The following is a 138508-nucleotide window of genomic DNA, read 5'->3' as shown; positions in this document are numbered from 1 at the left end:
GCAGTGCTGCTCTCCCATGCTTAGGAAAACCCTTTTCAGCCCTGCACAACTCTGTTTAGACACTGCCACCCTCTACATCATCACCCTCACTCGACTTTCACCCCAAGATGCTTTCACAAGGGAATGGGAGGAAATATGAGCACCCAGAGAAATCTAGGCACCAATTCACCCCCCCTCCCGGCTCTTTTGCACCTCCTTGTCCACCTTATGTTATAGTTACTGGGGCTAACATCTATCTCTTCCGTTCAGTTCTGAAGTCTTTCCTTTGCCATATCACACTCTTTTTTTCCTCTGTGTCTCTGGCTCTGTCTTTCTGATCATGGTCTTTCTATGTAGCCCTGGCTCTATGAAACTTGCTACGTAAACCAGGTTGGTCTTGAGCTCACAAAGATCTGCGTGCCTCTTTCTCCTGAGTGCTGGCGTTACCAACATCTGCCCCCACATCTGGCACTGGTGAAGGTCAGATGAGGGAGTCTGTTTAATGCAGCCACAGTTAATACACTTCCGTTTCCAAGTCTAGCAAATGGGCATATCTGTTCTGCTTAACAGTTAGTTGTGCTATCATAGAAGACAATCAATATTAAAAGATTTGTGGGTGGGTATGTACATGTATGTGTGTGAATGTATGTGTGTGGGGGATAGGTATGTGCATAACAGAGGTCAACCTTGAGTTTTGTTCCTCATACACTGTTCACCTTGTTTTATAAGGCAGGGTCTCTCACATGCCTGGAACTAGCCAAGTAGCATTACAGCATACACTACCAAGTTCAGCTTTCTCTTCTCTTCTCTTCTCTTCTCTTCTCTTCTCTTCTCTTCTCTTCTCTTCTCTTCTCTTGTCTCTCTTCTCCTCCCCCTCCCTTGGTTCTGTGGATCAAATTCAAGTCCCCATTCTCGTCCAGCAAGCACTTTACAAACCAAATTTTATCACTAGTTCTGAAAGTTCATTTTTTAACTACTGCATATTTTGTCTGAGTCTATTTGGACTTTTATTTTAGAAATAATATTTCTCTGCGTAATTTATAAACAAAAATTTTACTATGGAATTTTTACCATTTTTAAGAACTTTATACATGAATACAACATATTTCAATCGTATCCATCCCCTGCTCCTCCCAGATCTACACCCTACCTCCTTCTAATTTCATGTATCCGTTTTTTATACTCCACTGATTCTAATTTGTGCTACCCATATGCTCAAGAGTGTGGTACCATTCACTGGAGCAGAGACCACCTACCAGAAGCCACAGTACTAAACAAAACTGATTGTCCCTCCCTCAGAAGCCATTGTCAATGGCTCATCAGCTAGGGGTGGAAGCTCATAGCTCCTCCCCCCGTGTTGGAAGGTTGACTGGCTTGAGCTTGTACAAGTCTTCTGCATGCAACCAGAGCTGCTGTGACATGCCCACAAGCACATGTGTGCACATATGATATCTCACGAGCGCATGTGTGCACCTGTGACATTTCCACGAGCACATGTGTGCTCCTGTGACATGCCCATGAGCACATGTGTGCACCTGTGACATGCCCATGAGCACATGTGTGCATCTGTGATATCTCACAAGCACACGTGTGCACCTGTGACATCTCATGAGCACGTGTGTGCACCTGTGATATGCCCACGAGCACGTGTGTGCAACTGTGACATGTCCACAAGCACATGTGTGCTTCTGTGACATGCCCATGAGCACGTGTGTGCACCTGTGACATGCCCCTGAGCACGTGAGTGTACCTGTGACATCTCATGAGCACATGTGTGCACCTGTGATATGCCTACGAGTACGTGTGTGCACCTGTGACATGTCCACGAGCACATGTGTGCTCCTGTGACATGCCCATGAGCACGTGTGTGCACCTGTGACATCTCATGAGCATGCGTATGCAGTTGTCCTGTTGTGCACAGAAGACCTGTTTCACACTGGTCCTCTCTGACCTCTGGCTCTCTACTCCCTCTTTGGTGATGTTCCCTGAGCCTCGGGTTGAAGAAATGGGACACAGATGTCCCATTGAAGCTGAGCATCCTCAGACACTTGTCCTCTGTACTTGGTCCACCTGTGTGTGTCTGCCTTAACCTTTGTCCACGACACAAGGAAGATTCTTTGATGAGATCTAAGAGAAGCACTGAGAGATAAAGTCAGAGGGCAGTTTGACACTATTATAAACAGAAATGTGTTTGGTGTTTTAGAGGCTGGTGAGTCCAAAATGAAGGCTGGGAAGACTTAGTGTCTGGTGAGGGCTCTGCTTCAGGTGGTGTGTGTTGCTGCATTCCCACACACCAGGACAGACAGGCTCTGTCATACCTCTGTGACAATTAGCTTTATTCATGAGAGTAAAACCAGCCTGAACTTCATCCCTAGTCCTGAAACTTCATCCCTAGCCATCTCTCAGAGGCTTCCACATCTTGTTATTATTGAATTATAAATTAGAGTTTGGCATACAAGTTGAGGGAGGAGACATAACCATACCATAGCACATTCTATGGCAAATAATTTGACAATGTTTACCAAGAGCCTTAAATTGTTTCTTTTTATTTCTAATTATTCCACCCATTATTCTAAAGAAAAATCATAGACATGAGGTATGTTACACAACAATGTGGAGCTGGAGAGATGGTTCAGCAGTGAAGAGAAATTCCTCTTCAACCAGAAGATTTGGTTCCCAGAAGCCATGTTGAGTTTCTGATAATTGTCTGCAATGCCAGCTCCAAGGGATCCTCTGGCACACACACACGCATGACTTATGCTCACACAGACACACACCCAGAATATACTCACACAGACACACACATGGCATAAACTTACACACATACACACATGACATATCCTCACAGACTCACACACACACACATGACTTATGCTCACACACACACAGCATATACTCACACAGACACACACATGATACATATACACATGGCATAAACTTACATACATACACACATGAGATATACTCACACACACACATGCACATGGCATATGTTCACACACACAGCATAAACTCACACAGACACACAGACAAACCATATACTCACACACACATACACAGACATACACTAATAATAATAAAAATATTTAGAGAATGAGAATTGAGAATTTGCTACTCCCTTCCTTCACTCTGCATCCCCTCTATCTTAGACAAAGTTGTTCTTTTGGAAGACTTCTCTTTGCCCGTGGGTTTGGCAAGCTTAAGAGCCTTCTAGGTCATTGTCAAATGTCAAGGTTAGCAAGCTTCTCTAAGATAGTTCGAGTACTAAAGGTTTTCACCCTGGAAGAAGTACTTTAATGAAGAAAAAGAAAATCAACTGTCTATTACTTGTCAAAATTCTCCTTCTATGGGGGCCAGAGAGGAGGCTCAGGGGTTAAGAGCACGCGTTGCTCTTACAGAGGACTAGTGTGGTCCAGGCACCCACGTGGTGGTTCACAGCTATCAGTAACTCCAGTTGCAGGGCATCTGATGCCCTCCGATGACTTTCAGCATCAGGCAGGCACATGGTACTGATATACACACTGACAAACACACGCATAAAATAAAGTAAATAAATTTTACAACAATATTTGCTCTACAAAGACTTGATTTGAATGTGTTTTGCCTTGAATGTAAAATTCAAAATGTTTGCCTTCATTCTCAAATACTTTGTATACATTTGGAAGTGATGGGTAAGATTGGTTTTATTTTATTTTTATTTTTTAGACAGGGTCTTTTTGTGTAGCCCAGGCTGGTTTTGATCTTGGTATCCTCCTGCCTCAGCCTCTCAAGTGCTAGGGTTACATCACGTACCACCTAACCGAACTTTTCACATGCTGTTGAAGCTATCTCTTATGGTGTCTGCAACTCTCAATCCCTTTCTAATAATGCCTATAATATTAAACTTCATAGAGAAAATCTTTGTGGCGGGGAAAAAAAAAACTTGAATCTCTCCTCAACCTAAATCTTCCTACTACACCACTTAAAATGGAGAACTGCTTTTCTGACCATGAATCTTTGAGAAGTTCATGCTATGACTGCACTTGTTGAATTAGTTCTGCTAGGGACAATGGTCTTGTACCCTGTAAAGATTTGTCACTTGTATTGGTTTGATAAAATGCTGAGTGGCCAATAGCCAGGTGGGAAGGTATGGGGTGGGGTGACCAGAATAAGAGAATTCTGGGAAGGGAAAGGGCTCATCTGCAGTTGCCACCCAGATGCAGAGGAAGCAAGATGAAAATACCTCACTGATAAAAGGTACCAAGCCACGTGGTTTACACAGACAAGAATTGTGGGTTAATTTAAAATGTAAGAGTTACTTAATAAGAAGCCTAAGCTATTGGCCAAGCAGTATTGTAATTGATATAGTGACTGTGTTATTATTTGGGTCTGGGCTGCCGGGAAATAAATAGTTTTTGCTTACAGAGTTCTCTTGCATCAGTCTAGCCAACTGTCATATCAAGTGCCTTCAGTGAGCTTCAGGATAAGGGCCGCGAGGGACACCATCTAATATGCCAACAGGAAGTGCCAACCAGCTCTTATTCTGCTGTGCACATCTCTGAGGCTGAAGCACGCCGTAGTTTTCATGCACAGGGAACAGCAGCAGCCAGCTCCCAGGCTCCCAGGCAGCAGGGCTGATTCACTGTTTTTTCTGCTGTCCTGCACTAAAACTTAGGAGCAAAACTAAGGGTGATATTCAGAGACTGTGTATTTTCACTCCTGTGGAGAATTTAGGATTTACTTGCTGCTTCCAAGGATGAGGAGAATGTGCTCCTTGGCCTCTGTATACCAGCAGCTAGTAAATGCATGTATGTATAAATGTTTGGTAAGCCAAGGACACAATAATATAAGTGACTTACTGAAAAATCATTTCCAGGCTGGGGGTGTAAGTCAATTTGGAGAGTTCTTAGCTAGCAGGCACAGGCTCTGGGTTTAATCTTTAATCCCCGGTACTACATATAACCAGGCATGGTGACACACTTCTGTAATCCTAGCACTTGAGCGTTGTATATACATGTGTACATGATGAGATATTATAGAGGAACGCTGAGTATAGAAAACCCCAGAAGGCAGGAAGATGAGAAGTTAAGGCTTAGTTACATGGTGAACTAGGCTATTCTCTCTCTCTCTCTCTCTCTCTCTCTCTCTCTCTCTCTCTCTCTCTCTCGTGTGTGTCCCTGAAATGTAACTGGGATATACGAGCCAAACAATCCTTTTCTTCTTCAAATTGTTTTTGATTATAGTCATTATCACAGCAATAGAAAGCCATCTAGGACAAACTGCTAACTCATGAACTGGTACAAACTTTACTGAACCCCTGCCTCATTTTGTTATAGTTGGGATATAGCTGGGAAGTTTGTCACCAAGTTATACTTCTGAAGATGACTTTTTCCTTATGGTTGTTACAAGGCATCATTCAATTCAAAAGAGTTATCGAATAAAAGCGCTGCTCCCTTTTTCAATAACAAAATTTTAATACATTGTTTTGCAAAAACAAAGAAAATGATACAAGACAAATAGCTTCAAACGTATCTTTTCCAAGGACCTCAAATCTGAATGCAGTAGAACTTTCATTCAGATTTATGATCCCACTAGATTTCCAGTCTCTGGAAAGTTAACCAGCTTCTCTGCAATTTTTTTTCACTGTGAAAGTGGAGAGAATACTACCCCAGCTCCCCTAGGGTGCTGTGTGATTTAACTGGTCAATGATCATAAAGCCTGGCCTAAGTGCTAAGTGTTGCCCCTAGTACACAGTGTATATCTCCCCATAATTATCTGCTCTATGGCCTATGCTTGTGGGGAGTATTTACAAAAGGCTAAAGCTGATGAGGAAAATAAAGGGAAGAGACATGGAAGTTAATTTAGGACAGAGGAAAGAGAAATTTAGGATTTGGCACATTTTATTGTTTTTTGTTATATAAGCTATGTACGTCTTGAAATTGTGGATCATTGAGCTAGACTACATAAATCATCTACACACTGTATGCAAGCTGAAAAACTACAGATGTGACTCAGTAGTTAAGATAGCTTACTTGTTCTGACAGAGGACCCGCGTTCAGAATACACATGACAGCTCACGACTCTCTGCAACCCTGGTTCCAAGGGATGGAACACCCTCTCATGGCTTCCATGGACTTCTGCACACACACAAACTCAGACAGGCACATACATACACATAAGAAATGTCTTTTAAAAAAAACCCTCAGTTTACAGCACTTGGAAGGCAGAGGCAAGCAGATCTCTGTGAGTTCTAAGCCAGCCAGGGCTACACAGCAGGAGCTTGTACCCAAATTCAATGAACTAACTGATTAGTTAGCTAATTAAAATATTGAAAACTCAGCTAGGCCTGGAGTTATAGCTCAGTGCTATAGCCTTTGCCTAACTACACAAGAGTCTGGGTTGAACCCCAGCACAGCAGTGTGGTTAATAAATAAGGAAGCGGTTCATTTATACTCCTGCTCCTTCCCGCACTGCCACTCTGCCCAAGCGGCCTGTTCACACTTGGTTTTTCTGACACATCCTAAGAATTCCTGCGTCGCATTCTCTTTCATAGCTACATCTGTGATTCTGAAGATTCTGGCAGTCTTGCCCAGAGGCTAATCCAACAATTCTTAAACAGCAATGAGTTTCCCAGCTAGGCGAAAAGCTAAGGTGGAATAATGGAACTAGGGAGATTTCTTTTTCAAAAGGTATCCATCTTGGGGTGGGGGGCTAGAAAATGGTTAAGAGCGCTGGCTGCTCTTTTAGAAGATCTGGATCAGTTCCCAGCATCCACATAGTGGCTCGTGACAGTCTATAATTCTAGCTCCAGGGGATCCAATGCCCTCTTCTGGCCTCTGCATCCATCAGACACCAGACGTGCATGTAGCGAACAAGCATGCCTACAGACAAAACACTCAAATGCATGGCATAAATTAGTTTAAATAAGCGGGGCGGTGGTGGCGCACGCCTTTAATCCCAGCACTTGGGAGGCAGAGGCAGGCGGATCTCTGTGAGTTCGAGACCAGCCTGGTCTACAAGAGCTAGTTCCAGGACAGGCTCCAAAACCATAGAGAAACCCTGTCTCGAAAAACCAAAAAAAAAAAAAAAAAAAAAAAAAAAAAAAAAATTAGTTTAAATATATATCCACTTTTGCTGGACATGTGATGCCCACTTTGAATCCCAGAACTCCAGGAGGCAAAGACAGGCAGAGCTCTGTGAGTTCCAGGCCAAAGGGCCTACATGTTAAGTTCTGGGCCAGTCAGGACCACATAGTAAGACTCTGTCTCAAAAAGAAATCCTAAATTTTTCATTTTGAAAGTGAAGAGCACATTATATTTATTTGTATAATACTTTGCAAGCATGCTGAGATAATGCAATAAAAAACACTGTGGCTCTTAATACTTCCTCTTAAATCAGTTCTTCCTATGTCAACCCTTGGTTTTGCTTTGTATTGATCTTAGAGCATACCCCTTTTCCTATGCACATATGTGTTTTCCAGAGGCCCCAAAAGGTTAGCATCTGCTACAGATCATTATATACTAACACTTTGGGCTAATGGGCGAGGACTAAATCAGTAAGCATACTATCGTCTTCTGAGCTCTACAGCCATGGCAAACCACTTAACATCTACCACATCTGGTTTTTTCTTTCAAAATGAGTAATAATTGTTGAATTAGGGAATCTATAAAGTATATCTATATTAGGAGCCTTCCATTAAAAATGAGAAAGAAACATAAACTATTATAAAGACGTAGTTCTTGGATTACATCTGAGATTATAGACTGGGGGATTTAAGTCAGACTAAGAATATATTAAAGCACTTTGGTAAACAGGAGAACATTTTGAACAGTTTTCAGTGAAGAACCTTACATGGCTTACAAACACATATAGTTCTTCCAAAGGCCTACTGCTGTAAGCGGCAAAAAGAAAAGAAAGAAAAAGAAAAAAGAAAAAGAAAAGAAAAAAATCTTTCAAGAAGTTTTATAGTTCTAAAACCCTTAGCTGTAATTCTACAGACTCGCCAACCATGATAGCAACTTCCCAGAATCCTGCTATTCTACAAGTCGCTCAAGGAATACAGAAGCCGAAGCACAGATACCATCTGCTGTGCAAGAAGAACACCTTCAAGCTGTTAAACGAGTGGCTAGAGGTCTGTTCTAAAGTTAACAAGAATGCTGCTCGCATGGGGATCATCCCTTGCTATTAACTGTGGCAAATGAGTCATTTAAAGACATCAAAATTGAACAGAACTGTCTATCAGTCATCTGCAAGAAGAGCTTGTTAGCTTCGCAATAGAAAATGCTTTTGCTGGTTTCTCTACTGCAGAGGCTTTTACAAGGTTTTTCTGGGAGTAGATTTCAGATGGCTTTTACATTTTTTAAGCCTCTATTTTCCTGTTTCTGTTCTGTAGAGGTTTAGACGTTCTAAGCTGGAGTAGTTTAACAGTGTTTGTGATCTGGTCATGAAGATGCTCCCTTACTACAAACATCCCCCTGGCATAGCACTATCCACCAGCTGCCTAGCTCAAGTTTTAACAAATTCCAATAGGACCCTTTGGTCTAAGGCTTTCTTTTTTGAGGTTTCAGTTATTCTCCACCAACCACCATGCAAAAAAAAGAAAAAAGAAGAAAAAAAAAAACAACAACATTCAAGGGACATTTCCAGAAATAAACAGTCCATAGATTTGAAATTGCTAAGCAATTTTAGTAACATGAAATCTTGCACTGTCCAGTTCCCTCCTGCCCAGGAAATAAATAATCTCTCTGTTCAGAATATCCATCAGGTATACAGCACCTTCCCCACAGTTACTTAGTAACCATCTGAGTTACCAGGTCACCTGTGATGGCAACATTGCTTGTATTCAAGAATCCCTTACATAGTCCCTAGAGCTGTGTGGTAAATGCCTGGGTCATTCACCTCACTTCATCTCATTCTGTAGAGAGTGTTTCATCCCATCTCACAGTGAAGAGAAAGGCAGGATACAGTAAACCACTTAGACAGAGAGTGATCACACACAGCTCTTTACCATAGTGTGTGTGTATTACTCTATTTTATATTTCCCATGGAAGGTGATGCAATTGTATTTATATTCAAAAACAAATGCTAAATTCTCTAGTTTTCTTCCTTTCCCTCTCTCCCCTTTCAAAACAGGATCTGTCTATACAGCCCTGGCTTTCCTGGAACTCAACCTGTAGACCAGGCTGGCCTCAAGTTCACAGAGATTCGCCTGCTTCTGCCTCCTGAGTGCTGGGACTAAAGTCGTACGCCATCACCGCCCGGCTAACTTTCTTCTTCTAAGTGCTAAATTCTACCTGGAGAATTTGATTTTTTTCCCTTGTTTTTGTTTTTCTTTCTTCCTTTTTTATGAGTGAGGAAATTTATTAACCCAGCATGCTTTGTTCTAATGCTTTTGTTGGCAGCTGCCATCCATCTGGTGATCTTATCCAGATCTCTCTGCCCCTGAGGTGTTAGCTTGCAGCCCCCATCTTGGTCCTTTTTCACCCTCTCCAGGACTCGCAAGACCCAGCGGTCCCCATCTTGGAGCTTCTGCTGCAGTGACTAGATTGACACTATTTTTCTGCCATCCTCTGTCAGTCCTGGTCATGGAGTCAAGGCTGGCACCATGGCAAAGGTTCAGGTGCCATGTTGTGGAAGCAGGGGAATTTGATTTTTAAAAAGGTATGAATCAAGCAGAAGATGACAGTATTTGAAAATGATGAAATACTACCCCCAAAGAAGTCAAATTGGTACAGACTTAATTTTTTTCTTTTTTTCCTACCACTGGCAATTTAACCCTTACAAGCTTGCTTTTCATTAGGAAAGCCAACTGGTACTTCCTGAAAAGGAATCGGTTACACGAAGAAAGATTCTTGTGGATAATCTCACACTTGACCCATATTACTACTATGGGGCCATCATTAGGAAGTTGCATTTTTATCCATCAAGGTTTGCTGGAAACATCCAAAATATCAAAATGCAAAAAAAAAAAAATCTAAAAGTCCAACAAAAGACATGTTTAAACAAGTTATGATGATAAACAAATTAAATACTTTACAGCTGCTAAAAATTACACATGCAGCATATTTAAAAGATGAGTCACAATGTGTATGCTATTGTATTGAGTTAAAAGGTGAGCTGTGAGCCAGGCATGGTGGCACACCCTGCAATCACAGCCCTTGAGAGCTGGGGCAAGAGGATTGAAAGTCCCAGCACAAGAAACTTTGTCTCAAAACAAAAAGAAGTGAGAAAGAAAGAAAAGAGAAAGGCAGGATATAGAATCACATGCGTGAGCACTGTAGCTTTGACAGGAATCAGGGAGAAAAGTTGATTTCTTCCAAAACCGGTCCAAAGAAAATATGCCAGAATAACATCGCTGACTTCTTGTTTGAGAAGACTGTGGGCAGGGTTTTGGGGTTCCTTCCACCCAACCCCGCTCCTTAATAAATTTTAGCATTGTTTTCTTTTCTCTTTTCCTTCTTTGCACGAGAGTCATCTATGTGATCTTTGTCCTTCAGAGGGAATGGGATTGAACCTTGTGCACACCAGGCAGTAGGTCGCTGACTCAGCAACATCCCCAGTAACTAATCCTTGCCTGCTGGCTTTTTTTTTTAATTATTTATTTTTATTTCATGTGCATTGGGATTTTGCCTGCATATATGTCTGTGTGAGGGGGTCAGACTTGGAGTTACAGGCAGTCGTGAGCTGCCATGTGGGCACCTGGGTCCTCTGGAAGAGCAATCAGTGCTCTCAGCCTCTGAGCCATCTCTCCAGCCCCTGTTGCTGACTTTGTTACTGAGAACCTCCCTCCAGTGCCTTAGCATCCCCTAGCCTGTTTTATTTTGAGACACTCACATGGCAGCTCACAACTGTCTGTAATTCCAGTTCCAGGGAATGGCAAAATACCAATACACATAAAAATAAATAGATAAATATTCAATAAATAAATAAATAATTTTTTGAATCTGAAAAAAAAGATGGTCAGACAGATCCATAAACTTACAACTATAGAACCTTTGGAACGTCTTTACTGCTCCAACAGGAAGTGAACCAAAGTCCTGTCAACTGCAGACCTCATCTGCCCTCCATTTCCTTTCTATTCATTCCTTGGTTGCTTGAAGACATCTTGTACAGCCTGAGAGTGAATCAAACACAGAAGACAGTAGTATGTAACCATGGGAGGTTCTCCTGACATCACATGAACTCTAGCCAGCTTCTCTTGAATAATGTCCCTGCCCTTTAGGTTATAGGAGCCCATAAATCAGCAGCAGAGCTCTGCCTGGTGCATAGGTTATTGATTTTCTATTATAATGAAGGCAGGCTGTGTAGTCCCCTAGCTGGAAAACAGCAGCAAGGTGTGAGCTCCCAGAAAGATGCCCAAGCTAGAAACGTGACTCTTACTTATCAAATATATAAATTGGTTCTCGAAATGTGGCTTCAGTGGCCATTAAAGTCTGTGATTAATTCAGCCATAACTGAATGCCTGCTCTGTAACTGTGCTAAGTGCTGATTGCAGCGAGACCAGGACAGCTCAGCAATGAGAAATGAATGTGGTCCTTAAGTGTATCAGTCTCTCCAACGGCCGTATCTAACTGTGTTTGAAATGTTTGTAACAGAACATCTTAAGACTATTAGGATAACAAAGCTTAGCGTCCTAACTTCCCTCCTGAATGATAGAGGCGCAAATGACATTCTCGGACTGTGGTTATAAAAACGGAAGGCAAGGACTGTGGCCGTTACTCAGCTGTGGCCTCATCTACGCAAAGCCCTGGGTTCACTCCTCCGCACCTCAGAAGCCAAGGATGGTGGAGCACAGCTGTAATCCCAGCGCTCGGGAGGTAAGAGCAGGAAGATCAGGAGTTCAAGTTTATCCTGGGTAATATAGAAAGTCCAAGGCTAGCACAAAATACGAGAGACCATGGACAAAGAGGAGAGAGAGAGAGAGAGAAAGAGAGAGAGAGAGAGAGAGAGAGAGAGAGAGAGAGAGAGAGAGAGAGGAAAACACAAAGTGAACACATGAGAAATACTTCTCATTGCTGACTAAGTGCTGGCTGCTTTTATGCCAACTTGACAGAAACCATAGTCATCTGAGAGGAGGGAACCTCAGCTGAGAAAATGTCTCCATAAGGTCCAACTGTTGAGTATTTTCTTAGTGATTGATTGATGTGGGAGGTCCCAATCCATTGTGGGCAGTACCACTCCTGGACTGGTGGTCCTGGGTTCTATAAGAAAGCAGGCTGAGTAAGCCATGGAGAACAAGCCAGGAAGCAGCTCCCTTCCATGACCTCTGCATCAGCTCCTGCCTCCAGGTTCCTGTCCTGTTGACTTCCTGTTCCGACTTCCTTCGACGATGGACTATGATGTGGATCCCAACTAGCTTTTGGCATGGGATTTCATCAGAACAATGGTAACCCTGACTAGGATAGGCTGGATAGAAACAAGGAAGAAGAAAAACTAGAAGCAAACTGCACAGCTTTGTTAAAGCAAAAAAATGAAGGGAGTGGCAGGGCTTGTAAATCTTTTCAACCGTCAGTAACAGGATTGTGCTACTGTCCTGGGATAGACAGGTGTCCATGGGGCACACGTACATAGCCAGCCATTCATTTAACAGTGTTAGCCCAGTTAATAAGGTCACCAGTGCTCACTAATGGTCATTTCTTCCTTGCAGGCACTCACGACCATGGCTGAACATTAAGGTCTCCAAGTATGGAGGTCTGGTAAGACGGAGTCGTTTATAAAAGGTTATGAATTGAATTAAAATTCCAACTCATCACAGAGCTGGGAGGCAATACTCTTCTTTAGCTACAAATGCCTCCACACCATAGGATTCTCATATAGATGCTCAGACTAGAATTTGGTTAGAAGTCATCAAAATATGCAGGTCGTGCCTGCTTCTCTCATTAAAAGCACAGCAAGGAATAAAAATCATGAGATGCTGTCCTGGGGAAAGCAAGGGCTTAAAAGTGCACAGGGCAGTCGAGTTCAGAATCTTTTAATGGCTCTGGAAGGAGGGAGAGTCAACAAAAATCCATATAAGGGTTCCATTCAAAACATCTCTGATTTACCAGTTTTGTAAATATGAGCCTCCTGCCAGTTAGAGTGGGACCTCCAAGTCTGTGCTGCTTGGGGATCTTACATGCCCCCCCAAACCCGGGAATCTAGTCCCCCCTGCTGCTGCCTGTGGCACTTCTGAAGTCACCAGCCAGTTCCACAGGATCTGTGTACAAGTTTCAGCAGGCTTTGAGAACTGAAAAATAAAAGAATCAAAGGGTTATTGGCGTTTTTATGGCTGATAACTAATTTTAAGTACATTTGACACACGGAGATATTATGGTTTAAACATAAAATGTCAAACCCTGTCTCGAAAAATCAAAAAAAAAAAAACCAAAAATCCATAAAATGTCGCCCGCAGTCTCCCACTGGGATCTGAGGAGGTTCTGGAAATTTGAGGAGGTAGGACTGGGCTGGGTCCTTGCAGGCATTTTATCCCTGTCCTCTGCCTCTCCGCTTCTGTCCGTAATGAGGTAAAGAACCCACCCCCACTCTCATTCTCACAGGGTTCTGCCCAGCACATAGTACTGAAAAGCCATAGCTGAGCTCTCTGAAACTCTCAGTTGACATAGATGCTTCTTCCCTCAAGTTCTTTCTGTCGTGTATCTGATTACAGCAAGAAAGGTGACTAAGACAGAAGGTTGTTCAGAAACCATCGGTTGCATTTTCAGTGATTAACATGTAGACGTGTTAGTTGTGTATACGCTAATAGTACAGATAGTTTAATCTCTGTCCTTTTCTTTCTCTCCAGGTAGGTGTATTTACTTCTCATTCATGAAAATCCCAGGAAAACAATTCTCACAAAACAACTCTCTGCTTTATTCACTGAAAGCTAATGAGGTACCAAACATCTTGGTTGCCTAGTAACAACTTCTTAATAATCACTTTATTCAAATAACCATTGGAGAGAGGAGACACAACTTAGAGGGAGGGCCCTAGCATGAGTGAGGGCTTGGGTTCAGCACCCCCCCCCAAAAAAAAAGAAACCTTAAACAAAAATAAAAGTAAATACCAAGTAGTTTTAACACAACCTTTCTGGGACAGGGTAGCCTGGCAGTGGCATTCAATTCACAGCCTCGCTCTGCAGCCCCGTGTGTGCATTTCCCCTCAACTACCATTGTTGACACAGCCACAAAGACTGAAGCAAGCAAGACATGCAAAATGTAAGCAGGCTCTAAGGTTAAAGAGCTAGGGAAAGCAAAATAAAGGGCATATTTTATCATAAAATGACATGTGACATTTCAGGTACTTCAGAATTAAAATTATTGGCTTGTGTATGTAAAAAGTGTATTTGCACCATATTAGGCAAGACAACTGTCAAACTGGAACATTTTAAATAATGCAAAAATGTATTTGTTCTGAGTGTTAAAATACTGCAAAGTGGAGGGAATAAACATGAAGCCCAGCTCTGTCTATTTCATAATAATAAAAAGTATGAAATTTGCCTTCTGTTGGCCACCGTCATGCCCAGCAGAACTTGGAGTGATTCTGTGACTAGTTGCTGCACAGCGGGAGTCTCCAAGCCTGTTAGACACCTAATTCCTGTGCTCTGCAATAGATCTCACTGCTGCACCCAGCAGCACTTAGGGTCATTCCTAGGTCATGGTGGCTAAAGATGGCTGTCAATTCACTATTGGCCTGGGCTTCAAGTCTCCTTTCTCTGTGTCATCGTGATGATTTCTAGTGATGATTCAGGAAATTAACCACTCCATCCATGTGCATCTTTAGGGGTCGGCCCTACCGCTCATACGTGGCTGCATTAAAAGCTCAATGTGCGATAGCTGAAAACCCGTTGCCCCTTAAAAGCTAAGAACTGGAACAAAGACTCTTTTATCTGAATAAATATTTATGGTTCTATGCTGCCTTCTGTGTTTTTAAAAGCAAGATTTAAAAAAGCAGGTTGAAACTAGCCGACCCTGCCTTTTCGTGGTACAATGATAATTGCTATGTGATCAAAAATACGTGCTGAAAAGGAGTAATTACAGCAGAAGATGTCATCGCCCGCGTGGCCACCTGGGGCTTTTATTGTAATGAACCGCTTTTTGGGTCCCCATGTCTGCTGAACTCTGTGTTTGCCACAGTTCTCTGAAGCTGAAAAGAACAAGGGTTAACTGTAACTGTGTGTGTGTGTGTCTGTGTGGGTGTGCATGGGTGTGTGCATGTGTGTGTGTGTGTGCGTGCATGCGTGCGTGTGTGTGTGTGCATGTGTGTGTGTGTGTTATTGCCAATGTGGTGGCTTGAGTACATCTAGTAGGACTGTCACTCTATCTGACTACTCTGATCAAGACATGGACTTAGTACAGATGGAATTGATAGCATGAATTAGAAGCTCCGTAAACCCCTGCATCTTCTTCCCGGATGAGTTTCAGGTTCCTTCCATATCCCCCCCTTTAAAAAAATAGAGAGAGAGAGAGAGAGAGAGAGAGAGAGAGAGAGAGAGAGAGAGACAGGGTCTCTCTATGTAGCCCTAACTGTCCTGGAACTCACAGAGATCCACTTGCCTCTACCTCTCTACGGCTGAGGTTAAAAATGTGCGCCACCCTGCCTGGCTCCTTCCGTATGGCTATGTGCATTAGATGGGAAAATAACAGTAACAGGGTAGGTTTCTCAAACTGCTCCCTTTTAAGTCGAGTTATACTTTGATATGCAAATAATACGTGGTCATTTTTATGTTTTCCTTCATTAAGAACTGGGACGTACAGCCGGTGGTGGTGGTGTGTGCCTTTAATCTCAGCACTTAGAAGCAGAGGCAGGTGGATCTCTGTGAGTTCAAAGCCAGCCTGGTCTACAAACTGAGTTCCAGGGCTGCCAGGGTTACATAGAGAAGCCCTGTCTTGAAGAACAAAAGCAAAAACAACAAAAAAGTACTGTGACATACAAAGCAAGCATCAAACAAAAGGAGGTGAGCTTCTTGTCTCCTTCCCAGAGAGTTTGGGGGTTTTCATTTGTTTGTTTCTGAAACAGGGTTTCTTTGTGTAGCCCTGGCTTCCTAGAACTCACCTTGTAGACCAGGCTGGCCTTGAACTCAGAGATCTGCCTGCCTCTGCCTCCCCAGTGCTGAGTTTAAAGGTGAGTACGACCGTCGCCCAGGCCTCAGAGAGTCTTTTAAAGGACTCACTATACTTTCCCCTGGAACTAGTGAGCAAAGCTCAGGAGCTGAAAGCTGGGCATAGGTTCCAGGCGTGGGCAGATGGGCCAAGGCACAACAATAGCCAGTCGTTGATGGAAATTTAAAGCTGGCAGCAAGAGGAAGTCTGTAGCCTGGATCCTGTGAGAGAATGGTGGTGTGGTACCTGGCACCCTGGCATGTGTTGATAAACAAAATAGTAACACATTCTGCTTGAGGGAAAGAAAAAGCCCAGTGGCACCACATCAATGCTCAATGTTGTTACATTAAACTGTCTGCTACTTGAGTTCATTTTCTTATTCTACTTTATGACTCACTAATAAATAAATAAACAAACAAACAACAGCTAGTGTCTTAAAACATATCCCTAATCCTCATTCCTCTAAAAATGGCCGGGGGGAAGGGAAAGGCTCAGATTTCTCAACATCTAAAAATAAACTTTTCAAATAGATGATGGATCCTAACATCTCATTTTCTGATATGACAAACTTGAAGACAAGGTCAAATTTATTGGACTATTGATCGAGGAGAAATCCTCATTTAAAACAGTTTTTCCAGAACCAGGCATGGTTGTAAGTGGAAGTTTCTGTCCCATCTGCCAGTTCCCAAATAACTGACACAGAGGCCTAATGTTAATTATAAATGCTCAGCTGATAGCTCAGGCTTATGACTAACTAGCTCTTACAACTTAAATTGACCCATTTTCTGCATCTGACTAGCCACTCCTCTGACTCCTCTACTCTTCTTCCTCCCAGCATTCTTATCCTGGCTGTCCCACCTACACTTCCTGCCTGGCCACTGGCCAATCAGCTTTTTACTAAGCCAATCCAAGTGATGATTCTTCACAGTGTGCAAAAAGATTGTTCCACAGCACTTGGTGGTACACACCTGTAATCCCCAACCCTTACAAGGCTGGAACAAGAAGATCTCAAAACCAGCCTGGGATACACTGTGAGACCATATCAAAAAAAAAAAAAAAGCTGAGTCTCACAGCCCAGGATTGTTATTCCTGCTGCCCAGGAGACTTAGAATAGATGATAACACATTCAAAGCCAGCTTGGGAAACTTAGTGAAAGTCTATCCAAAACCATTTTTAAAAACTTAGAAGAGACTTGACTTTAAAACCCAGTGATAGAATACCTGCCTATCGTGTGTGAGTCCCTAGATTGGATCTTCAGTACTATCAGGAAGAGAAAAGAGCTACCAGGTGGTTCTAGTCCAGGCTTCTTTTGTCTTTCAACTAAAAAATGGTTGCGTGTATCTCATAAGGTAAGGTAGTCTGAGAGTTAGATCGATACGCTATAAATTAAAGTAAAAGAAAACATCAGGTCACTGTCCTAACATAACAGATTTATTATTAAAGTAGGTAACACCATAGCAATTCAGTACATTAGTTTTTATAAAGTAAAAGTCATGAGAGATCAATGGTAATGTTGCCTTGCTGTTGTTCTTAATGGTTCATTTATAATAGCTACTTATCTCCTGTTATTTCAGCTTGCTTTAATAATGTCAGGCCAAGAAAAAAGATAATAACCATTATGGGAATATGCATTTAATTCAAGTCTCTCTAGCTATTCTTTAATCTGATTCATGTATTTGTGGAGTGGGCAGAAATAACTGAAAATGTGTTGTATTCTCAGGTACGTAAAGCCCTCACTAGATTCAGAGTTCAAACATCTTGGGGTTCTCTGACTATGCTTTCCTGGGTATACTCTTAGATAAGAAAATGTTTTTGCTACCACATGTTTTGCTGCCATACCTACCATGGCCCACTGGCTCAGACCTACCTGCTGCTGTCAACATCAAGGATAACAGCTAAATCCTGAATGGACCATTTAGACTCATTGTGTTTCTAAGAAAGAGCTATCTGGGCAAATAAAGGGCATGTTTTTCCCCCAGAGGTGGAGCTTAACCCGCACTTCATGCAAGGATTATCTTGCAGCTTTTGAGTAGATGTTCCCTTGACCTCTGTGGGTGATGGTGAATGAATGTGACTGCATCTCAACAAGGCTCAGTGGAAAGGGTCCTTACCAACACCCAGAGACTGTCGTCTCAGGAGTAGGGGTAAAATAAATGCTAAAATGAAGAAGAGACTCTCAAGCCAGAGGAGCAAGCCTCCCTGCTACCACCGCTGCTGTGAAATACTAACTGGAAGGAATATGAATGAGTTCTTTGGGCAACACAGGGTGGTCCCACCGCTAGTCGCTCCTGTGGAGAGCTTTGTGAAGCCTCTGCCAGAAACATAAGCAGTGCGGCTGATGGTTGCTGCTTCTCCACACTTCTGGGTGGTACTGTTGATTCTGTACACACGATTGCAATCTAAGTGCATAAAACAAAGCATCAGGTCACTGTCCTGACACCATAGATTTATTATTAAGGAGTTATTAAAATAATCACTCTCCCAAAAGACTAAGGACTGGCTCCGTTAAGCACTGGCAGGAAGGTGGAGTCATTGCAACACTCTGACAGGGAGGATGGGTGTAAAAATCAGTGTGATTGACTTGGACACTGTTTAGCATCATCTATGAAAGTGTGCTACGCTTACCCTATGCCACAGCAATTTCACACTTAGTAAAAGATCCAGAGACAAGGGTATAGAATCTGAAATGGGGTAGCAGCAAGAATGGTCATAAAATATTTACTTAAGTGGCTCAGTGGTTATGAGGGTACACTGCTCTTGTAAAGGACCCAACTTCAGTTCCTAGCACCCATGCCAGGCAACTGACAACAGCCTATAACTCTAACTGCAGAGGGATTCAATGCCTCTGGACTCTCTGGGCACCTACGCTGACATGCATGTAACACAAACAAGTTATAAATAAAAAATAAAATCTCTTTAGAAACTGATTTACTTAAAAGCTAAAAGTGTAGCTCGGCAACAAGCAGTTGTTTGACATGGGCAAGGCCCTGAGTTTATTCTCCATAACCACAGAACAAGAAAGAGGAGGAAGAAGACAGGGAGGAAAAGAGGGACTGAAAATTGAAACACCTTAAGAGCCATCACAGTAAACAGGTAACTTGTATGTAATTTATTTCTACAATGAACTATTACATGGTATTCTTTTTTAAAGACCAATTATTGCTAGCTATAAATACTAATGGATTCTAGAGATATTAAGAGACATATAATACTGAGCTTGGAATGTAGCTCCATTGATAATGTGCTTGCCTACTATATAAAAAGTACTGGGTTTAATACTCAGAACAACATGACCCAGCGTGGTGGTGCATGCCTGTATCATCTGTGCCCAGGAGATAGAGGATCAAAAATTAAGGACATCCTTGGCTACATAGCAAGTTTTCGGCTAGCCCAGGACCCATGCGATTGTCTTAAAGAGAGAGAACATATAATACTTAGTACACAATTTGGTTTGTATGTAACACAAAAACAGGAATACTAATCCAATGGTAAAAGTAGTTAGGGATAGTATTAAATAAACAAGGACATAACCAAGCTTTTGGGGTGCTGAGAAAGTTATGTTTTCTAAGGGCATTCTAGTCAGGCATAGTGTGCACACCTTTAATTTTAACACCCAGGTGGCAGAGGCAGGTGGATATCTGTGAGTCTAAAGCCAGCCTGGCTACACAGAGAGTTTCAGGGCAGCCAGCTGTATGTAACATGAGGTCCTGCTCTTGGGGTTTCTGTCCTGCCCAGTTCCCCACAGCCAGCAAGCCCCAAAGAAAATCACACTGAGATCTCCATAAATTATAAAACTGATTGGCCCATTAGCTCAGGCTTCTTGTTAACTCTTGTAGCTTATATTAACCCATTGTTCTTATCTACGTCAGCCACATGGCTCAGTACCTTTCTCAGCCATGGTCTGGGCAGGACTGGGAGGAATGGACTTCCTCCTTCCCAGCATTCTCCTGTTCTCATTGCCCCACCTCTACTTCCTGTCTGGTTGACCCACCTATACTTCCTGCCTGGCAAATCAGCATTTATTTAAAACATGACTGACAGAATACAGATAATTCTCCCACACCAACCAGCCATGAGAGATCTAGACTCAAAAAGGAAGTAAAAAAGAAAGGAAGGGAGGGAGTGAGGGAGGGAAGGAGGGAAGGACGGAGAGAAGAAAGAAAGAAAGAAAGAAAGAAAGAAAGAAAGAAAGAAAGAAAGAAAGAAAGAAAGGAGGAAGGAAGAAAGGAAAAGAAGAACATTCTAGTGCAATCTTTGTTACTGATCTGCTACGCGAAATACATTTTAGTTGTTTCTATTGAATAAAACTGTAGAAAATTACTTGGCTTGGAATGGGCTCCACGACCCACTAGCTTCACCAGGCTCTAAAGAGACAATGTCCCGCTGCTGGCCAGTTGTGGAGCCAGAAGTAAAAACCTAGAACATTTGGTTCCTGGGCTCTGTTTCTAGTTCAAGGGGGATGTAAATAAGTACTAAATAAATAAATTAGTGGCAAACTCGTTGTTTGGCACAAGGTATGCAACATGCTTTCCACCAGTTGAATTGCTCCAGACCATGGCACCTACTGAGTTTCTACTTCTAAAAGGGTTAAGAAAACAAACCAGAAATTTGTGAAGCACCCTGAGTTATTTAAATAGTCCTGTAAGAATAATCTGATAAACCTAAGGTCTTTAATGCTAGCCATTTCCCATATATATATATGTATGTATGTATGTATGTATGTATGTATATGTATATATATATATATATATATATATATATATATATATATATATATATGAATGTACCCCCCATATTAAGGAGCTTGGCTCAAAGCCAAGTTATGTTTTCTCTTCAAGCATTCCCTGCTTAAGGCATTCCCAGCACCACTTAGCTGATCAAGTAAAGAGCTCGGAGGATTCTGTTGAGATGTTTTAGGATTCAATCTAGATTACAAAACCCTTTCGTTCCTCTGGAAATGTAATCCCTTTGTGAGGAAGATGCTTGTTAAAGTACGCGCGCGCGCGCGCACACACACTCCAGATCTTAAATCCTATGGAACACCGTGCGTGGACTAAAGAGCTCCCAACACTGCTTTCACAGCATAAGCACCTGTGCCATAGTCCAGCCCTCTAAATATGAGACATTAAGAAAATACAAAATCCACGTCCCCAAGTCTCTTTTGCTACGTTTTGTAGCTTCCCAGATGACCTTTTGAACCCCTGTCCCTGGGAAGGCGCAAACACCGACTTCTCTCTGACCTCTACCCCCTGTCAAAACAGAAAGGAGCCTCGTATCAGTTATTTACCCTTTTTGATTGACTGATGGGTTACACTTTAGTTTCAATAAGCTTTAGTCTCTATGTTAATTCAAGTGACATTCGCATTTTAAGCCCTTTATCCCTTGTTACATAATACAAAAATAAATAAAACGATTGATTCTCCTTAGAGAATTTATACTTTAAGTTACCTAATTCTGAACTTTAATTTTAGTAAACAATGAGAAAGTATTTCAGAAACACAGAGAAAAACCGCAGCCTTGGGAGGGAAGGGTGTCACGAACCACATCGGAATGCTATGGAAAGAACCCAAAGTCTTCTTATACTGCCAAGTACTCACCGTGTGACAGGGTAGCGGTAGAGGGAAACTGAGGTGGGTTAACGTGATTGTACCCTGTGCTGGTCAGTTTATCAAGAACAGTCATCCAGAGCTACACAGTGTAACCCTGTCTGCAAAAAATAAATAGATAAATAATAAATAAATAAAAGTCTCCATGGACTGGAGTGATGGCTCATCAATTAAGAGAGCTTAATGTTCTTGCAGAGAATCCAAGTTTGGTTTCCAGCACCCGGATGGCAGTTCACAGCTACCCGCAACTACAATTCCAGGGGGTCTGGCCTCCTAGGGCCCCTGCACACAAGCTCATGGTACAAAAAACTCAAAATAGATAGATAGATAGATAGATAGATAGATAGATAGATAGATAGATAGATGAATGAATGAACAAACCAAAACCATAACATAAATTAGATAACTAAAAAATAAATATATTTAAAACAAAAGTAAGACTCACCAAGTGGTGGTGGCACACGCCTTCAATCCTAGTACTCAGGAGGCAGAGGCAGACAAATCTCTGTGAGTTCGAGGCCAGCCTGGAATACAGAGCGAGTTCCAGGACAGTCTCCAAAGCTCCAGAGAGAAACCCTGCCTCAAAAAACAAAAACAAAAACAAAAAAATCCAACAATGAGAAAAGGAACGCGCTGAAGGAGAGCAGAGCAGGGACTCGGTCACCTGAGAGTCACAGAAGGTTTTACAGAGAACCTGTAAGTTCAGCCTGAAGGCGTCTGACGGTCTAAAAGGCCAAGAGTGGAACAAGATGGATTTCCCAACTTTTGTCCAAAGATGGGAAGCAACCAGAGGAAAATAGCAATCTCTTACTGTTTAGCACACAACAAGCTCATCTCCTATAGCCACGAACCAAAAAGGTGATGGTGGCAGCTGGGGCCTTCCTTTTATCTTCAGTCACACAGAGGGCCCAGGAGGTGACAAGCCTTGTCAGGACGGCCTTGATAACTTACAGGGGAGAACAGGTGCATTTTCATGAAAGAACCCAAACCCGGTCAACACTTAGCAGAAAGCTACTTTTGCATCAGGATACGCCCATGGAACATGACTTTTTATCCAGATCTTTAAAAATTATACTTTGGTTTTGCTTTCTCTTTAGTTGATGGAATTCCAGCCAATGTTGTCAAATTTAGGATAACAAAAGTTTAGCACCAAGTAGCATTCTTGCTTCAAAATGGTCCCCAATACAGTGAGATGAGTGGGAGGTCCTCGTTGCTTTAGTAGTTAGCAGCATTGTTTCTGGAAGGCAATGTCCCCATCTGGTTCTCCCCTAAGTCTAACACAGCCAGGGACACTGCCCTGAACTGCCTTTTACTGACTTTGTGCGATTTCTCAGCCCAACTCTCTCTCAATGGGTGCAGAATACCCTCAGCTTTCATGGTGCCTGAATCAGATGGGAACTGGGGAGCTGGCATCCTCTATAAATAACTTGGGCGTGGTGATTAAGGAACTTGGCTCTCATGATGTTATCTCTGCCTCATCTAGAAAAATCTGTTTTTAAAAAATTCTGAAATAGGTTGGTGAATCTCTGAATCCAAGGCCAGCCTAGTCTACAGAGACAGTTCCTGGATGGCCAGGGCTACACAGAGAAACCCCGTCTGGAGGAGAGGGGGAAAATGTCTGAACTAGAGCTAGAAGATGGCTTAGTGGGTTCAGAGTCCCAGCAACACATAAAAGCCAGATGTGGCAACGCATCCCTGCAGGCAGGTAGGAAAAGACAGGGCTTCCGGAGCTCCCTGATCATCTGGTCCAGCCAAAAGTATGAGCTCCAGGCTCAGTAAGAGACCCCACCTCAGAAAACAGGGTGGAGAGCATTAGAGCAAGAAGACCGAAATCCACCTCTGACCTCCACACACACATGCACAGGTGTGTGCACACATCGTACACCACACATACACATGCACAGAAGTAAATTTTGAAACTCTGAAATGGAAGAAACAAAGTAAGTTTCTTGTAAACTAGGAGAAAATGTCTGGCCAAAACCTGGTTATTCATATCTGCTTTTTCTTAATAACTTTTACTTATTACATACAACCTTTAATATGTATTTTATATATTTTACATACAATATATATAAAACCTTTAAATTTAGTTACTATTATAATTGCTATGCTAACTGTAGTAATTAGTAATGTTATTATATCCAGCATGCAATTAATCTTTAAAGCATTTATTTGTGTGTGTGTGAGAGCGTGCGTGTGTACATGTTTGTGTGTAAGTGTGCATCTGTGCATGGTACAGGTGAGGAGGTTAGAGGGCAACTTCTGATGTAGTGCCCAGCATTTTGTTTTGAAGCAGGACCTCTTCGGTCATTTGTCACTGTACGGTACACTCCAAGCCAGTCTGCCCAAAGCTTCTGGAATATTCGCTTGTCTCTGCCTTCTATCTTACCCTACAAGTATTGGGGTTACAGGCCTGTACCAGCATATCTGACTTCTACACAGGTATCTAGACTTAGGTCATGGGGCTGCACAGGGGAGTCATGTGTTCAGCCTTGATTCATTTTCAATTGTTGTTGTACTACAAGTTTAAAGGTATATTTGAGATATGAGTAAATATTTTTATTACATTCTTGCTACTAGCATGTTCTTAGCCTCGATGGCTTCACTTTTAAAGATAGCTTTAGCAGCTGGGCTGGGGTGCAGATAGCGAAGTGCACAGAGTTTGCGCTCTGGATTCCGTAGGTGAGTTACTTAGCATCCTGGACCACTCCTTCTTCTTATCTGCAAAATCAAGACAACAGAAATAGCTTCTTCTTGGGGCTATGTAAGGATTATATGAGTTTGTACTTGTCACAGGGCTTGGCTCAGAACAATTCTAACTCAAAATTTCAGGAAATTGAAAAACCACATAAATTGGATAGGACAACTTAAATATTAACAAAAATAGTCATTTTATAATTTAAGAATCTGAGAGGCAGAGCAAAAGCTCAGTGAAAGGGCACACATGTGGGGCGCTGGGTACAATTCCCATCTCTTATCCCTAAGTTTATATTGTTTTGTTTTGTTTTTCGAGACAGGGTTTCTCTGTGTAGTTTTAGTGCCTGTCCTGGAACTAGCTCTTGTGGGCCAGACTGGCCTCAAACTCACAGAGATCCACGTGCCTCTGCCTCTCGAGTGCTGGGATTAAAGGCGTGCATCACTACCACCCAGCTTCTCTAAGTTTATACTGTGAGAAAAGGAAAACAGGTTTGTATGCATAAGTACCTTTGTAAGTAGAAGTGAAATCTTGATCTCACAGAAGTTAAGTGTGGAACTGTTGGTCACACTCCTTTAATCCCAGCACTCAGGAGGCAGAGGCACGGGGATCTCTGTGAGTTCAAGGCCAACCTAGTATACAGAGCTAGTTCCAGGACAGGCTCCAAAGTTAAAAGAAAAGAAAAGAAGGAAGGAAGGGAGGTAAGGAGGAAGGGAGGGAGGGAGGGAAAGGAGCAATAATATTCTGATATTCTTCGATAAAGAAATAAATTCTGGGATTCTACGGTACAGCTGCCTATACAATTAATGATAATGCCTTATATATTTCATACTAGGAATTTGAAAATACAACAGAGATGGTAAATGTTTGAGGTGTTGGGCTTGCTGATTACCCTAAATTGATGACTATAATGCATACTTGAATCACATTATACCCAAGACTTTTTATTTTGGCAGGTTGGGGCAGGGGTGTCGAGACAGGGTCTCTCTGTAGCTTTGGAGCCTGTTCTGAAACTTACTGTGTATGTAGACCAAGCTGGCCTCGAACTCACAGAGATCCACCTGCCTCTGCCTTCTGAGTGTTGCGTCACTCAGCAATTTACTTATTTTTATTGTTTTGTCTGCATGTGTGCCTGTGTGAGGGTGTAGGAACTCCTGGAACTAGGGTTACAGACAGACCATGTGGGTACTGGGAACTGAACCAGGGTCCTCTGGAAGAGCAGCCAATGCTCTTGACTGCTGAGTCATCTCTCCAGCCCCATAACCCAGAGTTCTTTTGACTACAAAGAACTCCAAGTCACCAGAAGTTAAGAGCTGTGCCCTCAAGAAGCTTGAGATACAAGTCAAGACTAGCATTATGGGATAGCCTAGTTCACATCCGAGTTAGGTGTTTACACACACACACACACACACACACACACACACACATATTCACAGGAGGGGTTTAGCAAAAACAAGTAGAACTGGAAACTTTCTAGGAAAAAAACGAGTAAAACTTGAGGGAAATTTCTATGGTGGAGTCTGATTCCACTGTGGAAGTAGGAGCCCAAGGCTGCTTTTCAGCATCTCTTGAGTTTAGGAGCTGACGTCATAGCTCAGTCAGAAGAGCATTCCCTAAGCATACAGGGAGCCCTCGGAGATGGGGTATGGTGGTGCACTGTGGAGGTGGAGGATGGAGGATCAGAAATTCAAGATGAGCTCCAGTCCAGCCTGACATACTGGAGACTATTGGGGGGTGGAGGAACCTAATGTTTGTAACTTTTTACCCATCACCCCTCATCCCTGTCCTTACTAAACTAGAAGCTCATTCTCAAGTTTCTTGAGGTGAGGGTGGAGCTGAGAGACAAGCTGCCCCTTCTTCAAGTCTTAAAAAGATGGACTGATGAAGGTAGCTAGCTCTCTAGGCCTTGGGCCTGGGTTTCTCCTGAGGACCAGAACTGCTAGGTCCTTTTTCCTCCTGTGTCTTGGTTCTGAACTCCTCAGATCCCACAGAAGCCAAGAAAGAGTCACCCTCAGCAGCATCTGGAACCAGGGCTGTCCTGGCGAGAAAAGAACACAGCGGCTTTCTTCTTCCTTGAGACAGACTTGGGGACTTTTGTAGCCACAGGAGGTGTGTTCCCAACTCCCTTTCCACTGACTCCCAAGTGAGCCAACAAAGGCATGGACCGAGGGCACAATGCTCTCCTCTCAGCGAACGAGACAGATTTCGGAGGCTAGTGAGGAAAGCAGCAGCTCTCAGGACCTGTACCCTCAGCACCGCCAAGCCCCAGTCCGCGGTCACCCAGCTGGGAAGCCGGCACAGACTGACACAGCTGTCCCTGAAGGAGAGACCCCATTTGCAAAATGCAAAGTCCCCTTTCAAACTTGACCAAAGCTATTCTGTGAGATCGCGGGAGGGGGCTCTAAACCGTTCTCCTTGTGGTGAGCGATGATTCTTCCTTTACCAAGATGCAAGCCATAGTTTGTAAAAGGTCCAACACAGCTAAAAAATATCCCAGTTTGAAAAGAAAAATGTTCACCTTTGCAGTTGCAAACTTTTTCCCTAAGCCATTAACCACGCACTCCTAAAGTGAAAGCCCACGACCCGATTCCCACAGATTAGCTTTGTGGTTGAATCTTTTTGCAGGATGTTTTTAATCGGAATAAATCAAAATCTTGGGGGGAAAAATGGAGTTAAGCGTTTGAGATGTGCCTGGAAACGTTGAAAAAGAAACATTGAACTTTTTATGTATTTCCAATAAACTCTAAACACAGTTTCTGAAGGGAATAACGATATAATTAGAGCTTGGGGGTTGTCACCTACTTCCACTCCCCAGACCCCGCCCCCCAAAGCAAAGCAGTTAAGGGCTAGCCCCCACACAACCGGAGCTGCCTGGCTGATACTTGGTTTTCAGCCCTGCGATCCAAAGCCAGCTGTACTTGGTGACGATATTAAAAACAGAGCACTGACTCTCGGAGGGCTCCAGTTCAACTCTTCAGACGTTGACAGCCCGCGTTGCCTTAGCTGGCAACAGGTTCTGCCGAGATTAGTGGACCCCATGGGGATAAGAAGGTGGAAGTGCTCTTCCGCGAACCTGTGTGTTACTGTTTCAGGTCTGGAGTTTGGGCATCTTAAGAACATGAGTGTGTCATGGATAAATTAAGAAATGCGGGTCAGAACAAGTCAGGAGGCAAACCCAACAAGAAAAAAACAACAACAAAAACAAAAAAACAAAACAAGAAAGGATTCAAGGCTCCTGGAATGTTACTTACATTTTGAAGCTCCTTAGATTGTGAAGTCCTCATCAATTTAATGGAGACCAATTTAGGTGGAGAAAACTATTTCACTTATTTCCTCAAGTCTGGGTTTTAAAAGCAAATTGTGTGTGTTCATGCTCTTTCTGTGTATTTTAAGACTATATGCCTTTAAGAGGAAGAGGCCAACACTGTACTGCTTAAACAAGAAAACAAAAACATTTCATTTAAGGTTGTTTCAAAGACTTGGTAGTTCCAGAGTAAACAATAACTAGAATGAGAGAAAGCACACAGGGTAAAGAATGTAGAAAAAAGAGCAAAATTAGAATTTTAGAACTTAAAAGTGGGTTGGACTTAGGTTCTAAGATACCCTAGTTCTTATTTGAGAATTAGGTGCCGATCACTGGCTCTCCTTCAAATCAATTGTCACTGGGTTCTTTTTCTGATTCTCCGAAGGAGTGTTTAGCTAGATGGGCCTCGCTCAATTCTGGTCATGAAGGCACAAGGGATTTTAAGGCAGCGCTTCTGTGAGGCGTCAAGCAGGCTTCCGATCTAGGAGAGTTCCAGGGTTAGCCATAGCTCCTCTGGCAAGGACAAGCTAAGTTGTGTTCTCGAATGCTTTGAACGCATCTGAGCTCCCCCAGGAATGAGAGGCATTTTGCAGTCCCATCCAGTACAGAGAAAGGTACTGCCCATTCACTGGCTTCAAATTTTTACAACAGAAAGGTCACCTGTCTCTCAAAGTGGTAAATTAGACTCCAACACCTAGAGTTCCTTCTTCAAGAAAGATTATTCCTAAGGAAGAAACCCAAACAGCGGTGGCCATTTTTCACAGGCATGCTCAGCCATCAAGAAAGCTTAATAAACCCCTATTTAGTATGCATTTATGCAGTGATTACATGAACTTTGACCTCTGAAGAGCTGTAGCAATTAGGTTCAGTGTCCGGGCTCTTCTACACACCAGTCCCCACAGGCTTCCTTCCTTCTGCGGTTTATGCTCTAGGAGGGTGTAAATCATTAAAGCTCACTTTCCAGCCCCAGATTCTCTTCCACAAAAGTCAGATTTGCCCTCCACTCCTGTCTGAACAGCAATCTCAAATACTGGGGTTCTGACTGCCTGTGTTCCCCAAAGAAATGCATTTCAATCCAGTCTTGTCCCACACGTTCGCAAAGATGAGTGTTAATGACCCAACGAGTTTCATGCATTTCATTTCTTAGTTCACGGCATCTGAAATAAGTCAGAACTCTTCTGTCAGAATAACTTAGCATTTTAAAAAAGTATTCAGTGTCAATTATTTTAACTGAAACCTGAGTGGGTTGACAGAAAAACTAGAGGAGGGGCGGTGGGAGGGCAGCTAGAAGCACCTCTCCTTCCCCCCCCCACACACCAAAAAAGAACTAAAAGGGAAGAGGAAAGTGTTTTAAGTTTCTAGTAAACATTGTTTAGCAAAAGAATAATAGGAAGGTTGCCCCTTTCCCAAGGAGGGATGGAACTGTAATTGTTGCCTTTAGCTGAGAGCTCAGATAAACTGCTGGGACTCATTCTAAAGTGACCCCCTCGCTGCATTCATCTCTTCTTGAACTTTCGGTGAACCTGAGATTAAACAGGGGTGAGCAGCTAAGCAGTTTGTTGTTAGCAGCCTTTTCAACAACCCTTTCAGACTGAGTAAATATTGATCGGTTTGAATCTGATTGCCCCAGAGGAAAACACCGCTGCATCTGAATAGCCTCCAAAAGTAAACTCTCAAAGGTGAAGCCAAAGCAGATTTCACAGTCACAGAGACCTAACTCAGGGTAGTTTGAGGACACCCCGGTTTAGCCAATACTTTGGATGAAGGTAGAGGAATTGAGAGGAGGGGGGAAACATTTAAAAACAAATTTTGTCTTGCAATTACCCGGGATCCCTGATTAAGACCTTTGTTTCATTTTTAAACGTATAAAAGAAAAATGTTACTTTCTGTTGTCCATTTTTTTAAGACTGTTTCCGTTACAATTGCTGTGATTTTTCAAGGCATTAGCTGTGCCCCTCAGAGACCAGAACAGGAAAAAGTAAAAAAATAAAGAGAGAGAGAGAGACCTTGAAATAGAATGTGTTAAGCGCCTTTGATTTAATCGATTGGGACAGCTAAAAAGATACAAATGTTTTCCTTGTTGAAAGGTATATTAATGTGTCCTAAATGCATTGCTTGTTAGCTGATTTATTCTACAACCTAGGAAAGGCTAGGGATGTTTAGCCATAATTTATCCTTCTCTTCCCTCTCAGCTACATTAAAACAAGCACCTTCAAGATAGGAATCTCTAGGGTTCCAGCAGGTCGGACCCTGCTTTCAGATATTGAAATCGGGACCGTGGTATGCAAATGACACTTTAACACATGAAAGTATTTGAAAACCAGCCATCTGTTTTGCTTTGTGGCCTTACACTAATAAACAAAAGATACAGTATAGCCAGGCGGGAAATGAAAGAAAAGGGTGGTGTCTTTGAAGTGCTCTCCGTCCACTTGAATCCTTTCAGGCAACCTCAGAACCCAGCAGCTGAAGGAGCCCTTGATATGCAGGCAACAACTGCTCCCACAAAGTCCACCCCACTTAACAGGAGCATGCAGGAAATCTCACAAGTGTTCTAGAAGGCCTGCAAATTCCAAAGTTGTGTAAGGTTTTCTCCCAGCCCATCTTTTTAAAACACCCTCTGAAAAGGAAGGAAGCCATAGGTCTGCATTTGTGATGCTGTAGATTTTCTGCTCTGCTCTAATGGCCCAAAGTCTTCAAATATGTGTGGAAACTGAGGATGGGGACGTTGTCTCATTGGTCCAACACTGCCTAGAATGAACAAGGCTCCAAGTTTCATCCCTAGCACCACCAGGAAAAGTTTAAAATTGTTGCTTAAACCCTGAAATACACTAAAAAACAAACAAAAGAAAATTGGCAAGAGGTCTAGAAGAGCCATATGGACCACCATCTTTTGTTGACTCCCTCTGAGATCCGAAACAACTTGAATATACAAAGACCATGAGTTGGTTTCCATGAGCTCACTAGGAAGAGTCTGAGTCTAGAGTCTAAACTTTTTCCCAACTTGTGTGGCACGGAATTAGAAATGCACACCCTTTACAGCCACGGTGGCGAGGGCGTGAAAGCTGAGTCTGAAGGGATAAGATTGTGCAAAGCAGAAACGCGAGGGAGTCGGGGAAAGGAGGGGTGTTGATAGAAGGAATCGGGGAAGGGAGGCAAGGCTCTATTGAAAACAGATCGTCCTCCACTTAAAAGACAGAATATATTGACACTCTGCCTGGCGATCCAAAAAAGAAGAGGGGATCCTTACCACAGCTTCCTACTGAAGCTGACTAAATGGGAATCTCTGCTCTCGGTTCCCTAAGGCTGGCTGAAGAGAGCGCTCAGCTTTGGAAGGGGTTCTGTTTATATATGTGTCAGCATTCAGTTGGAGGTGAAAAGGTTAGCACTTGACCCAGGAAGTAGCCATGTTTGTTTCAAAAATAGATCTCCTTCACAAATTTCTTCACTAGTTTTTTTTTTCCATTTTGAACGTTGATTATAATAAAGAGGCTGTTGCTATGGTAGAAGATCGGTGCATTAACTAGACATTAGTTGGGTGAAAATATGCTTCTAGGGAAGCCACATGACAATGGAAGTCTCGCTTCTTTGAGAATAAACACCACCCTTCTGTCCTTCCCCATATGTCCTTCCCCTTACTTTGTAGTAAACCATGAACTGTAGCCTGGCCAAATACACAGATGCTTAAGCATACCCGAAACTTGAATATTTTTATTACAGACATCTTAAGACCCGTAAACTCTGCTCTGGATCGCATCTCTCCAGGATCTCAGAGCTGTTCATGATTGTACAGGAAATGGGGACTATCATAGGCTCACAAAAGGTAACTGATAGAACTCAGTGTGGTACTTCAGGGACATCAAAACATTGTGCGACATGCAGAAGACTATTCACGAATCACACAAAATATACATTCATTGTACCGTCCATCGCGGTAGCAGTCAGCTGAAATCACACTGGACCCAGCCAAGATAACTGTGGCAAGAAATGGGGACTGAAAGAATGGCTTTAGGTTACAAATAACCCAGCACACTTTTTAAATGGAGGGTGGCCAGAGAAGCAAGAAGAAATCAGTAGTTTGAGAAGATTGGCACAGCAAAGGTTCTGAACTTTGGGCTTCTCGGACCTTCTTGACTCTGAAAGAACAAATTGAGGCTACCTTCTGAGGCATCTGGTTCTGTTTGAATGAGAGAGGCTTTTTTTTTCCTTTTTCCATCCACAATCACACATAAACTACCAGTTTTGAGAGTTTGCCTACCCTGTTTGATATAGTGACGTACATGTTTCTAGAAAATCTGTATAAAGATAAATCTCTCAAGAGAAAACATTTAGAACTAGCAAACTCACACACAATGAGTTAAGAAGGGGCGAATTAATTGTGTAAACACACTCAGTGCATCTCTTCTCTGCCTCCCCTACTTAACAGAGGAGAGCAACCTACAGATATAAGGTGAGATGACTGCCTCCTGCAAACGTCTGCTGACAAAAGGAACTGTCCACCAAAGGACATCTGAAAGGAACGACAGGTTGTGTAAAAAATCTCACAGCAGTGAGGAAGGAATGTTGGGGCCCACCGGAAACCGATGTGGGCGCCCGATGTGAATTAAGAAGTTAACCAAGTCTCCAGAATTATCTGAAACTACATTATCTTGGCCAGAAACTCCCTGGATAGGACCAGAAAGGAAGAGAGAGACTGTAAAGAAAGTAAGATAAGCTAAGAATGTGCTTTGGGTAAGAAATCCCAGCCCAGAGAGAAGCCTGGATTGCGGAGGTGGGCAGAAGTGGCCTCAATGGGAGGTAGTCAGGGTGTCTGAGGTAGATGATGCCGGAGAAGGGACGCAGGGTGAGGAGCTGGATTTTTCAGAAGATTCTTCAGCTTTCTCGTCGCTGCCAGGAGGAGTAGCCGGAGAGATGGGCAGGAGCCCCTCCTTCTCACGCTTCTTCTGCTTCATGCGGCGATTCTGGAACCAGATCTTCACCTGGGTCTCATTGAGCTGTAGGGATGCGGCTATCTCCACCCTGCGCGCTCGGGTCAGGTACTTGTTAAAGTGGAACTCCTTCTCCAGCTCCGTGAGCTGCTTGGTGGTGAAGTTGGTGCGCACTGCATTGGGTTGACCCACATAGCCATACTCTCCAACTTTCCCTAGGGAAACAGAGAAAGAGAAGAAAAGGTAAAAATTCTTAAGCCCTTGTCCGATTGCCCCATGGGGCAGTATTCGGTTAATTGCTCAGCACAAACCCGGGTGGGAAGTGCCAGTGTCAATGATGTCTATGTAAAGTGTTAACCTGATGCCAACCATTAGCGTGGTCAGGCTCGTGATTAATGGAACCTGTAGATATGAACAGAACTCCTCCACCACCGACACCTCCCATCCCAACCAACACACATACACATTTCCTATCTCTAGACCACTTAAACCTCAGCCCCCCCACCCCCCCGCAAAGCCAGGCCCAGAAACTCCTTTGCCCCAACACACCTGAGCACCCTATACCACACACTACAACTCCAGCCAACATTAGGCAGAGAAGCAAGAACCCAGCTTTTAAAAACATTAAGTTTCCTAGGAAACTAAGCGCCGCTGGCCCTTTTCAAAAGCAAGCATTTGTTCGCTAGTTAGTCGGCAGAACTCACCTGTTTTGGGAGGGTTCCTTTTAACTTTCATCCAGTCAAAGGTCTGCGCTGGAGAAGGCGTCTCTGAAGCAGGGGAGCGACAGGCTTCTTGGTGGCTGGCGTGGAGAGGGGATAAGGAGTTATTATACGAGGCCAGGGCCAAGTTCTGGTGCTCTTGTCCATAAGAGTGGTGAATGTATTGAGGCGAGCCCACCGTGCCCCCAGCATAACCCTGGTGGTGGTGGTGATGCTGGACCATGGGAGATGAGAGATTTCCAGAGTAAACAGCGGGAGCGCACGGGGGGTACCCACCACTTACGTCTGCTTCCTGATTTAATCCATAGGGGCCATAAGGCGCACTGAAGTTCTGCGCGCCATAGCTTGGACCACAACTCGAGTGGGAGTAGGAAACCCCCAGGCTCCCAGAAGTCTGGTAAGTAGCCGGCTGGGGGTGGTGATGGTGGTGGTGGTGGTGGGGCGAGCTGATCTGCACCCCCCTGCCCACTAGGAAGCGGTCGTCGCCGCCGCAGCTGTTGGCACTGACCGCGCAGGATTGGAAAGTTGTAATCCCATGGTCAGAGGGGTAGGTTCGCGCAGAGCAGGTCCCGGAGTCGCCACTGCCAAGGATGGGGTATTCCAGGAAGGAGCTCATTCTTGCATTGTCCATCTGTCACTGAGTGACTGGGTCCTGCGAAGCCCTGGGTGACCGTGCCAACTTTCTCACTTCCTCCATGGGACCAGAGAAGAAAAATGATATGAATGTACAGTGCGCAAGAGGCGGGGCGGGAAGGCGGAGGGCTCAAGGGGAAGGACACGTGACTTTGTCAGCCAATGACTGAGCTGCCTGCGAAAGTTTACCGGCTGCGGCGGTGATGGATCACCGTTTCAGTGGCATTTAAATCCCCGGCGCTCCTCAGTCTAGGTGACGCGCGGTCGCCCCCCCAGGCAGCCCGGGCCGCGGCGGTCGCTGCGGCCGCTGCCAGAGCTGACTTGGAGCACGGGGGCCAAAGGGAGTAGAGATTGCCTTCTGCGCGTACCCGACTCTGCTCGCCTCCGCCTCCAGGATGTGGAGGATGGGAGGCGACCGTCCACGGCCCTCTCCCCACCCAGCCCAGAAAGCTGAACTGGCAAGAGGTGAGAGGGGATGAGGCCTCCCGGCTCTCTTGAGGCGGGCATCGGTAAACAAGAGCTCTCTGCATGGTCGCAAGGACCCTGGCAGAGCCGGGAGCAAGCGGGGTGGGAAGGGTAGGAATCCAGCAGACGTCAGGGCAGTCAGCTCGGTACGGCCGCCACCACCCAGCCCCAGCAGAGACTTGAGCCCGGAACCGTGGCGCCTAGAGCAAGGCTGCGTCACTGGCTCGCCAGCCACGGAATGTAGGGGGACGTGTGCAGAGGATTGTCTGGGAGGAACCAGGGTGGGCGTGCAGGGGACTAGAGAAAGAAAAGAAACTACTGTCCTCATCCTGAGGGTCTCAGAGCCCTCTTCCTTGACTCCGAAGGGCCAATAGCGTGGCAACGGGAAGGGGGCGCCGGGGGGGGGGGCGGGGGGGGAGCCGGGTGCCTGCTCTCTTCTCTGCCCTCCCACTTCCCTCGATCTCTTCTCCTTTCCCCTCCCCAGTCAGCTTAGCTCCTGGTAACCCGCAGAATTCGGAGCAACACTGCTGCTGGAGTTTGAGGGTAGAAGGCAAAGGAAAGAGATGACGCTAGCAGACATGGCCGGCACGAGGGCCTAGCCTGAGTTGCAGGCCATCTGTCCGCTCTTAGAGACCCAGGAGCTTGCGCGCTCCAGCGTAGGCCTCAGAGGACTGGATCCAGCTCCCACAAAGTCTGCTGACCTCCCCTGACACATTTCTCTCTTTCAGGAGGGGCATGTTAGGAGTGGGAGTGGTCTTCCCACTGCCTCCCATTGCGTTGCTGAAGGGGGGGTGATGGTGAGGACTGGCAGGTGGGAGGGGCAGTGGACAGATGGCTGAGTGGATGGGACACTTTCCAACGGACTGTGTAGTTGCTTGTGTGAACCTTCAGGTCACTCCCGGGAGAGGCACGTGCAGATGCGAGCATCTTCCCTGGACAGGGGTCCTGTTTTCCATCAACCTCATTCTACAGTGATGCTGATGGTGTCCGTAATTGCTGTTTACTATTAGGTTTAATGTCTGCCCTGGGCTTGGGGTAGAGGAAAGGCCAAACAGAGACAGAGGTGAGAATGGACACATCCTTAAGTGGGAGGAAGTCGGTGGTCACCTAAGAAGTCTTGCGCACAATTCTGCATGGATTTTATTCTGACCATGCTTCTAGCCTTGCATCAGACATGAAATTAACAGTGCAATTTATCTGTGAGTTTGTGGGTTCCCTTCTCTAAATTAAAAGAAAGTTTTGCGCAGAGGGGGCACTTTTCAAATGTGAGGTCACACTTCAGATTTCTGTGCTTTGTTCTTCACCCATAGAAGTTGCCTTCCCCACCCACCCCCAAACTTGGCCATCCTCAGGGAAACCTTAGTAGAACTTTGTCCTCGGTTTCCCTCAGTAGCAACCAAACTATTTGGGGAGTGGTATTTCTCCGTGACCTTTGACTCACCCCAAAGCATGGTTAAGGGGGAGCAGAGACTGAAAAGTTTCCCCTGACCTTAGCTTCAGCTCCTGAGGAATCAAACCAGAGGAAAGCAAGGCAGACCTCCCGGAGGAGGTTCTCTTGGGAGGGCAGTCCTCAAGCTGTGAGGAAAGAAGGGACTCCAGTGGGTCAGGAACAGGAAGTGAGAGGCTCAGCGCTCTGAGTGCCTATGAGCTGCTCTCCCAGCAGAAGGCCGACCATTCCTTCTCCCCCACCCCTCGCCTTGTTCCTAGCCGACTGTGGGCCTCCTCGCTCTGGTTTTGCATTAATCTTCTGGCTCCCGGAGGCTGGCCTCAAAGCTGCCCCAGGCCTCCGCTGGCCTCCTTGTGTTAGTTCTCGATCCCTGCAACTCTCTCCCTTCCCCTCGGTTCTCCTGGGCAACCTAGGTAGAGTATTTTCCTCGAGATCACAAACCCGCGCTGGAACCCGGCCCACAGACACCGGGGCTTCCACAGACCTTGCCCTTTTAACAGCGGGCTCGGCCTCTGGCAGCTGCGGGGCCCATCTTTCCCAAGGAGGCTCTCCAAGACAACTTCCCCCAGCCTGGATTGGGTAGGCTTCTGCAGCCCGAATTCTTTCCCAGCCCCCACCCAGGAGGATTCGGAAAGGCCACAGAGCAGGGTAAGAGACCTTTGGTCTTTTGAGCAAGGAAGCCAGCGACCCACGCAGGAATCGAGCTAAAGTCTCTTTAAATAGCCCCTAGGAGAGTGGGTGAAAGGCGAGCTTGGGCTATGAGAGAAATAATCCTCTGCAAGCCGCTTGCTTGGCTCCAAGTCCCTCTTTCAGGACTCTTCCACTGGAAAGAGAATGAGCAAGGAGGAGACAGACCTAGGCCCGGAGCTGTTCTTGGCATCCGTGGCTCAGCCAAGCTGTTGTTTTAAAAGAGCAATAAAAATGAATTATGACTGAACGCCTTCTAACTTAATGCTTTCGGACGGGGATCCCCGGCAAATACGTAAGAGGATTTTTATTTGTGCATGTGTTCCTGCAATTGATCTCTTTGATGACATTCTCATTCATAGAAAGCGTTTGATTTATGAGCTTAGGACGAATCTCATCCAGGAGCTGCACAGCCCTGCCACAGCCGGACGCCCTGCTCTACTCTGTGGAGCCTGGGGCTTGAACCTTCACAGTTCCCACACACCAAGACGGCTGAGGAACTGGGGGAGTAGAGGGTGGAGAGAAGGGTAGGCAGCGAACCCCCCAAGAATGATGGAGGCTTCATTGTAACTCCCAAGCCTTTGCAGTTAAGAGCTGGGTTCTTAAACATCAATCAGCTTGCCCCACGCACATGTTGCTGCAGTTTCTCACGGTAAGTCATCAGAACAGAGCCCAGAAAAGAAAAAATAATTAAAAGTGTGGGCAGACAAAATAAGAGGGGGAAAAACAGAACACCCCAATAACACACCCTAGATCACATTTTATTGATATTTCATTTAAAGTGCTCCTTCTCTGTCTAAGAAACTGGATTAATTAATATTCTAAGGTGCAGAAACTCTCTGTTTTAAAATATCAATTTGCTAACTTGACTTCAAACTTTTAATGATTTATTATTAGCAAAGTTAGCAGATCTAAGAATTAAATATCGGTGTGTGTGTGTGTGTTGTGGGGGCAAGAATCCTGGGATGACTGGAAAGAACCCTGCTGGCATTCATTTTCCAGCTAGTAACCACTGTTTTGTCTTATTTTTTTTCCTCTATCTTTTAGGTCTGTTTTGCCTGAACCCATCAACAACTGGGAGATTAATCAACCACGCTGAAAGTGGGGAGAGGAGAGGGAGGAGTTGGAATGTAGATGTTTGAAACAAATGTGGATAAATAAATGAATTTTTGATAACTTGGTTATTGACCTAGAGCCTGGTAGCTTGTTCAAGGAACTCCTCTTTACTCATCCTAGATCTGGGGGTTTCTGGAGGCACTTTCTTTCTCTACTTTCAAAAGCTTGGGCTGGGACCAACTCAGGCAGCCCAGTCCTGTTTCTATTACTAATTTCTCTGTGGCTTGAGTCTCAACACTGAAAACCAAATCCACTCCCTTGGGGGGGGGGCAAAAAAAAAAAAAAACACTTGCCAGAAGCCCTGGCCACTTTCTGGATTTCTTCTTTGTTGCTGTCTATTGCAGACTTTGAACATGCCACTGTAATAAAAAAATATATTAAAATTGAAAAAGGTAAACTGACCAGACTTTTATTCACTATATTAGACTAAAAGAAGCAAAATGGAATCAGTATAAGCCTAGAGGGGAAGAAAAAATAAGAAAGCTACTTATAGCAAAGGAGAATTTATTCTACCAAAAATACGCATGACAATGCATCCGAATGTGATACAAAAATAAAAAGAAAGTGACAAGACAATTTATGGTCACTTTCTTGCAGGCCTCATTGTTTTGTTCTCAGGAAAATCACATAGAAGCTTGTTGGGTTCGGTGTAAAAGAACTAAAACTCCAACATAATTTGTAAGAGATGGCTTTAAAACTGAGTCAGGGGAGAACATTAAACAGAAAATCCTCAACATTTAAGAAAGTAGTGGGTGGGGAGATCAAGAAGAAAATAGAACAAAAATAAACTCCCGGAATAAAAGAAGGCAAAACCACCTGCTCAAAGGGGTTTTGTGTTAGGACGCTTTGTTTTGCTTTAATGTTCTTAGTAATTCAGATGCTGTAGGTCGATTGTGGTGAGTGTGTCTGTAAAAAAGTCAAAGCTGTCAGCTGAAATATCTACGGGACTGTCCAGGGAGCCTGGCAAGCTGGGCGACAGTGCATCTGAAAGCTGCAGGCAGGAATCTGTAGAGAAAACGTTAAAGTCCTGCAAAGAGGGGACCTCGAGGGCCTCGGGACTGTCATTGTTCAGGCCAGCTCCACAGTTCTGGCCCATTGTTGACAAGCAGTTAGGAACAGTGGGTGACTGGTGCTGAAAATGTTTCAAATTTTTCTCATTGCTGGTTAAAGGCGAAACTGGGAAAGTTTGGGAGTCGCCATTGTGTCCATTGGGAGCCTGCTGTTGAGAGAGCGCGTTTTGCTGAAAAGTGTAACCTTCCCTCTCCAGAAGGGCCCCGGAGACGCTCAAGGCTTGTTCAAAGAGTGACTTCTCTTCCTCGTCCTCCTCCACTTTCTCTGAGTCCTCCAGGCTTTTAAATTTCCCTTCGCTGTTTTGGTTCTCCTTGCACTGAGTCTGCCTCTTGTGCTTCATCCTCCGGTTCTGAAACCACACTTTCACTTGTCTCTCAGTCAAATCCAGCAGCGCTGCGATTTCCACCCTCCGGGGTCTGCAAAGGTACTTGTTGAAATGAAATTCCTTTTCCAGCTCCAAAAGCTGAGTGTTGGTGTACGCAGTTCTCAGGCGCCTGGATCCCCCGCCGCTGCCATCAGCAGCGATTTCCAGGGATTCTGCGGAAAAAGAAACCAACAAGAGACACGCGTACAGTTGAAGGTGGAGGGGTCTGAGCAGGGTTATTTCACTGGAGAATAAATACAGCAAGAAAGAGCAACTGCAACAAGATGGCCGCCCCTGGATAGGCTGCAGCTATTGTGCGCCTTTCCTGGGAGCCCAGCCCGGAGAAGCCCAATCTCCTCCACCTCCAGCAAATCCTGACTGTGGCTCCCCCCAACCTCTTCATCCGGGAGCAAACTTTATATTAGCTACAACACAATTTATAATTAATGCATCAGCTGCTTAGCTGAGCAAGAGCGGTCTATCACTCTTCATTACTGTCAAAAAGCCAAACTCTAGGACAACTAGACAAGAGGAGGTCAGTTCCAACTCAAATAAATCATCCTACATTACACAAGTTAGAGAAAGTCCCCCCTCCTCAAAATATATATGTCTTATCTTGGAGCTCAGAATCTATTTTCTTCTCCATCAAAACCAATCCTGAGCCCACAGGGGCAGGGTATCCGCCACCAGGCACCTCTCTCTCTCCCTCTTCCCTAGAAGCCCATGGTCCCCTCCCCCATAACCGCTCTCAGGGAAGCCCGCTGGGGGACGAGGGTCCCCGGGACGTTGGGCCAACTCTCGGGACTGACCTTTGTGGCCGAGGCAGGCAGGGCCCGTGGAGGCGGCAGTGGCGGGAGGCAGCGCGGTTTTCTTGGCCGCCTTCTTCTCCTTCATCCAGGGGTACTCTGGCGGCTGCAGGGCGCCGGCGGGCACCGGACTGCCGCGACTGCCCGCGGGGCTCGATTTGGGGCGGCCGCCAGCGCCGTGGCGAGGGTGACTGCCCGGGTTCAGGCTGGGAATGGTCTGCTCAAAAGGAGGAGGAATCAGTGTCGAGTGTGAAAGCGTCGAGGTCTTGATTGATGAACTTTGAAATGTATCAGCGACAGGGGGAAAAGATGTCAGGCACTCAGCGAGCGACGGCTGGCTATTGATAAAACCAATCTCTCGCTCAAATTCGTAATTCATGGCCTTCTCCTTGGAGCCCCCTCGGAGAAAAAGTTCCCTCTTTTGGAGGGGCTTTGGGGGGGCAAGGCCCAAGAAAAAGGCGAGCGCAGACGAAAAAAAAAATCTATCATAGAAGATCGCTGCTGGGGTGTTTTTTTTCTAATTCACTGATTACAGCCGTATGGGGACCGCGCTACTATTAAACTATTGAATTCATGGAGACAAGGTTGAAATTGGACCGAATTGGCTGTCACATGATTGCTTCTGCCCAATGACAATTTGGGCTTTAATCAAAAGAAGCCACTGTCTGTTTGATTGATCCAAAAAAGTCAGAAAGGAACGCCTCATTGGGGGCCATCGAGGCTTTATTTACACTTTTTTCAGGGCAAAAATACATATATGTGGGTGTGGATGGGAATGCCCCGGAGTGCGTGGGGGCGAGAGTTCCCGTTCGCCTCCTGATCTGCAAGATCTAGTGTGCTCCCTGGAGTGTGTGTGAGTGTGTGCGTGTGAGCCCTGCTGCTGGGCCCGCCAGCGGCTGCCCTCTGCCTCCCCCGCACACTCCGTGCATTGTTTGGGACTGTCGGGAAGACGCCTCGCACCTCACAAATCATTTAAGCACCTCAGCCTGACGCCTGCAGTCATTAACAAAGTAATCCATTAATCTTCAAAGTTTTGACACCCGAGGGCCTTGCATCCCAGCCACATAAGTTCTGCTAAGGCAAAATAGCAGAGGGAGAGAGAGAGAGAGAGAGAGAGAGAGAGAGAGAGAGAGAGAGAGAGGAAGAAGGAGGAGGAGGAGGAGAGAGTAGATGAGAAGATATTGGGGGTTCCCCTTTTCTTTTTCTCCTCCTCTACTTTCCCTAAAATCAGTTCCTGGATTTCAGAACCGATTCATATATCCATTCTCATATTCTCTCTCTCTCTCTCTCTCTCTCTCTCTCTCTCTCTCTCTCTCCTGTCTTTTTCTCTCCCTCTTTTTTCCCTCCTTCTCCTATCCTTTCCTTTCCACTTTTTCCTCTCTCCTTCGCCCATTCCACTCTACCCTGCCTGCCTCTCCACCCTCGCAGCCCTTGCCTCCTCTCAATGTCCAGTCTGGGATATGCGCCCCCGGCCCATTGTTAGCAGGCTTTTCCACGGCAGCTTTGCATCTGGCTCCTGCGGGCAGCGGAAAAAGAGAGGCGGCTCTCGAAGCTTGCCGATCTTCCTACGCCATCAACTTCTCAGGAGTGGCTGGAGAAAGATATATGCATGTGCCAAGAGAGACAGCAGCCCCAGGTCCTTGTATCCAAATCCCCGTAGCCTGGGCGGCGGCCAGCCAAAGAAATGCCGCCCCGAGCAGGCTCGTGCGGCTCCTGGCACTCTGGGTTTCATACCCTTAGGGCTCGGGCGCGGTGAGTATTTCGGATTTCCAGGAAGACTGCTGGAACTTATCAGCAGGGAGGGCGAGGACTCTTGTTCCTCGCTCCCTTTTCCCTCTTACTCTTCTTCGAATACTTGTCGCTCTGGTTGGGGACTGGTTGGTTCAGAAGCAGCGAGCATTTCTTGGCAGCCTGAATTGCCTCCCACACCTTCCTGCTCTTGGACACCAGGGAGATTTGCACCCTGGTCCTCTTGTGGGAAACAGCACTGCGGAGGAGAGGGCGACTCAAGGAGGAGTTACATCGCTTCAACTTCTCCTTCATTCTCTTTCCTCCAGTTCTGAGACAGGACTTCAGACTAAGTGCTGGACAGTGCTGAGGATTCAAAAGATAACACCTTTAGGAACCAAACAAGAACTTAAAAGAAAAAAAATCACCAAAACTAGGAGAGAGAGAGAGAGAGAGAGAGAGAGAGAGAGAGAGAGAGAGAGAGAGAGAGAGAGAGAGAGCTGATGAAGGTATCTTCTCTCCCACAAACCCTAAGGATGGCGAGGCGATTCGGTTTTTTTTTTTTCCTTCTTTTTTTCTTCCTTTGAAATGGACCAAGTGATCAGAGTGCCCCAGGCCGGCAGGCATCAGTGGCAGGAAAATAAATCATTCTGATGGCCAAGGAGAGAGAGGTTGGTGGGGGAGAAAATTCTATGCAGAAAATGAGAAAGGCCGACCAAGGAACAAGGGCAGAACTCCATTTCTGAGGCCAGCATCCAAAGGGTTTGGGTTGGAAATGAGCTATAAAACTCCAACCTTGACCAACTCAGAGCATTGCCTTGCAGATAGAGATGCTAGTTTGGAAAATGTAAGGTTTTGCAGTTTTCTTGCTTTTATTCCAAACAAAGGTCTGAAGGAAGTCTGGGTGCGATCAATCTTGCTCACCCAAAGCCTTGACAGCTTCTGGCCCTTAAGAACACATTTCAGCTTCAAGCTTTTTCCAAGCTCAAATGTGGCCGAGCAAAGAGGAGAGCAGGAAACGCAAGTAAACAAGGAGATTTTGTCTTTTTAAAGATTGGTTTGGGGTAGGAGAGAGGATTCTAAGCTGCTTTGCAGATTGGGGGGTGGTGGCTTTGGACATTTGCTTTTACCAGAAAGTGTGGAGGGACAGGGAAGGAAAGTTAGATAGCCTCACTGCCCATACCATTGGGCTTTGTCAGGCTGCGTGGGTGAGAGCATTTTGCTTCTCTCAGTTGCTAATTCAAAAGCCATCTGGAAGAACACCCTTTTCAGAGACAGTCCAATGTTCAGATCTTCCCCCAATCCATTACTTTAACTCTGGAGATATTTTAATAAAGATTTCTTTTTAATATCCAGGAAGCTGAGGGCTAGATGCATTTTTTCTTTGAAAGCCAAAATGAATGCCTTGGCTGGAAAGATATGGGAAACAGCATTAGAATTTCCTTGTACAATCTCTACTCTGAGGAGTGAAGGAAGACCCCAAACCATTCTTGCCTTAAAGGGAAGATTTTAGGAGTTGGGTTCAAGTGCTGACATCTCAAAGATTTTCAGGTGGAGACCCCACATGCGCCTCTTTCCCTTGATGCTGGCCCTTATTTTCCCAGGTAATTTTCTGCATGTTTCTGAACGGTTTACATAAAAAGACTACTGGATCTGCCCGGCATCAACAGCCAAAAAGCCCTCACCAAGACTGGTTTTCCAGCCTCTGCATTTCAGATGTCTGCACGTTATTTTGGTAATGAGGTTGGGGTGAGGGGACCAAGTCCACTTCCCAACAGGCCAAAATCTTTGAAAAGAAAACGTGAATCAGGAGGGGAGGATGGATGTGGGAGAAGCTCCTGCGGAGGCGTCAGACTCGCAGCTTTCTGTAGCAGCCAGGTTTTGTATCCTCCGAGATTTTTCTTTTTCCTAAAACGTGAAAAGAGTCCCTAGAAGCTGCTCTCTGAGGCTCCGCAGAAATGACTCCAGCGTGTCTTCCAAGGATTTTCTTGGGGTGCTGGGGTAGTGGGTGGGTAGAGGCCATGATATTAGATATTTGAGGTTGCAAACAAAATGGCGACATTTCCCACTTCTGCCTCTGAAAGATACAATCCAAGGAGGATGGGGGCTCAGATCCTCCCAATTCTCAGGCGCAGGCCTTTCACCTCCAGTTTTGATAATGGGATGCAGCTCTGAGGCTTGCGTTTTCTGAATTTGGTTCTTGAACTGCTAATTCTTTACCTTGAAGATGGAAATATTTTCCTTTTCCTGTGTCTGCCTTTGACTCTGCCGGCCAGTCAGCCTGCATCCTATCTTAAATCCAAACGTGGAAATGTAATATTAGGCTTGTGTAGTAGCAAATGAAAGAAGCACTTGTACAATTGCATTTTTATTAGAAAGATACCAATCTCCTTTCTCTCTCCTCCTCCCCCTGGGGCCATAAAAAGAGAGGAAATAAATCCACAGAATGGCAAAGGCTGAATTCCGGGAGGAAGTTGATGCTGAGATTCACGGAAGGGATTCCTTCCAGCCCAAGGAAGGCCTAGAGACTCTCTGGAGCTCAGTTCTTTTGCTGGAGACCCGAGAGAGCACCGGTCTCTTTGGAGCTGAATTTAGGAGAGAATTTTTTTTCTCTCTCTCTCTTCCTTCTCCGGGAGAGATAATGAACCACAAAGCATCCTCGATGGAGACCTGGAATGCGATCGCTTATGGGAAGAGCTCAAGACCTGTGTGGTTCCCAAGGATGAGGCTTTGGCGGCTGGGCTTTCCGGTGCGGGGGGTGGATAAGAGCTCCGGGTTCTTGGGGCGCGTCGCCCCGCACCTGTGCGCCCCCCGCCGCGCCTCCGGCCGGCTTCCTTTGTTTCTTCCACGCCGCCCGGCACCGCACTTCGCAGTCAGGCGCCCTTCGCCTGCTTGGGCGGCAGCTGGGAACCAGGCAACCCAGCGGACCCGGAGCACTGCATTTCCCGAGCTGAGGCAGCCTCCAGAAACCGCGGCCTCTTTCTCCGGAACTCGCCGAGCTTCCAGGCGACACACTCCGGGCCAGGCCGCACGCTGGAGTCGCGGTGCTGCTGCAGCCGCTGTACTCTGCCTGTATTCGACACCGAGCCCCGTCTTCAGCCAAAGAACCCCCTTTGACACGGATCTTAATCAGAATAAAAACTTTATTTTTTATTTTTGTTTTGTTTCTCAGAATGTGAGCAGCAAGGAATGTAAAACTCTCAAAACAAATTAGCATTTTTAGCGTTCAGTTCTGCCGGATGTCTCAAACCTAAACCACTGTTTTCAAACGCTGGGTCTTCTCTGTTCTTATTGCATCGCTACGGTTTTTATAAAGGAATTTTATTTCCCTTTCAAATAAATTTTATATGTATGCCAATACACCATTGAACAAAAGGCTCAAGAAACCTTCTGAACAATCAGGGTACAGAATTTCTTTAATATAAATACGAACGGATGGGGATAAATAATATTTAAAACTTAGACTATTCAATGCTTGCAAAAAATATAAATAAATCTGACTGTTCACAAGCATACACACACGGAAAGACGTACACTTAGTCATCTTTGCACAGGGAGTCCCTGTTTCAAAGCGCCTTTGATTTCTTTTTCTCGCTCATTACAAGAAGTGCAATTTTAAAAACTAAAACTTAAAAAAAAAATAAACGTAATTGCTTCCTCTCCGGAGCCATAACGTACAAACAAATTCACATTGAAAACTCAACTAGCAAGTTTGTTCATATACCCTGTTTCTTATCAAAGAGTAGAGAAGGTTAGGGGTGTAGAGCCAGAGCCGGGGCTGGGCGGTGGGGGTTGTAAATGTCACTACTGATACAGCCTTTCCAGCAACCAAGATTGCTACGTCACATAAACCATAAAAACGCATTACCAAAGGAAAAAAATGAGGGAGGGGTGCAGAGAAGAAAAGGGAGAGGGAGGCAGAACATACAACAAAACAAAATTTTAAAAAGGAAAAAGAACCAAAGAAGCTGTGGAGGGCAACTCTCCTGGCCCATCATCACAGGTGGGTGAGTTTGGGCGCTTCCTGAATTCTTCCCTGAGAAGGATGGTGGGCAGTAAGGTCCGTATAGGTGGGGTGCGGCTCCCCAGGCCCCGGCCCATGGTGGTGACCGCTGCCCAGCGGCCCAGTGCCCCCATAGTCCATGGCAGCCGAGGTGGTGTGGGGGAGGTGGGTTAGGCCAAAGAGTGCTGGCCCGGAGTTGCTCATGGGCTCCACATAGCTGCCCCCCACGAAGACGGGGCTTCCCTGTAAGTGTGGGGTCCCATAGCTGCCGTTACCCTGCAGGCTGTGAGCATGCGGGTCATAGTCAGGGGTGGCCCCTGCGCCTGACCCCGCCGCTGCGTAGCGCTTCTGTGGGGGAGGAGGGGGAGCGCAGTTGGGCAAGGGAGCGGGGTAGGAGGCAGGAGGCAACCCATAGGCGCCTTGGGGGGGCTTGGAGAAGGGAGGGGGTGACTGGGGCTCATAAGGGGCACTGTTGACCAGCGAATGCATAGAGTTCAGATAACCTCCTGCACCGGGAGGCACCGGACTGCGACTTGGGGACTGGCCCCCAGACGAGGTCAGCATGCCTTTGCCCTTCTGGTCCTTCTTGTACTTCATTCGGCGGTTCTGGAACCAGATCTTGATCTGGCGCTCTGTGAGGTTCAGCAGGTTGGCCATTTCCACTCGGCGCGGCCGGCAAAGGTAGCGGTTGAAGTGGAACTCCTTCTCCAGCTCAACCAGCTGCGCGCTCGTGTACGCCGTGCGCGCGCGCTTGGACGAAGCTTGCCCAGGCGGGCTCTTGTCACCAGCGCAGCTCTCCCCTGCGGCGACACAGAAAGGAAGAGTGGTGTCAGGGGCTGCTGGCAACCCCGCCCAGCTCCCCAGCCCTAGCCTAGCCCCTCCTTCCTTCACCCCACTAAAGCCCCGGTCCTCCACCAAAGAGAAGCAGGACCCTTGGTGTGCAGAAACAGCCCAGTTAGCCTGCCCTTCCTTCCGCTAAGGAGTCTAGGGAGCCAGCGAATCCTGGGCTTCAAGGGGAGGACAGAGCGGCAGAGCTTCCTGCTTGCCTTTCTGGCCTTCACTTCCTCTCTAATAACATTTTACTTGTTTGGCTGATTTACTGGCCTATCCGACTGTAAGCTTCCTGTGGGCAGGTGTCACTATCTTCGTTCCTTCAGTCGCTGAAAGAAGAGAGACCTAGTGTATGCATGAAGGCCTTTCATCCTCCCTGAGTGACTGAGTGATCAGCCATTAGCTTCAACTAAGCAGTTTCAGAATCTACCATCCCTAAGGTCAAACTGGAAGGCCTTCTCTGACCCAAGGAGAGCAGAGCTCACAGATGCTCTCTAGTCCTGGGAGAGAGGTCCTTGAGGAGTATTGGTTATTAGGGCTCTCGATGTCATGAAGCAGGCTGCTCAATTTGGCCCTTGGTGCCTCCTGTCTTCCTTGACTCCCCAAATACCTGCTCTGGATGTTCCAGACACCCAGGCTCAGGAGAGAGCAATGGAAACTGGAGAGGGAGGGGCCAAGGTAACCAAAGGACCAGGAAGCCCTGGGCCTTGAGGCTGAGGCTCCTCTATAGGAGTCCAGTTCCCATAGCCTCATGTGGTTCCCATTAGGAAGATAAGCTGAATCCCCTCCCCCAGGAGATGCCCGGCTGCCTCCTTCATTGTACTGAGACTGAGCAAGGCCTGCCCAGAGCTAAGGCAGCCACTCCATCTGCTGCAGCAAACACTGGCTTTGATTATAGACAAAGCATTGATTCTGACTTGGGTGATGATTAGGCCTGCTTTTATTCTGCCACATCTCTGTATGGGAGGATGCCACTGTTTGCTTAGAAAAGAGGAGCTTTTGCCTAGAGAGACAGAGGCCCTCCGGATGGTTCTCCCTAGAGGTCTCAAGTCCCAGCAGTGGAACAAGGAGAGATTCCAACTTCGCCAGGCTCACACTGCCCTAAAGAAGTCCAGATGGACTTCGGTTAGGTTAGGTTTATGTCTGGGGGATCCTTGCCACAGAAACCTTATCAGCCCCCTAAGTAGCAAAGATTCTGGAAACACTTTTCTCCTTGCGTGTGTGTGTGGGGGGGGGGCAGAGTGCGGGAGTACATTTCCACGGCTACTAGACTGTGCTGGTAATGGCTGGAGGTGGCTTAAGGCTCAGTGCTTGGCCACAGGCCCCACCTCCAGAAGGCACCCATTTACCTGAACTGGAGCCGCTGGTTTTCTGCTTAGTGTTCTGTCTCGACTCCTTCATCCAGGGAAAGATTTGTTTGCCCACTGTGGGAGAGTTGAGCAGGGGGCTCTTGGCTGTGCTGGTGGGGGTAGGGTTGCTGTTGGCACTTTGAGGGGGGGATACAGAAGAGGGAGGCGGGGGAGCTGCAGGAGTGGGGGCAGGGGGCTGTGGTGGCGGCTGGGGAGGCTGTGGGGCTGGGGGTGCTGCCTGGGGAGGAGGTGGAGGCAAAGGCGGATCACCCAAACCTGGGGGCTGGCTAGGAGGGCCACTCAAGGTGCGCAGACACGCTTCACTCAGCTCGTGAGCTTTGGGGTGACCTCCAGCACTGGCGGGGGACTGGAGGGAGCAGGCGGGTCGGTGGTACTCAACGCCATCGGTGCCCAAAGCCGCAGGCTGCGCGTATGGCTGCTGACTGGCATTGTAAGCGAACCCATTGGCTGCTTGGTAGGGGTAGCCACCGTAGATCGCCGAGCTGTCGTAGAAGGTCGCTTTTTGCATCGCGATGTTTCACGATCGTGAGCGCACACTCTGACAGGGGCTTGACACCCGTAAGGGAGCACATTGGCACGCCCCCGCGGTCACGTGACACTCCGCCGCCAATGGCCGCCCCACGCAGACCTGAAGGGGGGGGGGGAGAAGTGCAGCGCGGTGAGGGTTCCGCGCAAATCCATCTTACTCTCAATAGCTAAGTGACATGAAAGCCATAAAAGAAAAAGTGGTCAGCAATATTTAGCAGCACGACGTGGCCCCGGGCGCAGGGAGCCGCGCTATAAAAAGCTGCTGGAATTTACTGGCAGCTACAAATATTTGCTTAACTTGGGTCTGGAGTTGGGGGATTTTCCTCGGAGAGAGGAGCAGAACCAGTAAGGGCTGGAAGCTGGGTCTCTGGAGTCGAAGTCCAAAATGAGGAAGGCTTTTGAGGCTAGGTTGGGGTCTTTCTTTTCCAGAAGAAACCGTGGCGTCCCTTTGTAGAGGCTGAGGCTCTCTCGAGACTTTGGGGGAACTCTCAAGAGGGCAAGGGGTCGCCATTACCCCACTTTAGGATTTATATTAGTCCCCAAACCCTAACAGAGGCAGACTTTCTTCCTAGCCAGCCTTTTCCTGGAGCTCTCAAAGGAGGTTTGCACACATACACACACACACACACACACACACCACACACACACAGAGAGAGAGAGAGAGAGAGAGAGAGAGAGAGAGAGAGAGAGAGAGAGAGAGAGAGAGAGAGAGAGGCAGAGGCTCTATCAGACCATGATGAACTTCAGAAGCTGAGCCTATCGGGTAGTTAACTTGATCTAGTTCGGTGAAGAAGACCAACCTCCTCCAAATGAACCCTATGAGGTCAAGAAGTGGGTCGGTGAGAGAAAAAACTTTAGGTAGAACCTCTCTCTCTCTCTCTCTCTCTCTCTCTCTCTCTCTCTCTCTCTCTCTCTCTCTCCTCGGAGGGGTGCTGGGAATGACAAACACCACTACCCCACCCATAAGTCACAAACTCGACTCAAACCCTGTAACTGTCCATACCCTCTCTCCTGCCCTGTTTTTCAGGCTCTTTGAAGCAAGTCACCCCAGACTCTGTTTCGAAGTTACAGGAGGTTCCCAGACTCTCCTGCCTTGGACTTTCTGAGGTGCTGTTATTCTGGGCAACTATCAAATTCTACCTGTTAAAACATGATGGATTAGAGGGAAAAAACAACCCACCAGGAACCTGAAAAACCAGCGTTCATCTCCATGACCACGGCTTGAACTCTCCTTCCAACTTACCGATAATAGGTTCTGTCTTAGAAACTGCTATGCAATTTGATGTATGGGGGTCATTTGGCTCCGGAGGAGGCATGGAAGCATAAACCATAAACTCCTGCCAGACTTCCCTGATCTTTGTATACTGTTGTTGATCATATTTGTTATTTGGTTTATTTTCCTCCTCCAGAAATATTAAGTAAAGAGAAACCTAAAAAGCAACTAAAAAAATCTCATTTAGGAAGTGGTTTGTTAGAAGTGAAATCTGCATTCTCTTGGTTTTCAACTTTTGCAGGGTAAACTTCTATTTCTCAGCAAGTAAAGTTCCCTGTGAGTCTTACATGTGCACACACTCATACAAACACACACACACACACTCACACTCACTCAGAATGCTAGTCCCTCTGACCAGTAAGAAAATTACCAGCAAATCCACACAGATAATGGTTTACATTTCAAACCCCTACTGTGACTATTCGATCCCAGAGTTATTTAACTTTTCTAGAAATAGCAGATATTAACCAGAAAAATAATATAGCAAGTATCCACCAATGGGTGGTTATAATCTTGTTTTTAATAATAAACTCCCTTAGGTTTCATCATTAAACCAACAATCTGATCAACATCTGGAAAACAGGCACAATTAATTTTCCAGAACCTCAATAAAGAATCACAGCAGCACTTATCCAGAGTTATTGTGCGTGGCCATGAACCCTGGAGTATTGTTTCCCTTTTGGAAATGTCTAGGAAGCTACAGATAACACTATGGAAAGTAAATAAAGGGCAAAATAAAATTTAAAAGTAAATTACAATTTAATGTCTACTTTGCTCGTTCTTACACTGAAAACAGTTCCTATTATATTTGGCAGTGTTAATGCCTGTCATTACAAATTTTTGAGATACCAAGCTTGATTAAGGTAAAACGTCAGGTTAAGAAAATTACTCTAGACATTTGAACAGCAAGATATTAGATGAAACAAAATTGATTTTGAACGTGCAGTATTTCTAGTGACTTTCTAAGCCATTAGCACAGGCTATACCAGCCTGCTGCTTGCTTTAGCCTCTTCATCAGGCTGTACATTGCCTTCTAAAATAACAACAACAAGAAGAATCTTTAAAATCAAAGAGCATAAGGCAGCGTCCACAAACTTAAAATATGAATTCAACTTAGAGATTCCATTGTTTGAGGTCCACAATCACCTTAGAGCCCACACAACCCGCCCCCTCCAGCCCCCAAAGTTTTCAACCTAGTAAAGAAGTTGGAGGTTTGCCAGCCAGGAAACTTTGCTTTGTCCCCCCCAAGCAAGGGCTGAGGGTGGAGGGAGATTCCTCCACAAGGATCTGGTCCCGGACAATAACCTCCAGGTGCAAGAGCTGAAGCGAGTTGAGGAGGCTGAACTGAGTACAGGAAGCAAACCCGTTGTCTCCACACAAGGTATGCCCAAATTCCACCTCTTCCAGACTCCGCTCCCTCTCCTTCCCTTAGCTGCCCTCACTCGAGTTCGAAAGGGGCCGTCGAGATAGAAGCTAGTGTTCCAGTCCACTCCTCCCACTCTCACCAACCCAGAAAAGTTGGGTCTGGGCTAGGAAAGAGGGGAGAGTGGGGGCGGGGATGGGAGCGCGGCCTGAACTGAAGTGTGAGGGTATCAGTCACTGCCGGCGAGGAAGCTCCGGCTTGTGAACTCTTCTTGAACCGAGATTTAAGTCTGCAGCCATAAATCACCGAGACGTACACTCCACCATTCAGCGCTGAGAGAGGCCGGCGGTGGCCCCGCTTACCTTAACTTCTGACGGCCGCCGCGGGCTCGGGCTTGGGCTACGGCCCCGGGTCCCCTCGGCGCGGGATGGCCAACGACCCTCAGCATCCGCCGAGCCGGCGGGCGGGCGGGCTGGCGGGAGACCCCCGAGGCCGGGGCTCCGCGGAGAGCGGGGCGACTTGCTGCTTGGGCGGCTGGCCCCAGGCGGACTGGGGCTACTGGACCCCCTCCCCTCCCCTCCCCCACGCCCGCCCCCGCCCTGCCCGCGGCCGCGGCCCCAGATAAGCGCTGGCGCGGCCGGGCTCCGCGGGGCTAGTGGCACCGACTTGGGTATGTTTCTTATGAATACTGCGCCGAGCAGGGGTCGGTTGGGGGGTGCGGTAAGGGGTGCCGGGGCGGGCGGGAGGGGAGAGCCGAGCGGCTAGGGAAGCGCCGGCGTGGGGGATGGGGCTAAGGCGAGGGGAGGAACAGGAGCAGAGCGAGCTCGGCGGCAGCGGGAGGAGGGCGGCCTCCCCCACCCCACGCCCTCCCTCTCCTTCCTAGGCGTCACTAAAGTCCAGGAAAATTATGCTAATGAGGACAAACGGCTCTCACAAAGGGGCTCTCGTGCGGGGCTCTATTTCTTAAGAATCTGTCTGAGAAACCACGCAATTCCCTGCCCTGGACATTTTTATTGGGGGTGGGGGAGAAAGAGAAATGAGTTGCCCTTACTTTGGGTAGTTTACTTCACCTGCCTCTCCCAATATAGACACCCCAAAGCCAGTCCCTGTGGTGCAGGGATAGGTCCTATTTCCAGACACATCCTCAAATGCAACTCAACTGCCTTCGGTTATATTTCTAGGCCATAAGGAGGGAAGTGTCCTGGGGAGATAGACAACTGTCCCCACAGCGAAAGGAACCTCTCTGGGCTCAGGCATACACAAAGATACCTAGAAACTTGAGTCTCCACCTCTTGCGTGCCCATTTCATTGTACTGCACGCAAGGAGGTCGCCTACAAAGAAGACAGATAAGGCTCCGACACCAACACAAATGGACACCCATGATATTTCACCCCCTCATTAGCTGAGTGGCCTTCCTTTTGCCGGCTAGAGCAAAGGCCTGCTGAATTTCTTTGGTTATATGCCAAAATCTTAAAGAGGATGGGATCATTCCCAGTACCTTCCTCAGCTTCCCAGCTTCAGAAGAAAACTCCCCTAGGTTAGGAGTATGGGAAAAGAGAGAGGAGAGAGGAGAGAGAGGAGAGGAGAGAGAGGAGAGAGGAGAGAGGAGAGAGGAGAGAGGAGAGAGGGGAGAGAGAGAGAGAGAGAGAGAGAGAGAGAGAGAGCGCTTTCATGCAATTCGGAGGCGTCAACAAGGGTCCTTTCTCAAAGGAAGGTGTTAAAAATATAAGTAGTATGTTTAAATTGTCAGGGAGCCAAAGTGTCACCTTAGAGCAAAAACAAAGCCAGGGGAAAGGGGAGAAATCAAAAAGCACTCCGGGCCAGGGTGGCCTCATGCATACCAATGGTTTTTGTCATTTATGGCTGGGTAAGATTTATGACTCGGCTCCCCAAAGCTGTAAACAGAGCACAAAACAGCAAACACTTGGTCCTTATGGCATATTGCAGCGGCGCAACTTGAAAGGGAAGAGCCGGGACGTGTAGGAGGTGAGACCCGGCCGCAAAAATCCGCTCCGCGGCATTTTCTCTTCAAACCCTCAGGGTCGGATGTGGCATTTGAAGAAAGAAGGCGTGGGTCAATAATCAACCCGCACTTTCTCCTCCAAATTGCTGACGCTACTCTCACCGCCTTCTCAGCTAAGCCAGCTGCAGGGAAGGCCGTGAGAACCAGACCTGGGAGTGGACCGTCTAGTCCAAAGGGGCTGAGAGCTTTGGAGCAAGGGGCTGGGCCGTCTGCAACGCGGTACCTTTGCGGCTCAACCAGACCAAGTCCAGTCACCCAAGCGCTGGGACCAGGCCTGACTTGAGGAATTGCAGGAACCACGGGAGAGCTTGGGTGAGAGCTCAACTCAAACCAGGGCCTCTACTGACCCGCGACTAGGTGGCTTCTGGGCGGTGGGCCCCAGCGGGCAAAATAGATCTCTGATTTCAAGACTCGGGTCTGTATCCCGGCCTTATGCCTCACATCTGAAATCCAAAAGACTGGTTTTTGGAACAAGCTTAGGCGAGATGATTAAAATTAATTATTTATAATAGCAGGGTTTTGTTGGTTTGTTATTGTCTTGCGATTGAAAATACGCTATTGGATTTTCACCTCTTGAAATTGCTCACTGCCACGGGTAAGCTTTCTAGGCAAATCCCACCGTTTACCCGGCTTCTCCAAACCCGCCAAGTTTTTCTTTGCGTGGCACCTCTGAGCTTCCCTAAATCCCATGGTTTCCAGAGGTACTAGAAGAAAGCATTTTCTCAGGCACAGAGTGTTTGGAGCAATGAAGGTGCCTGGTGGGACCTTTCTGCCATTCAAACGGGTGTCCTACCCATCTCTGAAAGGTCTCACCACTCCAAGACTATCTGTGCAAGCCAGGGAGGTAGGTGAGGAGTAACTTTTGGCAAGAAGCCTTAAAATCCAAGAATGGGGAGGGAAGCTATTGAGGAAATGCCCTGGCCGGTGAGGTTGAGGCTGGTGCTTGGAGTGCCTAGGGGGACCAGTCTTTTTAATAGCTAATCGTTTGGCCATAACAGTGGCTTTAGCTCTTTCCTGGGAGGGAAACACTGCCGTGTCCTATGAAAGCAGTTATTGGCTTCTCACTGTGCATGCTTTTATATGGAACCAGTTTAGAGAGCTTGTTGTTAGATATTTATTCTGCTTGTCGGCACTGAAGCCACAATAAAAAGACGTCTCTAACAAACCTATACTCCATTTCTCCTTCTTTCTAGTCAAACTATATTATTTATGAGTCTTTAACTGGGTCAAAAATGCACCAGAACTGGGTCATAAATCATATGAAATGCTGACAAGTAATTGAACAGCAATTAAAGCTAACATTTTATTTCCAAGGGGTGTTTTAGAGCACTTGAAATGGCCTCAGTTAAGGACTGTTACCACCGAGGTCGACATGGGGAAGGCAGAATCGGCTCTTTCTGGGAAAGTAAATCTCACTCAAGTAGAGGAAGCCTGATTTGTTTTTGTTTTGTAAATAAGGAAATATGGCCTTTTGTTTTATTAAAGAGAGCAAATTTGATTCCAACTCCTCACCAGGCACCCCTTTCTCTGCTCCAAGGAGCAAAGTAAAGCACAGTTTCTTCCACCTTTCCAAAGACTTCCTTCCACTCTTCCCAGGAGCAGAAGGTCCCCAAAGCCCAATTAGCCCTGGCCTGGACAGTGCTTTGGAAGCAGGCAGTCTAACTCATCTGCCTCCAGGCTGGCAACAGCTTCCTTTCAGGGAATATAAAGCCAGAGAAATACCTGTCTCTGCTTGCTGAGGATGATAGCTACAAAATTCCCTCTGATCTTGGGCACACAGGCCAGTTCTTTAACTCAGGCTGTCTTGGGGGTATACAGCAAACACCCAAACCAAAAAATGCTGATGGACGTACAAACTGAGCCCCAATCCCCTTCTGAAAAGAAAATCAACCTCCAGGCGACTGGCAGGCTCACCAGCACACCAAGCTTCCCCGAGGTCTGAGCTGCCTTTCTCCATCCGTCCCAGGCAGATATTGCTCTGGGAACAATGGCAGGCCCTCCAGGTTGAACTCATTGGGTCCGGCAAGGGGAACTCTGCCCCTGCAACCCAACACTGGACAAAGTGCCTGGAAGCATCATCAATAAAATGGCAGTGCATCTGCACATCGTCCTCATTGATTTTCCTCTCCCATCTGCTCAGGCTGCCCAGGTCAGCCCTAACCCTCCATCCTGCTCAGTAAACACTGGCCAAATGGAGAGAGGCTCCCCTTCTCAGCTGCTGGCCCCCACTCTTTTCATGAGGGCTGGCCATTCTAGCCTCTTGCCGGCCACCTCTGCCTGACCACAGCTTCCAGCTACCTCAGACAACGCAAGCCTTCCTCTGCCTGGGGCTTAGCTCCTGGGACTTCACCCCAGGTTGCAGTGGGACAAAGCAACCCGAATACTAGAGAGTGCTTGTCCATCTAGTAGCCCCCAAATACCCTTTATGCCTCACAATATTTTCTAGGGAATTAACCTCAGAGTCTGAGGCGCTACTGGGAATCTTTCAGTTGCTTTCGGTTCTAAAACAGAAACAAAGGAAGACAGAGGCTGAGGGTCCTGTCCATGATCCAGTGTCTCCTCGCCTGACCTTTGTCTCTCCTAGCCATAACTCACTCTAGATATGAACAATCAGAGGAAATACCTTAAAATAAATTCCATCCTCCTGGTATGGCCTGGAGTCCCATCGGCTAGCTTGCCCAGAACTGCTCCATGAGAACTGAAAACTGCAAGCCGCTGGAAGAGCGCCTGCTCCGGAGAAGGGAAAGGAGAAGGAGAAGGAGAAGGAGAAGGAGGAGGTGGGTGCGTGGGGGTGGGGGGGAAGCTCTCGCTCTAAAGAGAATCTAGAAAACGTAATCACAGACGAAGCCTGCCTGGGTCTCCGCTCCAAACGCCACAGTAATGTGCACTGTTATGTGCTCACGTGGCTACACGTCAACTTAAATCCTTTTATTTGGAATAGGGAGTCACTGAAGGAACCAGATTTCCAAACAGAACTTTTCGATTTGGAGGAGGAAAAGTAGGGGATCTTGTCCAGGGTAGGAGGGTCGGAGTTCTGTCTTAGCAGCAGGACCATGAGGGGGTACCCCACACACATACATACCACACAAAGGAACTTATCTGCACTTCCATTTCTTTACACACGCTCCAAACATAAGGAAACAGCAATGCTCTCTGTTTTCTTAGTGTCCACTTAACTTTTCCTATGGCCTCTCTTCTACAGACAAATTGAATTTAGCCATGCCTAACCCTACCCCCTCCAGGCTTTTCTGACCCACAGACCTGGATATCAAAAGGCAAGAGCCAAGCCCAGAAATGACTGGCTAGTCGGTGGATCAGTCAGCAGATTTCCTCATGGCATGCAATTGTATGGAGTTTGCTAACACCCACGCCACACACCACAGCCACTGGAGAAACCAATAGGCCTATAATTACCTGACAAAATGTTAATGTCTCTTCTCCAAGTCCAGTGGTTTTGTTCAGTGGCAACCTACTAGGAAAGCCATGCTCCACTATAAAGTTGTGGCTCAAGAATTTGCTAAATCTGGAGAGACCTAATGCCCTAGCCAAACCCATACTTATGCATTTCCTCGGTGCATAGCTGAGTGATACATGAAATTATATGCATTTAAAGATGAAAAATGTAAGAGGAAATGATCTAATTGCCTCTGAAATAGGGGGAAGCATTGAACTCCACTGGAGTCTCCTGTGCTAACCTACAAGACAACCTGAGACCCTCCCTGTAGACTGTTCGGCATACTCTAGCCCTAAGACAACTCTACAGCTAACAGTTAAAACTGAACTGAACCAGTTCTGCTCAGTAGAACCTGGCTAAAGCAAACAAACTGTCCTCCCAATCTCCACCCCTACTCTTGCCTTCTGTTTGGTGACATCACCCACACATTTCAACCTTTTCACAGACTGTCTAAACATCCCTAGTCTTGATTTCTGAACCTTGAGTGTCTTTTATTCCTGGAGGGTTACTCTTCAGCTGGCCCCAAGTGTGGGGACTTACTTGTAGAAACTACAGGAGACTGTGTATGGGTTTCCCCATCTTTTCTCACCAGAAGGGACCCAAAGGGAGTCTGTTGAGAACATAAGTCAAGAGACTTTCTCATGAATGATGGGGGTGTTCAAATCATGACCTTGGAAGTGAGTGCTAGCCTAAGCTGGTGGCAACACACTTCTGGGGTTCTAGCTGGAAGACTTCCATAGAAACCATCCTAGCCATGGCTGACTCAGGTGCTGGAAAGCAAGAATCCAAACCTGTCTAGCCCAGGTTTGAGAGATAAAGAACAGACCAAATGCTGGCTTCCATAATATATTCTTCTGTCTTTAAAGGAGTCAATCCACTCATCTTTGTGTTGTCTGCCCCACGTGACACATGACACCCATTCCCCAGTGCCAGTCATTCACATTGAGCTTTCCAGATACCACAGAGAGACCTAGAAATGTGGCCCAACAACTCCCTTCCCTAGGTTTCTGCAAAGATAAGAAGGGTCCTTCTGAACCCTCTCAACAGTTCCAAGCAAACTGAAACTCTTGAGGCCATAAGTCAATAGTAGCAGTCCCTGGAGCTGCTTCAGAGAAATGCCTTAGCTTCAGTGAAGCCCATTGGCATCCCAATCCCCTTCTGGAGCCTCCATGCCACTAACATATCCATTAATGCGCCAACTGCTGCTTAACAATTAACATTAAGAACTGATGTGGGTGATTTGGACATCTGAGGCAGTCAAAAGAAATTTAACTTTTGAGAAGTAAGGGTAAAGTTAGGCTGGGCAACCCCCACAGGCACCCAACAGCTGAGTTTCCCTTCAGCACCCTGGTTTCTACTTTCCTGAAGCAAAATTGGCTGGAGAGGGTGGTCACCAGACCCTTTCCCCTCATTCTGGCCAGGGCTGAGAACCCAAGCTATGAGCCAGGCCGCCAGAGCCAAACTGGGGGAAAGTTGGCTCGGGAGGAGCAGGTGACCAAGCATACAGACTATTAGTCAATATTTGTCAGGCTGTTGGCAGATTAGATATATCTGTTCTCAAACACAGCAATCTGATTTCTCTATCAAAACTATACTTAAATGATAAATCTTTATTTACCATGAGATATTTCCTGTGGTTACAACCGCAGTACAAATGTGCTTCAGCTCTCGAGACACAGTGAATGTGTATATCATCTTATACTCCTGCAGCTCTCAAGGTCGACAGTTTCTTTGTTACTTGCAGATATGTAAATCATGTATACACACTGAGTTGTAAATGCCTAAAATGTTCCTTCTATGCTTGATAGAAACAGACACGCACAGCTGAGACAGTAACTCCATTACCAGGACTGTTTATTTCCTATCTGATAAAAACAGTGGTATCCCAAACCGCATCCCAGCCATAAAGCACAATTAAATAGCATATTGGAATTAACTGACAACCTGATATCTGTCTGGGGAGGAAATTTTAGGAAAGATTTGGACCTAGAAAACTGACACAAAATTTGAAAAGTTTGGCTATTTTTTTAAAAGAAGTAATCCCTGGGTTGGAGGTACCTCATAGGTCAGTGGTAGAGTGCTCACCTACTATGTGCAGAGGCCCTGGGTTCCAATCCCAGCACCAGGGGAAAAAAGTTTAACCCCTGAAAGAACAAAGCAAACTCATCCTTTCGCACTAAACTTCTGAAAACTATTCCAGCAATCCCTCCCCCAAACAGGACCACAGGACCATAATTTATAGCTCCTTTACAAGGTAATAAACCACAGTAATTACCTCCCTGCATCTCAAACTAAAAGAACAAATTAAGCCAGAGCTTGAAAAGAATTTTAAGGAGTTTTTCCCTTGCTCCAAATAGAAAAAGAAAACATTCAGAGCTAGAAGATCTGGGCTTTTCCTATAGAAAGCACTGTGGGTCTGCTCTAAGGAAAGACTGGAGGAGACTGCCTGAGCAGGGCCTGCACTCTGGAAAAACTGCCACCGCAAGAAGTTTCTGATCAGACAGAACGCAGGTGGCAGAGACAAGTTTTCTCAACTCAGAGCTGGAACTGGCTGGCAATTTCAGGACACACAGCTTCCCAGTCCAGTCTCCCCAGCCACAGAGCACACTGCAGTCACCTTGCTGCCCTGGCTCCTGCCTGCTTCTGGTTTGCAGCAGGGTGTCTGTTTGGGGCTTGTGGAGAGTTACAAACACACCCCTCTGGCTCTCCCTACCTCTTCTTTTGCTTCTACACCCTCTGCCCCTGCCTACTACAGGATTCGGAGCCTGCTCTTTGTCTGCCTCATGCCCACATGGTCATGCCGCAGCCCAGCTCTAAAGTCTATCAAAGTTAAATATTGACCAAAACCTCTTTCAGCCAGCTCTAGTTGCCAGGAGTGGGGGAGGTACACTTCTCCCTGCCTCCTGGTGCAAAGTCCCAAGCCTGAGAAAGAGTTTGGTGCAACACTTACCTCCAAAGGTGTTTAAATCTGAACCCGGAATGCTCTTCGATTCCAGGTGCTCAGGGATTCGCTTTTTCCAGTGTCCAGGCACTCTGCAGGCAAATAAACAGCAGAGGGTGAATGGTGGCTGTGAAGGAAGGGAATGAAGACTGGAGTTAGAAATGTGTCCTCTGTGGGCGCCAGGGTGGCCCCAGGGTGACGCGGACACGGAATTGTCGCCAGGGCACTGGTCCATGAGACACACTCATAGCTCGAAATATTCCAGTCTACAAATGGCCCGAAGATGGTGATTTATTTTTGTAAAACAAATACATACTCCATCTCTGCACCCACAATCTCCTTTTCCTTTTGTATAGCTTGGGGGGGGTGGAGAATGAGTTGCGGGGGAATAAGATGGCTTTGCTGGTGATGCGGGATCCGCTGGCAGAGCTCCGCTTGTACCCCAACTTAGGGAATGTGAAGGCAAGCTTTATTTTCTTTTGCAAACAATGGGAAGCCTTGTCTGGAAGCATTCGATCACAGGCTCTGCTGAAACCTCACTAATAGCGTTCATTTCTGTTGGCGGGAAATCAGAGCCCTGCTCAGTTCACAGATCAGGGGCAGTCTTGGGAGGTTTTGTCTTCTGGTTCACTGAAGGACTGGGCAAGCTATTTCTTGGTCCTGGTGGGCTAAAGCAGTGCCCAGTCCCTAAGAATGGACCAACTCCTGCTGCTAGAAACCAAGTAAGACCAAAGTGCTGGACAATAAATACCAGCCCTACCGGTGCAAGCCTCCCGCTCCCCCCAGCCCCCACCGACTCTACTGCAGCCTCATGCCTCCCTGTTTTAGCACTCCCTTGCTTGCTAACTAGAAAATGGCCAAATGATGGTTTTTGAGGGGTCAGGAAAGTGCAGAGAATGACCCCAGCTTATAAGTCCTCTGTGGGTCTGTGCAGCATTTTTGCTTCTACGGTCCTGACCCTAACCAAATCAGTACCCACCTGCCAGCCTGCTCCAAACCAGCCCTGTGTAGGTCTGCCCTACACCTATGCAATCCAGCTGATAGCCAGGAAAGAAGTACCAAGGAGCTGGGGAATTGCCTGACTCTTGGCTCAGGAGCCTCCTAGAATGCTGAGGCTTGGCAGCAAACTGGCAGCTGCCTTCTGCCACAAATGCACCCACAGCCTTTACCCTCCATAAGGATGCTCAGGACCAGAATCCACTCGTGACCCTTTTGTTTTGTGCAAGCTCTCGTTCTGTGTCTTTAAGGAGAGATACCCCTAGCCTTGGAACTCCTGATGTGATCCTGAGCGGGATGGGGGCCTAGGGCATGTACTTTGCCTCTCAACCTCATCCCAGAAAGATCTGCTGTGCCCCAGCCCTCCTCCACCACCACTACCACACACAAGGTTTGGGAGTATTGTAATTATTATGGCTATTATTGTTGTTGCTATCTCTTTATCCTTAAATCTAATATTCATGGTTCCTGTTCCCCATAAATCCTTCAGACTAATGAGTCACTGAGAGACACTGTTCAGGTCTCTCGCTCTGCAATGGCTGCAGCCGTTGTGGCCTCTCCTGGTTTTTTTGGTGTCTACTTGCTCCCTCGCTTGCCTAGCGCCAGTGATTTATGAACGCCGGGAAAAACTGAACAAAGCCGCGTGCTCCTCCTGTGGTATCTCTGCAGCCTTCCCCAGTGTGAATCAGAACATTACCAACTGTCTGCACTTCTGTCCCACTTAGTCAGCAACCAGGATATGACTACGAGGAGAGGAAGGAAGGAAGGAAGGAAGGAAGGAAGGAAGGAAGGAAGGAAGGAAGGAAGGAAGGAAGGAAGGAAGAAACTCACATTTCCCTGGATACAGAGCCTCCCTGGACTCGCAGCAATCTTACAAGAAAGCCGTGGACCTGGTAAGCGCCGGACAGCTCCGTTTTCCACACCAAAAGGCTCTGCCTTCCTGGTGGAGTTAAATTAAGCCTTTGGAGATAGGTCTGAAGGTGTGTGTGTTTAAAAATCAAAGAGGAAGATGAAGTCTCACTACTGAGAGATGCATTCCTAGTGAGGCCCTGATGACTCAGATCCATTCCTGACGATCTGCGTTAATTATTTAATGAGTCACGTGACCACAAAGATCACAATTTCAATATCTCCTACTCTAACAGGCGCTACACCTTTATCAGTGGCAAGCAAGGTTCATACTTGGCTTTTTTTGTTCCCCAGGTTTCCAAAACACAACCATTCTTGTCCTAAAAGGGAATGCCATGGACACGCCTGGTTGAGCACTGCAGAATTAATCATTCTGGGGCCACCATCCCTGTAGGCACCCTCACCTGAGCACAGTGGCCAGTGCACCTGCTTGAATGGCAAGGATAAGTTACATCATCTCCCAGGGCAGCTTTAAAAACACATCCATTCTTCTTCCAGACTACACACACACCTGCGACCCCACACATCTGCACAGGCCTAGATACCCATCTCCAGTCCTCTGTTCCTCTTTTCCCTGCAGCAGAAAGATGTCGATGCACTTCTGCCCATCCTGAGTGATGCCAAAGGTTCTGCAACCCACATTCTCATTAGCATAAGGAACTTGAAGAGAGGCATCCAACTGCCTCAGTTTCCTCTTCTGTACACTGAGACAACTGAACTAAAATATCCCCCAGTTCTCTTTCGTCTTGAACACTTAACATCTTCAGGTTAGAAATGAGGACATCTGAGTTCTAAAGCAGCAGTTACAGATTAGAAGGTTTCACGATGCCTCCCTGGTATTATCCTATTTCTTCTCCTCTTCCCTGTACACCATCCTTTTTGTTTCCTTTTGTTTTTTCAAGACAGGGTTTCTCTGTGTAGCCCTGGTTATCCTAGCATTTGCTCTATAGACCAGGCTGACCTCAAACTCAGAGATCCATCTGCCTCTGCCTCCCAAGTGCTGGGATTAAAGGTGTGTGCCACCACCACCACCAGGCACATACCATCTTCTTTTAAGTACAAAGAATTCTCCCCCCTTGATGCAGTATATAAGAAAGGGATGCCAAGAACAGCAGTTGGAAAAGGTTAGGACTGAGTTTTTCCTAGTAGGACTACACCTGTTGATGCAGACAGCAAGGGAATCATGGCGAAGGCCTATTGCTTGTACAGAATCCACTCGTGGGGACGGGAAGCCCGAGGTCCTCATTTACTACATTTATTCTTTGGAGTGTCTCTCCTTCCACTCTAAAGAGTTGCTGATCTGTTTCTGTGTTGGAACTGCTAGAGGGAAGGCAGCAGGGGACAGTGGCACAGTTTGAGAGCTTAGGGGAATAGTGGTGTCCAGGAGACATGGGGAGAAGGGGAAGAAGTAGAGGGACTAGGGCACTCTGGGATTGCTGATATAAAGACAGAGACAGTGTGAGTGAGCCCACCCCATATATCTGGGTAATCTTCCCATGAGCTCCATCCTGGGTATTAAGTACCCCACTATGCCTGTCACAGATGAATTCCTGCTGTAATAAAACACCGGGTATATCGTAGATTTCAGCGAAACGAGCACAGAAAGCCTGCAAGCTGCCATTTTTCTTCAAGGGGGAGAGTGTTAAGTACTTAATTCAAACTGTGACCATTAAAGTGTCTCCTACCCGATTTAGGTTGATTTCAGATGTTGACAAAACTTTTCTCTCCAGAGGCATGCACAGCTTGGCTCTGTGACTAAAGGGGATGATTGTGGATGGAAGGAAAAGAGGGGAAAAGTGGGAGGGGGAGCATGGGCAAGGGTCGTTTTGGTAAGAGAACTACAGAGTTTACACAAAATACTGTCTTTAAAGGTCAAGGGTTTGAAGGACTAGTAGGTTTGCTTGAAAAAAAAAACAATTAATGAGATAGAAAATCTGTCCTCTCAGTGAACTCTCATGTCTGCCCTAACAAAGGGCAGACAATGGACGATTTCAGAGTGCACAGTGAGATTTTCTAAGCTGTTCTAGCGAGCTCCCCTAAAAGCTGCCTGGATCACAAATAGAACACCCACCATGAAGAAATGGCATAATCATTCATAGCCTTTTCAATAACTTTGGTTTTGCAAAACACCAATATCTTAATCATCAATGCAAACATGACATCTTATGCCAAAACAGCATTAAAAAAGGATCTTGTCTCTCGTTCCCTTTTCTGAATGGACAAATGAAAGGCATCCCCTTCACCTACCCACCAATAGCTCCAGAATGAAGCCAGTTTGTGTCTCACATCCTTCCTTCCCCACTGAGGAGAAATACAAGAATTTACCGTAAGTGATGAAAATCTGCCATTTGAGATTTTGCGGCTTGACATTCAGTTTCCACTAAGAGCCTAAGTGTGTGTGTGTGTGTGTGTGTGTGTAAATACATATGCATTCAAGCAAGATGCTGCCTCTTTGCTTGAGAAAGCATTATTTGCAAGAGGACCCCTCTTTCCTCCAAAGACATTTCCCAGAGAATGCCTTTCAGAATTGCTGTTGAATTACAAAGAAGTATTTATTGTATGAGGTGATTAATGATTCCTGGGGAAATTGCTATTTTCAGTGTGATTTAATTTTGCTTTACAAGTGTGTGTAGTAGTGGAGTTAATAAGTTGTAGCTGTTGCTACACTGTCTCCATAAATGCTCAGTGCCTGTTCACACCTTATAAAATGCACTTTATGCCAGGTTCTTCCTGACTTGGGAAGCCATGTGTATACTCCTTTCCCCATGAATTCTCTTGATCTCTCAGAGACTAGAGCCCATGACTTCTTTCTAAAAGCTAGCTTACCTACAGGCAGAGAACAGATTCCCCCACCCCCGCCCCTGGGCTTACTTGTACTCAGTGCAGCAAGGGTGGCTGAGCTTGTCCCACTAATGGAAATGGTTTTAAATCCCCTCTGATATTACAGAAGTAGGTGAACATCCCTTCCCTCCTGTACATTTATTACAAACCCCAAAACTGCTCTGCTTCAAGGCCAGGTGGCAGTTCTAATATTATGTGCAGTGTGTGTGTGTGTGTGTGTGTGTGTGTGTGTGTGATGTCTTGAGTATCAAATTTCAACCAATGAACAAGTACTAGGGTTACAGAGATAGAGAGAGGAGTTTTCATTTTTTTTTTTTTTTCACCATTTAGGTCTAGATCTCTGGATGTGCACAGAAAACCCCTCCCCCAGCACTGAGGAAAGTGACCCTAATCAGAGTTTGGCTTTCTTCCAACAGTGAACTCTTTCAACTCTCCTTTGCTTAGGGTGTATTTTGGGGTGTCATTATACTTCTTACTCCCTCAGAGGATACTTTGGAGAGTGTGGTGGGGAAAGTTCACTTGACTCTAAAAGCTCTTCTTAAAGAAGCAAACAAAAATTCCCAAGCTGTGTTCAGCGAGAAGACTGTCAGACCAGCCAAAAATCCAAAAAGCAATCTCAACCCTTTGCACAAACTATTTTTTATCTCCAGGGAAACAGGCAGATTAAGTGTGAAGGTGCAAGGAACGCCAAGGGGCCGCCTCTTTCCAAGTGTGCTCAGAGTTCATCCTGGAGAACAGCTGCAGAAACTCCTGGGCCTCTGCTCCGCAGGGTTTCACCTTTCATTGCAGGGACGGACATGTTTCGATGCCTTACAGAGACTTGAAGCCTGAAAGCCTGGCCAAGTTTGGAAAGAAGAGGAGCCCTCTCAGGACTCAAGAGCCTTCTGCTTTTTGGAACATTTCCATAGTGGGTCAAGCTTGACAAGAATTCAGATCAAGTTGAACACACACACATACGCGCACACACACACAAATTCTAGAGCACTTAGAATGTGACCCCAGCTCACACTGTCTACAAGGCTTCTGCCCACAGGTCAAATATCTCCACCAAGAGGAGTTGGTTTCTTTGTAATTTTGTTTTTATGAAAAGCTTGGAATACATACAAATCTGCCTCTTACGTTTTCAATGTTTTTTTAAAATGTTTATTCTTAGCACATTCCTTTTGACACAGCCATCACTTTGTACAGTTGCAAGTGGATCTAACTGCATTTCCCTCTCCCCCAAGATTGTGCCCAAGAATAAGACAACAACATCTCTATAACAGTATCTTAAATAAATGCAAGGAGAGGAAACTACATGCCACACCTACCATCAAGGTCTACACATTTTGAGAATTAAATAATCTGGTGAGGTCCACAATGTCTACTAAGTAAAGCTCATGTGAGCTGCCTGAATGTAGAAGATGAAGGTCAGGGAGCTGGGACAGCCTCTTCTGCTTGTAACAAAGATACAAGTACATATCCCCAGTCAGCATGCGCTGTCCAGCTGACTCAAGGGTCTTCAATGACAAGTCGACGACCCTTAGGTATCCAAGCCTGGAAAGGCTGTCCTCCAGGTCAGCAGGTTATCCACTATGCAGTGTCCAGGGCAGATGTCCTCTTGGGGATCGCACGGACACTTACCAGGGATACTGTCTTCTTTTTGGTTATGGTTTCCAGCAAGTTGAATTTTGTTTTGGTGTCTGATATGATTTCCTTGGGGAGGAGTGGATGAGGATAGGAGCAAGAAAGGAGAAGGGCAGGTAAGTGACAGAAACTGACTCGGTCCCCAGATGGTTATATGGAGGAGGGAATGGGTGTGGAGGCACTGGGGAGAGGGTGGGGATGGGGGTGGGGGCTGTGAGTTTGTGCTTTCCCAGGCGGGCCGGCAGGGGCCGAGGTAGGGTTGGAAGATCGCATCTTGGTGTTGGGAAGTTTGTGGTCTTTCTTCCACTTCATTCTCCGGTTTTGAAACCAGATCTTGACCTGGCGCTCAGACAAGCAGAGCGTGTGGGCGATCTCGATGCGGCGCCGCCGGGTCAGGTAGCGGTTAAAGTGGAATTCTTTCTCCAGCTCCAAGACCTGCTGCCTGGTGTAGGCGGTTCGAGAGCGCTTGGGCTCGCCTCCGTTATAACTGGGGTTGACTGAACGCCAGGACCCCGAAGGAGAAGGCCAAGGAGGAGGGAGTGAAAGAGAAGGAGAGGAGGAGAGAGGAGATAGGGTGGGGAAGAGCAATTGGACATCATCATTATATAATAACCTGACACCAAGTTCACGCAAGATACATAAAACGGGAAAGAAAATGTTTCACAGGCTATTGACAACGGGAAACACCCGAGAGCCATAAAGAATGGTGCTGGGCATTGGGGCTGAAGAAAAGCTTCAAAGACACATGGCCCGGAGCCTCTGCCAGGGCAATTAAATTTATGGGGGCTATAATTACTGCCCTAACAGTTTGGCGTCTCGTAAATCTTGGGATAAAGGGACCCTGGGTACAAAAGGGTTCTCACGTTGGGACCAGGCTTTGGGCAGCGCTTAGACACCCACAGCCAAAGCGCGGGCCAGATGGGGGTTTCCCCTCCCGCGCCCTGCCCCGCGTCCCCTCGCCCCGCTGCCCTCCCAGCGGCGCCACGTACCGGCGCTCACGTGGATCTTCTTCATCCAGGGGTACACCACCGGCTCCTTGCCCTTCGGGCCCGCCGGCCCCTGGTCCGCCAGCAGCAGCGGGCACGCGGGGGCGCTGCCCCCCGTCGCGACAGCCGGGGTGGCGGGGCCTGGAGCGCAGTGCCGAGGGGGCGCAGGGGGCTGCGGGGCCGGGCTGGGGTGCGCGCCAGGGACCGGGGACTGCTCGGGTCGCGCAGGGCTGGTGCCGCGGCAGGCGTAGGGGCAGGCGGCGGCGGGCGCGGGGTACAGGCCCCCGGGGTAGCTGGACTCGCGCGCCCGTGGCGCGTAGTAGGCGGGGGGCTGGCGGGCAGCGCGTAGGTTCGGGGCCGGCAGGTGCGGGGTGGTCTGCGGCCGCGGGAAGCCGGGACCCCCGCCCGCGCCGCCGTCCCCTCCGCCCGGGCCGCCGTGCGGTGCGAACTCCTCGAAGGGAGGGAACTTGGGCTCGATGTAGTTGGAGTTTATCAAAAACGAGCTCATGGTCATTAATTTGTGAAGTGCAAAAATACTAATTTTTCTCGCGGTGTCGTTTTTCTGCGCTCGCTGAGGCCCCTCCCCCTCTCGCCGCGCTTCCCAGGCCCCCCCATCCCATCCCCGGCGCCCGCCCCTCCCCCCGCTGTCAAACGCCTGCCCTTCCCCCTCCCGGCGTCGCCGCCGAAGTTCGCGCCGCTCCTCCCCCGCCCCGCGCGCGCGCTCCCCGCAGCCCTGCGCGCCCCGCCCCGCGCCCCACGTGCCGCGACCCGGCCAATGGACGATCGGCGCGCGCGGACCCGGATCAGGAAACACGCGGGGGCGTGATGGATGCGGCTCTCCACCCGGGCGGGAGGAGTGAGCTGGGGCTTGGGTGCCTCTGCCCCCTAACTTGGATTCGGGCTGAGAAGTCGGGGCCTGTTAGGCTGTGGGTCCTGTCGAGCCCTCTTTCTGCCCACGTCTGTCTGGGGCAGACAGAGGCCTCGGGGCAGCTGGTTTCCACCCGTCCACCCAGGCCTCGGGTGATCCTCCGAGGGTTCGAGGCCCTCCAGGAGAGGAAAGGACACTGGGACCAAGAGGCAGACCTTGACTTTTTATCCTAGCCCTGAAATAAAACGGAGGAGGCCTACAGACCCATTTTTCTCGTCCGTGTTTTGTTTTTGTTTTTTACCCGCACCCTGCACCTCCACCCGGCTGTCGGGGGAGTTCCTTGCGAAGCCGGCCTGGAGCCGCACAGAAAGGGTGGGTGGAATGGGCCGCTAAACAATACACTAAAGGATGTACAGAGAGGGCAGCCCAGTAAAACCGCAGGGTACTTAATTTTTTCTTTCTTTCTTTCTTTTCCAGAGGCAGAATTCTTACAGCATTTTTCGTTTCCGAACTGGAACCTTCCTATATATGGAAGCGCTGACAAGCTAGCTTAACAGGTCTCCTTTACGGCTGTGGTGAGGCCTCCCTGGAGTGGGGATGGAGAGGCGACGCCTGCACACGACCCGGCTTTCGAATCCAGTAACTTCGCATTACAGAACAAACCCCAAACAGAAACAAGCTTGACATAGAATAAAACCCTTGGCGGGTCTGATTGTCAACTACTCTTTTCTAACTTTTTTTTTCCTCTCTCCTCTTTTTGGGTGTTGTTTCCTCAGGCTGTATCTGGGGCTAGGGTTATATTTACAGGACAGCCTGTAATTTCTGAATTGCTGAAAATTAGCATATTAACGATATCAGTAGCTCCGGAAAGGAGAGAGGGGGGACTGTGGTCTGCCATTTGGTAATTGAAATTTGATGGGTAAACTAATTATGCCATTATTGACAAATAAATTACTTATTAATTCCACCTAATGTTGATCTTTGAAGTAAATACTGATGCTTCATTTGTACTGCGTTTGTCCTCCTCCCTCTCTTCTGAATAGCAGACACGCCTAGATCCCCTTTGCAAGATAGTAAAACACTGCAAACTAGCCTGCACCGGTCAAAAAATAGCTCTCACGCTGGCATACAAAGCAGAGATATTTGAGTCGGTGTACCTAGTTGATTTTTCAGACAGCAATATAAACCAACAACCTTCTCACAACTGAGTCTCGGAGACAAGGAAAGTTATAACCTAAGCCTGGAGACACTTCAAAAAGAACGTCAGTTCTATCTTCAATTCTATCGGTTACTCATTTGGGCTACTAAATGTTGGGATATATTCATTTGATGGATAGTCGTTTAATACTTAGTCATATAAAGACTATTATAGGAGACTAATCTTTAATTTAGGAAAAGAGGTTGAAAAAAAGATCATGTTAGCTTCAGACTGGAATCGTCCTGAAGGGACACAGAGAGGTTTCTCCACACTGGGTGCGTGTGCCCACAGAGAGCTGTCCACTGCCTTGTGACACCCTGAATTTTTTTAAATGAAATCTGAGCCACAGACAGAAATCAGCACTGATTATGATCTTTAGATATCCTCTATAGACTGGAGTGAGGAAATCTAGCCCTCTCTAGCAAGAAAATATATACATAAATTATATGTATATATATCAACATAAGTAATACACATATATACTGTAGATACAAATATATATGTATTGCACATCCGGCTATGTTTCAAGTTGGGGGAAAAGCATGATAAGGAAATCTCACCGGTTCCTGGTGTCACCAGTCTTGAGCACAGGAGTCCTAACCATGCCTGTTTAATATTATTTACAGGCATTGAGACACAGAATTCATGTTGTTTAGCCTCAGAATGGTCTACAGAGTCTCTCCTTTTAAGTATTGAGGAGACACTGGCACTGTTTTGTATATGATTAAGCTGGATGAGTTAGCGATGCCTGTTTCCGGAGGTTCTATGACTTGAGGAAGATGGGGCTTGCACAGAATCCCTCAAGGCCTGTAACTTGTCTCTCTGCTTCTATCATAAACACACACGGAGCCAGGACCACCAAGTGTTATCTCACACACCGACATTTTGACATTTTACTGCAAGATTTATGGCTGTAATAAACAGTTTCAGTGCCTTTCCTGAACCTTCCACAGCCTCCCTTGGCAAGCAAGCCATAGCATAATCCCATTGAATCGAATAATCTTTTGAAAAACGTTAAAACTAAAAAAAAAAAAAAAAAAAAAAAGCACCTCTTGCCTTTACATAATGTCCGAGACACCAAAGGAGAGCTAGGAAGAAACTAACTCAATTAGAAAAACAAACCCAGGTTTACCAGCATCATCTTGCCAGGGGTAAAGATGGGATGCCCTGGAATGGAGCAGAGAGGGGCATGTTAATCTTCGCACACCAACTGGCTCTAGTCCCAACCGGGGTTGAAGCGCTATCTTTTCCTTGGGAAACTGGTAAGCACATTTGTTCATTTCCATGTGCAGAGATAACATATATTCCCCCCAAAGCTTTCTTAAAATCCCATTAAGTGAAATAACTTTTCATCATGCCCTTGAGAAGGAGAGGCGACTGGAGTCTGAGGGAAAGGGGACTAGGAGGAAGCAGGGTGTGCAGCTTGGTTTGAATCTGATTTGAATCATTTTGAATATATTTGGAACAGCCTTCCCACTTGAATGCAACCCCGTCCGAAGTTTCAAAGTGACCGAACAGTGACACCGTGTGCATTTTGTTTCTTATTAATCTTACACATTGACAGTCTTTGTTAAGTCACAGGCTCGCCCTCACCAGCAGACATTTTCATATTTGTTAGACGCGCTGACCTGAAGTTCACCTCAGCCTTGGACTTTGCGCTTCTAAAAGGTCTATACAGTGTCTTTTAGAGAGTCGGGTGCTTTGCCCAGGTCAGTCCTTCCCAGGAAAAACCAAGGGGAAAAGCCAAAGGAAATGTAAGCATTATGGGATGTATTGACTGTATTTGTCCTTTGTTCTTTAGAGTGAGGGCCTCTGGGCTGTCCTCTATCTCATGCACTTCTCTGGAGCAAATAGGGGGAATGGCAGGATTTTAAACGCCTGGTAGTGGCATTTAGGGGTTCCTCCCACCTACACTAGGCATTTGGTTATAGAGGAACAACATTTGACTGGCTATTTTTACCAATTAATTTCTTTAGTGTGTAATTTCCTGGTGATGGTTTAAAATAAAAATACAGTCCAGATATAAGGACTGATATTCATTTTAGGATGATTACCCAGGATTATTTATCCAGGATGGTATTCAAAACAAAACAAAACCCTAATGATCAAGCATTCTCAAACCAGTGGCTTCCACAGGTCCATTCTGTCACTAGACAGCTAAAGGCTGTGTTTTTGAGTATTGATGCTAAAACGTTTCCTAGGTATGTCACATGGCTTTAACCAAACACACAATGAAAAGATTCCTTGGAAGAGACCTCATTTCTGGGTGAGGGGGGAGACTGGGTTCTATTCTTTTCATTCCAAGCGACCAGATGTGAAGAGCTTACCGCCATGACAGCAGTGACTTTCCATTTCATCTGGCAAACCCCATTTGGCTCCAAGCTCCTGACCCGAGTAAAAGCTTTACACATTGCACAGTAGAGGCACTCGGGTTCCTTGCTTCCATGAAGACAACATTTGGGAAATATTTACGTTATCATTGAATATACACCTGGCACCATTAAATCTAGCCTGAATGTGAAGGGATTGTCTCAAACATACCTGCAAGGGTGACATTCTGAGTCCTTAAATTAGTCCCAAAATTAAGAAGAAAAATATTTTCTCTTTCTCATTGTTGCTTTCCTCCCTCGATCACTTAAAGGTCAAGGGAACTATGTCCCCTAGAAAGCAAATTCCAACCCACACACTTAAAGCTAATCTAGATGTATGAAAAATAAAATATTGGTTAACACTTCATTTGCAGCAGACAAATGAGGCATGGTTCCCCGTCTGCTTCTTGAACCCAGGGTTCCCCTTCTCTTCTGTCCCCCCACCCTCCTCCTTAGCTCACTCCCATGTCCTCAGTTCATCCTCCACCCCTGTTCCACACCTCTTTTTTGGAAGTATTTTCTGGAGAACAGAAGCCTGGTGGTTTTATAATGTGTCAGGGTATGGAGGAACCCAGCTTCCTGCCTTCTATACAGTTACTCATTTGGCAGATTGTAGCAGTCTTTAAATCTAACAGCGGCTTCATAATAAACATAAGAGAAATGTTTCCAACCATGTGAACATAGTAACACTAATAAGCATTTTCCTGCTGGCAGTGGTGGCTTTAGGAGTCCTGTCCCTTTCACTGGGGCTTCCACATCCCTGCTCTGACATCCTTTGCATTTAGTGAGTGGGGGGGGGGGCATAATCTATACTTGAAATTTGCCAAGAATATTTTTTGCAAGATATCTGCCCTTTTATCCCCCACTTTAGAGATTATTATATGTATTAAAACATTAAAAAAAAAACCAACCAGACTAATCAGAATCACTCTCCTGTTTTCATATAAAGGGGGCATAATGGAACGTTTGAAACTTGCTTCTTGGTATTTCAATGATCCTCTGATGAGTCCTAAGCATTTTTGTTTTGTGACAAGCCCACAAACCCTTCTTGGTCCTCCAGCATTTAAGGTTTTGGTGTTTTGGTAATCTATGCCTATTTACCTGCTGCTATTCCCTCAGAATGGGAGAGATAATTCAATATGAAATACAGCATGTATTACTCCCGAAAAGAGGAATTTTCTACCCTTTCCTCCGTAATTGAGGTCATTCAACCACTAGGGTTCACCTGGAGTCCACACCGTGATCCACGCGTCACTCTGAGCCATTTTATCTTTTGTGCTGATAGTCAAGATCGCAGCTCTAACATCGACATCAGACTCTGTCTGGGCAGATGACTAAGAGTGCTGCACAGTGTAAACTTTTGACCCTCAACTTTTTGACCTGCAGTTGTAATGCGCTAACCACAAAGATACACAGCCCAAGCCCCCTCTTTAGGGGGAAGGGGCCCTCTAGATGTTAGGCAGTCCTGCTCCTACCATTTCCAGTTAGAATTAGAGGATGCAGTGTATCTTTCTGTGTGTTTGTGACCATGTTTCCTGTCAAACCAGCCTCCTGCTTCTTCTTCTCTCTCCCCCCCCTTTTTTTAAGTCAGGAATTAGGAGCTAGATTAACTTGAAATCACTGGCAACCACACTAAAGAGGACAGTTTAGGGGAGAACTAGAGAATCTTTTGAAGCAGAAGTGTAAGAAAAGAGGGGGGGAGGGTGATCTGGCAAGGGGGTGGGGGCGGTTTTTGTTTTATTTAAAAATAAAGCCGTAGCCTTAATTGTTGGGCGAGCTGGCCCGGGCGGGCCAGTTGACTGTGAACTTGTACTAAAGCGTGCTCTGCTGGCGGGTCCTGGGGTGTGCAGATTTATATTCTCTGCATTTACTTAACCCGGCAGTGAACTGCATGGGCGCCATTTGTTAGGCGATGACAGACTTCACCTCCAGCAAGGACTGCTCCACAAAATCGCCATAATTACCCAGTAACCTTCATAACAAATATTATTATTGAAAAGGCCAGTTTGTGGAGATAGAATCGAACAGAAGGACAAAATTCTTTTCAGAAAACACCAAGTACAACAAATCTGGGCTTCCCCTCCAGTTCTGAAGCCTAGTGCTCTGGAGCCCCCTCCCTGTTTGGCTGAACCCCTAGGTTGAACCCCTCACTTTTGCCTTGGCATCCTGTTTATACTCTTGTCATTAGCTAGAAGAAAATTTCCCCCATGGAAGCCAAAGAGCTACAGCCTAAGCTACCCTGCTTTCTTTATGATGGGCAGGGCAGGAGGAGATTCCAGCCAGAGAAGGGGAGTCCTTAAGGGCATCTTGCAAGTTGAAACAGTTGCCTTCCTCTCTAACAGCCAATCTTCTGCACTGTGGTTGTAGGGATGCAACATTCTCGGACTCTCAACAAGTGAGAACCACTGTTTCTGGCAGAAAACTCTGTCTTGCTCTCCCAGAGTCAAAGGAAGCAGGGCAAAGTGAGGAATCATAGGAGAAAAGGGATCTTGGCATGATGCTTGAGTTTAGACCACGGAAACCCTAACAAACCCCTAAGCAAGTGTTACCAGAAGTGTCCTATGGTACTCACAGTCAAGGGAATACACTCTTCCTGGCTTGTAGAAACAAACAGGGCTCTGCATATTTCCGCTACCTTCTCCTTTTACAAGAGAATACACAGATTTCTGCCACCAACTGAAGCTGGATGTCTTCATAAAGCCCTCAGTGGGAGAGTTTCTCTCTCTCTCTCTCTCTCTCCTCTCTCTCTCTCTCTCTCTCTCTCTCTCTCTCTCTCTCTCTCTCTCGTTCCTTTTAAAAAAAAAAGATTCAAAAGAATCTATTAAAAGATATAACTCATCTACAAAATGAGCAGATAACCAATCACCTTAAGCATGCTTCCCATGAAAACGGTAAGAAAGGAAACATTTCCTCCAATAACAGTCCCACAGATCTAACTGGATGCTGTATTTCCCAAAAGTCACTTAACTCCACGTGGGTCAACCTGCCCTCTTAAATTCTACTTAAGCCTTGTGAAGATTAAAACAGACAGAAATAAGCAAGCTGACAACACTCATGGCCTGTATTTTTTTTTTTTTTAATTTGTGGGGAAGATCCCTAAGAACGTATTTGGTTCGATTCAATACCATCAGCTTTTGTACCCACTCCCACACCTCAGGGTGTGGCCAAGGGGTGCTGTGAATGCTTTCTTTCTCCTAGATACATCCATGAACACCAGCATTTCTATGTCCCTTGGGTGGTTTTTCCCCCTAGTTTCAGCCACCAAAAATTATGCAAGCAAAATCACCAGACATATAACCGAAAGAGAACAACAACCCAGCATTTTCTAATAACTCAGAGCAGCAAAACAAAGAATCCAGCATCCAAAGACACATCAAGTAGTAAGAAGCCATTTCCATGTAAAATTTTTCACTCCAGTTCCTTCCTAAGAGATGGACACCGTCTTTCTGAGTACTGAAGTTCCAATATTCACTCCACACAAAATAACTCTGTGGAGTCCTCAGCTCCCCTCTGTTTAGGGGAAGTGTGATTTTTTTTAAGAGAGTTTTTTTTTTTTCAAATGTCCTATGTTTTTCTTTCTTTGTATCTTTGAATTTGGGGCTTCTGTGGATCTACAGTGAATGAAAGAGAGGGATGTATAAGCAACACTTTAAAATGTTTCTCTTTAAGCACTTGGTCAATTCCTTTACCAGCTAATACTTAAAAGGGGGGCCTACCCAGCTCCAGAGAAAAAGAAGAGTCCTTTCTTGTTTTCATTTTTTGCTTCATGTCTAAATATAGGTGGAAATATTGGCTGAGCTCTTCAAACAGGATTGGGGAAATATATCAGGTCTCTGATGGGTACCTATCCTGAAAAGACCCCAGAACAGGCCAGCAAGTTCCTAGTTATTTGGTTTGCTTTGCCATCGAAGGACATGGGAGGCTGGGACCCGGATGGAATTGTAGCCAGGAAATTTTTATCTCACCTAACTTCACTCATTGGTGCAATTTTGGAGACTGTTTTGGAAAACATATATTATGTAAATTTCCTGGGATCAAACAGAAAGAACAAATAACAAAAGAGATAAGGAAATCTCCTACTGACAAACGAGCAATTTCTTCCTAAACTACCCTTTATGGTGTGTCAAGAAAAACAACCTAATGACTCTAGGAACTTTTAAGTTGGGCATTGAAGACACCTCAATTTCCCTCAAAACTTTAGGCACAGTTTCAGAAGTGGGAATTGGTCTGCATGTTGTGTGGGGGTACGCTTCTCTCTGCCCTTAGTGTTATCTAGGGAGTCACCCAACTTGCCTTTTGGGGGTCCTGAGCATTGCTGTCTTTCTCCTACAAAGAAATGGAGGAAAAGGAAAGAAGGGAGACAGAAGAAAGGCAGGCGGAAGAAAAGAAAGCGCTTTAACCCCTTTCAGTTAGCCTGGGGATTCAAAGACTAAAGTTAAATCCGGCCATAAAGTTTATTGCTTTAGACTCACAGGCGGGTGAGAACGCGGAGGCAAAAAGAAAAGAACTGGCAAACAGGGTTCAGGGCCTGGCCCTGTTCGGGGAATCTGAGTACCCTCTACCTCCTAGGTGGGGACCCGCTGCCCCCAGCATTCTGTGGGTGCTAGCAGTCTGGTCTCTGCTACACAGCCAGGGCCCAAGCCAGCTTCTGCTGTCTCCAGCCAGTCTGAAACCCAGCATCGAAGGCCGCTGCCTCAATTCAGTCCTGCCAAATGACCCTGGCCCGCGAAGACATATTGCCACAGCCCCATAAGGAATCCCGCCAGTATCGGCCTCGGCCCTGCCCCGGCCTTTCTTTCAAATTCTCCAGTTCAGTTCAGCCTTCTACTTCAGTGGCCCGAGCCCCTTCAACTCCCAGGCCCCGCATCCCAGAGCTCCGCGACCCCCAAAGGGCCTGGACCTGGCCAAGCTTAGAAAGAGGGACAGGGGTTGCCAAGTTTCACACACAGACCCATTCTCACACACACACACACAAAAAAAATCATCTTTTTGCACGCCTGCGGGAGCAGCGGAAGTCATTAACATCCCCGATTGTGAGCAATTAAAGTTAGGCCTGGGATGCGGCTCGGCCACAGGCGCTGTTCACCGTGCTGCCCTCACAAAGCTGGCTCTGACTTTGCTAATTTGGGCAGAGGGAAAAGTTTCTTCTCCCATTTTTTAATTCAGAGACAGTTTCAGCGTTACTGAGCCAGAGAGAAAGAAGACCAAGAAACTTTTCGGAGTGCAAATAAACTCAAGAGGCGAGAGCTTACCTTAACTTGGAGGGAGCCATTTCTCTGAGAGTTTTGAGAACTTGTGGTTTGGACACTTCTGGACCTAAAATTGACAATTTGAATGACCAGGCAGCACATGTAGCCTGCAAAAGAGTCAAATGGAGTCCAGCGTTAGTGAGATTATATGTTATGTGGTATATAATGTTGGATGTCAACTCCCCAAAACCATAAAACTTACTTTAATGGCCCCACGTGACGTTTTATAGCCAGTGAGCCGATCTGTCTGTGCTATGGATGATTTTACGATCTAATTCATAGACAAAACCCTATTCATTTGGCACCCAAATGTCATATAGCCGGAACTGGGGCTTATAAAGTTTACTGTTATATAACTTTTAAAAGGAAAGGCGGCATCCGTGTAAGCAGTGGGTAAATGTGCAAATCTCTAGTTGCGCTTTAGCTGTCCTGAGGAGTTTCCCAATGGAGCTAGGATGGGGTAAGTACTTTCCATTTGTAGCAAATTAATTGTAGCAAAAGAAGCCAACTGGGTTAAGTAAGAGGAGTGGGGAAGGGGTACTAGGGTGGGTTAGTGGGCAGGGGGTTTGGGGTCTACATCCTGGCAGAGGATCCCCTTCAGCAAGGCCTAAGACAGCCTTAGGGATGAAGGATCTGTGTGGGCCGGACTGTGGCTAACAATGCCCTGGCTTTTCTCTCCTTTCTCTTTCTCTCCTTTTTGGCACCTACTAAGTTAACTTGGTTTCCTCAGAGATGGACAGGGTGGACTCAGGCCTTGGAACCTCCTACAGTTTTTCCCACCTGCTTCTGGCCTGAATTTTCTGATAGCTCAGAGTTAGGAAGGCACCCTGAAGAGGCAAGCTGCCCAGGTAGCCTCAGACGCACCAGCTTCCAGCACGGCTGGACAGACAGAAAAACAGAAAGAGCCCTCGCTTGCTGTTTGGCACAAATCAGACGACCAAGAGAACTTACAATAGAAAGTTTATTTTTTGTTTCCAGTCAGTATTTTTTCCTTAAAAACAAATACAAAAAAAAAAAAAGCTGATCACAGTTTGCTTAAACAGCCAGACTCGAACAAAATTTGTAACTTTGTTCACAAAAACATACATCACTGAAGCTGCGCTTAGAAGAGTCACTTCCAGAGTTCGTGCAAAGGGTCCTACAAAGGCACGCAGGGACACACCGCTTGGAGTCACAGTTTTCGTCACAGTCACTAGCCACTACACGATGAACAAGTTAAGTTGTGTCTCATCAAGTCACCTCTACAACAGCATTAATTACACAAGGAATATAGGTAGTTTGGATAAAAATATCTTTAACAGCTTGGAGCTATTGAGACAGGAACACTTCCACGCACATGCACGTTAACCAACTCAAGTGCAACACAGAACATTGGCACTAAACGAGGTGGGGGGGGCTTTTTGTGTGTGTGTGTGTTTTTTTTTCTCTTTTCTTTTTTTTTTGTTTTAGTTACTTCAAGTAACACAGCTTGCTTCATATAAATAAGTTAAAACATCTATTTTTTTTCAAGACAAAGCCATTCAGGACAAAGAGATGAACAGAGGCAGATCTACTTATACAGGCGCTATAATGGCAATAAACAGGCTCATGATTAAAAGATGAATTAGGGCAACGAGAACAGGGCTTCTTCACAGAAGGAACACAGGGGGAGTTTGAGACAGTCACCTTAGTACTGACATTACGGAGGGAGGGCTCCGCTAATACTGCTCAGTACTTTAACCGCCCAGAGGCTCAGGGGCGGAAGGCCCCTCCCGCCGCGGCCATGCTCATGCTTTTCAGCTTGTTATCTTTTTTCCACTTCATCCTCCGGTTTTGGAACCAGATTTTAATTTGTCTCTCGGAGAGGCAAAGAGCATGTGCTATTTCAATTCTTCTTCGGCGGGTCAGGTAGCGGTTGAAATGGAATTCCTTCTCCAGCTCCAGAGTCTGGTAGCGCGTGTAGGCCGTCCGGGCCCTTTTGCCTTCTGGGCCGCCTATGTTGTCTGCAACAGAAAAGTCAGCGGTTTAGCCACCAACTCCTTAGCACCTGGTTCTAAGACTCAGCCAGGGTCCTGAGCTGAGAGAAAAGGCTCAACAAGTCCCCCCTCTCTTTCCCCCCTTCCCGAATTTCCTTCCCTCTTCCTTTCTGAAGTGAAAAACAACATGATTGGGACTCTGGGCACAACCGGCACACCTGAGGCTGGAACCCCGTCTTGAAGGACAGCGTAGCTCTCCCTCGACCCCATTCTGCTCTTTGGCCCTCCACGAGTTGTCATAAGCAGGGCATTGCCCTCCCAGGCTGCCCACCGCTCAGAAACGCACCAAAGCACTGCCTTTTTCTGAGTTACCAAGTGGCCTCCGGGTCACCCTCCGTTAAAGTTCCAGCCGCCCTGGCCGCCTTCTGTTCCAGCCTATACGCTTGGGGCGCCCGCTTTCTTTTTCTTTTCTTTCCTTTCCTCTCTCTCTTGGCCCCAAACTTCAGAATCTCGCCTGCCCTCGCCTGATTTTCCCCCTCAAGCCCCTTTTAGGGGGCTGTAATTAGTAACGCTGTTTCCCCAGCGTAGCCCTTCTCATAAATTATCCACCCTGACAAGCCCGATTCACGGCCCCTACTACCATCCCTACCTCTCCATGCCCTGCTCGGCTGGCCTGACCCTTAAGCGTGCTCCGAGGCACTGGGGTTCCACATGGAATTTCTTCCTCTTTCAACATCTAAACTTTTGCTCGGCCACCCCATATCCCCCCCCCCCCCCCCCAGTATTTGCGAATACTGGATGCTGCTGCAGTAATGGGGAGGAAGTAAAGAGGAAGGCAGGGAAAGGAAAACCGCAGGGAGAGGCTCTGCGGGCTGGAGAGAGGCTAGACTAGGCGAGAGACCCGGAGAGAGGCTGCAAAGAACAGAGGGTGACCGAGACCCGCGCCCCCACGGACGCGTGGATCAGAAAACGGCTGGCTTTACCGTGACTAATGTGCAGCTTGCGCATCCAGGGGTAGATCTGAGGTTGAGCTGGCGGCGCCGGGCTCGGCTCGCTCTGGGCGCTCGCCTGCTCGCTGCTGGCAGGGGCGTCCTCCTCGGCTGCGGACGCCGTGCCAACCCCCTCTCTGCTGCTGATGTGGGTGCTGCCCGCGTTGGCCGAGGCGCCGCTGGAGTTGCCCAGGGAGTTTTTGCCGCCGTGGTGGCTGTCGCTGCCGGGCGAGGGAGCCACCGCCGAGCAGGGCAGCGGGTCGGGCGGAGGCGAGTGCGTGGACGTGGCCGGCTGACTGTACCTGGGCTCGGCTGGCGCCGCACTGGCCCCGGCCGCGTAGCTGCGGGCGCGCTCGCCAGAGCCAAAGTGGCCGGAACCCGAACGGCCGACGCTGAGATCCATGCCATTGTAGCCGTAGCCGTACCTGCCGGAGTGCATGCTCGCCGAGTCCCTGAATTGTTCGCTCACGGAACTATGATCTCCATAATTATGCAACTGGTAGTCCGGGCCATTTGGATAGCGACCGCAAAATGAGTTTACAAAATAAGAGCTCATTTGTTTTTTGATATGTGTGCTTGATTTGTGGCTCGCGGTCGTTTGTGCGTCTATAGCACCCTTGCACAATTTATGATGAATTATGGAAATGACTGGGACATGTACTCGGTTCCCTCCTACGTAGGCACCCAAATATGGGGTACGACTTCGAATCACGTGCTTTTGTTGTCCAGTCGTAAATCCTGCCTGATGACCTCTAGAGGTAAACTCGTGCACTAATGGGGGAGTTGGGTGGAGGCAAGAGGGGTGGCGCGCGCGCCCTGGGCGCGTGCCCGCCACCCGCCGCGGCCGTTCAGTCGGACTCGAGCGCCACCCTCTGGAGGCAGGGCGGATCGCATCGCTTCCGACCTCGGGCTGCAAGGGCCGGGGTCGAATTGAGGTTACAGCCCATTATGGCAAAATTATTGCATTTCCCTCGCAGTTCCATTAGGATGTACCAATTGTGAGGCCGTCAGCTGCCGATCGCACGCCCGGCGAGGATGCAGAGGATTAGGGGGAGGTGGTGACTTGGAATTATTTACAACAACTTTATTTCACTGGCTTTGTAGCCCCTCTTATTTTTGTGTAGAGGTTGGGGTCGGTCCTGCCCGTCCGGCCCGCAGCTGTGAATTTTGAAAACACAGATATCACCTTCGGGGAAGGGAAGACCATTTAACCAATTGAAGAAATAAATCCTGCCCACAGCAGCAGTCACAATTAAGGCTTTTTCTTTTCTTTTTTTGTTTGTGAGCGCATGAAGGGCAGTGTCCCTGCCGCTCTTAAACGGCAGGCGTCTATTAAAGACAGCTTTTGTGTAGTGTTTCTCCGAGGCGAGGTCAAATTCCATACACTCGTATAACCAGAGCCGATTTTTCTTCCGTGTAAATACGTTTTTCGTATCATTAGTTTGCTGTCTGATTTGCTTATTTATCCAGCCTGGAATATCTTCATCCCTGGTCTGGTTCCTTCAGCCAGCCGGGCTCCAGGTAGCAGGGTTCTTGGTGAACCCAGAGAGTGGGCCCTGACTCCCTGCAGCCTCTGAGGCTGCTTGGAAGTTGGGATCCGTGGGTAGAGCTTTTGGGGTCTTGCTTAGACCTCCGGGAATAGATTGCGGGAACTAATGGAACCATTTCGTGGCAGTGCCTAGTATCTCCGTAGTTATTTTCCTGGGCTCCAAAAGACGAAAGCAAATCACAAATGTAGCTGAGAGGCGAGCAGAGTCTCCCTACTAGAGGCCTGGCATCTCAGGCGCCCCTGGCATGCTTATCAGCTAGAACTCTTCAGGCTCCCATGGTCCTGGGCCCCCTCTTTTGGGTCCTGAGAGCTTCTAGGTGGCGGCACCCACTCTGTAAGAGGCAGGGAGTGGGAATCAGGAGCTGGGAGCTTGCGGGAGCCTTGTCGCTACCGAACTTGTACTATTCCACTCGCGCCCAGGTTGGTTCGCCTGGCTGAAGCTGCAGCTCTCTCCCAATGACTGTTATGCGGCGGCAGAAAGACTTGGTTCTGTCGGAGGAGAGTTCTCCTTTGTTCCTCCGGCTTCTTGTTTAGGGGCATCCTGAGAAGCCACGACAGGGCTGGGGCCCAGCTCTTTAGGCCCTTTCTTTCCAGTAGCCAGAGCCGATTTGGCGATGCCCTTCGAGATTTGATGGCGAGGGACCAAGGCGGAAAAGCTCAGACAGCAAACCGGGCACTGCCTTGGGGCTCTTTCTTCCCTCAACAACACCGTGGCCTTTGTAGCTCAGGGAGCGCAGAGGCGCTAACACAGCAGCAGGGACAATTCTGGGTGCACCCCGGGACTCCCAAGCTGACTTGGGCAGCAATGGGGGAAAGAACCTGTGTGTGTGTACAGTATGTCTGTCCCACAACTGACATTAGGTGTGTGAGTTTTGTTTGCTTGTTTTCTGTAATAAGTAAATGCGCAGACTCCTGCAAAGCTTTGGACTTCCCTAAGCTGCAGAAGCACCCGGGTGGGAGCAGGCTGGAACAAAACTTGGGGAGCAGGCAGGAGCACCAGGGGGCAAAGCCAATAGAGGTTAGGACGCTGGCCTGGTCCCTACACTGGAGTCTACTCGCCCGCCTTGGCCTCAGAGTCTTCCCCGCTGGGTTGTGTGGAATTGATGAGTTTATTTTCCTTTTTCCACTTCATGCGCCGATTCTGGAACCAGATCTTGATCTGGCGCTCGGTGAGGCAAAGCGCGTTGGCGATCTCGATGCGGCGCCGCCGAGTCAGGTAGCGGTTGAAGTGGAATTCCTTTTCGAGCTCCAGCGTCTGGTAGCGCGTGTAGGTCTGGCGGCCTCTGCGCCCGTGACTCCCATACACCGCACCTGCAGGCAGAAATGTGTTGCGGGTAAGCGAGACCAAACGAATACACTCCGTGTGCCTTTTCCCTGCAGTCTCTAAGCCTGAAAACTCCCTACTGCCACCCCAGCGTCTAGCACCGCCACCGAGGGCAAAAAGCCGGCTGAATGGCAAAGATGATTTCATACCAAGAGAGATGTTTTCGCCTAAAATCGACTTGGGGCGGGAAGTTATTGCTTTTGACCAATGTGTTTTGTTAGAAAACCATTAGAAGCGAGGAAATAGCATGGGCATTCTTAATTTGAATGGCCAAAGTCACTGTTTCAAGGGAGGGTAGCGTTTATTTGTCTGTAAATGGAGTGGGGATCCTAGGAGCAGCAAGGAAACTGAATTCTCACATTGGTGTCTGTGAAAGATGCCATGGAGGCTCCTTGTGTGGGATCTCAGTGTATTTTTGGAAACTGAAATATGGCCAGCCTTCTCCAATCTTTGCATATTGTTAGCAAGCGCTGTGATTCATCTGAAGGCTCTCCGCTGGGAGGGTGAGTTCTGAAGCCCTCGTGAGGCTCTGTCCTGCTGCAGGGGGAAAGGAGACTCCCTGTGGGATCTTGGAAAACTTGGAGTAAAGAGATGGTTCCATAGGTGAGCTGGTGGGATCTGGCTGGCCCTGGTAGGACTGTGATGGGCTGTCCCTGTGCCAGAGGTACCCAAGCCAGGTGTGAGGCTCAGGCAGGGTCTCAGGAGGAGATAGAAGTTGGCTTAAAGTGTGAAGTTGAGTGGAAGGTAAAAGTGGGAGGAGAGAGAGAGAGAGAGAGAGAGAGAGAGAGAGAGAGAGAGAGAGAGAGAGAGAGAGAGAGAGAATATGAATATGAATATCCCGAGAAGGTGGCCTTCCACAGCTTCAGAGCTTTGCTGGAGACATTGAAAGAGGTCAAGTGAGGAAAAGAGGGCCTCTGCCTGCCTGGGTTTCTGGGCTTGTGAAGGGCAGAAGAAAGAGGAGAGGGAGTGTGGAGGAGTTTGTCCATGGTGTGTTCTGGAGACCCCTTTTGCTTGAAAACTTGAGGGGTATTACGAGGGTGCAGCTGAGCAGCCTTCTCATCTGGACCAGACCCCCCCCATTCTGTTGCCCCTGTTACAGGTCTGATATAGCTTGGCAGTGAATGAATCCTTCACACACCCTAAAGTGTCACCTTACATGGCTCTCCCGGCCCAGGTTTTCCTCTGGCTGGGCCTGATTGTCCCACTGGGAATGTTTAGGGCTCTCTCTCTCTCTCTCTTTCTCAAATTAAAAAAAAAAAAAAGACAAATGGAAACTTTGTACATTCTATCCTTCTTCCTATTCTATCTATCTATCTATCTATCTATCTATCTATCTATCTATCTATCTACCTATCCTTTCTTCCTTTCTCTTTCTCTCCTTCCTTCCTTCCTTCCTTCCTTCCTTCCTTCCTTCCTTCCTTCCTTCCTTCCTTCCTTCCTTCCTTCCTTCCTTCCTTCCCTGCCTGCCAGCTTTTCCTTCTCCCTACACTCTCTAGGGTGGGGGAGCAGGGATATGCCTTACCCGCACAGGAATTCATCCGCTGCATCCAGGGGTAAACAGGGCTCGTGTACTTCCGGTCGGTGCCTTCCTCATGGAGGGCTTTGCCCTGCACGCTGCTGCTGTCAGGTTTGTACTGCTGCTCGGGAGAAAAGTGCAGGTAGTCCCCGGGGCCCCTCTGCTTGCTATTGCCCGAGGGTGAGGCGCCACTGAGGTCCTTATCAGAATAGAAACATGAGGCCCCGTACTCGTAGGATGCCCGGTTGCAGGCCAGGACCGAGTTGGACTGTTGGTAGAAACAAGGTGAGGTGTATGTCTTGTCCGGAAGACTCGATGCCCCGTAAGAGGCCGGGAAGGGCCTCAGCGTGTCATAGCCGGCCGGGTAGAGGGGCAGCTGGCCCAAGAAGGAGTCCTGGCCGCTGGGCAGGCTCCCAGGGAAAGTGGGATTCACAAAATAGGAACTCATTTGCGCGCCCCTCTGCAGGACTGTGATTTGTTGTGTATTAGTACATCTGGCTATAACTATTAGTAGTCATCGAACTGGTTTGTTTCTGGATGGCCGAACGCCAAAAGCGACAGCAGCAAATCGCACCAGCTGACGCAGCGGCGGCCAATGGGAGCAAGCGCCGGAGCCCGCTCCCCGGGGACCACGGCGACCGAGGCAGCAAAGTTACAAACAGCCCCCAGCCCGCCCGCCCGCCCGCCCGCCCGCCGCCCGCCCGGCAGATTAATGGGCGCACACAGCCAGCCGGCCCCCGCACTCCCACACACACCCCTGAACGCCAGCGGTGGGCACGGCCCCGGGCAGGGATGTGTAGATCAGAGTCGAGTAGAGGCACTAGTGCCCAGGTCAATGAAAAGGCCCCACCAGGCCTGCCCTTTCCTCTTTCCCTTTTTGCCTTGTTGGTTTTTGCTGGTTTTCTCCTCCAAACAGGAAACCTGACAAGTCTGAGCCAGAAGGGGCGGTGACGAGAATGGCTTTGCTCTGGAGAGCCCTCTGTCCCAGGCAGGACCTGAGCTGCTCCTCCCCTTGTACTCCCTTAACCGTGGGAGTGGGTTCTTGCGCTGGAGAAGGGTCTCTGAGAAGCCAGGCCCACACGTTGCTTTTCAGCCCCGTGCTTTAGGGATTCCTGACCGCCTATCCCCTCCCATTCTTACTACAGGTTGGGCCTTACTGCCAAAGGCTGAAAGACCACCCCTCGTAGACCAGGCCCAGGCCAAAGGCAGGGCCTTCCTGTACCCCCTTCTCTCCACTACTGCCCTCCATGTTTGACACGCCTGCAATGGCCCGTGCCTCCGTGGGCTTAAAGCAAGCAACAACACCCACTGTGCACCGTGTATCCTCTCTGTGAACCCAGAAAAAGGAGAGGCTAAAACCCTTAGTTTTAAGAAGAAATGATCTACAGAACAGTGTTTGTGAGACCGGGAGACCGGACTAGGAAGCCATCGGTGAGACTTAACTCCTCTCACCCAGTGTCCCATGCAGTACTCCCCTAAGCTACTGGACCGGCTTAGAGCAGTGACAGATAAAACTCCACATGCACTTTCTCCCTAGTCTCACTCTAGAAGCAAGAGAGATGCAGGGCCCCCGGCTGAGCAGGGCTTGGAGTGCAGCTCCTGCAGCCCAAATCCTCACACAGGATAATTGATGGGCTTGGCTTCCCGGTAGTTGATTGCGCTGTCGTGGGGGCATACCCACTTTCCCCCTGCTTCCCCACCCCCAAAATACGCCTACTGGGGCAGCAGCTACAAAACCAGAGCAGTTCTGTCACTCTGTCACTAGCTCCAGAACCCTGAATTGCCTTGACCCCCGGCTCAGGCCTGACGAGTCCCAGATTGGACCTGGAAAGCCTGTCTTGGGCTTCCTTGCATAAGGATCAGTCTCATTTTGTAAAATGTGATATCGGTTCCATGGCATTTTCACCACTGTGTTTGTAGGGCTTGTAAAAGCCCTTGATTCGGCTTTAAAAATCCCCAATTGCGTGGGCGGCAGAGAGACTGTTTACGAGATTTGGTTGGAATTCAGGAGGTTGTTTGTAAGATCTGTAAAATCCTGGTTCCTGCAGACTGGGACTGACGGGGTTTGGGCCGAGGGGACAATTGGGAATGGTCCTGTAGGAATCTGGTAACGACTTCCTTAATCTCTTCTTCGCTTTTTTTCCCCTGACCTTCCCTCTTTCCCCCTTAAAAAAGGGGAAAGCTGGAAAAGGTCTTGCCTAAGGTCAGCCTCCAGAGAACCTATGAAAGCACACCAAAGGAAGGCTGTACCAGAAACGGTGTGCCGAAGTCTTTATCTTTCCAACCCAGGAAAGTTTTTTTCTTTCCATAAGACCAAGAGTTATCCAGGAGAGGATAAAATTTAGCGTTTCTCACAGAGAAGATGCAATACACAAAACACAAAACATGAAAACATGGGAGAAAAAAAAGGTTGGATTTTTTTCTTAAAATGCTCTTTGAAGAAAATAAGTGAGTTATTGGTTCTTAAACAAAAAAAAAATCAGATAACAATTATTTCAACCAATGTCATTTGAAGCGAAAATAGTCATTTTGCAAGTGTTAATTGTTTGTTTTTATCGTCTCTCATTCCTCCATGTCCCGCACAGGGTTGGAGCTGGTGACAGCTCACCACTCGTATTGTTATGCTTTGACCTGGATTCTAGATTTAATTGTCTCAGCCAATAAGAGAATTTAATTTCTCAGCTAGGAGCCAGAAAATGTATTTCCAGCTTTTGTAAACATTAAGATGGGAAAAAATTAAATTGAAATATTTACGTGTAAGATAAGGTTAGTGCATATTTCAGTTGGCAGTGGATCTGTTTATTCTTCCATATGTATATATGGGGGGGGCGGGGAGTCAGTCAGTTCTGATGGATCCACTGAATGGGAAGCAAGATCTCCACACTCTCCACAGAGCCTCTCCTAAGGTTCTGAGAGTGACCACCCCAGGACTCTCTGCTAGGTCAAAGCCACACAGAAAACTTACCTTTCATCTTCTCTTCAAAAAGGCTAGGATGGCAGTAGGGTCGCAGAGTTTTCCCTTGCCCTGGGCTGCCCATTGAGCCCCTCCACTTCGGCCAGCCTAGCAGCGGGGCCTGCAGGTGTGTGGGAGGACCCTGAAGGTCCATCTCCATCCAGCCAAATCTCTAGCCCAGAGCCCAAAGCACACAGGTGTGGCCTCTGCCAGTCAAAGGCCCTCTCCAAGAGCCGCCTTCCATGCCATAGCCACTTCTCAGGGCCAGCCAGGCCAGCAAGGCCTCAGAACTACAATTGGTCTCTCCGATGTCAGACTCTCAAAGCCAACGCCTTTCCCGACTGGCAACTGACGTGCGCCCCCAGGGCGCCTTTGGGACGCGTAGTTTGGACAGAAGCAGCCATAACCGGCCAGGCGGCCTGTACAACCAGTCTCCATGGTGCTGGGTTGGGGGCGAGGGAAGGACCCGAGTCTATTCCGGCGGCTGAGGTTTCTGTCATGGATAGCCGAAGCAGGGAGGTTTCACAGCCAAACAGACCCTGGGAGATTGCCCCTGATGCCCGCCCCCCTTCCCCTGCTTCTGGGGAAATCTTTGAGGGGCCCGTGCAGCAGTCGCGCCAGGCTCGAAGAGGCGGGCCGCTGCTGGCGCCCGTCCCGGTGACGGCCACAGCGTGGCAGCAGCGAGCTCCCAGCACGGTCGCAATAAATAATCTGCCCGAGGCAGCCACAGTCAGGCAGTCAGCGGCCCTAGGAGGCAAATGCGGCGGCGCTTTATCTACCCCTGCCTGGGGCGCACCCACAGCGTTGTCCGCTGAACATCCCAAATATCAACGTGTTATTTTTAATTGTCTGGCCTATACTGAGATACTATCTTGTGATAGGAAAACAACAACAACAACAACAACCAAAAACCAAATAAACAAAAAAGAACTATAGCCCAGAATCTCGCTACTCATTCTCCAATGTCTCTCGCGGGGAGGGTAAATCTGACCTGGTCAGATGCGTTTTCAGGCTCAGCCACCATGACTGGTACCACCGCGCAAGGCAAAGCTACAGCCAGGCCAGCAACACTCAGTGCCGCCTCGCGGCTAGCTGTGGTCCTCTCCCTGGTTGCTCAAGAGATAGGGGACCTTGAACATCATCCTTCCGCTGTCCTTAGGTTGGTTGGGGCTGCCATCCTGTTATTTCTCAGACTCCGTTTTGCAATTTTCCTTCAGAAACCTTAGGTTTGGTCCTTCCACGCTCGCCAACACAACAGTCCTCTACACGGAAACATCCCCCATTAGCACCCAATTAATTCGATTCTCTCCTCCAACACAGAATTCCACATATGCATCTAGCCCCTTTCTCGGGGCTCCAGACTTCACTCTGGTCGGAAAACCGGGCAAATGAAGCAGGCAATCACCGGAGAACTCTGAATTAGTAAGTTTTGCTTTTGTGTTTGCTTGTTTACCTCATCCTCCCTTCTCCCTGAGACTAGCCCCACTGGAGAGAACAGAGAGTTGACGCTAATGCTTTTGGGCTACCTCGCTTTTCTCTCCCCTCTGCCCACATTCCCAGGTTGGGACCTAGCTCTGATATTGGGGAAGTCAGTTAAATAAATTTGGGTCATGAATGACATAATCCCAAACCCCAGGGGCTGATAGGGAACAGTAGAAGTCAGATGATTTCCCTTTGGGCTTCCCGGGGTCACGGCGGGAAGGGGGAATGAAGACCTAAGCGCTCTTGCCCAGTGCTAGGGCACTGTGCCACAGAGGGAAGGCCGATTTGCCTTGTGAGTGGTGTAGGTGTTGTCGGTAGTGGGTGAGAATGAGTGACGTGTTTGGGCTGTTGTGTGAAGAGACTGTATGGATGATGGTGAGAAATGCCCCTTTTCAAAGTCGTTCTGGGTGTCCTCCGCTTCCACCGTGGCACCTCACCCGCCTTTCTCCTGTCTCCTTCCCACATGTCTCACCTTCAGACCGCGGCTCCCAGAAGCTCCTGCCTCTCTGACAGCTGTCCGCTTCAGCAGCCCAGGAGACGAATTGTCCTCCTTCCTGGTGCCAGAGGACGCAGGAAATTAGCCAGGTTGTGAGTTGCAAAGCGGCGGCTGCTGCTCCAGGAACTGGACGCGCCCCACCTCCAGCGACAGCGGCGGGCCTGGGCCTGGCAGTGGCTTCCCCTCGCTCGCCATCGCCGGACAAAGCGCAGCCTAGGCAGGCTGAGAAGGCAGAGCTCCGAAGCACGCAGGACGGAGCGGAGCAAAAGAATGCGGCTCTATTCTCGCAAGGGAAATTATAAAAAAGTTCATGTTCACGGTTCCTATCCACATGACCGACAGCGGCCAATGGAAGGGCCGAACAACTCATAAAGTTGTATTGCAAAGTTGTAAATTTTCATAAACAACAACGGATTTATGACCCTTTCCCCATCACTAAGAGGAGGCAGCTCTTACACCGGCGCCATCTTACCACTGAGGCTATCCCGACTTGGGGCTGCAGGTTTTACAGACCCTTTTAGGTCTGATTTATTAAAAAAGAGTCCTAAGAAGCTGGTTCAACCCAGCCAGGAGATAAGAATGGAGATCTTCGCGGGCCAAGCTCAGGATCCTCTAAGCTACTTCCACCGCCCCTCGACCCTGGTCCCTCGCTGCTCGCCCCTTCCCCAGCCACAGTTCCTCCTCAGCAACAGGACTTGCCTAGGTTGCGCAACAGCCCAACAGCCGTGTCTGAGGTCCATGGCAGTCCCAGAACCCCTCCACTGCAGTGTTAAGCCCTGGGGCATCCTTTGCCTCTACTGAAGGCTAAGTGGGGGTGCTGCGGCAAGTACCCTGAATCCCATTTTCTACTCTGGGGCTGGACTCAGGGCTCATGCGGAATCCGGAATCAGTTGGAGGGTAGGTAAGATTATTTGAGAGCTCAGTTTGCACCTTTAGAGGAAAGGTTGAATTTGGAATTCGTTCTTGGAATGTGTGAAGTTTGGGAGGCCATAGATAGAATATACTGTATTAACTGATAGCTGTTTTCAGTGGATGTAGATACTGGTGTGCGCACACAATAGCCAGACAAAAACATCTACAAAGAGGAAGGCATATAAGCAATCATAGACACAGAAAAACGTGCAGCTGGACACAGAAACCCACACATCCAATGATAGACAGGGAAAACGTTGATACACAACAGATATACACACATTATGGATGTGGGAAAGTGCATAATTATGAAAACTATAAGCAGTCACACATAAAAATTAGAAATACACTTATTCGTCCAAATCTAAACACAAAACATGGAAAAAGAGACATGACACATTTATGCATGAATATTTAAAATTTGGACTCCAGGACAGTTTCTGCACGTTGGCTTCCCCTTGGTCCTTTAACCTGTAGACAGGGCTTGCCCTTCAGCTATGGCCACCTCCCCTCGCCCCAAACCCCCTGAAGAAAGCAGTCAGTGTTTCTTTGTCACCAGGCATTTTTATTGTTACATAAAACATAGGTAACTGGGCTGGGAAGCACGCCTTCCCTGAACCCCAGGCTGGGTCTAAGGGGGACATGGGACAACACGGGAAAAAATGGGCACTGGGGTGGGCATTAGACCCCTCCCGTCCACAACAGAATTAGTTCAACACAACACACCATGCTACAAAGTCACTCCATTAAAACATCCTTCCCAAGTCAAGACATTCCTTTACAAATGATCTCCAAGATTATAGAAATGACCAAAAAAAAATCTGGTTCAAATATACAGTATTTGTCCTAGGTAGGAAAAGTCAGGGCATAAGTATACATGGCTGAACAGTAGGACACAGAAGCAAGGGAGGGAACAGTGAGGCTGGGAACAATCTCCTTAGTCCCACAAAAGCTGGTCTGCAGCCAGCTCAGGAATGCTCCCCTCCAGAAACAGGGGTAATGGCCCTGAACTTGAGGTGCCAAAGCCAAAGAAAGAGGGATTCTAGGTTGCAGCATTTGGTAAGCTTTGGAATAAATATATTATTTTTCAATTTAAATAGAAGCCAATGCCCTGGTCCCTGAACCTCATTGCCTTGTCATTGAAGCCTCAGTGACCCCAAAGACTGTCAGCTAGAAGCATCAAGTCCTGGCCTGGGAAGAGTGGGCACAGTGAAGCAGAAAAGCTAGCCAGCACGAAATAGGTAGTTTAGGCCTAGTAGGTAGTACTGGTCACGTGTTTTGCAGGGGTTGGTGGGGCAGGTGCTGGGTGTCTGCCACTGTAAGGATGTGGAGGGAGCTTCTTAGGAGTGCGACCCACTGGGTTGGGCCCATAGGTAGTTTGGGGGTGCCTCTCAAGGAGGCCTGTGCTAGGTAGTATTTTGACTGTGCCAGAGCACAACACTGGCCCAGGGTTGGGGGTATCTACTGAGGTCCTCAGAGGCAGAGAGGGTCCCCAAGGTGACCTACTTTCCCTCTGGGAGCTAGAGTGGGTGATGGGGTGGGTGGGATGAGGGTGGGGACTGATTCCCTCTTTCTCTCTCTCTTTTTTTACACTTTATTTCCCCCCATTTTTGTAACTAAAATCAGTGAGTCTCTTAAAGATGCTTTTCCGACTGTCCCGTGCAGTAATGGCCCTGTTCCTGGCCCTTTATTCCTCCTCCTCCTCTTCCTCTTCCTCTTCCTCCTCTTCCTCCTCATCCGCCTTGTCAGTAGCTGCCTTGGAGACGGAGGGCACCACTTCTTCGGGGGCCGCAGAGGGAGCCTGGCTCTCATCTTTATGCTCTTTCTTCCATTTCATGCGCCGATTCTGGAACCAGATCTTGATCTGGCGCTCGGTGAGGCAGAGCGCGTGGGCGATCTCGATGCGGCGGCGCCGTGTCAGGTAGCGGTTAAAGTGGAATTCCTTCTCCAGCTCCAGTGTCTGGTAGCGCGTGTAGGTCTGGCGTCCCCGCTTTCTATCGGGTCCTGAGAGCAGAAATTTGGACATATAGACAAACAGACAAGCAGGCTGCGATGTGGACAGAAGAGTGTTTTAGTCAGGCCCCGCTGTCCAAGAGCCTGTACCTTCCACCCTGCCCAAACCCAGGCGCAACCCCCATCACCCCCAATTGAGCTGGGGGAGGAGTGTGAGCGGAAGACCCCGGGGCCAGACAAGCGAGCCAGTCTGTGAAGAGCCTTACAGCAGAATCCCAACTTTACAACCGGCCTTTCCAGCCGGCTACGTTTCTACAATGTCCTGCTTCCCCTTGACAAAGGGAAATTGTAAATACAGAGTGTGGCAAGTGGGAGACTCTGCACTTTTGCCATTCAAAGGCAAGTCAAGCCGCTTTCCAGCCTGGCTAGAAAGTGGGCAACCCTCCTCGGCAGCCCCATGCTCAAGACCTTCCTGTGGCAATCCCACCCTCTGTCCTATTTGGTCCAGCTAGGGTCTGGAAATGGTCTCTGGTACAGGGGTGAGTGGCATCCCGGAGGTCCTGGCTTTCCTTGCCTTTGAGAACGAAAGCCAAGCCAAAAGAAAAGGAGTAGGGGAGAAAGAGCTGGAATCAAGAAAGGAACGGATAACAGGAAAAAGGGCATAGAGGAGAGAGATTGAGGGAGAAAAAAAGAGAGGGAGAGGAAGAAGGGGGACGGGGGGGGGGAAGGGGGAGAAAGAATATGAGAAAGAGAATAGCGGATAAACTTACTGTAAAAATTCCAAGGCAAATGGAGTTAAATAAATTTACGAGGCTCGAACCCATTAATTGGGCCATAAAAAGTTTTATGGGCCTCATTTACATACAATGCTTTGGGTCTCTCCACGCAATGGCGCCTCAGCTCTAATTAAAACCAGAAAGGCAGCGCCACCGGGACTTGCGGGGCCGCTGGCTGGAAGCCGCCAGACTGGGCTCCCCGCGTCCCGCGCCGGCACCCCCCGCCCCTCTGCTCCGCCCGCACACCGACCCGGCGGACCGAGGCGCCTACCTGAACTGCGCATCCAGGGGTAGATGCGGAAACTGGCCTCGGCCGGGCCGTGCAGCACGCCCTCGTCCGCCTTGTCGCAGGCGCCTTTGGCGAGGTCACTGCAGAGCCCGGGGATGTTTTGGTCGTAGGAGGCGCAGGGCAGGTTGTAGGCGTCGGCGCCCAGGCCGTAGCCCGACGCGAAAGGGCTCTGATAAAGGGGGCTGTTGACATTGTATAAGCCCGGCACGGTGGAGGCGAAGGCGCCGGCGCCCGGCCCGTAGCCGCTTCTCTGCGAGTTGGGTGCAAAGGAGCAAGAAGTCGGCTCGGCATTTTGGAAGAGAGAAGCCCCCGCCGTATATTTGCTAAAAAGCGCGTTCACATAATACGAAGAACTCATAATTTTGACCTGTGATTTGTTGTCCGGCAGCTTTCAGTGTCGGTTTTACGAGGTAGCGTGATATATGATAACATTACACCCCCAGATTTACACCAAACCCCATTTTCTTTTGGACGGAGCTCGCCGCGGCACGTGACCGCCCACATGACCGCCTCCGCCAATCTCAGCAGTCCTCACAGGTGGTCTCGCGCCACGGGCCCGCGGCCGCCTAGAATGGAAGGGGAAGAGGCTCAAATACGCGGCCCACGCAACGGTCTGCACCCCGCCTGCCCCCAGACGCCCGAAGCAGTCAGAGTCCCATCCCGGTGCCCGCGCCTTTGGATGTTCGGCAGGGCTCGCCCCCCACAACCTCATACCGATTCTGAACCTCAGATCCAGTGTGTGGATTCCCGCTGTCCCTGTCCTCTCTGCAGACTCAAGCCCCTGAAGGGTCTCTGCAACCTGTCGGCCCAAAGATGGTCTTGAGAGAAAGATCTCTGCCCACTCTCTCTCTCTAAGCAGAAGGTTTAAGCCCGGATCTGATGCTTCAGGGCAAACACCGTAGGCGCAGCGTCTCCTCTAGCTAAGCAGCGAGAATGCTGCCACAAACTGGAACCATGTGGTTTGAATAAAGTCAATGTCTCCCAGCTTCCTTTCTTTAATCGGCGGAGCACTGTTTATCCGCTCTAAAGGAAGCAGTGAAATATTTATCTATTAATGAGCCTCATTTGCCAACAGATTTATTAACATGAGATTCCCTTTCCTCCTCCCGGATACCGCTGCCGTGCAGACTCTCTGGGTTCACTCCTGGGCACCTGGCTGGCCCTCAGCAATCCAATAGGTGGCTCAACACCCCCTTTGTCCTTCCCACAACCCCTGGTGTTACCCCTGGATCACGGGAAAACTGGGTCATCCTCCCGCAGCTTTGAAGCTTGAGCCCACAATTTTCTAAATACATTCTCCATAATGAAAGGTTTGGAGCAGCTTTCAACCAATTTACCCCTGGACCTCCACCTTGTGGGCCAGGAAACAGTAGACTTTTAAAGCTGGTTTAGAGAGAAAAGGGGGGGAGGGTGTCTCAGGGACTGGGGCTGTAGCCCGCGGCAGAACCCCAGTTTTTTAGACTATAAAAAGCAAATAAGGGACCCTCTCAAAGGCCAACTGGATCTCACCACTTCACCTTTCTTTCTGCGCAAACGCAGTCTCACTCTCTCCCAAACAGGCAGTCTCTCACCCTGGGCGCCTACCGTGCGGGGCTTCAGACCCCCAGCAGTGATATCAGAAGTAGGCCCTGCTGCCCACCGCTCTCTGAAGGATACTTGGGTGAACTCTTTCCCTAAACGCCTCATAAACTGCCCAGGCCGTGCTGGAAGACTGGCCACCTTTTACTGCTCAACTCGATTGCACATCATAAACCCGACTTCACAATGGAATTGCCCCGGAAATGCTCCTCTAAATTATAGAGTTTGGTTGCTGGTGTACAAAGCACTTTCTTATCACTTTCAGTAGGTCCAGGCTACCCCTCTCCCCCGGTTCACCGCATCCTCTCAGGGGATCTTGGAAGCACAAAAGAGGCAGGACGGTTCAAATCCCGCTGCAACAGAGCCCCAGCACCCACCTAGCAAAGGGCCCCAGACTTTGGTGGGGAGGAGGGCAGGTGGGATCTGGGCTATCTCCCCGCCTCCCCGCAGCATAGGAACAGTAGGGCGGCAATATCCGGGATCCCCTTTATGGCGGATCAGGATGGGAAACAGAGGGGGTAAAACAGGAAGGGGGAGAATCCAAATAACAGCGTCTTGTAACAGAGAAATAAAATTCTAAAAAACAGCTAAAGGAAGATGAAGCTAACAAAAAGAAGGCTAGGAGATCAAAGTGGAGAAATTAGGCGGCTTTAGACCAATAAATTGTTCCTGGGGTGACATGAAGCAAGGCGCAAAGTGAAAGGCTAGGCAGGCCGCCGCGGTCTGTCTAGACTCTGGCGAATGGCGCACTCCAAAGAGACGATGTTAAAGTGGAACCTTCCTTTAGAAGAGGCCTGACAACCAGAGTACGGAGCGGTTTGAGGTGGCCCAGGAAAAATCACACTTACAGGCTTAGGAAGGTCGTCTGTATTTGGTACAGGCACGAGCAAGGAGTCCGGGCAAGAGGCTCTGTCCCCGTTTAGCACGGCCAAATATGGTCCAAATTCTGCTGCTTTCAAGGCCTTGGCACTTGTGAGCACAAGTCTTCCATCTGAGCGGGGGTCTCGAGGTCACCGAAAACCTTCCTTTCGTTTCTGAGTCTCTCTTCCCTGGCTAGACTTCACAACACAAAAGTCTGGACAAAATCAGACTCTCAATAAAGCCTATTTAATTCTACGTTCTCTGGCCATTGGTTCCCTATTTATTTGACAGAAATGCATTTCTAAGTATGATAATATTCACATACTATTCAACTCAGGCCCTGGAGAAGACGCCTTATAAACCAGCTTTTAATCTGCAGAACAATCTAAATATTTCTCAACGCTTTCCCAGATTTAGGTCTCAGACCTACTGTCAGAGTTTGCTTCCTGTGTTTCCTGTCGCCAAATAGTCCTCAATGTTTAAATCTAGATATAGAATATAAACTCAGCCCTTGACAGAGAATGGCATTTTCTAGAGAGTCGAATGGTTCCGAGTTTGGGGTCTTTAAATATTTCTATTCTTCTCCTCCGCATGGACTGCAGGCTTCAGCTTCTGTCCCCCACCTGGCAAGAGAATTGTAGCTTGGATGCGAACATCAATTCCTCCCCGAAGCGGGGGGAAAAAATAAGCTCGGTTTCTTGCGGGGTCTTGCCTGGATGAAGCCTCTCAAGCAGCGAAAACCAGAGAGCAGCCTGCCGGCCGCCAGTCGGCCAAGGGCAAGGGAGGCTGCCGGCCTAGGCAGTTCACCAGGCCTCTGAGCCCCTAGAGGCCCGCACCTACCTGGGGCCTCTGTGATCGGCTGAGAGAAGGAGTGCCCCCAACCTGTGACTTTCATTGTTGTATAAATGGAAGCTTCTATTTGTGCCCACTGGTTAGCGGGTTCGCCGCTTATTTGCAGTTACATAAAAAAAGAATTTTGAGGATTAGGGTAGGCGAGCACCGGTGACTCTCCAGGAAGCTATAAAGCCCTTCTTACAAGCACAGGCTGTGAAGTAGTGTGTGTTACATACAGAAATACAATCATGCTGTGTGTCTGTAATGCCCACGTGGATATAAGAAGATTTTTTAAAGGGAGTAGTAGGGAGGGAGGGAGGGAGGGAGAGAGAGAGAGAGAGAGAGAGAGAGAGAGAGAGAGAGAGAGAGAGAGAGGAGAGGAGAGATGTCAACCAAAATCCCTAGTTTTACAACGTGTTCAGCACGGAGATGCGAGTCGTAAGCATTTAGTGGGTTTGGCCAAGACTGTTACGACCCAAATAAATGCACAGCCCAGCCTATACTTGCGGCGCTTCGAAGGGTTGGTTCTCTGTCTGCTTCTGTGTTTTCTTTCCAAAACCATCCTACACCGGGGGCCGATCCTCGCACTCCGGCCGCGTTTGCTCCAGAGTATGTCCCCGTATCTAGTATTAAAAGTAGGCTGGGAGTGGATTGGGTATTTTTTTTTTCTTTTAGCCTCCACAGCCTCCACAGTAGCCTTGGTATTCCATTGCCAAAGAAATATCTCTGCCAGAGAAACAAGGGCGATTTCAACCTCGTGACCGCCAGTCCTGGAGCTCCGGTGTTATTCTACTTATTTAAACATATCATTTATTTTCGAATACAGTTCCTAGTGTATGTCCTGAGTTACTCCAGCGCGGCCAAAATTCGCGGCAGTTCTACACTAGACAACCACCAAATACGGTTTTATAACTAACCAATTTTCAGCCGCCGAATTTTAAAGTCAGGTATTCAAAACGGCCAAGTCCTGACGTCTGTGCTCTCTCGCTCTCTTTCTGGTGCTGGCTCGCTAGACCCTAAACCAGGGCGCAGGTTTCGGGGCCTCGAGGGTCGGCGGAACCCGTGGTCACTGGGTGCTTTCTTTGTGGGGTCATCTAGTCCAGGCGCTGTAGGTTTTCGATCTTTTGTCCGTCCGTCTGTCCATCGTGAATGACCGTCCCCGCGCGACTCGCTACCCCTAGATCACTGCTGGCATGGGGACTGTGACCCTGGAATGGAACCTGCTCTCTGAGCCGCAGCCCCGCACCTTCCGCACCACGGCTCCCACGCAATGCAGTGGTCTCGGAATAGAGCCTGAGATGAGAGAAGCGAGCGCCGGCGGTTAGGCAAGCCCTGGCGCATGCTTGTGTCCCCGGGAGGCTTTCAGTTGGCATGAGCAGCAAGGAAAATATACGACTGCTGTTCACGCAGATCCCATTCCAGAAAGGCGCGTTTCAAGTCGACATTTTAGGAGCTTCCTAGGTCTCGGCGGCGGGAGATGGCGGCTGGAGTGCCTCTTGCGTGGAGCCACACTGCCATCTCCTGGATTATTCTTGGCACTGCAGCCGCAGGAGCTCGGGGCCGCGTGAACTTCGGCAACGCCGGTGACCCCACCAGCGTCCCACTCCCTTGGGCGGAGCGAGGGCCCTGTCCCCCAGGATCCTCGGGGAGCCGGGAATCTACGCAGCAGAAAGGGCAATGCCCATAAAAGAGGGCTGTTTCCGCAGTCTCTTTATCGGAGGCAGACAGAGCAAACAAATGAAAGGGTTTTGGTGGGATACCCTAATTGGAGCTGGACAGTTGTAAACTCATTAAGAGCCGAATTCCAGACAGTTCGCAGACCTTCCTTTATGGCACACCCTTACTGCCCAGGCTTTGAAGTTCTTTCTGTCTGCAACAACAGAGGGCATGCCAACCTGGCGGCGCATTGGGGGTGGGGGCGCCCCATCCACCGGCGCCCTGATACCCCTTTCCCGCATTAGGAGCCGGTCAACATTATGGGGCGGGGAGGGGGGGGGTAGTTGTGAAGAAAAGGAGTTTGGGGGAGAAGCAAAGCAGAATTCTCTGGCTACATCTGGAAGGCGCTTGAGCCTCCGAAATTGTAGCTGTTCCCCCCACGCAGCCCTTTACACCCCATAAAGGGTAACAGCCCTCATTTTCTTTTATGGCACTTTGGGGCTTGTCGGTTGCTAAGGCCTGCTTCTGTGAGGACTTAAGTTCCGGAGATGGCATAGCAGTGTAGGACGCTAACACCGGCCCCCCTCCCCAACCTACCCTGGCCGGTTGGCGGGACCCAGTGGGGCAGGAGGGTGCAGATTTTCCATCTCCTGGAAAGCTCCGAATATATCAAGGGCCCACTTCATTGTCCATATCTGGCTCCCGTTCATCTCTTCAGAGCAGGCCACAGGACCTCAACTTCTGGTCCTGCACCCCTCAACTCGACCACTCAACTTCCAAAGGCCCCAGTTCTTTTTGTGGGTTCAGATTTGGAAAATATTTTTTAGGCGCCAAAATGAAAAAAATTGACTTTTCCACTGCTGCTGGCCATCGCTGTCCAGTGCTTCTGTCCAGGACCTCAGATGCCTCTCTTGCCTTCTGGCAAATAAGACACGAGGCCCAAGTGACTGGCTATGCCCGAGTTGTGTCCCCCGCCCCCTACTGCTTTCTGCCCCTGCTTCTACCTACCCGGTAACCGGCTGTGTCGGGAGGCTTAGGCCTGGTCAGACTGGTTACCGCAGATGCCGGCTCAAGCACCTTGCTGAAGACTGAATTAGGGTTCTTTCCCCTTCATCTCAGCTCTGCCTCCACCCAGAAAACAGACCCAGAAAAAGAAGGTACAAAGAACAGATCCACACAAAGTAAAAGAATCAATATATTTTATTTGGCAAAAGTTAAATATTTCAACACAACAATTTGGTCAGTAGGCCTTGAGGTAACTATTGCAAAATATACAGTGTACGTTCAGTCAGATGGAAACCCCAAATTCATCAAGGATACAAATCTACAGTAGCCTAATGGCGGTTTCATGGTGTATAATTTATTATCAATAAGATTAACTCCATTACAATAAGCACTCATTCCCCCCCCCCAATTAAAATTAAGCGTAAACCATAGGTAGTAACCCTCTGCACATATGTATAGCTCCGAAATTCCTTACTTCTCCTCTGGTGCGAAAACATTTTTTAAGCTTGTCTGATTATGCATGTCTCTTTAATATGGAGATTCTATATACATTGGACAAGACTGGAGTCTAGAACATGTAAAGAAGAAGATGCCCACATTTCAAAAGGAGAGAAATGGTGTATCTATGCGTCCTGGAGAACTACCTGCCTTCTCTTTCTGAGTCTGATTTCCCTGGGAAATCCTTACAGCTAGGGTACAGTCTAGTTACACAGTATCCCACTACAGAGCTATACGCAATGCAATGCTTCTCTTCCCCCTAAACAACCTGAGTTCAAATCGAATTCTAGCTTCCACAATCACAAATGGGTGCCTCACCCAGCACAGAAGTTTGGGTCACAAAACATAATTACCACAGTAAAACACAGTGTTCAAGTATTTTGGCAGCATGACCTGCCACACGAAGAGCAAATTAAAATAACTACAGAGACTAAAAACTATACAGCCCGTCAACAGTTGTGCATTTTATATAAAAAGGTAGTTTTTTTCTCCTTTTGCTTTAAGTCAGAAGCAGGTAGATTTTTTTTTAAATATATATACAAGCTAGCAGTACAGCCATCAGAGCTAATGCCCTCGTGTGTGTGTGTGTGTGTGTGTGTTTGTGTGTGTGTGTGTGTGTCTTATAGAAAATGGAAAGCTTACAATACCTCCTCCAATAAAGCCGCAGGCCTAGGAGCCAGCCTGAGCAGGGACTGCCAGGGGGAGATGAGGCCTGGGGTTTAGAGCCGCTTTGAGCGGGTGGTGGAGGCTGGGATGGAGGGAGAGAAGGGAGAAGGGAACAGAGAGTCCTTTCTTTTTCTTTCTAGCTTGCTCTTTCCTAAATGAGCCCCGCATGGCTCATTCGTCTTTTGCTCGGTCCTTGTTGATCTTTTTCATTTTCATCCTGCGGTTCTGGAACCAGATCTTGACCTGCCTCTCGGTGAGGTTGAGCAGCCGGGCCACCTCGTACCTGCGGTCCCTCGTGAGATACATGTTGAACAAAAACTCTTTCTCCAGTTCCAGCGTCTGATGCTTCGTATACGGGCACCGCTTCTTCCGCGTGGAGCGAGCATGAAGCCAGTTGGCGGCCGGGTTATCTGCAAGGGAGAGAGACACTGGTTTAGAAGAAGGTATCCTGGAAGGGTGAGAAGGAGCCTCTGGGGTGGGGGGTGTCTCTGGCCGAAGTGCAGTATGCCGCTGAATTGGTTAGAGAAAACACAATGAGCCCTGGCAGACGGACCCACGGAGGGTCACCTACACCAGCACCCCTCCCATCCCCACCCTCCTCTCTCCCGTCCCCTGTTCTCCTTCCTCCCACAGTCTGCACGTTGTGAAAGAGTGAAATTTGGAAACCATTTTCTTTTTGCCAGCAAAGCAAAGAACAGGCTGCCCCGCGTCCGTGTGGCAAGATTAAACAAGAATGCTCTTTCGCTCTTCACTAGTCTCCCTTCCCCGGCTTCCCTGCGACAGTCCCCACTCTTTTTGACCTTCCCGGAAGGCCTTGGGAGCTAGGCGGGAGGCAGGATGCCCCAAGGCCTTTGATCGCGTCTCCACTTTATTTGAATAAATCTGGCCAAGGGACCCCTCGTGGCTCCACAGGCCACAGCCTCATCTTGGGCAGGATTTATGCAGCCACCGGCCGAAAGCAAGAAGTGGAGGGAATCGGAGGTCTCCCCAAGCGTCCCGGGTCAGGTTGCCCGGCTGACGTTGCTGCCGCAGTTCGTAAACAATCTAGCCGCACAAAAGACTTCTCTGCGTTGCTTTCGAAGAACCGCCCAAAGTCTGTCTGTCCTGGGCCTGGGCCGTTTAGCAGAGGGGCGGCGGGTCTCGGCTCAATTCTCTGCGCCCGCCCCGCCCCCTCTTGCTGCAGCATCCTCCTCCCCTTCCCCCAGCCGACCCGGACTGCTCCGCGCAGTTCTCTGGACTTGGGGCCCCTATCTTAGGTGTTCCAAACACCAACTTCTGGTTCTCGACCCCCAGATCCAGAGGCTCCCATCGAGGACGAAGGCAGGCTCGAGAGAAAGTTGACGCGCTGGTAGATCCCGGTGGCCGGCGTGGAGGCAGCGACCGGCTTGCAGGGAGGAGACACTTACTGGGATCGATGGGGGGCTTGTCTCCGCCGCTCTCATTCTCGGCATTGTTTTCGGAGAAGGCGCCTTCGCTGGGTTGTTTTTCTCTATCAACTGGAGGAGAACCACAAGCATAGTCAGTCAGGGACAAAGTGTGAGTGTCAAGCGTGGGACAGTCACCCCTTCTGGCCGACAGCGGTTCAGGTTTAATGCCATAAGGCCGGCTGGAGGGCAAGCCCGCGAAGGAGAGCGCACCGGGCGTGGGCTCCAGCCAGGAGCGCATGTACCTGCCGTCCGGCGCCGCCGCGGCCACGGGCGCCTGGGGGTGCACGTAGGGGTGATGGTGGTGGTGATACACGGCGGCAGGCACCGCATTGGCGCCCGCCGCGTGCACCGGGTTCCACGAGGCACCGAACACCGCCGCCTTGGATTGGAAGCTGCAAGGGCTAAAGTCGGGGTGTTCGGCCAGTGCTGTCGCCTGTCTTGGGGGTTGGCTCAGGGCCCCTGGAGCGTAGCGTCCGGCGCCCAGCTCGTCAGCAGCGTCGGCGCCCAGCAGGAAGGAGTCCACATAGTAGTTGCCCAGGGCCCCGGTGGTGGCCATCGCAGTAGCCCGCGCCTGACCGGCCCAACCCGACCCGCCGAAATTATGAAACTGCAGATTTCATGTAACAACTTGGTGGCACCAGGGGGGGGGTGAAGTACAGTCACCTAATAAGTTGCCGGCGCCCGCGCCCCCATTGGCCACGCGCGTCACGTGTCCGCCCGGCAGAACAATAACGCGTAAATCACTCCGCACGCTATTAATGGCCCGGTGTTTTGCAGTCATAATTTTTATAGCAAAAGCCATATGTTTTTATGCAAAGGGATCGCGCCGCTCCACAATCTGGTTTGTTTTAATTGTGGCCAACGAAGATTAAAAGATCAAATCTGGCCTTGCCTCTGTACTCTGCCTTGTCACCCCCCTCTACACACACAGACACACACACACATCAGACACACACATTTCTTAAGCGGACTATTTTATATCACAATTAATCACGCCATCAGGAAGGCGCGGGTCCCGCGTGCGAGTGCGGCCAGCAGAGCCCCTCACATAAAATTAGACAATAATTGAAGCCATAAAAAAGCAGCCAAATCGCATTCTCACTCTACTGTATTTAAATCTATATTTATGATATTTCATAAGGAGTTATTGTTTCGGAAGCCACACAGGCTGGTGGGAAGTCAGGAACAACCAACAGATTCTTTTGCCTCACTGCGGCTCCCTGTAAAAATTTATGAGGACTTGGAAAGGTTAAATTAGACTGTTGTGTTTGGTTGGTGAGCACCCTGTAAATAATCCTTTCGGTCCTCAGAGATGCGAGTTTCCCCCCAGGCCCGCCTCAAAAAGTCAAATACAAGGCTCTCTCCACCTCAAACAGAGTGACCACCTCCCCTGCCGAGTTGCACTATTCCTTAGACGCTACAACCACCTAGACTGGGTTACTGGGCCTTGCTAGACCAGTAGTCAGTCAGACGCTTGCACAGCACTCAAATCGTCCTTACTCCACAAAGGAAGGCTCCACAGAGAAACTGCCAAGAAGGGAACTGCCAGCTGCCTGCAAGGGTTTAAGGATCTAATTGTGTCACAAGCACCGCCTGGGCCCAGGCCCACGACTTTGAGCACAAGCGGTTCAGCGAATGATTTCTCAACCAGCGACCAGGCTCTCGGCTCCATCATCTGTAAGCCCTCTCCCCAGACCGGAGTTGGGGGGAAAAACATCAGTACTAGGGGAGTTTGTTTTGCTGAAGGGCAGTCTAGCCTAAAAGAAGAGCACCAGCATTGGTAGTGGCCTTTCCAGGGCCCAGTATGAGCCCTTCCGGATCCTTTCCTCCTCATGTTCCCTCCCATTCCCCCCCTACCCAACTCCCTTCTTTCCACTCTCTTCCCTTCCCTTTCTTTCCTCCTCCTCCTCCCTTCCCTTTTCTTCCTTCCTGTCTCTAGCCTTGGTTTTCTGTGAAACAAAGCAACAGAGATCCCCAAAACTAGGCGACTAACAGCTCAAGTCCAGTGCTACAGATCCATCGGGAGGAGCACTGGACATGGACTTTAGTCTCGTCCTTTGGCCAAATGGAGGATGTTGTTTCTCGCCCCGTAGAATCTTTCCGGGATGAGAGAAAGTGAAAAGGCCACAGCCACTGTTGTTCCTTGGGGAGGGGGGTGACCCTACCCCAATTCGGAACACAAAGCAACAGCTCCTAGAAACTGTGTAATGAAATTCACGTGTGAATTCTGCGCCTTCCAAGAGTGTGTTTCTCATTACCTCACTTCACTATAAGCAAAACGGCTGGCCTAAGACACTTCCATCTTTCTTTTTGCCTACTTTGTCACAAAATAGCTCAAGTAAACACCTTCCAACACTCTAACACGTTCATATTCCAGGAGATAGGAATCGCCACAATATTCGGCTCTCCCAGTGAGGAAGGCTGTGCCACTCCAGGAATACAAGCCTCCTTCTTTGCTTGTCGGCAGGAAGAAGAAAGTGACCAACACCAGGAACTGGAAGTGGCTTGTCCCTGCTGCCTCAGTCCCTCCACCTAATATTTTCCTTTTCTTGCAAATTCCTCCAAGTCATTCTTACCCCTATCCCCAGCACAGTCCAAGGTGTTCTAAATATCCGGCAGTCCTCTGAGGTTCAGATATTTATTCATTTAGGCAATAACCCTGGAGTACACCTCTGCTCTAAACTGTCTGTGAGTGGCAGAGCATGCCTGTCTGCCTTTTCGCTTTTTTTCAAAGAGCAGACATGGGTTGTTTTTTTTTTTTTGTTATTATTATTATAGCTTTTAAAACAACATTAGTCTCCAAGTAGGAGAATTACAAAATAAATAGCAGGCATTGAGTGTTAAGCAGCTGTTTACTGGTGTGAGAAGGGGGAGGATTCCCCAAAAGCAGATACTGTTCTTGTGAGCCCAGAGATTGGATGCTAGAGTATTTAGAGTTTTATTCTTCCTTTCTTTTGGATGTGAAAGGGTTTGTATGCACATCTAGAAACAATAAATGGTTATAATTACAAACCACCGCATTCCCAACTGAGAATCTTCCTGAAACCTTGGCCTCTGAAATAAATCCAATACCCGGATCCAGAAAATGGCAGAGAAGAGTTGGCGGGAACACGGAGTACTGGTCTTTCAGATAACAGGTTGTTGAGCTTCGCAATGAAAACAATTCCCAGCCTGAGCCGGGAAGGGAAACAGAATTCTGTGGTCTCAGGCTAGGGAGTGTGCTGCAGAGGGGGAAGGGATGGTTTGTTTTCAGTTTTCTGTATTGAGAGTGATTAGGGTGGCTTTCATAAATTACGATTTAAAATCAATACTTAAGCCTGTGTCCTTTTAGTTCTTAAATGTGGCATTGTTTCCACTCATTTAAAAGGTAGTGGAGTTGGGAAAGGCCCTCTTCTCAAACACCCAGCTGGATAAGGGGTGGGGTGGGGGGACGGGACTAGGCTAACGTTTTCTGGATCTGCTACCGCTGGCAAGCCAGCAAGCAGTCAAGCCTTGGCCCCAGCGAGGCTCCTTCATCACCGTCAAAGCCCGAGTTAGGGCCGGTAAAGCTGGCAGAGCCGGCCTGAAGCTTCCTGCTGGAGCTCTTTCGGTAACCAGGCTCCACAGAACCTAGCCTGGGCTTCCGCTCTGATTCCAGCTTCCGAACCAGTGGAACTAGCGAAGGTTTACTTCCCTGCCCTCGGTATGGGCACACAAAGACGCCGCGGGTACCCTCTTAGCGAATCTCTCAGGCAGCTGCTAACGCAAGGCCGCCGCCATCCGGTCGTGATCGTAACCGAGGCCTTGTCTGCGCAGAGGCCCACCAAGCCAAAAACCGAGTACCCGAACAGACTCCTTTATGCACCCCTTCCTCAGCAGACTCAAATTCGTGCACCGAGAGAAAAATGAAAGCTTCAAAAACTTTCTTCAAGCTAGCCCTTTCCCCTCGAGAATGGCGATTTGGAAAGGAAACGGAGAGACAGAGAACTGGGCAGAAAGATGCAAGACAAAAGAAAAAAGAAACGGAAATAAGGGAAAGAGCAACGAAAAGGAAAAAGAAAAGGATAAGAAAGAAAGAAGGAAAGAGTATGGAAATACATGAAATACACAGCGGCGACTTGGGGAGCAGAGGGCGTGCTTGCAGACGGAAGGGTAAGCGACAAGACCAGGATACCAGCCCCGGAAGGTCCCGACTCTCCTATCTCAGCCCTCAGCCCAGGGCTCCACGGGCGAATGAATTTTCCCTCGGCTCAAGGCGGGATTACAGTGGTGCATCCGTGTCCCAGCCCTGTCTCGCTGGTGAACAGTGGAGCCCCAGACAGGCGCAGGTCTACAGTAGGGAAAGCTCAGACAGTGAGAGGCGCCCCTGACCTTGAATGGCCCGGGGTCCAGAATTCTTACCACGCCCCCGGCGTCCCAGAATCAGCCCCTAGCCTGACCATACCTGCCCCGGGCCAGGTGTGGGGCGCAAAGCGTGAGTCGGGCTGGCTGGCACAGGGCTGAGGACCCGAAGCTCCTCCTGCACTGGGGATCCGAGGTTGCCACCGCAAGCCTGGCACGATTAGGGCCTTGATGGCCGGCCTGGCCACCCCGGCTGGTACCTGGAGACGCTTGCAACTGAAGTAATGAAGGCAGTGTCGTGCTGTCGAGAGAAAGGTGGATCCCAACAACAGGAAACTACCTAAATCACCGACCAGTTCTGTTGGTGCCGGCGCCGGGCTGCCTCGCCCGCCGCCGCCTCCGCTGCCGCCACCGTCGCCACCAAGGAAAGAGCCCTGCCCTGTGATCGTGCCCAGACCAGCCCTCCGCACCCTGCGCCAGCCACTGCCCTAAACCCATGGTGGAGGAAAAGGCCACCGTCCCGCAGGAAGGTACGCCTAGGAGAACGAGAGAGTAAAAGAAAGAAGGGGGAAAGGAGAAAAGAGGAGGAAAAAGGAAACGAGGGGAGGAGGGACGAGAAAAGAGGGGAGACCGAGCGGCTTGCCAAGGGTTCCCCAGATTCTGCAGCTTCACGAAGCAGAACAGTGCGGCAGCCTCCTCGGACGACCGGAAAGCGCAGGGGACAGCACTGAGGCCAGTCCTGTGTCTGGTCGCGGCCTCTTCGACTTGCTCCCCGCAGCCTCTCGCTCCCCCCCATCTCCCTCCTAGCCAGCCACCCGCCCGCTGAGGCGCGCGCTCCCGCGACCCCCCCCCCCTTAGTCGCTCCCCCCCACCTCCGGCAAGCAGGAAACGCGTGGCCTAGCGGAGGGCCGCCAGGTGGGGGAGGCCCGGCAGGGGGAGGGGGTGACCCTGGACAGCTCGGCCCCGGTCCACTTAACCGCTGCCTCAGGCACCAGTGGTGCTGTGAGTGGGCTCTCCTCCGCGGATTTAGGGCGTGGGGTCTTCTGGGACCTGGACACCCACAAAATAACTGGCCTCTGTGAGTCTCTCTGGGGTTCCCGAAAGAAATCCTGTTTAGCTTCCTCTGTCTATGCAGCTCTCCTCTCAACTGAAACCACTGGTCCAAGACAGCCACAATCCAGATATACTAGCAAGTCATAAAACTGAACAAAAGCCGACAAACCTTAAGGCACCAGGGCTATAGGGCCCAGACAAATTACGACCGTCTAGGTAATATTTAAATAGATGCCTAAAGTAATTGCAGGGGGCTCGGGCTAGCCCTCCTGTTGTAAAAGTGGTGGACAGGATAAAGTGGAAGGTGAAGATAAGAAATCAAAAAAGAGGTAAAATTAAAAAGCTTCATTCCACAGCTTTTATTCTATAAGAACATAAACATCATCTTTTTTCCACGCACAGCAGCAATACAATATTAATTTATTCTGATTTAAGATTTGAAGTAAATAAAGCTAAAACTAACATTTATAATAACGATAGAATGCATTTGCTTAAACAAGATTGGCAATTTTTCATAATAATAGACATTTATACAGATTTGTACTTATAGTTTTTTTTTCTTTTTCTGCACCTACAGGTTTGACCCTTTTATGCATGTAACTTCACAGTATAAAGAAAATCCAAACAATGTCTCCCTTCTCTCATCTGCTTGCCCCAGCCCACTTAGGCTCCCATGAATTTCAGAAAGCCTACAAAACAGAACAACAACAACAAAAGTGAATTAAAGCAAAACAAAAGTAAACAAAACAAAAAAACCAACTTCATAAGATAGGGAGAATCGTGGTGTGCTTTTCGCGTGTTACCAAATGGCAACAGTTTTAATGGCAAAAATTTACTAATTCCACATGTATAAACAAACCTGCATTATTTATCAACAGCCAGGGCATGGAAATTCAAAGGTAAATAAAGGATTTTAGTCAGGCAAGCAAGACCTTAGGCAAACGGGAAGAGAAGGTTCCTTCTCTTGGCCATTTATTATTTTTTTTAAAGCTGGGAGATTATTCACAAGAAGGAAAAAGTTAATCTGATTATTTCTTTCTCATTTATTTTTTTCAATCAGCCAGGTCAAGCCCTATAGCTAACCTGCATGTCCATGTTTCAATATTCTGCTCTCGGCCAAGGAAGAAAAGAAGGAAGAAAAGAGAAATCAGGCCTGTACTCGCTGATTAAACACAGCCCAGCACTCCAGGCTGGCGAACCCGGTGGCGGCTCCTTGCACCATTGACCTCAGGCCAGACACCTCAGCGCCGACAATGGGACCTAGGGCTTCCGGCTAAGTTTACCCAGGGCTGAGCAGGATTCCCAGTAGGAGAACTGGGGCAGTACTAGCAGTAGGAACCCCCGAGGCAGCGAACCCAGCCCAGTCAGGACTTGACAGTGAGGACAATCTCAATCTCTATAGAATTTTAGCGATATGGCTTTTTCCCCCCAAAAATAAGTAAACCAACACCAAGCAAACGGACAAAGAAACAAAATGTCAGAACAAACCAGCCCTGCACAGACGAAACGGCCTGGGAGACGGCGAGAGTGGAAGGGAGTAATGGGGCTCCGGCACAGGTGCGAGTTCTGGGGCAGAGGCTGGAGGCAGAAGGAGGGATACAGGCGCTCTGGAAGCGAAAATACGGGCGTTGCCTGGAAGTTTCATCAGGAAAAATTAAAGTTGGCTGTGAGCTCCCGGATTCGGTTTTCTCGGTTCATTTTCTTCAGTTTCATCCTGCGATTCTGAAACCAGATTTTCACTTGTCTGTCCGTGAGGTGGACACTACGGCTGATCTCTAGGCGCCGCTCTCGAGTAAGGTACATGTTGAATAGAAACTCCTTCTCCAGTTCCAGCGTCTGGTGCTTCGTGTAAGGGCAGCGTTTCTTCCGGCCGCTCTTTGCCGTGAGCCAGTTGGCTGCATTTTCGCCTTTGGAATTGCCTGAAGTTTAAGAGAATGCAGAGGGGAAGGTTAAGTCGAGGCCACTCGGGCTGTGCGAGGGGGGTGAATTCCGGGTCTTTCCCATTAGAGGGATGCCCGAATTCATAGAGAGAGGGTTATGCCCTCCTTTGACTTTCGGAGAACAAGAAATTCCTCCAAAAGGCATGACAAAATCGAGTGGGCCTCCAATCCACACCCGGTCCTCCCAATTTACATTTTCCCCTACTTTTTTCCAGGCACCTGTTTTAGCACCACTCGGCGGGGCGCTTGGAGAATGAAAGGCCGGAGTAGGCAAGGCCGTACATCTTGAACTTAACGCCTTTCTCTGCCTCTCACGCAGTGGCAGGGAAGCATTTCCTGCGGCCCCCAGGCTGGGGGTAAGGGATGTTTATTTGGATGAGAAACCGGCAGCTTCACTAAGGCTTACTCTAGCCTCCTAGATTGCCCTAGGCCAGAGGAGAAGGATATAGTTGGGCCAATAGGAAAGTCCCGAAAAGTCGATTCTGGGGTCAAGGGCTGTTCCGCCCCTGTCTCTCCAAGAAACTGGGGTGTGCAGTTAAGTGACAATGAGTTCCAGCAGAAGGGAAATGGCCACTCCTAGGTTTTCAGTTCAGGGCCCAGGCGTCCGGGCGCGATTTGCCTTTTCTTCTTCTTGCAACAAGAATTCCCGCCCCTCCAGGAACTTTGAAAAAGGCACGGGGGATCGTAAACTCGAACTTCGCCGGTTAATGGGCTTATTTATTGGCGCTGGCGGCTGCTTATTTTGGATGCCTTACAAACATCCGTGCTATCTGCAGGCGAGCCACTTTCCCTCCCTGCCCCTCCCCCCGCGTGGGCCGCGCTGAGCAGGCTGGGCTGGAGACCAGGGCTTGGGGGTACTCAGGGCCACAAGAAAGTGCATGCACGAGAGGAGGGCTGCTCACTGGTGTCCTCATCTCCCAAGTCTGGGTGAGCTGGGGCCAGCGCTACGGACGTCTTGGTGTGGGGCCCTAAGCCCGACATGAGTTTTTACAGCGTCCCCACGCCCAAATATTAAAAAACAAGTTCAGAAGGTCAGCCTGCCTTCAGCTTGGGCCAAGGCCTGCGGCTGCCGCGCGAGCTCCTGGTCCTCTGCTCCTTCCTTGTGGGTCTGTCTGTCTGCCCGCCTGACTTGAGCCCTCGGTTGCACTCTGCTTACCCAGGGAGTCCTTCTCCGGCGAGGCTTTACTGTTTTCGGAGGGGGCCGGGGACAGCTCCTCAGCTGCGGAGGATGACGCGTGCGCCTCCTCGTCGCCCTGCGAGCCTCCGCCGCCGCCACCGGTGCAAACAAGCGTGGGCGGCGGCGTGGAGTCGAGGGCTCGCTCCTTCCCGGCTGCCTCCGCTGAGCTCGAGGCCAGTGCAGGCGGCGGGTCGAAGCCGCGCCCCGGGGGCTGCGCAGGGAAGGGACTGGCGAGCTGCTGCGTGCCGCCGCCGCCGCTGCCGCCGAAGCCCTTGGCCGTGCCGTAGGCCTGGGACAGGCGGAAGTAGCCCGGCACTGGCACTCCGCTAGAAGAGCCCAGGGTGCAGCCGTCGGGCGGCGGGCCCCGCGGGAAAGGAGCCAGGTCGGCGGCTGCCGAGCCTTTGGGGCATTTGTCCGCAGAATCGTAGAGGCAGTAGGAGCTCTCTTCTTTGATGTTCTGCGCAAAAGAACACGAAGTGGCCTGTGGCGGGGGTTGGGGCGGCTGCGGCGGGGGCGGCTGCTGCTGCTGAGGTTGTGGCTGCGGTGGCGGCGGCCCGTCGGGCGGTTCCATCCGGCAGGAACGGGGCGCGTCCAGCCACAGGTCTAGGGGCGCGGGCGCGTAGCCGTGAGCCCCGGGACCCAGACCCCCGCTGCCACCACTACCACCACCACCGCCTCCAGGCGACGGCGCTTCATTGCGCTTGTTGCCCAGCGCGGGGAAAAGCCCGCAGCTTTGTAGCCCGTAGGGCAGGTCGCTGGCTGGCTGCAGGTAGACCCCGCTGTGGGCGTAGTAGCCGCCTCCGCCGCCCCCCGCGCTACCGCCACCGCCACCCGCCTCGCCTCTGGCCGAGCTGATGAGAGAGTCGACCAAAAAAGAGTTCGCGGCAGGGCTCTCCGAGCATGACATTGTTGTGGGATAATTTGGCGAAGGGAGCAGATAGCCCTTTCTGGCTGACATTTCTTGTGCAAAACATGCTGAATACGATTAGCAATCCCCCCGCACCGCGGCGGGCGCCCGCAGCCAATCCCGAGCCAGAGTTTCCACGCGACCACTCCCAGTTTGGTTTCGTAGGCGCAGGGCCGCTCTCCGAGGGCGCCCTCGAAGCCCGCGATTGATATAAATATGTAATCTGTATTGATGGGCCAGAAGACGCACGCCTGACACCTATGGCCCGAAGGCCAGAACTGTGGGGGCTGCCTCAAAGAGGTGGTCAGAAGAACTGGCTCTTGAGTCTGCAAACCGCCCCCTCCCGCAAAGAATATATTTGGAAGCCCCCTTGGGCCTTGGGCTTTTAACAAGTGGGGTGTTTATGATGTGCACCCCAGCCATCTTTGGGTGCTCTCATGTCTGCAGGAGTGGCCATGAGTCCCTGTCGTCCCTTGATCACTTAAGCAGGCCCTGTCTCTGTCTCTTCGTTCTATTCATCTCTGGACCTGGAGCTGGTCCTAGCTCTTAAATTTGGCTCCCCAAAGTGACTGGCGTGGTCCTAAGGCTGTTAAGACCCTCGGAGTGTCCAGAATCCTCAGTGAACTGGAAGCTAGCTAGTACCACTCGAACAGCGAACAGCGTACAAAGAATACTGCCCGAAATGCTTTGGCTGATCACTGCCTGGCTCCTCCGTCCTTGCTACTTTCCCACACCATCCTTTGGCCAGTCGAGATTTTTCTCCTTGCCTATGCTCAGTCGATTCATGGCTCTCTACTTCTGCCATACAACCTCGCAAAGCTGGCTTAGTGAGGTGAAAATCAACTGTCTGGCAAGCCAAGAAAAGGGCTTCCCCCCAGTCAAAGGCATACACCCCATCACCCCCGAGGAGACTCAAACTCACTTGCTTTGGAGGGGGCGACTAGAATGTTAGTTTTGGGTCTCTGGTCTCCCTGTATTGGGAGAACATGCCCAGCAAACGCCTCTACCACACAGCTTTCTCTCTTGCTTTCCTTAAAGCCTTAGCATTCCTAGCCTCCCTGAGGTTCTGACAAAAACCTATCCTACACTCTTATCTTGCTGTCCCACCCCATCACCCAAAGACGTGGCTGGAGCAATCCTTGTTACAGCCATTTTGTAGTACAGCGTGCACATTTTAACAAGGTGGTGATGAGGGCGATCCATTCCCTGGAAGGTTAAGCTGGGTTTGGGCCCTATTATAAGAGGCTCCAGAGACCAGGATCTTTGCTTAGCAGACACTGGGTCCTACTCAGGGGTGCTTTTTAAAGTGATTGGAAGTGGTTTACCTGGGACCCGCTAACCCCCAAGTGTGCGCCTCATCTCAAGCTCAGAAACTGTGACCTTCTCCAGCAGGATCCAGTGGAGCTTGTGCAGTTAGTTGATGCTTTGCCCCTGACCTGTAACCCACAAGGTTATGAGGTCTCCAGGATGCCCCAGGCCTACCAACTCCAGTAGGAACAGGAGTGTTGCTGACTGCCCAGATCCCAGAAACTACATTGTTCAGGCCTCTGCAAACGGCAGAGAAAGACTCTTACATTTAGATGATCATGTTCTGGTTTCTCCCAGAATGAATCCAGCCACTGGACAAAGACGACCCTGAGAGGACCCTGAGAGTGCAAACACATAGATTGAGCTACAGTAGAGGCCAGCCTCTGGCTCCTGAGATTCCAGCGACTAGGGTTGTTTGCCGCTGCTTGGCCAGCCGCCGCCTAGGAATCAGGGCTTCTGCTAACACTAGCGAGATATCCCTGTCCCTTCTACCTTTGCCCCCCCCCCAAGGTGACTGTCTGGGAGGGCTGGGTATCTAAGCATCTGAATGCAAAAGAAAGAAATGGGGAGAGAAAGAAGGAAGGAAGGAAGATGAAGAAAGAGATCAGAGAAATGGGGAGAGAGAAAGAGAATACGAACACCCATGAGCATCAGCCCGCTGCAGCTGGAATTTTCAATCTATATTAGTCACTCTGGAAACTAAAATCTGGGTCTGTGTGAAACATTAACTATCTGTTTTGCTTCTGTGCGCAAGGCCAAGACAAATTTTCTCTTGGGTAGGCCTAGCGAGCAAGAGAACCAGCAGTCTGCAGAGCTCCAGAGCATTGAAGCCAATGGCCCTCCCTTAAGCTTCCAGGATGTGCTTGGTCCCTCCTCTGTTCACCAGACAGGTGGGACTTATGTTCAGTCTGTCACCTGAAAATGTCCGGAAGCTGGGGGGTTGCCAGAAAAAGGCACTTTGCTCTTCAGCGATTCAGATACCTCTCTGGCGAGAGATGCTATGTGGGGAAGTAGGTCTCAAGAGTGCTAAATGTTCCTTCAGGAAAAGGAGCAGCGGCAGGCCAGCAGGCTTGTGGATCAGGGTTAGACCCCTCTGCTGTCCCCATCATGTCAGGTAAAAAGGAGCTTTACTGGTAGTGACTTTTAAAGGACCGGTGGCCATTGGAGAGAGTGTCTGAGATAGCAGAGGCTACAAGAATAAAAAGAAAGACGCTGACACAGATAAGGGATCTTTCTTAACCTTCCAAGGTTTCAGGGAGTCCTCTGAGTACCTAAGGGTAGTTCTGAAAAAAACAAATCTGCATTCCCATGACTTGATCCATCATTTCCAAGGGGTTTATAGACCCCCCCCCCAAAGCTTTGTCCTTAAATTCTCCATCCAGGACTCTCATGGGACTCAGCAACCCCTGCCTATTTGTCTGGCAAAACAAGCCAGGTGCCCAGCTGCAAGCCACTCAGGCTGGTCCTAGCCAAGGTCTTGTAGGATGGCCAAATGGGCTTCTAGGTTGGATGCTATCCAGATGCCTGCTATTGCTGACCAAGGTTAAAAAGTCAACTCCAGTACTGCATGTAAATGCCGTCTCTGCCAAAGGTTGGGAGAATTAGATTGTCCACTACCAGCCTCACAGACCATGGCATTGGCACTTGGATCTTCACCAGCCTTTGTGATAAGTAGATATGTTGCTTGCAACAGTAACTTGCCCCCCCCCCCGTTAGAAACCAAATGGCATGTTTAATTTGAGCTCTTTCTTTTCTTTCTTTGTTTAAGTGTGTAAGCCTTCATGAAAACCTCTCTCTAACTGGCCGCTCTGTCTTACTCCCACTGAGATTTGCTAAGCAAAGGAATAACAGGAGAGCCTACCGTGGGATACTGTGAGGTATCTGGCGGACTGGCCTGATATGGCTGTCGCAGAGTAAGTATAATGACTCAGTTAAACGTGGGAGATGGGTTGAGTGCCTGCTCAGATTTCTTGGTCTGGAGCCCAAGGCTTCCCTCAGCCACCCTGAAGGCTCCAGTGTATCCCTAAACCACAACAATGAGGTGCTAGCCTCCACAATAAAAAATATTTTGTTTATTGAGCTCCTTGGCTTTCAGGAGATTCGCCATCCCCCACCCCAAGGGATTAAATAGAGTGATTCCCTTTTCTTTCTTTTTGCCTTTGCCCTTCCTTTCAGCTGCTGAATTCCCTTTTCCTTCAGTAGATGCCTTTGACCTAAAACCCTTGGTGCCTGCTGTCCTTAACCAGACCAGTGCAGCAATAACTGCTGTCGCCACCACCGCCACAGTCTGTGTCTGTTCAGGAGTAAATATTGCGGGTTTCCACCTGGAGATAAGATCCATTCTCTCCATGGGAAATGCCACACACATGAATCAAGAAAGTTTGAGGATTACTCTGCATTTGACTTGATAGCCAATTTCTCTTCCTGTGTAGGCCCTTGTGAGGCCCCCAAATACATTCTTATTATGAAAATAAGTTGAGTTTGTCACTAGGACAAAACGAAACAAACAACAAACAAAACAAAACAAAAAGCAAAATACCCAGATGGTCCTGAGAATGAAATATAAATTAGTTTGTATATTGAGATCATTCTCAATGCTTTTTGGGGGGGGGGCTCCAAATTATCTAGAGGGTGTAGAGCTGGACTGCAGCTTCATGGAGGAAAATTAATACAGTTTCAGCATGTTCAGCATTAACAAAATTTCAGAAATTCTCCCATATATACATTTATGAATAACTAAATTTTTTTCTACAAGCAATAATCTTTTCTTGTTCTTTAAGAGTGTTGCCTTTTTCAGGGTTGTTTAATGTGTGGGTTTTTTTCTTTTCTTGTCTACCAGGTTCAATCTATCCTTAGGTTAAATATTTTTCTTTCTTTTTTTTCTAAATCCAACCCTCAAGAGGGCCCTTGCCCCTTAGTGGGGGAAGTATTGGGGCCTTTTGTCAGTAGTCTTGAAGTGGCAGCGTTCTTAGTTTTGTAGGTAAGGACATGGCCCTGGTCTTAAATTGGAGGCAGCTCAGGCGTGTAAGGAGAGTTGCTACCCACTGCAGTTCACAGAGTGGGGCCTCATTTCTGCTCAGAGTTGCTTTTTTTCCTGTCACGGCTTTGGAGCCCATGCATCACAAAACTAGCGGTTCATAAGCACGATTTTTGCTCACACACATGTGAACAGGGGCAGCACCGATTTGTTCTAAAATTCCTTTTACTCAGCCACGGCGTGGTTTATTTGGAAAAAGAAAGAAATTCCTTCGAGAAACAAATGAAAATATAATAAAATAAAAATTTAAATATGGGAAAAAAGAAGATTTAAATCTGGCCTTCAAAAGGCTAGCACTTTGGTTATTTAAAACTTGTTTTTATGAAAGTCTTGAACAAATGCCTGCTGGGTCAGTCTTAATTCCCCATGCCGTTTAAACAAATATAATGATATTTACTAATGTGTTTTTGTATAATTTGCAAAATGTGCAATTCAAAGTCCCTTCGTTTTAATGGCTAGGAGATTTTGTTGGAAAATGTCTACCAGGATTATGATGCCACATTCCAAATACGCAGTACGGGGTTGTCTCCAACATACTCAAAAGAGAGAGACAGAGAGACAGAAACAGAGAGGGGGAGAGAGAGAAGAGAGAGAGAGAAAGAGAGAGAGAGAGAGAGAGAGAGAGAGAGAGAGAAAAAAACAACCAAATTGGACTTCTTTGAATGGCCTTTTTGGGAACAAAGCTTATTTCTAGCCTGCTAGGCAGACTTCTAGACTGTACCTCCAAGAAAACAGGCAACCTCTGGCGGGCTGCCCCAGGGAATAAACCCGCTCCAACGGCCACAGATGTTGACCACACCATTGTTTCCAAGGAGAAATTTTGTTTTTCTTAGTCTACCATCCCTTCCTCTCCGAAAAAAAGTAATCCCAGAGCTGATTCTCTCTTTTGCCTGGGTTCAGCAAAATCGAAAGATCGCCTAGGGTGAGAAACTTGGGTGAAAGGCTGGCGCACGGAGCTAAAACAGACAACTTTTCTACTTAGGCCTCCCACCGCTTTCCAACCACAGAGAGCCAAGGGGAGCGCGGGGGAGGGGTGGCAAACGCGCATCACCCCACAAACTCAGCCATGGCCTAGAGTTTCGCTTAGGCATCGGCCACGTTCCCACTTCTCCCCCTCTCTACTACAGTGAAATTGATAAACTTGTGGCCACTTACCTTGACTCATTTCTGAAATCACTGCCAAAGGGCAGCAGCTTCTCCACGCCGCGATGTGGAGAGGCCTAGTGAAGGCGCTTTGCTTGAAATTACAACCCCAATCACTTCTTGAGCGCGAGGTATCCTATTTTTGAATACGAAGGAGAGCCGGGCAAGTGAAATAAGGTACCGTGCTGCTCTTAGTACCAGAAGCGAACAAAGGCCAAGAATCTCGTTGGGGTTCCCGGCTCCCTGGCGGCTTTGACATTGATCGGAAGTGCGCCATCTCGTGGCTGTTGCAGGTCTAGGCGAAGTTGGAGAGCCAGCCTGCAGCCCAGAAAAGGAAGCTGGCTCCCGGCAGAGAAAGAGGGAGAGAATGTGCCCAACCCGCTGCTATTGAGATCTCATTTTTACATCTAAGAAATTGCTGCAAAACCCCAGCCGGGTTTATAGCGGCGCATTCCAAATATGCAAATTGGCCGGCTCGGGACGGGTTTACGACCACATTGTCACAGCCATCGGAGGATGGGCTTTTATAGGGCTCAGAAATCAAACCCGCGCCCGCCCGCCACCCGCCTGCAAGCAGTTCTCCTGGCTAGACTCTCTCTAGCAACTTGAGAGACTTTGGTTAATCTTTAACCATCCCAAAGGAAGTTTTTTCCTAAACCGGGCTTCCCTGCCCGCCCCCTTAGCCCCCCAGGAGGGTCCTTGTTCTTCTCAGTGTGTCTATCAACCTAGACATTCATCTAGGGGGTCTGTCCCTCTCCCCTTTCAGCTGGCTTTCTCCTGTCGCGCCAGTTAGACAAACACACAAACAAATAAACAGCGGAGTCTGAAGCCGAAGGCCTCTCTTCAAATGAGACCCTCTCTGCTGCTCTGCCTCAGCCTGGGTGGCTGGAGAGAGGGTGGGGTGGGCAACAAAAGGTTCTGTCCCTTTCAGCCATGCCCTCAAGGTTATGGGTGATGTCCAAATTTAAGGCAGAAGTTCAAAGGCAGCAAACAAAGAGCAAGCACGCATCTTTCTTTGCCCAAGGGAACGGAGTGGGAGCTGGAGCTGGACGGGAAACCCTAGAGGTTTCCGGGATTCACTTCTGCCATGATACCTAGTCTCTAGGGCTGAAGAGATCCACAGGGCACAACTCAGTCCTGAGGTGAGCAAGGTTAGACTGGGTCAGGCCATTGGCCATTGCAGGCCCCCAAGGCCTTCTCTAGGGCTGAAGTCAGTTGGAGGGAGAGAAGTCTCACATACTAGGTCCTGACATATCCCATCCCTAAGATACTGCTTTCCTTGTGGACATATAGGCCAGGCTTCCTATTTGCTTCTGTTGTAGCTCAATCCTGATTCTACCACCTCTGCACACACCCCTCAGGCGCCTGGAAACTTGCCCCATTTACTGGTAAAAGGATGCTAGCTGAGGGGAGACATTTGGCAGGAAAAGGCAAACAGGGAGAGAAATGTCACACCAGGACCAAATACCCACATTTCCATCCTCCCCATCTCCCATGTGCCCTGGTGTCTGTGTGCAGGTTAAGACATGGAGGAAATATAGGGTGGATAAGAACCGGCTGAAGCCACTCATTACAGACAGAACCACCAGGAATTTCTCAACACAAGGAGGCAGGAGAGATTCACTTGGAGAGCACCTGGCTTCCCAGAGGAAGTTCTCAGGTCTTGCAGGCTAGCTCTAGGCATGCCAACACTTTCCAAATGTTACAGTATTGTAAAAGAATAAAAAGACCATCTCCAACATCCTTCTCATTCTCTTCAGCATCCTCAAAAAAAAAAAAAAATCAATTAATTGGGGGCGGGGCCTTGAGGAAGAAGAGTATTGAAACACATTAGGTTATGGTTTCTTTATTTACAAGTCTTTTGAACACCATCCCTGTATGAAGCATACATTCAAATATTTTTAGCAGTGAGCGAGTTTAACCGTGGAACACTGTAAACAGATAGAAGAGCCTTTAAATATTTTTTATTATCCCTGCCCCACTCTACATTGCATCTTAAAATTCGCTTTGGTTCCTTCGGGGTAATATATATATAATATAATATTTATCTTTTAAAATATTTCCAAATCACTCTCCGGCTCTTAGAAGATTGCCAGAAGCTTCCAAGCTCAGTTCTGAGTCAATGAGAGCAGAGTGCAGCGTAGGAATGGGGGATCTGGGAGCAGGGAGACTTCAGCCCCTTATAATCAAAGCCAAGGACCCACTGGCCAGGCCCGCTGCTCTGCTGCCTGACACCAACTGAATCCAAGGTTCCTAAATGTCATGGAGGCTTTGCCAAACTCTAGCATTCCACAGGCATTTCCTGCAGAGATTGAGAGACCAACAGCCAGCATAGCCTCTGGATTTCTCAATGTCTTCTACAAACTCTGGGTTTGAGTGAAGACCCATCACCACCATTGGGAGGCAGAAAAGCCAGGTGGCTGCAGGAGGTGACCTTTAGGAGTTCAGGCCTGGGTAGGCAGGAGGGATGGAAAGATGCTAATATCGCCTGGACAGAGTTCTCTTTCTTCCAGGACCCCCAGCTTTCTCCCTTTTCACAGCCACCTTTTAGTCCACCTTTCTTTCACATTACTTTTGGAAAGCAACCCCATTCTGGACATCTCATCTAGGAACCCTCCCCTCTCCTCCTACCCCATCCCCAAGCTGACCTAGGCCTGGAGAGCATCCAACTTCTTGACTTAGGAGTCCTGGGGGTGGGCAGGCTCTATTCAGAGGGTCCTGAAGGGGTGGCCTCCAAGGGGTTTGGCAGGGGGCCCAATCCCCAGTGACCACACCCAGCCCAAAGCTTTTGCAGGCTCTAAGAGCGAACCACCAGGGGTCCCAAACCATTTATCCTGTTGCTTCACAACTCTTAGAATCCAATTATTAATAGGAAGCTTAACCATTGAGATCTGAACCAAGAGTTTTTCAGGCCCCTTCCTATTGGGCTATCTCTGCAGGGGAAGCCTCCCCCTCTCTCCTAATCATCCCCCCCCTTTTCCAAGTCACTGTGTGGCTTGACCTTGTCAAGGGCAAAATCTGCATATTATTTCACGTGTATGAAGCCCCTCTCCCAATTCCAGGAGGCTGGAGCCTTAGAGAAGTGGATTAGCCGAGTAGTATTGTAACCGGTCTCTGTTAATCTTTTTTTCCTTCATTCTTCTGTTCTGAAACCAGATTTTGACTTGACGATCGGTGAGGTTGAGCATGCGGGACAATTGCAGGCGCTTCTCTTTGTTGATGTAGACGCTGAAGAAAAACTCTCGCTCCAGCTCTCGGATCTGATACTTGGTGTAAGGGCATCGCTTTTTGCGGGTGCGTTGGCCACCTAAGGAGGGAAAGAGGCAGGAGTGAGCAGGGAATAGGGGATGCAACTTGCCCCAGGACCCCCAGTGGAGAAGACGGTCTGGCCACTGGGTCTGGAGGCCCAATCCAGGCCCCTTCAAAGTCTTTCCAGGCCCTTGCCTTCAGGCTGCTATTGCTGGCCAGGGACAAGCTGCAGTCGGAGCCGGCTTCAGATAAAAGCCAGCTCCCTAGATAGGCCCCCAGGGAAAGGACTCAGGCTGCCCCTTGAGCAAAAAGGAGGGCTTCCCACAGCAACAGGCGAGTTTGCGCTGGCTAAACCGCTTTGAAAGCAGGCAAGTGGGGGGTTGCGGGCTGTGCCTTGCCCCGCCAGACTAAACAAATAGCCGCCTGAGGACATTTCACCTTCAGCACCTGGGCCGCCTGTTCCTGAGGCAGTAAAGGCTTGCATCCTGGCCCCAGGCTTTCCCGGTTGCAGCCGTGATTTAGCCCTTCTTAACATCTGGGGCGGCTGCGGGGTCTTTGTCAGCCTGACTCCTGATCAAGAGCTCCTGCATCTTCCGCCAGCCTCCCAGGTCTCTCGAGGTGGGAGGCAGCAGAGGAAAACCCCTACCCCGGACCTTCACACTGCACTCACTGCTACCACACAGCCAGAAGGCCCTCAGCAGTGCAGGGATGCTATTTTAGGGAGGGTAGAGGGAAGAGAGGCTTCCTTAACCCTCAGGCAGGAGCCAGTTGTTCACCCCCACCTTAAAAACAACAACAAAGACAAAAAGAAAAAACCAGGTTGTTTTTGACTGATTTAATAACAACTGTGAATAACAGAACGGTGGCGGCACGTAATTGCCACCGCGCCAAAGGAAAATGGCTTCCTTTGGACAAAAAGGCCAACTTTAGGTTAATTTGTTTCTTTTAATATATTGCTCGAGCTAAGCGGGCTACTTTATCTGTTAAATGCGCTCCTAGCGCCATCGTTAAACAGCGATGCCTTTGAATCCCAGCCGGGACTGGAGTCCCGCCGCAACACATGGCTTTTATAAAAATCTCCGGATTACCTCGCTATCAAAGGCTCCTGAAGCCCTTGTAGGGGGAATTTACAGGCGCCCACCTCCGGCTCCCCAGCCTGGAGCTGGCCTCGAGCGGGATCATGCTGTTGGGTTTGGGAGCTGAGAAGGGAAAAAAGGAAAAAGGGGAGTTGTATCTTTTTTTTCCAAGCGTGCTTTGGCCGGTGGGTATTTCACGGCCAATTTCAGCACTCGCCACGTGATCCCTCCTTTTATAACAAAGTTTTGTTGGGGGAAACCTAAAGGCCCTTCATAAACCTTATATGCTTATAAAACAGCATATAAAAATTTAACAGCGGTGCTGCGCTAGATTCCCAACTCCCCTTTCATAAAGCGCTGGGCGCTGCCTTTATACGCACCGGAGCTGCCGGCCTTGTCCTCAGTGTGGCCGGAAGACGACTCGGGGCTGCTGCTGCTCTCGGGTCGCCGCCGCCGCTCCTTCTCCTCCACCGCCGCCTCCCGACAGCCGCCGCCGCCGCCGTCCGAACTTGAAGTTGCCGGCGCGCCCGTGGCCGCCGCAGCCACCGCCGCAGCGGAGGTCGCAGCTGCCGCTGGTGGCCCTTTCTCGGCGCTCTTGTCCCCGGGGTAGTCGGAGGAGGCGAGGTTTTCCGGGGTGCCGTAGGCCGTCTCGAAAAACTGGTCAAACGCCTGTGGCAGAACGCCGTTCCTGCCCACCGTGCTATAGAAATTGGACGAGACGGCGGGGGTGGGGTGGTGGTAGACGTTGGCCGAGCTCTTGGCCAGCACGTCGCCAGGCACGCCGGCTGCGCTGGGCGCCTGCAGACAGTCTCTGTGCACGAGCTCCTCCGCGGAGTAGCAGTGGGCCAGATTGCCGCGGGGGTGCCATTTAGTGGCGGGCTCAATGGCGTACTCTCTGAAGGTCACTTCGCGCACGGGTTGGACCTGGGGCAGGTTGGAGGAGTAGGAGTATGTCATTGGGCGCGAAGACGGGGTCTGGGGCAAAAAAGAAGGGAGGCTGGAGAAATCTGGACCGGAGACGTAGTAAGTACAACTTGGCAAATACATGTTAGAGGAGCAGGGACCACGCTCATCAAAATCCATCATTGGGCTACCTTGGGCTCTCCGCAGTAGCCGAGCTTAACATGATTCTCCACTGCAGCTGCCTCTTTGAAGCGGATCCGTGAAGTAGAAATTTGGAGACGTAAGCTGACGTGGAAATCTATCCCCATCCTTAGCAGGGAGGTGCTGGTCATGTGACCCGATGTTGAAATTGACAAGCTGCGAGCTAGTCCCGGCTTTTTTTTTTTTTTTAAACCCCCTCCCTTTCCTTTTTCCCCCCTCCCCTCCCTCCCGGCTTCCTTTCTTTGTAGCCACCTCAGGGGAAGCAACAGATCGTCACTCGGTGTTCTCACCGAAAGCACGTAATCGCCGGTGTAACTCATGTTGGCTGGGGGGCCTCCCCGCGCGCAGAAAGGCTGAGGTGCGCCCCCAAGCAGCTCTCCTTTGCTCAGCTACATGGTCCTGGTCCACGGGTGCGCTAAGGGCTGCGAGAGAGCGCAACTCGCGACGCCTCCCCCTACATCCCGGTGGGTGAGGGATGCTCTGGGCTGGGGATGGCCAGGTGAAAGGCCGGAACTGTGTGGCTCCAGGTCTCGAAGCCTGTTATCCGAAGGCTTACGTTCACCACCTCCTTCTTCGCAGCCCCCCCTCTCACAGGCTTGCTCTGGGAAACACCTCAGCCTCAGACCCTGACTGGACCCCTTTTGGGGCCAGGCTTCGCAGCCGTGGATGTGCCGGCCTCGTGGCTTGTCCGATTTGCACGGTGACTTGATTACACGCTCTCATTCATGGTCACTTCCGAAGCGCTTTAGTGCCTTCCGTCCCCAAACCGCTAACAGGCAGAGCAGCTTTCCTCCGCGGTTTGTCAATAATCTGCGCGGTCCGGAAGGGCCTTCGCCTTATCCGGGTTCCACCTTCCCTGTATCTTTTTGCCTACTTCCTCACCCCACACCCTGCCTTTGGAGGAACCCCCTTCTCCTCAGCTGCCTGTAAGGGTTCGGAGTGACTCCGCAGAGCCAGAGGTTCTGGGACTGCGCTTCTGCTCACCGGTCCGCAAGCTGTTCTGTCTCCTGAAGCTGACGAATCGGAAACCATGCAATTGAGGCGAACCTTGGGCTGTTTTAGAGGCGCTGACATCCGAGGAGCCTTCTCCTGGGTATGCTGCACCTTTGGGGGACCCATTGGGCTGCTTGCAGCTCTTCAGAGCTGTGAGGGAAATGGAGGGTGGCAAAGGGAGTAATGGCCCTAGGTTCCCTGGCTAAGAGAGGACTAACCCGCCTCTTCTTCCTTGCAAAGCCTAAGAGTGAAAGCAAAGAATATTCAAAGAGAAAAACACCCAGACAGCTCTCATCCTTCTTGCTATGTAGTCCATAGGAGAAGCACGATGCCAAAGAAAAGAGAGGTGTTCTCCTAGCTGCCTGCACCTTGGGCCACAGAGATGTCTTGAAAAAGCTAAGCTTGATGTCCAGAGAGATAATGCTCAAGAAGCCGTAACTGCTAGGATAAACTTAGCTCTCTTCAGAGGAGGAAACGGAGATTAAGAAGACAAAATAATGCTTGCCATTCTGCAAGACTGGAGAAATGTTTGGGGAAAATGAAAGAAAAGAGAGGGCACAGGGCAGCTAGGCATGGTCAAAGCAGGGAGGGGACCCAGAACTGGGGGCTCCCCACAGCTCCCTTAGAAGGAGCTAGGGTGTCACAAAAAGTCAAAAGTGAAAACCTTTCTCCCTTTCCTCATCCAGGAAATAGCCAAAGGTATTTACATATCTTGGGGGAGATTTAGAGTATAAACGCTAAGATCTTTGGTATTTAAGTGTCAACATCGATTTATTTATTTATTGCTGAGCTGACTGTAACTGACTCAATAACAAATTTAATCATGTATTGCTCTGGAAAAGAACTATTCTCATTATGTATTTTCTCCAAATAATGACCCACCATTGCATTTGAATGCCCACTGTAAATATCAATAATATCAAGTAATTACTGTGTAGTGGAGTAAACTAATTTATTAGCATTAATGTTTATGTGGCTCTAGCCCCCCACCCCCCCTTTTTTTTTTTACAAGGTTTGCTTATCACAAATCAAGCTCCTTGGACACATTGGTTTAATGAACTCTTTATTCAGGATTTGTTGCAGGAACTTTCATGCCCCTTGAATCCCTGAGAGCTGAACTTGAAATTATTTGTGCATCTTCAGCTTGACATATTTGTCCACTGTGGCTTCCTAGATGACTGCAGTGGTGTGGGCGAGGAGATCTAGAAGAGCAGGGAGAAAGGTTGTTGGGGAAGGGTAGCTTTAGGCTTTCTAAAGCTGGGGATCGAAACTACAGGATGGTCCTGCAGCAAAAAAACAAACAAACAAACAACAAAAAAAAAAAACACTTCTATTTCCTGCAGTCGCCAAGGAGGCAAAATATTTATCTTTTCACAATATCTTTTTGGAGGCTACATAAAAGGGCAGTGAGCTTGTGAGCAGCAGTATCTGAGCAGTTCCCTGGGTTGATTTTTGCTAACCTCAAACTTTTGCCCAGCAGCCCACCCAGTCCTCGCCACCCCTACCCTCGAACAAAAGGAATGCGTGAAGGGTTTCAGTGACTTTGCCATAACAAAGGCGCCACCATTGCAGGGCTCGCCCCGCCCCTGGGTGAAGGCAAACAAATTCTTGCACTTGTATTAGGGCTTTTAAGACCATAATTGAACCCGGGGGCGTCTAGGAGAACCGAAAGCAGTTCTAGACAGACCTGCGGTTTTTATAGCAGTTTTGGCAGTCAACTTCAGCTTGTGCCTGAGCCGTGGGGCCCCGAGGTGGCCCAGCCACGGGGGGATGCAAGGCCGCCTCCCCTGGCTACATGGCAGCTTCTCTCATAATTAGCTCGACTTCTCCGGATGCCAGGGGAGAAGGGGTACCTGCAGAAAGGTCGGTGTGACACTGTGCAGGTTCGCATCGAGGCAGGGCTAGCTAGTTGTGAGCGAGAGCCAGCAGGTAGGTATCCCATGGGTGTTTCCTGGAGACATGGCAAATTCTTCAGGGAAGGCTGTGGGCGAAGAAGGTGCTCCACGAAGGCAATTGTCAGAGCAATTAGACAAACAGTAGAGAAGAGGGGTGCCCCGGAGGGACTTGCATCCTCGAAGGGAGCGTGTGGGGGCGCTGCGGTGACGATGGATGAAAGAAAAAAAAAGACTTTTGAAGGCCACCGAAGGGATATGGCCTGGAGCTCTGGAGCTGCCGATTGCTGTTTAGTTCTATAAGCAGAGACAAGAGATGGGATGCTCAGACCCCAAAGGCTGCTCAATAGAAGACGCTTCGCCTGGCCCTGACCTGCTTGAACCTGGTAGAGTGAGTATTCTTTAGGCAGGCTTCAGGAACAAGGCCGGAGGCTGCTCTGAGGTTCCGACCCAATCTGAGGAAAGAAAGGGAGGTGGTTCTAAGGGCTCTTGGTTTTCACTTAGCTCTCAGCCTGACTCTTCGGCTTTGCAGGAGGCCGAAGGTCGATCTTGGCCCACCAGGCTCTGGGAAAGACCGGGCTAGGGATAGGACCACACCGGAAGGCCAAGTCCGAGTTCCATTCCTAGAAGAGGCGGCTGCCGGCAAGGCTATGACATTGGCCCTGAACATTGGTTTCCCAGGAGCTGTTCTTTCTCAAGAACTCCACAGCGAGCGGGCCGTCTCCAGAAAACACTCCTCAACGTTTATTTCCTTTAATCGTCAACTCGGAGCCCTACGGCGGCTAATGCAAGAGGCCAAAAATGTTTGGAGGAAGAAAAACAAAGGCAGGAAGTGGCCGCGGCCTGACGGTGCGTGTGTCTGTAGAGAAGGGAGGGAGCCGGTTCAATCTCCTCTTGTTTTTCCGAACTTCAAGGTCTAGGCAGACCCCCTTAGCGCTTGGCCAACGCTCTCGGCCCAGATATTGGAGGTGGCCAACAAGTTAGCCTTGTCGAACTGAAAGGCTAAGAGGGAAACTTAATCAGCAAAACACACCAAGCCTTTTGGAGGTTTCTTCTGATTTTGTCCCGAAAGGGTGGGGGTTGTATCGGTATCCACAAAGGCTGCTGTTTTCCTCCCGTCGGGCTTAAAGGCATCATGAAGGGAGGGGAGGTTCAGGCACCATTCGCTCCACCCTCCTTCCCTCGAGGTAGAATACCAGAATAAAGTGTGTCCAGGTGCCTCGGCTGAGTCTGCTTTTTCTTGCACTTGGAGATGTACGCTATGGGAAGCTGCCTAGGCTTCATTCTGTAGAAAGGCCGTGTAAGGCCTTGTCCTCATTGGGGTGGCTGTGCCAGGGGTGTTTCCAGTTTCTAGAGCTGCAAGCACTGTCACTTGATAGACTATATAGTACTATGCCACTTCGAAGGGAGAACAGAAGTGGACAACAGGAGTGCACTCCTAGACTCTGGGCTTCCTAGAGTCAACCTGAAAGGCTGTAAGGTTACTGCCTTCCCTGGCTGTAGAGCTTGGGAGGCAGCAGTTGCCAGATATCCCTAACTCAGGGGATCTGAAACCCCCACGGCAGTCCTTGGAAGGCTGAGCATGGTATCCATGGTGTAAATGTTCAACCAAGCTACCCCCACTCTCCAGTCCCCCCTCAAGCCTTTCTTGTCCCCAGGCAGTTCCTGCTGGTCTGTTTGCCTCTTCTCAGCTAGCCTTCCTCAGGCATTCTCCTGCTCTTTCTGTGGTCTCCCCTTGCTTGAGCAAGGGCTGATGTGTTGAAGTGCCCTGAGAAGGAACCTACTAGGCAGGTTTGGAGAAAAGGGTCTATGAAGTTTCTGACTTTCCTCATTTTGACCTCCAACAGAGAGAGACCTGACATGGATTTCTTTCCCTCATTCAATGAGTACTAATTCCAAGCAGAACCTCCTCTTTTCTTTCTTCCCCCAGGAACCCTTGCTCCTTTTCTGAGTCCATCACCTTCTTTATTCTGAGTAGTTACAGGAGCCCGGGATGAGGTGGACCCACTAGAACGACCAGGTCTTGCTCTTAATTTTCTACAGTTGCTGTTCAGTGGATTGATTAAAACACCATAAATATTTCACCTTTTGTTGCTTGCGTGAGCCTTACCTTCCTCTGTTTCAAAATATTGCATTGTGTTTATAAAGCTAAACTGAAAACTAGTGCTGATCTGGTGGCCATCTTTTCCATGGGTGTGAGAGTTGGCCAATGAGGGGATTTGGTCAAATAGCCACAAACACTTCCCAGGACTGGAGCCAGACCTCCATATAGGTACCCTCTCCTACATAGAAGGAGGTGTCTTTGGAGTATTTTTCCCCCATGGTGAACTAAGGAGATGGATTGCATGGAATGGCCCAAAGATCTTCAAGTATTTGTTCCCAAAGTATGGCAGATTGTGGCCAATCCATCGCATTATATCAGGGAGCACTCTTATCGCTACCAGGTGGAGACAGGTTGATTTGTATGTTTGTCTAGGTACCAACCCTCTCCCCGAGCTGGTACCTGCTCTCTAAAGCCAGAGAATAGGTCACACCTTGAACTTGACCTTACAGTTGGTTCTTAGCCTGACTAGTGGGTCCAGTCACTATCCAGTGTTCCCTAAACATCTGAACAAGTCCACATCCTTCTTCTGGCCACTTGAGGGTGTACCACGGAGCTCAGTTGAGGGTCTCAATCGCCCAAACAATCTGGTTATCATTTAGTTTAGTGAGTCTCAAGCTGATGGGAGAAGGGAGGGTTCATTTGAGAACTATTTTTATTTTTATGGTTGCCAACTCATTGGAGATTTTATTTATTCTTTCCTATCGAGTGGTAGCGAGTGGGGTGAGGAAGACTTTGAAGGGTGAAAGTCTGGTTCTCAGTACCCACCTCCTATTCACTCCCCTTCCTCGCGGCAGCAGTTCGGTCCAGACGGGGGTTTCTTCAGCTGAGTGTGTCTGCAGTAAAGACAGAGGAGTGTAACACAACCAGACAACCAGAAGGTTGGCTCTGGTCCTCCGGGTGAGGATCTGGAGGCATCCTGAGACCCTAAATTACAGTTGTCTCCTCGAATGGCTCCACTTTTGAAACCCAAGAGCAGCCTCTGTCTCCGTGGAGGCCCGCACTAGGAGCCCTGTACTGGGAGCTTCCTCCTTTCACCCTGCCTGACAGCCCCCCTTCCCTGGTACCTATTCCATGCTACTCACCCTGATGTAGCTCCTTGCCACAGCTCTGTTTTGAAAAAGGGAAAAGATACTTTGCAGGTCTCTTTTGGTTCTCTTTGGGGGATAGGCTGAGTGGCCAACTAGTCTTAAGCTATGTGTTTACGGCTGGGCCTGACGTGCTGACCTGCTGCAGGCTTTCGTAGAGGAATTCTCTATCCTGTAGAGCACAATGGGGCAGGGAGGGGGTGGCGGGAGGGGCACGAGTCAAAGGGTTTTGAATTGGCATAGTCTACCTCCTTTCAAGTAGACTTAGGGAGAAAGGGAGAAAGGGCATTAAGGGTCTCACCAAAGACCTGAAAAACCCTGAGTTTGGACTGGACGAACCCAGCAGTATCTTTATTTCCATATCGGATTCCCAGCCGCCAGGCCGGCTGAACCACTCACTGTCCCTATCCGACCAGAACTTCCATTCAGCCCGGTCCGTTCTCCTGGGCACATACATGCCCGCTCTCGCCCCGGTTAGGCCTCCGCGGACACGGAAATCACCCGCACTGGGGCAATTTCTGCCCTTCCAGGATGAAGGCATAGCTTGGACTACCCCAGCTTCAAAGACCCCTTTCAAAGGAGGATGGGGATGAAGGAAATTGAAAATTAAAAAGAATCTTGCCTCAATGCTAAAGCCCAGGCTACCAAGGACAGGATCCGCTTGCAGCAAGAGTGATGGCCTGGCCAATTACCTATCCCGTGCTTTTCTGTAATTGTGGCGGGCTTCTTTCTCAGGCGCCCCTGACCGTGAAGAAGGCGGTGGCGCCGAGGACTTGACCTTTACGGTGTGAAAAGCTGTAAGGAGCGGGAGGAGGACTCCGCGCTGTCTCCGGCTTCTGCCACCCAATAGCAGCCCAGACAATCCACTCAGGCCAGGCCGCTCACCCCCATTCCCCCTTGCATTTCGAAAGTGCTGGACCACAGGCTCGCGGCCAGGAAACAAAGCCCCAAGCGCGGCTTTCACCACCTAACTAACCCCCGAGGGCAGAAGTCAGCGCTAAAGTTGGCTTCCCAAGGCCCTCACCTCTCGCAGGTCCCCAGCCGCCCTCGTCCAGCACCTGGGTGTCACACAGAGCCAGCCAGGCCCGGACGTGCTGAGCTCCGGTGCGCCCCGGTCCTGTCTTCAGGCGTTAGGCGGCAGATGCTCGGGGGGACCGCGCGGCCCGAGGCTGCTTCCTGGCCCAGGTGGAGCTCGCGCGCGCGGCTTCCCGGGTTTCCTCCCGCACTCAGCTCCGGACTTCCAGGGCGGAAGTGCAGGAGGACCGCAAACACGATTTCTTTTCAGCCTGTCTCAAAACCCCTTTTCGAGAAAATGCTCCTGTCAAGTTTTATTTCCCGTTGCAAAACCACCTTCCACGCTGCCAAGAATTAAGACCAGGAGAGATTAAATACCCGATTATTCTCCAGGGGACGGAGGGGCGGGGCGGAGAAGGGGGCACCCTCACAAAACCTCGGTCGCCTGTCCTCGTCCTCAGCAAATAGCTCCTGGAGCCAGGCGAGGCCTGCGAGGCCTGTGGTGACGTCAGTCTGCAACTCGGGGTGGCTCATCGCGCGTGTCCTCGGCCCTCCTGTGTCCACGCAGCACGGGCTGCTAGTTAGTGCCACCACGGTGACCTCCGCCGCGGTGCCGTGGCTCTTCTGCCTGCTGCCCTCAGGCCGTCGGAGCCGGGTGGGCTCAGGCAAGGTTCGGGCCTCCATCTTGAGCAGGGGTGTCCTGTGCCAGGGCAGGAGGTTTGGGGCAGCGCACGTCCCCAACAGGCGCGACACTCGGCAGCCATCTAAGTCCACGGACACTCTGTTCTCACTCGCCCACACCCTTGCACCTGGGCAGGCTCCGCGCCTCCCGACGGCTCACAGAAATGTGAAGATCTTAGACACCGGTGGAATTCCTTCTGCCGGGTGGATTCAGCTCTGCCGCAGAGCCGGATAGAAACGAAATCGACTGTGGCAAGGCCGTGGCTGCTTTCATGCTGGAATTTTCCTGCGCAAGCATCACCTTTCTTTTATAAAAAACATTGTAAATAGCAGGCACATCTCAGGCATTCGTTAGCTCTAGGTAGATGCGTGAGGACTGAGTAGTAATTTTCATAACGAACGAAGCCAGATTTTATTTACCCGGCGGCCAAGCAGATGAAAACTTAATTAGCGTGCCTGTCTAAAACCCAAGCAGGCATAAATCTCGCCAGGCCTTTTGGATAAGGCCGCATCTTTTGCTTATGAAAAATGGGATGCGGGCACTCGCGGCACATTTCTCTGATTCTCCAGGTCTTGGGCTGCTGACACGCATTCGATCAAGTTTAAAGGAATGCGCATAAATCAGCAATCCCCCTAGCGACTCTTCAGTCGAGGTTCACAAGCCCAGAAGGGCGCCTCTGAACCCCCATCAGGGGATTAGTAGTCCCGGGCAACCTTCCCCACAGCTCCTTGCCCCGGGAATTCACAGAGAGGAAGCCAGCCACTGCATCTCCACCCACGCAAATACGCAGCATCGAACAGTCTGTACTATCTACTATCTGGCTATTACTCGCACACAAATACAGCATCCTCGGCTGAATTTTGCTGCCTTCAGGTGAATCTCTAACAAAACATTTAAACTAAGCTGAGTATTTTCAAATGAACATTCTCCCCCTTTGTCTCTAAGTTCCTTTGTGTTTAAAATCTTATGCTAATTTAAAAAAGGAATTGGCTTCAGCTCGGCATTAGGCATAAATACTTAGTGAAGTCCACAGTGACGTTTTACAGTCGTCCACTTAAAGTTACTTAATAAATCTGACAGTATTAGGAGCAGATGGAAAAGGTCGTTTTTTTTTTCAAGTCCCATATTTATAATTTTTTATTCAGGAAGTTTCCTTTTTGAAAAAAAAAAACTTGAATGAGGTTTTCAACATCATTATTCATGGATCAGTGTCTGTCATTATTGTTCCTATTGTTTTCAGAAGGAGGCCAATGTTCTCCTGACTGCCTTTGTTCTATAGGTTTTAGGCTGCTTGCTATTGAAAAACTGAGATGTCTCCAGGCAGGCATGGTAGTGGGACTTCTTTAATCCCAGTATTCAGGAGACAGAGGCAGGTGAATTTCTGAGTTCCAGTCCAGTCTGGTCTACAGAGTGAGTTCCAGAACAGAGATACCCCGTGCCTCAAAAAACAAAAACAAAAACCAAATGATAGTGATATTTTTAAAAAAAACTTTGAGAAGCCATTATAATCCATAACCGCCTCAACTAATCTGATAAATCCATGCCTGTTTTAAATGAGAAGGGTGTTAGGTGAGAGTACTGTTATCAACAACCAGTTCAAAACTAAAGGGAGGGGCACCCTGACATCTTCTGGAGAGAGAGAGAGAGAGAGAGAGAGAGAGAGAGAGAGAGAGAGAGAGAGAGATACTTTACCCCAGACTCCTGCAGTAGTGCCGGCTTTCAAAAGGGGCAGTATTTCCATCTGCAGAGCTGCTGTTGGCCTCTTTCCTAGGCCCCGTAGGCTCAGAATATTTCTTACATCTAAAGAAAAATGTCTCCCTTCAACAGAAGAGTCCCCGTTGGAGCAGTTCATAAACAGTGTTTGATCCAACTCGGAGGGGAATTTCCAACACTTTAAACATTTTGGAGACATCGTTAACTTTGCTTGATGGTAGGTTCACTTGGAAACGGGGCTGTAACACAAGGTGCAGGGCGGTGGGTCTGAAGCTGTGTTTTCATTTGATTCCACAAACGGTTGACAATCCTCAGGGCAGCAAACTATGATGGCACTTAACAAGACCATCTGAGGTGTATGTTTCGGGAGCATCCTTTGTTGAAACAGCTTTATATTCTTTCCACAATTCCTCATCTATAAAGATATAAAGAAGCTCTCAGTCTTCGGGCGAGGCTGGAGATGTTTCCATCATCTGGGATTGTAACTGGCCCATATCATTTTCCACCAAATGATGAATCCAGTTCTCCCATGTGCTATTAGTTTCCTCTAACATAAAGATAAAATGAACCTGCACCTGAAAATCCAGATCCCAAAGCTCCAGGTTCCATCGACATCTTAATACATGTGTGCACAGAATGGACTTCACACACACACAAGCGCGCGCGCACACACACATCCCTATGTGTATATTAAATACATAAACATGAAATGTATTATTTATGACTCTGAACACATCTCTTGTGTTGTTAGGGGGTCGGGTCAATAGCAGTAGCTATAATACTGATTGTTAATATAGTTTTGATGGTGGCTGTTAATATTAAGTATATTTATGTCTCCCACAAATCAAATGGTAGATTTGCAAGCATCAATATGAGATTGCACACCACCCTGGAGCAACGCCCAGCTTTGAGCGGTGGAGGATAATTTTCCTTGTGCACACATATTCTGAACACTTTTTGAGATATTTACGTTCTACTGACTTCTCAGAGAGGCGGATTTCTTTGAATTTCTGAAATGTAACTCTAGAATTAGGAAGGTATGTGGACTTTTTATTTGCCGTAAAGATTCCCAGATAGTTCTAATTAAGGTCACAGACCACCTTGGAGAGAGAGGGCCAGGAAAGCACGGTTATTTAAGAACACCTCTTGGATTGTAACAGACATGGACAGCTTTAAAACAGATCCGCAGAAAACTGATGCAAAGCAAGCCGCTACGAGGACGAATTAAAGTTGACCATTAAAGAAAGGAAGCAAGCTTTCACCACATAAAGAGCATTTTGTACCTTAACTCTAGAATTCACCTTAAATTACAGTGTCTTCAGTCATTAGCAGTTAAAAATACTCTATCTGTACAAATTCTACAATTATATACACAGGCACACAAACACTGATATTCAAATGTATACACATATAAACATATATTATATATTGACATATGTACAAGCACATGTATCATTTACATATATTCAAATCTCCCTTTAGAGCAAAAAAAAATTATGAGTATCCAATCTCTAAAACAAGTCAAGGGGGTAAGAGAGCTTGATTCCCTTGAAGCAGAATTACAAGGAGGCTTGTCAACACTAGGTGGCGCCCTTGATCTACTGATCTGACTGAAGCCAACTCACGCGCTGTCAAAAGTCAAGGTCACAAATTGTCTTTTTTCCTCAAGGTCAAGGTTTAAGGCCTTTCCTACTCCTGTCATCTCAGCAAATACCCAAACCTGTCCTTTCAGTCACATGCAGAACCAAGACAGATTTTAAAATACGACAGTCTAGGCACTCCTCAACAACTGGTTTTCCTTTTCCAGGGGAGCCTGGGAGCGTACACTCTCTCCCTCCTCCTTTCTCTCCTCTGCCTTTCAGAATACCTGACACTTGCATCTCCTCAGAACATTTTCATTTGTAGAATTTTAATTATGCGAGATCTTTCCCTTCTCATGAAAAAAATTATTTAAAAAACTAAATAAGAATAGAAAAGAATGGTCTCTGGCTTGTATAAGACAAACCTGCTCGTTTTCTTTTTGTGCAGTGCAAGTTCAGCATAGAAAAGTAACTCAAGTGTTTCCTTCAGATTTTAATGGCAGTGATTATTTTATTAACAGAATTAATACCACTATCTACAGATCTAATTTTTCATTTTTAGTAGAAGTATTTAGAACGCAGGTGCACAAATACATTTTCACAGTGTGCTGAACGTCTTTATTTACAAGATAGCATTTATAGTGAATATGGACAAAACGGATGTGTGAACTGAAATTACTGCTTGATTAAAAATGTGCTGTGAAGATGAATCCCTAGACTTTCTAATGCGGTCTCATAACACGATAAACAAGGAAAAATACTAATCCTTTAGCAGATTAAAATATAGAACGCAGACATTTAAATATTTTGAGAGAGCCGGTTTCCAATTTGAGCTTTCTTTTTTTCAAAGTTAAAAAAAGAAAAATGATGTCTCTAGCAAAATGTTTAACAAGTATTGAAAAATGCAAATTTAAATAAGTTAAAAAAAGAGAGTATATTTCAGGAGAAATCCATATTAGGGTGGGACCTTCCGGGAGATGGGGCGGAAAGTGAATCTTTCGAATCATCTGATGAGTTTTAAACACTTTAAAAATTACAACAGATCCTATGGGAAGATCTCTGACACTAGGTTAGTCCAAATGCCACCAACATGCTTGCTGTAAGTAATTGAAAGGTATTTCCAGAAGTTCGTCACCCACCCAGAGTTCCCTTGCAGCCTCAAGGGTTTAGCTGGCCGCATTTACTACCAAGACAATCGATGCTTGGGTGAGCATTCTCTCTCCTTTCTCCCTTTTAAGCAATAGTTCAAGATCAACATTTCAGTTCTTTCCCCTCTAAGCCTATCCATGAGACATTTCTTTTGGAACATATTTGGGTAGGAATTTCAGTAAGGTTTTACCTGAGCAGGCACTTAACACGCAAAGGGGATGATGCTGGACAAGCGGATGTTGAAACAGACTTTTGTTTCTGTAACTAGTTTTCAGATTATTACCACCTAACACAGTATCCTAAAATATAATGGTCACATAAATACTTACAAGATTTGAGTAAATTCGTAATTTATCTGAAATTGTGTGTTTTAGGGGCTGAGGAGTTGACTCTAGAGTCTGCAGGGGTTGTCGGGAGAACTGGCAGTCTCTACCATTTCTCAAGGTTTTTGTTTTTGTTTTTCAAACTGTAGATTCCATTGGTGAGAAAGAGATTCCCCTTAGGAGAGCAAAACGTCAGTGTCTCTCTTTCCAATTCTTCTGTTATGATTAAGCCTTATTATTAAATGGGCAAAGAAGTGAGTAGCCCTTAGGTGTTTCTTCAAGCTGCCCTCGGCTCCAGTTTTAATCCATTAACTAGTGGTCTTCAGCTTATTGATGACTTTTTTCTCTTTGACCCGCCTGTTCTGGAACCAGATTGTGACCTGCCTCTCAGAAAGGTTCGTCGTGGCTGATATCCTCCTCCGTTTGTCCTTGGTAATGAATTTGTTGGTAGCGTATTCCCGTTCGAGTTCTTTCAACTGCACCTTAGTGTAAGGCACCCGCTTCTTCCTCCCCCTCCTGTAGGAGCTGGCATCTGAAGGATGGGAGACAACGTCTGTAAGATAAGAGAGAAGGCAAGTTACACTGGGAGCCGACCAGAGCCAGGACACAGGCTACAGCTCAGTCTGAGCTCCCGGCCCTACTTGCAACGCCTGGTTGCTCTTTGCCACGCGCTCTGCACAATCCGGCCTTCTGCCAAAGCCTGGAGCGTTAGGAGGTGGCATGGTTAGTTGTGTATTGAAATGGAATCGCCCGGAGTTCCAATGACCACCCCAATCGGGTTATCCTTCATGTACTGCGCTTGGTCGCCTGACCCAGCGGTCCACAGGTCCACACCTTAGCCCTCAACAGGGCACAGCACTTCTATAGAGCCTGGCTCTCAACTTGCCCCAAGTTTCAACGTTCTAAGCTTCTCCAACGAAGCCATTTTTCAGAGAACCATCAGGGGCAATGTGGTGAGCTCGAGATCAAGTCAATTTCTCATCTTGGAGTCAGTGTCCAGGGCTTGGGAGGGTGGGTCACACAGGGAGAATGGGGCTGCCCGAGTTGGAACCCATAAGCTCCCTCCCAGTCACCCCTCACCGAAGGAGGGCAAGGGGCCAGCTCAACTTAGGATAGGGCGGACAGCGCCAGCCGGCCTGGCTCAGACTCCCAGCGGTTCAAAAATTGCTAGGACAGGCCAGGCCAGGGAGAGTGCAGGGGGGGACACCCGAGTGACCCCAGGGGCGCGAGCCCAGGAGAAGCAGGAAAAGAGCCAGAAGGCCGGGGCTGGAAAGGGGGCGCCATTTACCGGGTAGAGTGGACTTCCAGAGGTGGGGAGGCTGCGTCTGTTCTTTGGGGCAGTACATTTGGCCGTTCCAGCCGTTGGGCAGCGCCCAGGGCTGGTAGCTTTCCATGGGAAGCCCCAGGGGCTCGTGGCGCGACTCGCCAGGGCCCCCGAGCCCCGGGACCACTGGCATATCCAGGTAGCCGGGCACCGGCTGGTGGTGGTGATAAGGCCCGGCTGCGTAGCCCTGGTGGTAGAAGGCAAACTCCTTGGCGCGGGAGCTGAACTCCTCGGCCGCCGGGCCCGCGGTGTCCATGTACTTGTCGGCGAAGGCGGCGGCGGCCGAGGCGGGCTGCGCGCACGATTTGATGGCGTTGGGGTGCGGGCCCATGCGGGCGCACGGGTAGTAGCCGCTGCCGAAGTAGCCGTAGGGCAGAGCCGCGGGCCCCGACGAGCTTTGTGCCGCCGCCGAGCAGGGACTGCATTGCTTAGCGGCCTCGGCACCCGCTGGTCCCGCAGGCCCGGGCCCTCCCGACGACGACGCGGCGGCTGCAGCGGCGGCGGCTGCAGCGGCGGCAGCAGCGGCAGCGGCGGCGGACGGGGGCGCCTCCCCCGGCGCGCTGCTGTAGGCGGCCGCGGCGCCTGGCGCCAGGGGTGCGGGATGAGCCATCAGGTTGCGGCACTGGTTGGCCGCGGCGGCAGCGGCGGCGGCGGCTGCTGCGGCTACCGAGAAGTTGCCCCCCGCGGCCGCTGCAGCCGGGTGGGGGAAGCCCCCGCCCCCAGCTCCCGCCGCCGCCGCCGCTGCCGCCGCCGCTGCCGCCGCCGCCGCCCCTTCCATGTTCTTGTTGAGCTCGTCGGCCACCAGGCCGCCGCCGTTGTCGTAGAGGAACATGACGGTGGGCTCGATCCAGCGGGGGTGGAGGAGCACGGAGGCTGTCATAGCCCGAGCCGCATGGAGAAGACCCCAGTGGCGCTGTTTTAAAAAGCCCCCAAGAAGTGAAGAGCGCGCCGCGCGGGGCCGGGGCCCGAGCGAGGGGGGCGGGTCGCGCCCTGCGGGGTCGCGCCAGGCGGCCGCCCATTGGCCCGCCCCCGGCCCGCCCCCGGCGTATGCAAAGCGGGCGGCTCCAGCTCGGCTGGGCGCTGGGCCCGCCGTCCCCGCCACCGCCCGCACGGTCCTCCGCGCCAGCGCACGCCGCGCGGCCGGGCAGCAATCACTCACGGAGGAGGCGGGGGACTCGGGCGGGTGGAGTGGGGAACACAGGGCGCGCGCCTTGCGGACTCCGATCTCTTCCCAGGTCTTGCTGGGGACCAGGGCGTCGCGCCCTGGGAGGCTGGGGGGGGGGGTGCGCCGACGTGGGCGCCCGCGGTTGGAATGCGACCTGAGGTCGTGGGGACAAGTCAGGTAAATTTTCCTGTAGCCAGGCAGGAGAGATTAGCTTGAACTGGCACAACATGGCCCGGGGTGTCTGGGTGGCCTCTGGAGCTATTTTCTTTCCAGGTATGGATATGTCTTTCTGCAGCTAGACCCTACCAGAGAAGACGGAGCTTTCGCCTACGACACTTCGAGATTTGGCTCCCCCACCCCTAGGGAACGAGGGCAGGGTGTTTGTTTCCTGTCAGTTCTTAGGAGAAGTCTGGCGCAAGGGTCTCAGGACATTCCGCCGGGAAACTTGGGCTTCATTTTAGGAGCTCTCTTCCCTTTTCTCAGGCCCTGAAGGACAATTTCAATTAGGCCATAGACTCAGAATATTGGAACAACCAATTGTATCTCCCTACTCCCCTCACACACACACACACACACACACACGAGAATTACACACACACACAGACACACAGAGATGCATACAGCCACATTCTCCCACTTGTATATACAATTCACTATTCGTCCCGACGCCGCAACTGCTCTCTCTGGTCTGCAGAGAATTTCAGATGAAGAAAGTACCCTTCACGCATGCTTCTGTCTCCTGCCTTTTCCTGAAGGGGTTTGAGAGGAACAGGCCCCAGTTGGACTGCTGGCTGGGACTCCAACCCCAGTTCTGGGCTTCCTACAAAGCCATTTCATAGATCCTGAGTTGGACACGATTCTCCAGACATCTGGGAACACACTGTTGCATTCCATTTTGGGAGAAGAGAAGGGGGATCTTCGGTGTCATTTCATGACTTTCCTCCCAGTAAGCGTTCAGCCTGTGGAGGGTGCGTGGTTCTGAAGAACCAGAGTCTCCATGTCTCTAAGAGCCTGGTGGATGTTTGTACTGTAAGAGCCACATGAGTCTCAATGTTTTGGTGAGGGATTCTGGAGACCCTGCCTCCTCAGAACCATATCCACTTCTGATTGTGCAACTGTAAACTGGTCAGAAGTCCAGAGGGTAACAAACGATCAAAGTGAAAGTGGGTGCATTCTGGAATATACAAGCTGGGAACAGTTCTGAACTCTTTGGTCTCAGGCGTCCTGGTAGGCAGCCAGGCTTGGACCTGTCTTCTGGTCCCAGCTTGTAGACTTATCCCTAAGCTAGGGCACCATGCATATCACCCAATTCATCTGCCGTTCTCTAAGCCCCCTGGGCTTCTGGCAAGGTTGGGACCCATAAGGCTAGGCTCAGGCTTTTATCTGCCCAGATTCTGGGTTTGTTCTGACTAATGTTAAGTGTCGCCCAATAAAACCTTCCCTGATCCCCACACCCAATTCTCCTCCACACCCCATGCATCCGTCTTTTCCCTCCTGACATTTTAGCAGTCCTGGGTAAATATTGATTTGGCCCCAGCGTACCTTCCCTCTGACTGGCCATTTGCAGACTAAGAAATCAAGCTCTGGGAAGACTTGATTTTTGTGTTCTTTGGAGCCCTTTTCATCCATTCCCCCTGATTCCTTCCTCCCTCTAAGTGGCATTGTAAAACTCAGCAGTGACAAAGAGACAAAGTAGGGTTCCAGGCTCCAGTTCTTGGCTTGAGGGCAGTTTACACACAGGTCAGACACGGCTGGAGGCCAAGGTCAAGTTGAAAGTTGCTGTCTAGTCAGCGTGAGAAAGTGCAATGAAAGTCTGGAGAGGAGCGGGCGCAGGCAGCGGAGGAGGCCGATTGCCCACCTCCCCTCACTTGCAATTCCCCAATTCTTTGCGTTTCCAGTGTTTGGCTGTTTGGTTACTCCACATCATTTTTTTTTACTCTCTTTGTAGAGTTTTGGGGGCGGTGTTTACGGACTGGACTGATTCTTCCTCGCTGCTGCCCTGCTTTAGCTGGGTTTTCTGAG

At 48.7% G+C, this 138508-nt stretch overlaps 11 protein-coding genes across 16 annotated transcripts; all 11 read right to left on the bottom strand.

Moving 5' to 3' along the window:
- Nucleotides 1-32423: 32423 nt before the first annotated feature.
- On the bottom strand, nt 32424-33914 carry Hoxa1 (homeobox A1). 2 transcript variants are annotated; one of them, XM_057774631.1, is made up of 2 exons: nt 33269-33914; nt 32424-32779 (listed from the first exon to the last, which is right to left on the bottom strand). In XM_057774631.1, exons 1-2 carry the CDS (start codon nt 33912-33914, stop codon nt 32424-32426), a joined length of 1002 nt encoding a protein of 333 aa, XP_057630614.1. The 2 variants fall into 2 exon arrangements, with proteins under 2 accessions (XP_057630614.1, XP_057630623.1); XM_057774640.1 differs by lacking the exon at nt 32424-32779 and having other exon boundaries at nt 33304-33363; nt 33567-33914.
- A 4316-nt stretch (nt 33915-38230) lies between these two features.
- Nucleotides 38231-40251, bottom strand: Hoxa2 (homeobox A2). The gene is made up of 2 exons (XM_057772551.1): nt 39876-40251; nt 38231-39239 (listed from the first exon to the last, which is right to left on the bottom strand). The coding sequence occupies exons 1-2, from the start codon at nt 40249-40251 to the stop codon at nt 38497-38499; spliced, it is 1119 nt and encodes a 372-aa protein (XP_057628534.1). The 3' UTR covers nt 38231-38496.
- Nucleotides 40252-44734: 4483 nt separating this feature from the next.
- Nucleotides 44735-88923, bottom strand: Hoxa3 (homeobox A3). Of its 2 annotated transcripts, XM_057772862.1 has the most exons (5): nt 88670-88923; nt 76433-76536; nt 59397-59479; nt 47784-48432; nt 44735-46403 (listed from the first exon to the last, which is right to left on the bottom strand). In XM_057772862.1, exons 4-5 carry the CDS (start codon nt 48310-48312, stop codon nt 45598-45600), a joined length of 1335 nt encoding a protein of 444 aa, XP_057628845.1. In that variant the 5' UTR covers nt 48313-48432; nt 59397-59479; nt 76433-76536; nt 88670-88923; the 3' UTR covers nt 44735-45597. The 2 variants fall into 2 exon arrangements, with proteins under 2 accessions (XP_057628845.1, XP_057628851.1); XM_057772868.1 differs by lacking the exons at nt 59397-59479; nt 76433-76536; nt 88670-88923 and adding an exon at nt 51331-51518.
- On the bottom strand, nt 65848-67273 carry Hoxa4 (homeobox A4). The gene is made up of 2 exons (XM_057772873.1): nt 66749-67273; nt 65848-66256 (listed from the first exon to the last, which is right to left on the bottom strand). The coding sequence occupies exons 1-2, from the start codon at nt 67257-67259 to the stop codon at nt 65910-65912; spliced, it is 858 nt and encodes a 285-aa protein (XP_057628856.1). The 5' UTR covers nt 67260-67273; the 3' UTR covers nt 65848-65909.
- Nucleotides 77380-80304, bottom strand: Hoxa5 (homeobox A5; the record flags this gene model as incomplete). Its single annotated transcript, XM_057786915.1, has 2 exons — nt 77380-78411; nt 79368-80304. Coding segments are annotated over 2 exons (1188 nt in total), but the record flags the coding sequence as incomplete, so codon positions are not given.
- Nucleotides 80261-84210, bottom strand: Hoxa6 (homeobox A6). The gene is made up of 2 exons (XM_057772880.1): nt 83769-84210; nt 80261-82233 (listed from the first exon to the last, which is right to left on the bottom strand). The coding sequence occupies exons 1-2, from the start codon at nt 84208-84210 to the stop codon at nt 81974-81976; spliced, it is 702 nt and encodes a 233-aa protein (XP_057628863.1). The 3' UTR covers nt 80261-81973.
- A 1244-nt stretch (nt 88924-90167) lies between the features above and the next one.
- On the bottom strand, nt 90168-93108 carry Hoxa7 (homeobox A7). The gene is made up of 2 exons (XM_057767604.1): nt 92606-93108; nt 90168-91609 (listed from the first exon to the last, which is right to left on the bottom strand). Exons 1-2 carry the CDS (start codon nt 92979-92981, stop codon nt 91293-91295), a joined length of 693 nt encoding a protein of 230 aa, XP_057623587.1. The 5' UTR covers nt 92982-93108; the 3' UTR covers nt 90168-91292.
- Nucleotides 93109-99685: 6577 nt separating this feature from the next.
- Hoxa9 (homeobox A9) lies at nt 99686-101728 on the bottom strand. 4 transcript variants are annotated; one of them, XM_057771747.1, is made up of 3 exons: nt 101359-101728; nt 101128-101217; nt 99686-100131 (listed from the first exon to the last, which is right to left on the bottom strand). In XM_057771747.1, the coding sequence occupies exons 1-3, from the start codon at nt 101702-101704 to the stop codon at nt 99893-99895; spliced, it is 675 nt and encodes a 224-aa protein (XP_057627730.1). In that variant the 5' UTR covers nt 101705-101728; the 3' UTR covers nt 99686-99892. The 4 variants fall into 4 exon arrangements, with proteins under 4 accessions (XP_057627730.1, XP_057627749.1, XP_057627740.1 ...); XM_057771766.1 differs by having other exon boundaries at nt 101128-101210; nt 101391-101728; XM_057771757.1 differs by having other exon boundaries at nt 101395-101728.
- Nucleotides 101729-107550: 5822 nt separating this feature from the next.
- Hoxa10 (homeobox A10) lies at nt 107551-110596 on the bottom strand. Its single transcript, XM_057772522.1, has 2 exons — nt 109618-110596; nt 107551-108440 (listed from the first exon to the last, which is right to left on the bottom strand). Exons 1-2 carry the CDS (start codon nt 110594-110596, stop codon nt 108166-108168), a joined length of 1254 nt encoding a protein of 417 aa, XP_057628505.1. The 3' UTR covers nt 107551-108165.
- Nucleotides 110597-118704: 8108 nt separating this feature from the next.
- On the bottom strand, nt 118705-121444 carry Hoxa11 (homeobox A11). Its single transcript, XM_057785645.1, has 2 exons — nt 120739-121444; nt 118705-119340 (listed from the first exon to the last, which is right to left on the bottom strand). Exons 1-2 carry the CDS (start codon nt 121442-121444, stop codon nt 119108-119110), a joined length of 939 nt encoding a protein of 312 aa, XP_057641628.1. The 3' UTR covers nt 118705-119107.
- A 12861-nt stretch (nt 121445-134305) lies between these two features.
- Nucleotides 134306-136201, bottom strand: Hoxa13 (homeobox A13). Its single transcript, XM_057788469.1, has 2 exons — nt 135286-136201; nt 134306-134550 (listed from the first exon to the last, which is right to left on the bottom strand). Exons 1-2 carry the CDS (start codon nt 136199-136201, stop codon nt 134306-134308), a joined length of 1161 nt encoding a protein of 386 aa, XP_057644452.1.
- Nucleotides 136202-138508: the final 2307 nt, after the last annotated feature.

The sequence above is a fragment of the Chionomys nivalis genome, chromosome 1 (assembly GCF_950005125.1).
Source record: "Chionomys nivalis chromosome 1, mChiNiv1.1, whole genome shotgun sequence".
NCBI classification, from domain to species: Eukaryota; Metazoa; Chordata; class Mammalia; order Rodentia; family Cricetidae; genus Chionomys; species Chionomys nivalis.
The sequence above is the reverse complement of the archived record's forward strand: the minus strand, read 5'-3'. Positions and strand labels throughout refer to the sequence as shown.

Coding starts and splice junctions, on each gene's coding strand:
- Hoxa10 (XM_057772522.1), bottom strand. CDS start 110,596: ATGTCAGCCAGAAAGGGCTATCTGCTCCCTTCGCCAAATTATCCCACA. Junction 108,441..109,617: donor GCCGGAGAAGGACTCCCTGG/GTAAGCAGAGTG, acceptor CTTAAACTTCAG/GCAATTCCAAAGGCGAAAAT.
- Hoxa6 (XM_057772880.1), bottom strand. CDS start 84,210: ATGAGTTCCTATTTTGTGAATCCCACTTTCCCTGGGAGCCTGCCCAGC. Junction 82,234..83,768: donor GCGGATGAATTCCTGTGCGG/GTAAGGCATATC, acceptor TTCTGCCTGCAG/GTGCGGTGTATGGGAGTCAC.
- Hoxa9 (XM_057771738.1), bottom strand. CDS start 101,704: ATGGCCACCACCGGGGCCCTGGGCAACTACTATGTGGACTCCTTCCTG. Junction 100,132..101,127: donor CAAGCCCCCCATCGATCCCA/GTAAGTGTCTCC, acceptor TCTCCCTTGCAG/ATAACCCGGCCGCCAACTGG.
- Hoxa2 (XM_057772551.1), bottom strand. CDS start 40,251: ATGAATTACGAATTTGAGCGAGAGATTGGTTTTATCAATAGCCAGCCG. Junction 39,240..39,875: donor TGCCTGCCTCGGCCACAAAG/GTCAGTCCCGAG, acceptor CTTTTTCCGCAG/AATCCCTGGAAATCGCTGCT.
- Hoxa4 (XM_057772873.1), bottom strand. CDS start 67,259: ATGACCATGAGCTCGTTTTTGATAAACTCCAACTACATCGAGCCCAAG. Junction 66,257..66,748: donor GAAGATCCACGTGAGCGCCG/GTACGTGGCGCC, acceptor CCTGGCGTTCAG/TCAACCCCAGTTATAACGGA.
- Hoxa13 (XM_057788469.1), bottom strand. CDS start 136,201: ATGACAGCCTCCGTGCTCCTCCACCCCCGCTGGATCGAGCCCACCGTC. Junction 134,551..135,285: donor CTGGAAGTCCACTCTACCCG/GTAAATGGCGCC, acceptor CTTATCTTACAG/ACGTTGTCTCCCATCCTTCA.
- Hoxa3 (XM_057772862.1), bottom strand. CDS start 48,312: ATGCAAAAAGCGACCTTCTACGACAGCTCGGCGATCTACGGTGGCTAC. Junction 46,404..47,783: donor AACCAGCGGCTCCAGTTCAG/GTAAATGGGTGC, acceptor GTGTCGCCGCAG/GGGAGAGCTGCGCTGGTGAC.
- Hoxa1 (XM_057774631.1), bottom strand. CDS start 33,914: ATGGACAATGCAAGAATGAGCTCCTTCCTGGAATACCCCATCCTTGGC. Junction 32,780..33,268: donor AAGGAACCCTCCCAAAACAG/GTGAGTTCTGCC, acceptor CTGTTTCCCTAG/GGAAAGTTGGAGAGTATGGC.
- Hoxa11 (XM_057785645.1), bottom strand. CDS start 121,444: ATGATGGATTTTGATGAGCGTGGTCCCTGCTCCTCTAACATGTATTTG. Junction 119,341..120,738: donor GGACAAGGCCGGCAGCTCCG/GTGCGTATAAAG, acceptor TTCCCTCCTTAG/GTGGCCAACGCACCCGCAAA.
- Hoxa7 (XM_057767604.1), bottom strand. CDS start 92,981: ATGAGTTCTTCGTATTATGTGAACGCGCTTTTTAGCAAATATACGGCG. Junction 91,610..92,605: donor CCCCTGGATGCGCAGTTCAG/GTAGGCGCCTCG, acceptor TTCTGCTCTCAG/GACCCGATAGAAAGCGGGGA.